The sequence below is a fragment of the Hippoglossus stenolepis genome, chromosome 16 (genome assembly GCF_022539355.2).
Source record: "Hippoglossus stenolepis isolate QCI-W04-F060 chromosome 16, HSTE1.2, whole genome shotgun sequence".
Classification (NCBI taxonomy): Eukaryota; Metazoa; Chordata; class Actinopteri; order Pleuronectiformes; family Pleuronectidae; genus Hippoglossus; species Hippoglossus stenolepis.
Genome location: NC_061498.1, coordinates 20,502,957 through 20,647,135, shown reverse-complemented (window position 1 = coordinate 20,647,135; position 144,179 = coordinate 20,502,957). Strand labels below are relative to the sequence as shown.

Sequence of the window (144,179 nt, the reverse complement as noted above, 5' to 3'; positions counted from 1 at the left end):
CATAGTTTTGCAAATTTTACAGATCTCACATTGACAGTGTCCGACTGCTTGTCAGTGTTGTGTTTTGCTTTTGTAGCTTCTTTTTTTGTGTGTTTTCAGCAGGATTCTGCAAAAACTACTGAAGGGATTCCCTGGACACTTGGTGGAAGGATGGGACATGGACTGAGAAAGAACTCATGAATCCTGGAATTTTGTTAGCACTGAAAAAGCTGTGTTTTATGTAATGATGGTGTATTAAGACCGTTCATCCAACCAGTCCAGTAACACTACATACAGATGAGTCGTGTGTTCAGTGGGGCCGATCCTATCTCCTCCCCCTACAGTCTCATTCTACTGTAGTCACTCACATTGTCATTATTGATGAGACAATATTGACAGTTCGAATAACCTCACGTGGAAGCTTGAAGTCAATGAAGTTCAAATGGGTTGTGTGTTGCAGTTGTCGAGGTGTGAGCGATGCCGCTGCGAGGCCAACAGAGAGGTGTACTGCAGCATTTCAGACTGTCCCGCCCCCCACTGCGTCAACCCCACCTACGAACCCAACCACTGCTGCCCCATCTGTAAGGCTGGTAAGTCTCACTCCGTCACTTTGATCTAAGGCACATTCATGGTCCCCAGTGAACAGTGAATATCTTGGGTCACTTTTTGATCTTTCATTTATGAGAGATCAAAAAGTGATTCATTTATTCTATTTGTACAGAGCCACTTAAAGAGTTGCGGTATATTGTGATGAATGTGTGTGTGTATGTGTGTGTGTGGAGGGGTCCAGGTGTATGTGTGTGTGTGGAGGGGTCCAGGTATATCACTCATGTTGTGGGGACCTAAATCTGTTTACACACTCACTTTATGGAACTTGTCTTCTTATGGGGACAAAAAGTTCCCATTAAATTCTTAGGTGAAGACATTTTTAAGGTTAGGTTTAGGTTAGGTTTAGGTTAGAGTAAGAGTTAGGGTTTGGCAAGTTGTAACTATAGTTAAGGTTAGAGTAAGTCTATGGGAAATCAATGGAGGCCAATGTACTATAATGTCCTCTGAAGGCATGGAGACACAACTGTGTGTGTGTGTGTGCGCGTGCGTGCGTGCGTGCGTGCGTGCGCGTGTGCGTGTTTGTGTGTTTGTGTGTGTAAAGATGGGATGTGACAGCACATGTGTTAGCCTGTAGTACAGAGGGGAGTACATGTGCATGAGGATCAAACTATTTTCAATAGCAGGCAATCTTTTGACAGCCACAGCTGAGGGGTAGGGCAGTCGTCCTCCAACCAGTAGGTCGGCAGTCGAATCCCAGCCCATGGCAAAGTGTCCTTGGGCAAGATGCTGAACCCAGAATGGCCCCTCATAGATGTTGAATGCACTAGTTGGAAGTCGCTTTAGATAAAAGCGTCAGCTAAATGACATGTAAATGTAATGTAATGTAATGTCAGACTATAAATCAAATAAAATGCTGATTTTAACACCAATATTAATAAACGTTTTATGGCACTCACACTCACACACACACACACACACACACACACACACACACACACACACACACACACACACACACACACACACACACTGAAGCTGGTCCCTCGAGCGTGTGACATCAGAAGTTGTTATTGTGACAGCGTGTGCTCACCGTGCAGCTCCCTGAAGCTGCTCTAGTTAAGTCACCTCACAGAGCCAGCAGCTTATAGAACCATGCTGTTATGTCATGCATGATGTCAATGCAACAGGCACTGAAGTGCATTTCTAACATTGGAGGGATTTATGTGTGTGTGTGTGTGTGTGTGTGTGTGTGTGTGTGTGTGTGTGTGTGTGTGTGTGTGTGTGTGTGTGTGTGTGTGTGTGTGTGTGTGTGTGTGTGTAGGACAGGAACAGCAGGGATAATAATAACGAGACAGATGGCTTGGTTTGATGCGTCACTTGTTACCCCCACTCCTACCAATTTCCCTCAAGTCAGCTGTGTTTTATTGAACCCAGTTGGGTCTGGCATCAGATGAACTGTACTTCCTGTCCTCCCGTCGTGGCATTGGTAATTGTTTCAGGGGGGAGCTGCCAAATAAAGGAACCCCCATCTGAGAGAGAGGGATATCAAAGACAGGCTGTTTACATTTCTGCTTGCTTGGTAACATTCCTGAAAATACTTTTGGTTTTTATAACTTTATTGTGTTATAGAACATTAAGCTTCAATAGATAAAGTAACGTTTTTGACCATTAATATAATCTTTACTGACAATGTGAAATATCTCTGAAATTTATGCAAATTTATTAAAAACCAAAACTGAAATGTGTCACTGAAGTATTCAGTAAGTAATTCAGTACATGGATGTAAACAGTCTGAACTACCATCTCCCTGTCTTCTTCTCTCAATTCTGACCAATGAACCTGTCCCTGTCACTGAGAAGCCCCCTGCTGCCACCACTGTGCATCACTGTAGTGATCAAATCAAATTTTATTAGTACAGCCCATATTCACATATCATTGTTTGCCTCATAGGGCTTAAGAAGGTGTGGCGCCCTCTGCTCTTAAATCCTCAACAAAGGTGAGGAAAAACATGGGAACCAAGATCTGATTTAACATGGGAAAAAGCACAGAAGGCCCAGAAAGTCACAAGTGAGGGATCCCTCTCTCAGGACGGACAGAAGTGCTATTGATGTCACGTGTAACATCAATAAATATCTAAAACATTCAGGAGAAAAGACAGTGTCTGAGGGTGGTATGTTTTGGTGAAGTCTGCTCCTTCCTTGAATAGTGTTTATCTTTACATTAGCCAAACCCAACCTTATTACCTCTTTTTGCCATAACCTCACATAATGTATAACCCCAGCCGTGGAGGCGAGGGCCGGGGGAAGCTCTATTCCAACAAGAGGGAAACTGTTTCCAAGGAGGGAACCGACTTCGCCACGAGACCGACTGTACCATGTTTTCTGAATCTCTAGGTCCCAACTGCTTTGCTGGGAGCAGGGTGATCCCAGCAGGGGAGCGTGTCAACATAGACGAGCAAACAGTTTGCTACTGTACCTACCGGGACGGCACGTGGCACACCCACCCCTACGCCACCTGCGAGCAGCAGCCCCAACCCAGGCCAACACCTGATGTCCGCACTAAGCCATCCAGGGACGAGGACACCTATGGGAAAGGCAGGAGAACGTTTATTGCCAGACTGGATGCGATACCATGAAGTGGACTGTGGGATGTGTTCAGAGAGCCGCTCTGCAGGTACAAATAAACTCTTATCTGTTAGTATCAGGAGTGATCAACTCAGTATAGCAATAATCCACCTGCACATTTAAGTTGACAACACAAACGTTTGGATTATCTCAAGTGTCCACAGGATACAGCTGCATTGCTTTGTGGTTGTGCTTCGGCTCAGTCATGGTTCCACATGTGTCAGAGGTGGGATGTCTGTTCTACAGAAGCCACAATTCTGATACAGTTACAGTTTAGGATGCTTGCAGCTCAGTTCGATAGATGGATAGAGGATTGTGGTGCTACGTCTCTCAGTTGAATTATTTACTACCCAACATCTTTTTTTACCTGAATGGCCATAACATGGGGTCCTAGCCTACGTCCACTCTAAAACTCTCCATTTTGGGCCTTCCAGGTTATTTTCTAACCCCAAAGCGGAGAAGAGGATTGGAGGTGTTGTGACATTAAGTCAATAATTTAGAGAGAGAGTCACAAGTGAGGGATCTGTCCGTCCTGGGAGAGGGATCCCTCACATGTGGCTCTCTCTGAGGTTTCTACGTATTTTTTTTTTTCCTTACACTTATCGAGGGTTAAGGGCAGAGGATGTCACACCTTGTTAAAGCCCTATGAGACCAATTTTGATTTGTGAATATGGGCTATACAAATAAAATTGTATTAATTGATTGATCCCTCTCCCAAGACGGGCAGAAGTGCAATAGATATCACATATAGCAGAGCACATCAACATTATAACAATATTTACAACATTAATGTATCAATGTTTCAAGTATTTATACAAAAGATAATGTCTGACAGAGATGAGGGGAGCAGTGATTGTAATGATAGAGGTAATAGTAGTATATGTGGGCAGGCATATTGTATACCTAAGTAATGTCGTGATGTTGTGATGATGAGGCAATGAGGCGATGATTTCTTTTGACTTATTGTGTCGTCTGTCAACAGAAATGGGAAAATCTGTAAACTGAGAATTTAGCTGAAATAAACTAAACCACTGAACTTAAGTAACAGAGACACAAACATGCTAGAAAACTAAGTAAGAGGAATCACCCCACAGTCATAGCCACAAGTCTGAGCGGTCAACAGCTGTTGGCAGTGATATGAGGATCCTCAAATCCTTTGCACACATCAGGAGACTTAGAGCTGTTGAAAAATGTATAATTTGTAATGATTGAGTCCAGTAGAGACCAAACACACATGACGTTGGTCAACCAGGATCACAGGGTGTGATGGAGAAAGATCGAAGGGTCCCTATCCTGACCACATGCATTTGCTTCATTTCTATATGATATATTCAGTCACCGGCCACTTCATTAGGCACACCTGTTCAATTGCTTGTGAACACAGATAGCTAATCAGCCAATCACATGGCAGCAACTCAATGCATTTAGGCATCTAGACGTGGTGAAGACGACTTGCTGAAGTTCAAACCGAGCATCAGAATGGGGATGAAAGGGGATTTAAGTGACTTTGAACATGGCATGGTTGTTGGTGCCAGACGGGCTGGTCTGAGTATTTCTCAGTACTGCTGATCTACTGGGATTTTCACGCACAACCATCTCTAGGGTTTACAGAGAATGGTCCGAAAAAGAGAAAATATCCAGTGAGCGGCAGTTGTGTGGACGAAAATGCCTTGTTGATGTCAGAGGTCAGAGGAGAATGGGCAGAGTGGTTCGAGATGATAGAAAGGCAACAGTAACTCAAATAACCACTCGTTACAACCAAGGTATGCAGAATAGAATCTCTGAACGCACAACATGTCGAACCTTGAAGCAGATGGGCTACAGCAGCAGAAGACCCCACCGGGTGCCACTCCTGTCAGCTGAGAACAGGAAACTGAGGCTACAATTCGCACAGGCTCACCAAAATTGGACAATAGAAGATTTGAAAAACGTTGCCTGGTCTGATGAATCTCGATTTCAGCTGCGACATTCAGATGGTGGAGTCAGAATTTGGCATAAACAACATGAAAGCATGGATCCATCCTGCCTTGTATCAACGGTTCAGGCTGGTGGTGGTGGTGGAATGGTGTGGGGGATATTTTCTTGGCACACTTTGGGCCCCTTAGTACCAATTGAGCATCGTTTAAACGCCACGCCCTGTTGAATCTATGCTACGAAGAATTAAAGCAGTTCTGAAGGCAAAAGGGGGTCCAACCCGGTACTAGCAAGGTGTACCTAATAAAGTGGCCGGTGAGTGTATATAGATCAATCCAAGTTACTATGACAGTTCCTGCCCTGCAATTGTTTTCATTGGAGTAGTCTTTTGTCTGTGTTCACAAAGTACTCATTCAGTGGTGTTGAAATAACAAAGGTGTTGGTGTTGATTAGAGAAGTTAGTGAACCAAAGGACATGACACACTGACTTCATCAATCAATTACACATGAAAAACATATCCTTAAAAGTTTTATTCTAAGTCAACTTCCAGCAACGTAGGCATTTACGTGCATTTACTTGCATTCACGAGAGATTGACACGGTGATGTGAGCTGCTCCAGCAAAGACCAACTGTGTATGTACGGATTGTGGCAGTAGAGTGGAGGTGTGAGAGAAGCTCTGGACTTCTTCCAGAGGAGCCACGACGCAGTGCAGCTGGATCTGGTTCACATTAGCTTTCAGAAATGCTTTAATAAAACTGTGGATGAATCTACAGGGAGGTGGGTGTTGAGGGTGGATAAATCAAACACACACACACTGAAAAACAAAGGTCACTTTTAGAAAAGCACATAGACTCATAGCATATTTTGCTTTGGGACACCTGCTAGTTCTTATATTTTATTATTTTCAAATAAATGTCAAACTTGCTGTTTTCATGTTGTATTTTTTTTAAATGTATGTCAATAAACAATAAAATGTAAGTGTCACTGTCATAGAGAAGGTTAGATTTGAAGTGGTACAAATTGGTCAACAGGAAATTAATTTAAAGAAAATCATTACTAAATGTTTGTCAATTATGAAGTAAAAATGACAAAATCTCCCTTTGTCCTTTTGTATTTTAAATAAATCTGTTGGTCAGGAAAAACAAGATGTCACCTCAGCCTCTGATAATGTTCACATTTACTCATTAACTGAGTGGCACTTTGCAGCGTGTATTGAAACCACATTAAATATCAGACCCTACACGTGCCAAAAGATCAGAATATGCCTCCTGATCCAGATCTTCACAGAAATGTAATGGTTGTCCCTTGGATCATGCTCCACCTCTGAACATGACATGGAAATCGGCTGAGTAGCTTTCTTTGTAATCCTGCTGACTAACGAACAAACTAACGATAATTTAACCTCCTGCAGTTAATTACGACGAAGGTGTAAGATGCACGAAGAGGAGTAAAGTGAAGATGTGTATAAAAGACAGCGGTGAAGCCATTCACTGAGCTGTCTTAGTTTCTACCTTTGTTCACATGGGCATGTCTCTGGAGAGATGCTCTCTTGTGAGTTACAGTCCCACTATGTGAGTGTCACGGAGGGGGAGGTTGGGAATGAGATAAATGTCTTTAGGGTGACGGAGGGGAAATGAGTGTTGGGTGCAGGTGGCGGCCTGGTGCCCCTCTGCCATGACCCTGCTGCTTTCCATCTGTAAGCATAGTGATGTCCAAGCTGACACACACACACAGCTTACAATAACCTTGTAGCCAGGAAAACATTATAGGCAAAATGCATGCTTGTCCAGTATTCACCACCCACACTGTGCAGTATGTAATGTGTAAGTCCTGTTGATTTGGCCTCTTAACAATGTTATTCTTCTGAAAACTCATATTAAAGTGTTCATTAACACAGCTTGTGCTTCATTTTCTCAACTCTTGAATCACCTCTGCATGTCTTGCTCCAGTCCTTGTGTCCTGTGATCAAGAGTAAATGTCTTCTCAGCTCCTCACATGCTCTGCAGGCAATTTCATTGCACTCTGGTTTGTCTGGAAGCTATATACATATATATTGTTCATCTGTAATAAGTTCATTAGGTGTCCACTCCTCAGTACTTCACTGCAAGTTTCTGGATGCCCTCCGATGGTAGGATAGAGCAAGTGCATTAACAAGATGCAACAGTGCTGTTGAAGATATTTTGTGCTCGTCAATATGTGACTGTCTTTTGAAAAGGCTTCCTTAAAAACACAGCATGTTAAAAAGGTCCAGTGTGTAAGATTTAGGAGAGAGGGATCTATTGGCAGAAATTGAATATAAAATAATCCTAGCGATGTTTTCAAGTGTGTAATCGTCTAAACACAAGTTCTTTACCCTACAATGGAAACATTTATATTTTCGGGAGCAGGACCCCCTCTACAGAAGAGCGCGCTTTTTCATTTACAGTAACTCAAACTGGACAAACTGTATTTAATGACATGTGAAGGCTACCACAAGTTCTTTCATGTTTGGAAGGGTGAGGGGTATTCAGCTGCAACATGCAACCTCACTCACTAAATTCAACAAAATTAACCTTTAACATGACTCAGTACACAAAAGCAATTATTATAACTGGGATTACAGATTCATGGCTTGTTTATCAACAGTTTTTATTGAAAATGAACAGAAGTGCAAGCTCCACTCAGGCAATGCTGCCAGCATTGGAGGCAATCCTGGGCCACAGGTCAGCGCACTCTTTGGCCACTGGGCCTGTGATGGCTGAACCTGCAGATACACAAGGAAGGCATCGTTATTTAGGCCTTAAACTCAGAATTCATCAATATGAACAATTCATGACAAACAGATACAAATTGGAGCGTGAATATATCTCCTGGACCTTGGTTGCATGACAAGGTTAAAGTTGTCTCATCACTGATTGAGATTGGTCAGCCACTGTTTCGCTGCCATCTCACCCACAGTGATGAGTTCGATATTCCCTTCTTGACAACTCACACAGCCACAGAGCAGACAAAGCAAGTGCTTTTTGAAGGGGAAACATTTTGCTACTAAACTACTCCAACAGTGATGCAAATGTCCTATGGATCAAGTGAACACTGAGGCAAATATGGAATTGATCAGAACAGCAAAAACAGCTGGCATTGCAGATTTTCTCAACATCTTTGCCACAGAGGCAGGGAGAATCAGTATAAAAATTTAAATGCTGATCTCAATTCTCTGCTCGATGCTAATACATTAAATCTATAATGCCCCTGTGTATGGCTCCAGTGTTTATACAACTACACAAACCTAGTGAAGCATCCAAACAACTCACCTTTCATTTCCCCTTTGTTGTTTACTATGACGCCCGCATTGTCTTCAAAGTAGAGGAACACGCCATCTTTTCGTCGATACGACTTCCGCTGCCGTATCACCACCGCAGGATGCACTGCGGAGAGGTGGGATTAATGGATTAATACAAGCTCATTCACAACCACAGAAGACAAGCATTTTAAATTGGATGGGAATTGGAGATGTGGTTGGTGCAACCCAGACTTTCACAAACAAACTGAAACCTGCAGACACTCACCCTTCTTTCGGAGCTCTGGCTTGCCTTTCTTCACTGTGGCCATAACCATGTCACCCACTCCAGCTGCAGGCAGACGGTTCAGACGCCCCTTGATGCCCTTCACGGAGATGATGTACAGGTTTTTGGCACCTGGAGAGGGAGATAACCATGAGAATAAAAACTGTGTGGGAGACAGGAAAAAGATCCTGATGGTTAATTTCAAAGAAAGAGGTTACAAAAGTTGTCCTGCTTGTCTCATCACTGATTGAGATTGGTCAGCCACTGTTTCGCTGCCATCTCACCCACAGTGATGAGTTTAATATTCCCTTCTTGACAACTCACACAGCCACAGAGCAGACAAAGCAAGTGCTTTTTGAAGGGGGGACAGAAGTGAGAAAAGTATAAGATACAAACCAGTGTAGCAACATAAATCAAAACCATCATTACAATATGATGGATCGCTTCGTGCCTTAGAGCTGGATGAGACACACGTTTCATGATCTAACATATTACCCACGGAAATTAATGTTAAAGACTAAAATTCACTAAGGAATTGTTTTTCTCCCGTGATCTTAAGAGTTTAAATAACTGCACATCGGATTTCAGACAATGGCTGACGACCTGAGCGAGGGGAAATGCTGAAAAGTTCTGAAAACCCTCATGTTTTAGGAGCTAAGATTATAGAAAGTTATGCAAGAGTATGAGTTGGGGCTTAAGGTGATATATAGGAAAGGTATAAGTTGTTATATTAGCACACGATTGGTCATGTACCTTATTTTAAAAACATCTTAGAACATATAGAACTTGGTTTGGTACATTTGTTGAGTCCAAAGTAAAAAATATTCATTTCAACATTTCTAAACCAGACCTGCAGGCAGGAACCTCGAGGATCAGACTCCACTCTCACGTGTGACCTGCTAGCTTGAGAGCTAGCAGCACGACACCCAGGAAGCTACCCTTCATTCCTTGAATGCACATCTGCTGCTCGCTTTCACAAGCACAACCTTTTAGGAGTGTTGTGTGCATGTCTTTCAATAATAAAATAAAACACGGACTTCCTCAGCTATCTGTTCAGACAAGTTGAGCGTTGGATTTACAAAACTGAGCCCTGAGATGTAAGCATGTGAGCGGAGACATACCTGTGTTGTCCGCGCAGTTGATGACTGCTCCCACTGGGAGACCCAGCGAGATGCGGAACTTGGCTCCAGATGAACCACCACGTCCTGAGGGAAGAGAACACACACATCAGCTCGGCCTATAGAAGCTCCAGGACAACAGATCACACAAATCACTTAGCGCCACATCTGGATTTACCTGTTCATGCTGTTTTAACATCCTGACACAGAATCGTTAGTTTCCATGAGCTAAGAGCTGAACACTTTGAATCCTAGTTACATGGTTCAAACAGTCGGCCTGCGAACAATTGAGACTTTTAGCTTATAAGTAAAACTCGATGAAAACACACTGGTATAGTCCTGAGATAAAACTTCTAATTGACACGCAAGGTTTTCCAAATAACCACGAGACTTACGGGAAGCTCCCTGGAGAGAAAGTGCAGTAGCCTAAAGTTTAGAAAACGTGCCACAACCACGAACCCAACCAGTGAGGCTACAAATTAGCTTCAGCTACCTATTAGCTTCCGCGACAAGCCCGGCTAACACGTCTTCTGTGACACTACCCACCCGCAACCACCCGTGTATCTGAACGTTCTCGAACTAATGAACTAGAAAGAACACAGATAATCCGCGTGAATCTTAAAAGAATCGTTCAATTCCAGACTCCGGCCTCTGGCTTTGGTTCCATGCCTACATGGCGCTGACAGCGAAACATGGCTTCCCCCAGCTAGCCGGAGGAAACACCGCAAATATCACCTAAACTGTAACAATAAACTGAGAACTAATCGCACGCATATAAAGTCCGCATCGCTCCCTCACACACAAACTACATCTTTAGACCTAGCGTGGCGTCAAACCGCCCGATGGCCGTGGATCATGTGAGGATGGCTACATTACCTCTTTTAGACATGGCTGCAGAGGAGAAAGAGGGAGGTGAAGAAAGGGATTGTGGGATATAATGCTGAACCAATCTACATCCGGGTCATGGAGACGTGTGGCGTTCAGGGGCTGTCGGGGAAATCATAGCACAGCAGACATTTTAAAGGAAAATATTATGACTCTTAATGGTCACCGTTTCATATTTTTCCCTTTTCCTGTGTTAATAAATCCAAACAACACAAAGACATAAAGTCATTTTCAAACAATGTCCTATTTTAATGTTTTCATGTTGACGTGTTGCATTAAGGGCTGATGGCATATGTGAGAGTGTGGGGAGAGAACCTTTAAAAGCACTGGAAAATGATTTGGTATGAGTTCGTTAGTTACGTTTTCGTCAAATGAAGTAACATGTACATGTATATTTAATAGAATTTCCAATAAAGTATGGCTGTCCCATCTTCACCTGAATGAAAAAAAGATCAAATAAAAATGAAGGAATGGAGACTTTGATTCTGTCCTCCCTCTCCAGCAGAACAGGTCGTCACCAGCCATTAAAAAACATCTCCACCAGATAGCAGCAAACCGCCATTTCCACAGACTCTCTCTGATAAAGCTGTGAATTACAGTAAAGTCATGCAGACAAACGATGCTCACACAGATGGACACCGAGACACTGTCTAATATATACAGATCTGCACTTGTACAACTGAACTGTTTCCAGGCAATAGACAAGCCAGCTGTGTTGAGTTCAGAATGACTGATATCCTGTTTTATGATGGAGGGAGGCCATGACATGATATCTTACAGTTGACAGCTGTGGTAGTTCTGATTAAATATATAAACATGTCCTGGGTTATTTGGATTATTTGTCCCAGTTAGGATGGCATGGTACTGGATAATAATATTTCCCCACACAGTTGTACAGTATAATATTGTAGTGTAGCACATAACAATTCTGCAAGAGGAGAAATAACTGCAGTTCCCATATGATCTGATACATTTTTTATGTTAACCACGAAATATGGTCTTATCCATTTCTGCGTAATGAGTATTCCAACCCCGTCTCCATGTGTAAATGATAAAGTGGCGTTGTACGTTTTGAGTGTTTTAAAATCAAATGTTTGCTCTGGTAAATTATAGGTTTTGGTGATATTGCTGTGCTTCGCCTCTCTGAGGAACATGGGGAATGTTTCTCTATGTGACTGTATGACAATATATCGACTTTTTCTAATCTAATTCTTATTTTTCATTATCGTTCTATTCAGACCATAAATATTTCATATTGTGTCAGTCTGAGTATAATTTAATTTTGGAGCCTCTACTCTAAGTTGGTTTTAATTTGTGGTGTGAAGTGTGTGATGAGTTGCTCTGGATATTCAATATGGAAAAACACAGATTGCTTCAAGGGATACATTTTTGAACAAGTTATTTGCTCATGGTCAAAACATGTGAAAACACCACTGTCCAATTATGGTTTTTGAGATATTCTATATAAAGGCCCTAAACACCCATTGTGCTCTTACACAGCTCTTTTAACTTATAATGCGAAAGAGCAGACTGTGTTTGACTTACTAATCTTTCACACTCTTGTTATCAGGAGGTGCATTGACATTCAGATCTTTTAATGTAAATTTTCAATCAGCTAAAACCCGAGTGGAAACAATGAAAATATAAAAGGAAATATCACAGAAAAAGTTGTCATGCTCAGGAGAGATGTTGGTTTATAAATACACTTAAACATTTAGATATTGTCAAAGGTAAATGTGACTAAGTGTAATGGAAACAGATTCAGCAAATGAATGAGGACATACAGAAATTACACTTCCGACAAAAAATGGTGGCAAACGAAAACATCCAGCATTGTGGACTAACGAGAGGAAATGGTCCTTGAATTAATACAGAAGGCAAATATCAGCCATGTCTAAATCTAGGAGCCGCTTCCTACAACGGGCAGGTCTGAAGACCAATTGAGTCACAGCAGTGGCTGACCAAGGGCTGCTTCAAAGACGACCTTCCATTACCGGACAGCAACATTTTTCTTTTGCTGATTTCCTGAACGTTCTGTTCACATTTGTGTTACACTTGGAAGGAAACCCAACCAGTTGCACCGGTCAGGGCAGGACGCATACCTTCACACATTCTGTACATACTGCCCAACATAGTTCCACACAACCCACCTTTGACCTGACGTCTGTTCAGCAAGAGTAAGTGCTTGTGCAAGTGGATCATGTGTTTGCTGAGAATAAAGAACTATGGGCTACTGACATATTGCCTGAAGCATAACTGCAAATATTTGAATTATTTAAAAACACACATACTTGTATAGCGCCATGGAGATGCATCACATTTCTAAGAAGCAGAAATCTTAAAACTATTGAGCAGTTCCCAAGAGAAAACAACAAACTGTATATTTTCTGTAACATTGATGTGGTAAATTGTAAACACAAGTGTTGCTGTATATCAGATGTCAGAAAGGGAGAGTCCCCACAGAAATACATTTAAAGCTCATGGAAGACTCTGGGGGCCACCTTGACATTTGACATTTCAGTCTGTCTTCACCACATTCGTATTATAGCATACCGACTGAAAAGGCCTTGTGTCTAACTGTAATGTCAGAGGAGGACGTACAATCCACATTTTGACAGATCCCTGGTGATATAGAATAATAGAAAAAAACTGAAAATGTCAAGGCATCTTTTCAGCTTCTTTCTTTGCGTGAACAAGCTGGAAGCTCTGAGGTTCTTACCGTCTCAAACCATCGGAGTGCCTGTCACAGTTCAGTATTTTTAGCCATTATTTGGGGAAAACACAAAGTATTTAAACAATTTCAAAATGTTTACATGGAGAGATTTTACCTGCATCACATGGTCTTCATCAGCAAAGGGTCTGACATGTGGCTTAATGTTTCTGCTGTCAAGAGTTGGTGAACTATTCAAACCTAGTCTACGTAGGCTTGTAGGGATATTTACACAAGACTAAAAGTGCATTGTGTTTAAAAATAATATAGAAGCCTTAAAACCCCACATGTCAAACAGGACAACATTATAGGGTTGCTAAAGTCCCCAAATTCCAAGCTGTAAATATGTGTGAACAACTGGATAGAGACTGTAATACTGCAGCCGCACAGCACGCAGGTATTTGTTCATGTTCGTTCAGCCGTGTTGTCCTTTTTACAAAATGTCTTTGTGATGTGAATAGACAGACATACGGCTGTCGGAGATAGTTAAATAATTCACATCCAATGTCCGTCCTCTGCACAGTGTCTTTTCTTCTCTCATCAAAGGTGGTGGTGGCAGGATGAGGGGGTGTTGCTCTCTTCCTGCTCTTTTTGTAGTTCACTGATGTTCAGAGTGCATATCATGTGCTTGTGGCGGTGTGCACTGGCGTCCACTCTGTCCAGCCTCTTACCTTTGAAACATCTCTCACCTTTTACCCCATTTTCTGAATCATGAGCAGAGTTTGCACGCCAGACAAAGAGGAAACCCCCTGCGACAAGATCATGCACATTAGGTTCTTCCTCTCAGGTCGGTCTTCCTGTGGCATTTGTTAGTGGCAATACAAAGATGGTTTGTGCTTCTTTATAGCTGTGCTGCAGTCCACCGCTATGCTCTGTGCAGGTTTGAAACACAGATAAGTTCTTCGCCTCCAGGTATGTCAGATGAAACTAAAATATCCTGCACATGATCACATACACTTGTGTACATTTCAATATTTGGGCACAAAGACCTTGTACGAACACATGTATCGGATCAAATTAGGGTCAGTAATATGTGCCTATGAACAAATATTTTAGTTGTGTGTGAGTAAAAAAGTTTTGAAGCTGTAGAAATATTTTGGGTCATCCCCCTGACCTTCTTGCTCAGTCACTAAGTTTGAGTCTCTGTGGTTCCAGACATCTTCCATTTTCCAATTATTAAGGCTCCTGTGCTCCTGTGAGGACACAAAGCTTTATAGCCTTGTCCTGATCTATGCCTCACCACATCACACAGCTCTACAGAGAGTTCCTCAGACCTTATGATTTGGTTTTTGTCTGACATGCATGATGATTTGTGGGACCTTACATGCATCAGTTTGTGTGACTATTTAAACTATGTCCAATGGATTCAATTTACCACAGGTTGACTCGAGTGGTGGAACCTACTTCTGGAGTCACCTCAAGGATAAATACAATACACAGGGACAGGATTTTAGTTTGTTATTAATAGTAATAGTATACTAATAACACTTTATTTAAGTTTGATTTATTGGCTATAGGCCACTTCCATGACACTTACCATTACCGTTCTCTCTCTCTCTCTCTCTCTCTCTCTCTCTCTCTCTCTCTCTCTCTCTCTCTCTCTCTCTCTCTCTCTCTCTCATTTCTAGGCATTAAGACTATTTGCTTGTTTAACTTGATGGTTAGAATTATCTGTCCACTCCAGTTCCAAAGGAAGTGGCAGCACGTGTTTTCAAACACAGACAATTACTCATATGTTGTTTGATATGAAATATATGCCTCTTTAAAGATGTTGTGTTCTCAAATAAAAAGACAGCAATCCCTTTCCATTCAAATGTTATCTTTAATGTAACATTTTTTCAAACCCCTCTTTCAAACCCTCTCTCTCTCTCTCTCTCTTGTAGCAGGGCGCTTTAAAATGTCTGATCATTGCACTGTGTGTGTGTGTGTGTGTGTGTGTGTGTGTGTGTGTGTGTGTGTGTGTGTGTGTGTGTGTGTGTGTGTGTGTGTGTGTGTGTGTGTGTCCGCAGGCATATGCCTTGCCTATGTGAATGGATCAACATGAGGCTGCTCAGACATATCTTAGTTTTATTATATCACACATCACATCCAGCCTAATTTGCAGACAGTCTTGGGGGCCATCAAAAATCAAACAAGGGCCGTATCTGGCCAGCGGGCCACTAATTAAATAGGACTGCTTTAAGAGAAAACCTGTTTTTTACATAAACTCAAACTAGATTATCTTCACATTCATTCACTTACTATAAAATAATCAATATTACAATTTTCTAATGGCTTATAGCTGTTTTTTATTAGTTTGAGGTAAACAAATAAATCAAAGGGAACACATCAACATCGTGTGTGTGTGTGTGTGTGTGTGTGTGTGTGTGTGTGTGTGTGTGTGTGTGTGTGTGTGTGTGTGTGTGTGTGTGTGTGAAGGGAGTGCTGAGAGATGTGTGGGACACTCTGGGGAGTAAGGGAGGAAGAGAAATGTAGGAGGAGAGGAGAGAGCAAGAAGCAGCAGCGTAGTGGAGATGAAGATACAATACAATCGTCAAAAATATGCGGACAACCTTACATGAGCTATTAACATGACAATATGTTTCATGTTCAACGTGCTGCCACAAATGACCACAAAAATAAAACTAGGGTGCTTGGAGAGTGCATACTTTAGGAAAAATACCGTTCCAGGACTTTAGAAATCCTGGAACTGCCTGTTTCTCTGGATCTACTCCAAAAGTCAATGGATTCTCCCTTTGGTCATTCCCCGCCCCTTCAAAAAAACATTGAGTGTGTAATCCTGCTAGATAACAAACAGACAAACAAACACAGACAACACGAGAAGGGTGTTCTGACAGCGCATAGCTCCACCAAGGCTGTCTCACCATGTCAAAGCAGTGTTTCCACTCAATTAACCAATAAAGTTTTTTTCAATTCTCATAATAACAAAGCAGATTTCTATGTAAGTGTTGTACTCCTTTGCTGCATTGTATAACTGTGTGCATCCATAACGTTGTTACCGTACATGCAGACAGTCAGAAAATATAGTTTCAGCTTTAGTTGTGCACATAAGAAAATTCTTGGAATTCTTGAAAATTCCTTCTGATCTGGATCTCCACCCATATTTATTGTGTTCTTTCTTGACCCATACCACATACTTCCATCTTTTGTTTCACTCTCTCGGCAGAGTCTGCCACAGAATTAATTCAATCTATGGTGGTAGCGGGACTGCACATGCACACGCAAACATCGCTCTCACGCACAACATATTCCAAGTGACAGGTAAACAGACCAAAGAGTGAAAGACAAGTTCTCGTGTGCCACTATCAGGTATGCACACAACTGCAGCTAAAACTAGAAAGTCTGACTGTTTGTGTGGATGGGAACAATTTAATGGACAGAAGCGCAAGTACATGAGCAGGAAGGCTGCAAATAGCTCTGCACAAGGCTGTAAAATGCAGCAATGAAGCACAACATGATCTCTAATGTTATAATGAGAATATAAAAATCTGTTCAATATGAAACTGTGGGGGGACAAATTATAAAATGGAAGACTGCCACAGTTTAGGTTTAGTTTAGGTCATGTCTGAATACGCCTTTAGTTAGCAGCATCACACAAAAACTACTAGATGCATTACCAAGAAACTAGGTATGGGTTAGTGCGGATTGGGATCAGGGGTTGGTTGGTATGTTTTTTAAATTTATATCAGTATAATTTTCACTGATTTCCAAAGAAACTTTACATGGCTCTTGATGAAAAACTCTGGCATACTTTCAAGAGGACTATATATTAGTATATGCAATTTGGTGTGGCTTAATTGAAATTAAGGGGACTGTTGGGCCTTGGTGGAGGTATTGAGTCCCATTGTAGTTCTCTAAGAAATCAATGGGCTCTGTATCTCAGAACACCCCTTGGAAAGCCACACACGATCACGAAAGGACCATTCGTATGGAATCAGATAAGCTGCTCTCAGACATGCACTGAACTCGGGAGATCCTCTGGAGCAGCAGAATTAATATGTTCCATCCTGCCTCTATCTGCTGCACCCCCCCTCACCTGATCTGCCAGAGGATTTGTTTCTGTCGTGAATGTGTCTGAGTGGAGAATCTCCTGTTGCGTTGTGCATGTGCTGAAAGGCAAACTCCTGAGAAAGAGACCAATTTTCCGTACTTCCGAGGTCACGTTTGAAATTTAAAAACTTAAATATTCAGTGTGTAGAATTTAGTGACATCTAGTGGTGAAGTTGCATGTTGCAGCTGAATACCCCTCACCTCACCCTCACCTTCCAAACTTGAAAGAGAACCTGTGGGAGCCATCAGTCGTCATAAAAACTCAAAAGATGTTTAGTTTGATCAGTCTGGGCTACTGTAAAACACATGGCAGACTCCATAGAGAGGACCGCTCCTGATGTAAATATAAAGTATTTAAATATAAAGGGCCCATTCTAGGGTAAAGAAAACAACAATTCATACAATTTAGATGATTACACACTAGTGAAAACATCACAAGGATTATTTTATATTCTATTTCTGACAATAGATCCCTTTCACCTAAATCTTACACACTGAACCTTTAACTGTATATACCAATATGTCATGTAATGCTAAACCTAATTGGAACTGAGCGATCTAACCCTAAACAATGGAAAACTGCCTCTAAGAAGGAGCCAAAAAGTGCCTACTTTTGGACCCAATGTAGAATTACAGACTGCCGTGATTCATAGTTCTTTATTTCTGTACAGTATTGTGCCAGAAGGCATTGAAGAGTGAAAGAGATGCAAGGGGTGACAGCCACAGATACAGTGATGGTGATGGAGACAAAGAGAGAATAAACTAAGCAGAGACGCAGCATGCTAATAACCTGAGGGCAGAGCAGAGTGAGATATTCCCATGGCTACTTGGGTGATACACACAAAAACCAAAGCAGACAGGAGGCTGGTTAACATTCTGCATCAGACCTAATCTGACAGCATTCAGCCCAGGTGAGAGCTAAAAAACACACACACACACACACACACACACACACACACACACACACACACACACACACACACACACACACACACACACACACACACACACACACACACACAGAAAACAGGCTGGCACATCCACAGCCTCCCCTTCGCAGTTACAGCTCTGAATCCAAAATGAGAATAAATATTTGATAAGGGACGCCATGTGAGTTGAATTTGCAGCCAAAGCACGTCGCTCAGCATGTCTTTGGAAAGAATAAAACAAAACGGCACACACACTGTTTAACAGAGGATCTGGGTCAAATACAGTGTGGCTTCTTCAGGTGGCCTGCAGCTGTAAGTGGACCTCTCTGTGTGCCTGCAGAACAGTGTCCCTCCCATGGACCCCACCAATGGTGCTTGGGTAACATTCACCTTAGTTTTTTCTGATCAAAACAAGGCCCCATTACCTCCTCAACAATGGCCTGTTGAATCCAATATACTTCACTATTATATCTGATATGTTATGAAGATGATTTTCAATCGGGAACCCAGCAGAGCTTGAGGACACAAAGAGTTTCATGACCACTTACAGCAGATCTGTCTTTACTGTCTTTAATATGAAAATCAAGTTTCAATCTCGCAATAAAGCAAGTGAAAGAAAAAAATGGCTTCCCTAGACTAACTATTGTTAAATGACTGTTTTAGATTGGCTTCTTTTACACAGCAAAGATTATGTTGCACGTGTTACATCATCTTGGTATACAGGCAATACATGTAATGAAATGTCTCCAACTAAACCTGCAAGCTTCACTTGGATGTATTATTCACTTAGTATGGCTTGTTTGTTTTACAGTACTTCACTTTATCACACTGATGGAATATTAGAACTCTTTACAAATCTGTTTCTGTGCTATTAAGTTTCACCTCCACCAGTATATCAAGCTATCACAGTTATTTTAATGTAATTACAATGAATGCATTAGTTTGCATTAGGATTTCTCCTCGGATACTCGACCGTTACTGACAATAATCTATCAATTCATTGACCTTCAGTTATGCTTCAAAATGTTTATTCTTATCAATGCTGCTAAAACCTTTATCTTGATGTTCTCCTTTACACTTGACATCTATTGCACTTCTGTCCGTCCTGGGAGAGGGATCCCTCACATGTGGCTCTCTCTGAGGTTTCTACCTTCTTTTTACCCTGTTAAAAGGGTTTTTTAGTAGTTTTTCCTTACTCTTGTTGAGGGTTAAGGGCAGAGGATGTCACACCATGTTAAAGCCCTAGGAGACAAATTGTGATTTGTGAATATGGGCTATACAAATAAAATTTGATTGATTGATTGATTGATAAAGGGATAGGGTTGGGTTTGTATCAGCTCTATGTGGGTTGTCCTTTGGGTTTATACACTTCATTGCATCTTACATGGTGTAATGGACAGGCTCATATAAAGAGACTGCTACTGCCTCCATATAAGCTCAGACATGGCCTTGAGCTAACAGCAGCAGTCCTGCAGCTAGAAGAATGGTTCGAAAAGAATACATTTCATGATGCCTCTTCTTCATACCTTATGGGCTCCTGAATCTATCTATCCATTTTTATTTCATTGTCTAGTTTATATGAGTTTATAAAAAAAAAAATTGTTTCTCAGGTTCGGATACAGTTGCCCAACAGACATATTTACAAATGCTCAAACATTATATTCCATATTTTGAATGGTAAAAAAGATCAACACCTTATATGATTTGAGTTGGTGTCCCACAGGGATCCATTATTGTGTATGTTATCTTCTTCATCTACATTCATCCCTTGGTAGCTGTATTATTTATTTTATTTTTCTGCATGGTAAGTGGAGGTGCCACGGGGGCTACAGCAGAAACAACGAGATTGAATTTGTATATTGTTAATCACTGTATGTATTCCTGTTTTGTGAACAATTCTTTTTGTGTGGTTGTTTAGTGGTGTAGTAAATGGTAAATGGTCTGTATTTATGTAACGCTTTTCTAGTCTTAATGACCACTCCAAACGCTTTACATACAGTTTTTGCCATTTATCCATTCACACACACACATTCATGCAGTGCAACTATGTGCAGCACTTTCTCTTTGAGAAAGAACAATTTGGTTTCAGTATATTTCCCAAGGACACAAACTTGTGAGCCTTACTTGTGCTCTTTGAGCTTTGGTGACATCCAGGCTGGCAGTTTCCCTCTGTTTCCAGTTTTTATTCTTAACTAAACTCTCAGGATGTTGGGTGAAATTAGACCCCGAAATTGAATTAGTTTTTCCTGAAGGAAATGCACTCTAGTGCTGGGAGCTGCAGGTGCTGCTGCAGGTGGCATTGAATGTTGAATTGAAATGTTTATAAATCTGGTGCTCCCACAAGAAAGTCCAGTCACTTACAGAGCTGCACTTACATTCTGGTGATCTGAAGTGACATCCAACAGAGAAAAAGATCTGTGCAAACAAAGAAACTACACCAGAGGGCAGCACAAGACTACTAATTATATGTTAGATGTATTGCATCGTTATGTGGAATGATATGAAATGGTGTTAAACTGTCATAAAAATACAAAAGACAATACTTTGTAACTTAAACTTCCAGAGATTAAGATATTATTAAGATAGTCTTTTTTCCAAGGTGTACACAATAAAAGTCTTGAAATAATTGCCTACATCGAACTGTGCTTTGGTGCAACAAAGATCCAAACACCAAGATGACCAACTTTCTTATCTGATCACCAGCATCGTTGCTTGTGTTTAAATTATCAATAATACATCTGAATCTATTTTTTTTTTATTTTGCCAACAAACCAGACTGCTCAATCCATCATACTGGTGAATGGAGAATTACAAGATTAGATAATGACCAATTGACTGCTTGGTTTTCCTTCATTTGACCAATAGGTTTTCTGGGGTCATGCATGAAACCCTCAGTCTTATCTGAGTGAATCACTTAACCAGCTCTTAAATCATTCCATCTGAAGTCAGACGGCTAAAGTTTAGCCAGAAGTTGAAATACTTTTCTTTGAATTTAGCTCCTGTAAAGGGCTGAAAAGCATGTTAAAATAAATGACCTCTTTATATTATTATTTTGGTAACATTTGCATATAAATATCAGTTGAACCTGCTTTCTTCACTGACACAGAGGAAAATGAAAAGCCTGCATCAATCAAAGCTCAGCTTTGTGAAGGGAAGAGATACAGGACAAGCTGAGGAGGCTGAGAGAAAGAGATGGTTTGTCTGTGTTACTTTGCAATAATATCGCCATATACTATTTGGCAGTGGGGTTTCTATGGCACTGTGTGTACTTCAAACAATGGTTTTGGTGAATGGTTTTGTATTTATATAGCACTTTTCTAGTCTTGATGACCACTCAAAGCTCTTTACAGTACAGTTTTACATGTTGTTCACCCATTCACACACACATTCATACAGTGCATCTATTAGCAGCACTTTGTTGTTCTATGAGGGGCAATTCGGGGTTCAGCATCTTGCCCAAGGACACAAGCAGATGGGGAAGACTGGGGATCAAACTGCCGACCTTCAGGTTGGAGGACGACCGCTCTTCCCCTCAGCCACAGCCGCCACAATGGCAACTGAAACTGAGAAGATCATGGTAGAGTAAATAAATGTTGAATTACTTTTACTGAAATGACTGAGAGAGAAAAGAGAGACGATGCAGGAGATGGTGTGAATGATCATTGAACTGACTGAGGCAGAGTGAGGATGAGTAATGTGTGCCTGTCTGGGAGATATGGACGAGACATGCTACCAAGGAGGCACCCATAGGCTGTGATGAAGCCTATGGCCTAGTGTACACTGCTATATCATAACTAGTACAATTATAAGTCGGCTTGTCGCCCTTTTACTTTTTATTTCACTTACCATTTCCTACCTGAGTAAAGTTCAGTCATTTCATGCTTTTAAGCATACAATGACAGGAGCCATATTTATCAAAACCATACATTTTCTAGGTAATCAAGCTTATTAATGATTACATGAAAACATGTGACATGGAAACTTCCACACAAACTCTTCCCGATTTCAAGGGACTCTGAAAGAAAGGAAATAATGTTAATAGCATGGACTATATATAAAGATGGACGAAATGACTACTCCCCAAAAGTGAAGCCGAATCGTCTCGATTGCCACCTAGTGGCTGGCTGCAGTATAGGTCACAAATCCTCCATGTTAGCAGATGGGACATGTGGCAAACTGAAAGATATTCTTAAAGATGGTTTCCATGACTTCATATAGTTCTTTTCACACTGATGAATGTATATGAGTTCATTTATCCAGTAAGTTTAGTTTCAATTAGTTATTGGATACTGTAAAAATTGTTTGAAAAATGACGATTGACAGGATGTGTGTTTTTGCACAGACTCAATAAGACCATGGTTACTGTATTTTGCACTACACTGCACATATGCTTTATTGTACATGTTTATATTTTATATATTTGACTTACTTTGATATTTTTTTATAACTCTTAAAAGCACGGTATTCATAGTGGAAGGCAAAGAAAGAATTTCATTGTACAGGACTGTATATATGACAATAAACGCTTTGAACTTGAAGAAGACTCCTGACTCCAAATGTGCAAGATGGCAGCGTTCGTATAAAGGATATTTTGGCTTCCTTTCTGGATAGTGGGAGGAAGTGGGGACGTGTCGTCCATCTATAAATACAGTCTATGCTTTAAAGGTGGTGATGTTTGTGAATATCTCCACTGAGCTATATATGATCACACTGATCTCCACCCATGTGACAGTTCCATCTATTTATTACAGTTACATTATGATTTGCATCAAACTACATTGTTCCCCTCATGACATACAACATCACAGCAAACTGAACAAAGCAATCCAACTAGTGTTATGTCTGTGTTGATCCACGGTTGATCCATGGTGTCCACCCACAATATGCATGCTTTAGGTCACTCATTTTACAACTTTTTACAAACTGCATTGACTGATTAGGGCAGAATTAGACGAATTATAACCAATAACAACATGATAACCTAGAAGGACACTCTGAGAGCACATACCTCCTCTAAGGTTAACCCCCATCTCACCATGTTACAAAAAGAGAAAGAAAATCCTGGATCAGCCCCCTTAATTTGATCCGCTCCGAAAGAATGGGTTCTTCCTTGGCCCATACCTCACCCTTCCACCAAGTTTCCATAAAATCCATTTAGTAGTTTGAGCAATCTCTTGTTAATAAACAAACATAACATAACCTCCCTGTTGGAGATTAATAATTATCACCAATAGCAGTTTTCATCATCAATGCGATTTCAAGCCAGTGAAATGAAATTCTGAAATGAGATAACTAAACTCAAAGATCCCGTTTACATCTCTTCTTCACTGTGGTTAGATGTGACCCACCAGTCCATGTCATAATAATAATGCATAACTCATTTTACAATGATGTGAGTTGATTGTGAATTCTTCCTTTATAATACTTCTAGTAGACCCCTTGTGATTGAAACATGTTGTTACGCTAAACAAAGCTAAAGCTGCATCCTCCAGGCAAAAGGTCAGCAGTTGATGATCAGTGTAGAGGATATTCTATTATAGAAATGTAACAAAAATAGGCTATCCTATGGTTTTGATGCTAATTATAGACAACATCTGGACAGAAAACAGAAGTGATATTTCTGCATCACTGTGAAACCGTATGCTTCTATTTACACAAATGCTAGGTGAATGAGTTTGGCAAATGTAACGCTGTCACCTGCAGGTTTACACAAGCATTGTGGCTTCCACAGAGTGGACGTTTCTAGTTCTAAAGAGTTATTTGAACCCATAACCTCACAAAACAAGTAGTTAATGACATGCCCCTTGGCTTTTTATTAAATATGCTGTCGTCAATTAAGCTTATTTGCTGGACACACTAACATTTGCAGCAGGTTGCAGATACACACATTGTTTAATCAATTCCCCCCACTGTTTGCCCTTGCCATTTTGTTTTCGTCAAAGCCATAAGCTTGGGAAAGTGGTGAGTTAGCGGTCAATCTGGTAATTTGATAGAATTAGGCCTTCATAATTTTTGAAGGAACTTTTGTTGGTGTGTCTCTAAGCTCTTGAAGTTGCAGAGGGGAGGCCTGCCCTTTACATTATGCAAAGCAGGGACCTAATGCGCAGCAGATTCTCTCACCTCTTTTTGATTGACTACCTTGAAGACAAGTGAACTATAACAAAACTATGGAAAATGAGTGACCTATCCTTCCTCGATCGTCAGTAACTCCGGCTGTGTCCCAAATCACTCATAAATCACTATATGGTCCACTATATGGAGAGTTCGCCATTTTGTAGTGCTGTCCGAATGTTTAGTGAAAGTTTTTATACCCTATATGGTGTACTGCATGAACTATACAGTGCTTGTTTCCAACAATGCATCATGAAAAGTAGTGTACAACCGACGGTCACTGACCAATATACTGTATTCCATCAAGCATTCCACTTGCGGCGTAGAGATGAGAGGAGAGAGGGCAGCAGGAACAGCCCACCTGTCGTACAAATGTAAATACGAGCAGAGCAGGGCATCACAGCACAAAGTGTGGCCATCAGCTTTATTTGTTCATTTAAAGGTGGTCAATTAACATTTTTATGACATGTAAAAGTATCAATTCTAATTGTAAAATAAATGTTTAAAATTGATTGTGCCAATGCAGAGAAAATGCACCAAGTAGTGTCCGATTGCTGGTGAGCAAACTATAAAGTCCTCTTCATAGAGGTCCCTATTTAGTCAAGTAGGGGCTAGTGAGTGAGTGGGTGATTTCGGACACAGCCTCTGTTTGGGTCTGTAAATTGTCAGAGTTGCAGTCACTTCCTGTTCCTTCCACCTGTAATGAGACATTTTACATTCTCTTTTTTTATATCCTCTTTCTAGTTACTATTTGAGCCATCACATTTTTATATCTCACATCATACCACAGAAATGTTACAATCCCTCCAATCAGAGGATGATCATTATTGCCTTGAATGTGGACAGATGATGATCACAGCCAAACAGCATATACGGTAGTCTTTAGATAACATCCACTCTTCTGAAAACCAGATAAATAAAACGATTGATTCTTTACATCTCAGTCTGTGTGAGTTTACACAACAAGTAATAACAAAGTACCGTGTAGAAATCAGAGGTCTTGTGCTCTTTTTCGCACTTTGGACTCAAGGTCTGATCTGTGTCCTCTCTGTGCTGGCCTGCACGAACTGTGTTTAAGTTGTGGATGTGTAGGAGGCCAACCCGGCAAACTGTTGGGAGTTGGTCAGTTGAGCTCATGTGCGATTGAGTTGTCAGTTGTCTCTTAGCTCAAGCAGCAGGCTCACTTCAGCTACCGTGTGTTCGGCTCAGCTCTGATTTGCCGTGTGAAAAAAACATAAAAAAATTAAAATAATGCATTCCTTCTCTCCTCCTATGGTTCTGCAGCTCGACATCTTTTCATCTCCTATTTCAGGAGCCACTGATTCACTGATGAAGAGTAGAGAAGAAAAGAGAAGAGATTAGATTAGTACAAAGAAATGATAAGCCAAGTGGAATAATACAGAATAAAAGGTGTGCTTCAGGAAATGTGAAGAAAAAGACAATGAGACGCGAAATGTAGGATAATGAGAAGCAAAGTTAGGAGAGAAATAAGACTACATCTCTGTTCCAATTTTCTTCTATTTCCTGACTTTATGCAGTGATGAAATCATGTATTTGTATTGAATACAGACTTTTTAGTATACCAACTTTTACTTATTACTAGTGCAGTGCCCATTCTAAACATGCCTGTTTGGGATGGACTGTTTGCTTGACCTGTGGCGATGCTGGTTGCAGCTTCCTTTCTGAAAGAGTCAAAGTGACCTGCAGTATTTGCACCGCTGCAAGTAAGGACCTGCTGCATGACTCCACAGAACCCCAAAGCTGCACCACCGCTGCTGCACAAGGAGCTGTTCAAGGTGCGGTGAAGCTCCACTTAATACACAGCCCTGTGAACTGGATAATTGCCATTGTTGCAAACACGCCAGTTGTCAAGTGACACAATAACATACGTTGATGAGTCCCAGCCGCTGCTGCCTCAGAATGCTGGTCACCTGTTTTTTCAAAGTTAATATTGAACATATTGTGTCCAAATCACACCAAATTCAACACTGCACTTCCTTGGGCCTTCAACAAAAACTTACAAAGAGAGACAGTCTTTTACTTAAAGAGCCCGAAAAGTTGACTCATGCATCTGTGGCAGACCATCACCTGTAGTTTGCAATGTTTTCTACATTTCTGAATATTACATTTGGCAGAGTACTCTGGGAATGAGCTCTGACTGGTTGATTTCAAACATTTAGGATAACTTTACTGTCTTTTTCACCACTACCTCATCATTTTTTAAAACTTTGATCTTGTAGTGGTTAAAAATTCTACAAGGTACCTTTAAGTTAAGGATAGAGAAAGTCACACCGACAGCTCAGACCTCAGAGTTGTCAAACTTTACCACATATATTATACCACACTATTTTGTGTACAGTTATTTTCTGGATGAAAACAAAATACTTTTCCCCCCCTAAGTTATTTGTGATTGCATTACAGGTTCGGTGTGTAGAATTTAGTGACATCTAGTGGTGAAGTTGCATGTTGCAGCTGAATACCCCTCACCTCACCCTCCCCTTCCAAACATGAAAGACAACCTGTGGCAGCCTTTAGTTGTCATAAAAACTCAAATGTTGTTTAGTTTGTCCAGTTTGGGCTACTGTAACAAACATGGCAGCCTCTAGAGAGAGGACCTGCTCCTGTTGTAAATATAAAGTATTTAAATATAAACGGCCCATTCTAGGGTAAATAAAACAACAATTCTTACAATTTAGGTGATTACACACTAGTGAAAACATCAGAAGGATTATTTTATATTCAATTTCTGACAATAGATCCCTTTCACCTAAAGCCTACACACTGAACCTTTAAAGGCCCTGTCAAATGGATTTCTGAGTGCTATTTTATTTAAGTGTAAGTAAAAACATAAAGATTCGGAGGAAAACGTTTTTTGTGGATGTTGTTTGGCATTTTCAGTCGCCAATATATGCGCTGAATGTGTGTCACATTCCCTGCAACAGAGTTGACAGTGACTGGCAGCTGAACATTGAAATATATGACAACAGCCTGCTCTCTGTTGGTGGGGACTTCTCGCCAGCGCCTTTACCTACACCTGAGGATTTACAGATGAACCGGACAACGTAGGTTCTTTCTTTCCTCCTGTTACTTTGCATGGTTTCATGGAGTTTGTGTCTGACTGTAACTGACTGTGACTCCACAATTAGGCTTGTTGCTTGTTAGTTAATCAATAAACACAATAAATCAAGAGCTCTTTGTTTTCTATTAATTTTAATCTGCAAAATCATCTCAAATAGCCTTGAAGACAAAAACAAATTATCCCCTCATTAGTGTCCCATCAGACATGAAAGCATCTAATTATGCTGCCACCCTCCTTATATTCCTATTTATTTATTGTATTTGCTGGAGGCCATGTACAATATCTTTACCATGGTAATAATATGATTTTTTTTATCTGCATTGTAGTTAGTGTGAAGTTATCATTGAAGTAGGATAAACATTGCTATTTTAATTGAATATATGCCGAACTTCATTCTTTAAAAATTCAGCATATTTGACTTTATTATGTTTTCCATCTTACTTTCTTTTCCTGCTTTATGTCTTCCATCTATTTCCAATTATTCACCATATCGGACTCAATGGGCATAAAGGGTCACTATAAATGAACTTTTGAATGTATGCGATGATGCAGTTAGAATCTGTGATGAACATCTTTACGTCTTGTCCGGCTCAGCTTTAATTAGGTCCACATGGTATTCCTGTTTCTATTTCTGTTCTCTTCGACTGAACACAATTAGTCTGTCTTCCTTTTTTTTACACTGCCAGCTACGACGGGTTTCCGACAACTCGTTGCCATTGTGTTCTCGATACTCTTTGACCTTGAATACAGAAATTTGTTTTGCAGCTCTGCTTTGTAACAAGCTATTATCAAAGGGAGCCAGAGGCCGCAAAACTATTTGATGCTGTGGAGAGCAGATCAATAACAAAGATATTCGCAGTGCACAGGAGGGGTTGTCAAGTGTGTTTCTCCTGAAGGATACGAATATACCTACACACTCTCTGCATAACACATCCATGTTTGTTGCGTGTGTGATGTTTCGGGTTCTATTGAACGCCAACCAGCTAGCCTACGCACTCCTGCTTTTACATCTGCACCAATAGACAATAAACTCCCACTCCTACTGCACACACACACATATGTTTGTGTGTCATACCCTTCTCCTGCTCCAAGGAGATCTTTGTCTCCATTTCATCCTCCATTTTTTCAAAGACTCACAACTAACTTAAACCTATTTTGGTTTCAGACCATAAAAACCTAACACATTAAAGGGGACATAGCATGCAAATTCCACTTTGTTAGTGCTTCTACAGGTTAATGTGGGTATCTGGCATGTCTACCAACCCAAAACTCTGGGAAAAACACTCGCGCTTTGTTATAGTTCCTCTAAGTCAGAAACGTCATGCTTGAGCGACTCGATTGCGCTTCCTGGGTATTGTGTCGTAACAATACACTGGAAGTCTCCCTACATGGTCTTGGCCCCCCGTCCCGTCCCGTCCCGTCCCCCACACTCGTTACTTCCGGGTTTACACCGGAGGCTGCGAGGCAGCGCAGCGCCGTTCCCAAGCACGCAGCCGGGCTGTTCACACGGGACGAGCATTTCTCCGCTGGTCAGCCCGCGATTCACTCACATGTGGCATTTGTGTGGATCGTTGGGACTGGGAGGCTGCAGCAGCTGCTCGGGAGCGACCGCTCGCTCTCCCGTGCGTGAGCTGGAATTTGTGTCAGCGCCACACAGCAGCAGTGTGGAGGACTTCCGCAGTGTTCAGCGCTACTGTAACCCCCGAACCCCGACATTCAACGGGTACAACAACAAGCGGAGAAAGCAGAATCGCGGGCTGACCTTATATATACAGTCTATGGGGCTGACCAGCGCGGAGAAATGCTCGTCCCGTGTGAACAGCCAGGCGGCTGCGCGCTGGAGAACGGCGCTGCTGCCTCGCAGCGGTCTTCCACACTGCCAGCTGTGTGGAAGACTTCCGCAGTGTTCAGCTCTACTGTATGCCGGGTTAGGTTACAGTAGTTCCGCCGGGTTACAGTAGTTACGCCGGGGTACACCGGATGCGAAGCGCGCTGCGAGGCAGCGCAGCGCCGTCTTCCAGCACGCAGCCTGTGGCTGTTCACACGGGACGAGCATTTCTCCGCTGGTCAGCCCTATAGACTGTACATATAAGGTCAGCCCGCGATTCTGCTTTCTCCGCTTGTTGTTGTACCCGTTGAATGTCGGGGTTCGGGGTAAATGATGGTCTTCATAGCCCCCCTCTCTTTCTCTCTCTGTCTGTCTGCTTGTGTGCTTGTAGTGGATGGGCAGAGGGGACATTTAATTATGTGATTGGGAAAATTAAAACTCCAGGACAACAAGGGAATACAAAGTATGGGATGCATATTTGATAATTTATATCATATAAAATATGTAATTTATATCGTTTAAAATCGTGGGGAGAGGGGGAGGGGGAGCTGGCTCATTAGCATTTAAAGGCACAGGCAGTCAAAACAGGTCACTCTGTGGAGGGCTGTTTTATACAGGGTAAAAGGGTGCTGTTTTATATGATCCTTGTGGTATTTTGACCAAAGTATGTTACAGACATTTCATTAAGACCCCAAGGAACCATATCAACTTGTGGTAAAATGGGCATGCTATGTCCCCTTTAACATTACTGAACAGACTTATACTGTGTATTTTACTACTTGTGTATTTTACTAATACTGTTGTTCTCCTCAGACACTGTTGTTTAGATGCATAAGGCATATGAAGTAATTCCATTTACACCACAGTAGCAGTTGCCAAAAACCCATTAAATATATGAGTCTCAGGACAATAGCAGAGACCTAACTGGATATAAGTCAAGTCTAGATTTTCTGCTTTCATCAGTAGTATGTTAGTAACATTATTTAGTGCAACATTCGTCCATCCTGCAGTCTCCCATTTAGACTATCTATCTATTACATCTATCTAACTTGTTGACATCTGTTAGCATTATCTCATGTGGTAACGCTTCAGTTTATAGCCTGCAACTTACTCCAAAGTGTATGGTGTAAACCTTTGTGTGAACATTGCAAAAGTCCACAAGAGACAACAAAACACATTCTACTGTGCTATGAACTCTATGAAATTGTAAATGTAATATGGCTTAATATTCACTGTAAAACTCTGCTAAAACAAATGGAAGTGACAAGTGCTAATAGAGATTTATTTGTCACCGGATTTAATGTGAATTTTCCTGGCTGTTTATAAGAGATGGATATTTGATAAAGTTTGTGTCTGACTGTAACTGATATATGCATGAACTGGATCTACAGTACATGGACCCCTTATAATGGGGTCCATGTACTGTAGAGATTTAGCACAATCTCTACAGTACATGGACAAGTAACACAAGTAAAAGTAATGGAAACTCTCTCTCCATCCTCCAGATTACCTCTGTATTGCGGGCGGAGGGCGCGGTTGTTGGGGCAGTCGCGGCCCTGCTTGCTGAAGTTGATGTTGGTTCGGATGCAACGCTGCAGCAGAGGCTGGGTGGGCCGGGTGTTGTCGCTCATACTCATGAAGATCTTGTAAGGCTCGTTCTGGCTGAGGAGGCGCAGGGAGTGCATCTGTGGAGGATTCGATGGTAGATGGCATTATCAGAGTTCAACTTGTTGAGTTGTAAATCACAACAAAAATCTAGTTCAGCTAAGTTTAGTTTAATTGAAGAGGAAGTCACCATGCCACCACTTAACCTGCAGTTAATCACTCCATGCTGGCTCCAATAAGTACAGAATTCCAGCACTTTGTGTGAGTATGCAACGTTCTGTTCTCTCTGCTCCAGAAAAACTGTGAGGCACAGAATGCTTTTTATTGTATGATCAGAATTGGATTCTTTTAGTCAAATATTGTTGGACAGAGAGAGAGACGAGCCAAATAGATATCGATATGAGCTAAATCAAAAAACTGACATTAGAGAAGATTCATGAGATACATTCTTGAGCTCCTTGTTGGGGATCCCGATGCATTTCCAGTCCAGATGGGATGTGTGAGCTTGTTCTTGGTTTTACCCTGGGCCAGGAGTACCTTCACAGCAAACCCCAGGATGCCAGTTGGATTCCCATATCGCATCAACTGGGTCCTGTCACTGCAAAGAAGCAGTTGTTTCACTCTGAGCTCCTCCTGGATGTCCAGGCTTCAAACCCCATCCCTAAGGGTGAGCCCAGACACCCTCTGTTTCTTGGGTCCGCTGTCTAATTCTTGAGCTCACATCCCAATGCATGCCTTTAGGCTTAGGACCCGCTCTACTAGAGTAGAGTTATCCAGTAGTAATCCACAGTGCCAACAGTACACCTGTCTGTAGATGTAACTCTTATACTTGTCCAGAGATACTTGGGTGGGGGTAACTTCATTTAAGGCAGCAACTAGTACCCAACCCAAATGAGGAACTGCACCATTTTCATAAAGAGTACCATGGCTGTAGGCTCAGAGGCGATCGCTCTCATCTCATCCACTTTACATTTGGTTGTAAACTGCCCCAGGGTTTAATAAAGGTTCAAAACAACATCATCAACAAAAAGCGGAGATAAAATCTCTAAAGCGTGAGCTCTCCACTCCCCTATACTGCAGCACCTGTAAACTGACTGACAATGAAAATCACAAACTTTAAATCAATGTACTGAATTTATTGATAGATATATTTGAATTGATAAATAGATAACCTGGATGAATCAGTTATGGTTGGTATCTGACTCCTTACATTAACACACCCACCGACTATCACTTAATGATCACATTGTCTGATCCAGTTACTATGAATGTCTGAACACATATAGGAAATGTTGCTAATTATCAATAACTATTAATTTGAATCTATAAAGTACAAATATAGGTTCAATTTCTAATGGATTAACTTAAGTGTGACAAGTTTGCGCAAGTGTAAAAGTATACTTTTCATAATTTTGACTCTTATGCACCAAACAACCAAAGTTTGCTTATATGTAAAAATGTACTTCACATACTTATTAAACCTGTTTCTGGTTTCTCCCACAGACAGGGGAGACAGGTATTTCAGACAGAAGGTCAAGAAAGTTAGAAATAAAAAAACCTACTCAATAATAAAAGAAAAAGAAAGATGAAAGAGGGATTAGAGAGGGTTGAAAGACAAGTGAGAGCAAAGGACGAGTGAGTGAAAGCAGGAGTAAACTAGGGTATCATTCAGAGAGAGAATACCTCTCCCAAGTCCTAACGGTCCCTGATTGAAAACACATTTAAATTCACTACATTACATTATATATCATTTAGCTGACACTTTTATCCAAAGCGACTTCCAATAAGTACATTCAACCATGAGGGTATAAACCCAGAACAGCAAGAATCATGTAACTACAATTAGTCTTCTAAAAAGCCAGACTACAAGTGCTACATGTAAGTGCAACTAAATTTGATCTATTTTAATATAAACACCAGAGTAGACGATGGTTATTAGAACATCATCTTCTTAACCAAGGTGTAGTCGGAAGAGATGTGTCTTTAGTCTGCAGCTGAAGATGTGTAGACTTTCTGCTGTCCTGATGTCAATGGGGAGCTTCTTCCACCATTTGTAGCCAGGACAGCAAACAGTTGGGATTCTGTTGAGTGGCTAGCTGTCCCTCGCAGTGAGATAGCAACAAGCTGATTGGCCGATGTAGAGCAGAGTGGAAGGGATGGGGTGTACAGTTTGACCATGTCCTGGATGTAGACTGGACCCGATCCGTTTGCAGCACGGTACGCAAGTACTCGTGTCTTGAAGCGGATGCAGGCAGCCACTGGTAACCAGTGAAGGGAGTGGAGGAGCGGTGTAGAGTGAGAGAACCTCGGTAGTTTGAAGACCAGTTGAGCTGCTGCATCCTGGATGAGCTGCAGAGGTCGGATGGTACTAGCAGGCAGACCAGCCAGGAGGGAGTTGCAGTAGTCTAGGCGTGAGATGAACAGAGCCTGGACCAGAAGCTGTGCGACCTTCTGAGTGAGAAGCATGTATCTACACAATCGGGTTGTTGCAGCGATGTTGGCGGTAAGGGAGAGTTGACTGTCGACTAGATCTGGATTTCTATTTGGATCTACACCAGGTTACACACACTCATAAATAGTGTATCAGTCCCCTTAACATAAAAAACTTGTTTAATCACCATATTTAGTCATCCTGACCTAATTATTAGACCAAACATATTGAACCACAATTGAATAAAAAAAAGAAACAAACAATTCAGTTAGTTAATTTGCTAAATAAGTACCGCCACATCTCATCCGTGGGTTGGTCCTCCTGTTAGTGCGTGTGCCTCTGTGTGAGATGCTTTGGTCAGGAAATGTGTGTTTTTAAAGCTTGTTTGTGTGCTGCACTCTGGGTTGAAGAGCGAGGGCAGACCCAGTCTAACACTTTTCGTCTAATGAAAGTAACAGTGGGATTTGGTCGGATGAGAACATATTGACCAGTCAAACAAGAGACCACAGCCCTTATTTGTAGACCTTCAGACTACTGAGAGGCAGTGCAACTGAACATTCATGTATATGCACTGCATTCTAGTACATTACTGGTGCAACCACACAGCCACTTTTATCTAAAAACACTCGTGAAAATGCAGAGGCTTTCACTTAAAGGTTATGAGGTCATAATTTGCAATTCAAAATGCCCAGCGCCGGCAAGGATTTCATAAATTGCAGTGTTTTTTCCCCCAGCCCCCAGAATTTCTGTTATTTTTCCTGTGTCACATTCAGATATTCTGCCCTCACATACCTGCATCTGTGTCACGTAGACAGGCTTGTTGATCAGTATCCATGTGGATGTCTCGTAGCAGGGAGGGATAGTGATGGAGCCCTCATAAGTGATGTAGCGTGTGGTGTCAGGGTAGAGGTCCGCTATGTTCAGGCCCATCAATAAGAACGCATCATCTGAAGAGAGAGAGGATGAGAGAGACAGGAGGTGAGTGTTAAAGTGATGCAGTGGGTGTGTGAATGTCTTTTATGTTCACACCCATTAACAAGAATGCTCTTAAAAAAGAGGAAATTAATTGTGTGTGTGTGTGTGTGTGTGTGTGTGTGTGTGTGTGTGTAATGGAGAACATTGCATCCGAGTATAAATCTATGATGTTTGGACCTATTAAAAGAAATTGCCTGTCTGAGAAAAAACATAAAAATGTTAGTGAAGAAAGAGAGAGAGAGAGCGTGTGTGTGTTTGTGTGTGCGCGTGCCTGTGTGTGTTTACTTGTCTTAATCAGGACTGTTCACACAATCACATTATGGGACTCACCTCCCATTTGTGGCCCAAAGAAATGTTTCCCACAGGCTGAAACCTTCAACGTTAAAGTTGACTTTTTGTTTCATATTAGTGTACATCTCCAGATGATTAATATAAGTCACTGGCACTTTCTTCCTAAGGGACAAAAACAAGATGCTGCATGTGTTTGTGTGTATATGTGTGTGTAGAGACTGGAGCAGAGATTTTGAAGTTTGCAGTATAGCTGTGAACTAGCGAGTTTGTGCAGTTTAGACCAGGGGCGGAGCTTTTCTTTTTGGGTGTGTTTTGTGTGGCCTGGACGTCTTACTGCTCCTGTAATGTGCCCCCAGTCTCCTTTCAAAACAAGAGAATCCAAGACAACATGTAACAAATTAAGGTCCTGTGGCAAAAATATTTGAAAGAACCTCCACATATTGAGATATGGATATTTAAGACACTAACCCAGGATCAGTGTTAGGACCAGGTTTTCCACCTCCTTTTGTGCTCCATGTTTTCCCTTCCTGCTGTGTTCTCTGTGTTCCCTTCCCACACTGGAGCTGGGAGGGGCCTCCTGTGGGACACCTGCGCAGCTGACCTTCATCTCATCATCAACTCCACCTCACTCTGGAAGACCTCAGCACAGATTCAGCTGCGCACCTTCCGTCTGTTCAACTTTATCTGCTCCGGCCTCACTCTGCCAGGACCTTTGGATCCCCACTGCCTGCCACCACCACTCCAGCTTTGTACAATAAACCTTTTTACCACCTACCAGCTGTGTTCGTGTTCTGCACTTTTGGGTCCGCTTAAATCAGATCATAACAATCAGAGGCATATATTCTCAGGGAAAGATTACTCTTTCACTGGTTACAGATGTTACAACAATATATTTTTTGCTCTATTAAACACTATTTTAAAGCCAAAATCGTACAGAATACACATAGTGCACACTAAAGTTGTGTGCTTTTTAAAACAAGTTCCAACTTTATGTTATTTCTCAATGACTGCAACGGTGTCTTGTGTGTGCAGAACCAAATGTGTGTATGTCATTATGCAGTACTACTACTAACAGTACATTTTAGTGAATTTATACTGTAGTAATTGTGATAGTGAGTGTAATGTTATTAAAGATTAAACAAAAAATGTCATGTTTGCAGTAGATATACAATTCAGCAAAATTTAATTCTGCGCATACACACCATCCCAAAAACAACTGTCTTTAGCTCGGGGTGCTCTGGGCTTAGCCCCGGATCTTGCCAACTCCTAGATCCACCCCTGGTTTAGTCTATGGCCCTGTTCAGATCTACCAACATGTGTCTCGAGAGGTGGATAGTCATTTCACACTGGACATTAGAATGCATCTCCACACGGGTCTCCTGTGACCACATGCGATCTGATCTCACTTTCCAGCTCTATATGCAAATAAACACGTTTAACATTTAGCAAAGACCACATGATGTTTTTAGCCAGTCTGACTATACAGACGGGTTCACTGCCAATGTGTCTGTATGTATGTGTGTGTGTCTTTTGAGAGGAGGAAGGAGAAAGAGAGAACGAAAGAGAGAACAGGGACAGAAGTGGCTGAGTGAATCAATGTGCTTCAGGCAGCTCTACAGCTCAATGAAAGATTTGACTCATTTGAAACAGTTAACAGAAATTTGAAAATCAATATGCGGCCTTCAGTGTTAATGTTATGGCGGTGGCCACAAAGAAATCAATGTATGTGAAACACTGAGAAGTGTAAAACTACTTTGTGTTCATTATGAAACTGTAGCAGGACAGAGGACGTCAGCTCAGTCCATCAATGTGGCACAGGACACATTTGCGTTCATACAAATAAACGAATGTGGCTTCAGAATATGGTCTGAGTGATTTAACCTAAAATCTGGCCTCAATGCTGCCTAGTTATGATTGGATCATAACAGACAAATGTGAACACCAGGTCTCAACAGGGTCTATTAGTCAGTAAATAAATGCTACAACTTCAAGACACGAGCCCGCACTCTCACTGCTGTCAGATGCTCAGGAGGCAGAGCTGCTCTCACATATCATATTATGTTCACCATCAACACCAGCTGTCAAATATATATATATATATATATATATATATATATGATATAACAAGATGATAAGTTACAGAGTAAATCACCCATTTACTCACTACTGCTATCCTTTAAACAGCAGAGAACAGCAGTCTGTGAGACACCTGTCTGTAACACTGCTCTCAGATGATTTGTCATCCATGATTTGTCATTACATCCATACTACATCCAAAGGGTTTTCAAACTAAAATGATCTCTGTCCACATCAGCGTTTTTGCTCTGTATCAGTTTTAATCCCTGTCCATACTAACACAAAACGCATTTCGAATGACCACTCGCATAAACTGGGCATGGTGGTGTAAATAGGAAGGCATGTGTGTCCCCTTCCACGATCAGCCAGTGGTTGTGGGTGTCTATGTCATTGTTTCCAAACATCCCCGTTTAACTGCCCAAGAGTTTTCAAATTAAAATGGAACCAGCAGCGTTTCCAAATTTATCAGTTTTAGCATCTCTAAAAGTGTGGATTTAGCATCGACATCTTTCATATTTATTAGTTTTGGAATACTCCTGGTGTTCGAGCAGCTGTTACATATTTAAACAATCATATATGATAAAACTATTGAAGCACGAATGTAAGAGCCACTAAGCAATCTGCGTTTGTGTGTTACTTAATATTAATGTTGGTTTGACATGTCACTTATGTTCTAAAGTTATTCAAGTTTATAGTTTTATTTTTATACAGTTAAAGTATATTTTGATTTGCTTTAGGTGCTAATTTATGTCTTATTGTTTCCAACAGTTGAAGATGCCGTTGTGCAGTTTACTGCACATGTGTAGTTATATATTATTGACCGCAGGGATATCGTTAAGTGTGTGCAGTCTGTGGAGCAGTGGTTCAACACAAGTTTTTGACCGTTTGGACACGAGTCAAACTCAATAATCCCTCTGCAGGCTAACATCAAGTGGCCTGTTGGAACATGGAACAAGGTAAAACATCCATGACAATGAATGAGCATCTTTAGGCGAACAGTATAAGTATTTGTATATAAATGCATATAGAGAGTTCCAGGTGAGAACCACATTCAAAGCAACCACTTATACTGCCTGACTAGTTATCCAGGGCCCCTATGGAGGGGCTCGCTAACAGTTTCAAAAGTTTGTTTTTGTCTCGTAAATTTAGTCAATTTAGAGAATAAATCTGTTGAGAGACTGACATTTCTATCAACATAAACAAATGAATGAATAATGGATGGGTCTGCGAGGCCCCTCTGACCCCTTTCAAAAAGTGCAAAACGCTTTAGTCCACCTGACCGACCCCTAACTTCTCTGCAGCTGCTGCAGCTGGAGGCAGCAGGAGCATCTGCTGTGTCTGGTCTTTCCCCAAAAAGAGCAAAATCAGGGTAACAAAAAAAGAAAAGAAAGAAAGAAATTGATCATGTGCTTTCAACAAATTTCTTTCAAAACCGAGGTGAGCACAACTTATACTTATACTATCAAACTTATATCAGCAGCTGTTCAGATCAGGCCACTCAGCCTCGGAGAAACTAGGTTAGAACATATTTGCATTGTATAGCATAAATGAATCAGTATCAGAATCATAACTACAATGCCATATGACACATCTATCAACATTAGCAGAGCTACACACCATGAAAAGCACGGCACTCAGTTTCAGAAACAGCCACAGAGAGGGGAGCAGTGGTACGTCCCCACAGTCCCAACCAAGGATGTGAGACAAATTATGAAGTAGTATTTATTTAAAGTTATTGAGAGCAGTGAAGTGTGATGAGCCTCAAAGAGTTCTGTAACATGCTTGGTAGAGCTGTGCAAAAATATCCATTCAGCTGATTATCGATGGTATCGATAGTCCCACCCTTACTATCTGTTTACTATTTCTTTCAGCCCTATCTAATAGAGAGTGCCCAGTGCATTCTGGGTGTTGAGGTTTTGGGCAAAAGGGAATACCACACCCTGTTTCTCTGTTTTCTCCAGTCATGTTGCACCAGCTTTGAAGTTTAAAAATTGTTGGATTCCATAAATACATAAATAAAATAAGATTCATGAATAAATAAAGTAAGTTTTGTTAGAAAGCCATCCTCCCAGCAGTCAATTATTCCTTTAAATGGGACATGCATGTTTATTTTCGTACAATGTTAATGGAAAGTGCATTTCAGTTCAGTGTGTTCACTGCTCAGTGCCACTATGCAATGCAAATATTTCCCCCAAAGAATTGGAATTATAAATTAAGTTTTTGTCCGTCAAAAAATTTGTTTGTATCATCAATAACATGTTAAATGTTAAATATAACCACTACACTCTGACTCACTGACCTGCTCCAGGATTTGAGCTGCAGTCATAACAGTGATGATCAAAAAGGTTGTGCACACCTCACTGCAGGGACGTGCAAAGACATTTTGCGGGCAGGGGCTCAAGTGAGAAAAAGGGCACTTCTCATAATTAGCAGCGCCACTGCACTGAGGCGCATTACTCTGCAGGTCAACAAGTGACTCTGCTCCTCTGATATTTTCTAATCATCACACTTAGGACTGATCTTTATAAAAACCTGCTGAATTCATAGCTATGTTCCTGGATGAACAGGGCGTCGCTTCTTCTGCAACAGTGAAGTTAAAACACTGCGTTGCGTCTTAACCCTGGTGTCCTGACTGTGCGCGTCACGTCTCGTGTTGTGTAGCAGGTTTAAACATGTGTCTCATAAACTCTAGAGTGAATCAAACAAACACAAAGTAAACATGCCGAAAATGGGGACTTTTCGGGCATTTAGAAATGGTGATTAATCGTGATTAATCACAGCTACCCTGTGATTAATCTGACAGCCCTAAATCTGACAGCCCTAAATAATAATAATAATAATGTAATAACTAAAAGCCTCACAGACTATAGATGTGAATGTTCATATCTTAACTGAAGGATTCACCATTTTTATTTTAGCATTCAGTGTTTAACCAGACCCAGCGTGCACCTGTTGGTCCTGAGACATGACTGGTGTGTTTGATTTGGGACACAAGAAGTGGTCACTGATTTGTGAATCAACAACAGATGAAAAGAGCCAAACCCTCAGCATCAGCACAGACAGTGAAATCTGCTGATTTGGCTCTTTTCATCTGCTGTTGTGCTCATATGGATAATCATAACTCATCATGGAGGTGGTTTTTGTATTTACAATTATAGTAACAATTTTGATTTCCAAGTTGGGAAGTAAAATACTTGAGTCACAAAATACTTTGCATCGAGCAGTGAAGTTACAAATCACAGCCAACTAAATACCCCTCGCCTCACCCCCCCTTCCAAGCATATAAGAGAACCTACTTTGACCTCAGCTAACCCTCCCTAGAGCCCATGTATGGGTTGTCTGTTCCAAGCTCCTGTAGAAACAAGCAAGGTCTCTAAAAGAGAACTCGGAAGGGCTTATTCTAAGGTTACAAAAATACAGCAATTCTTTGTTTGGATTATTATTATTGTTTGTGATAATCCCCCCAAAAAACATAATTCTGAATATTATATTCCATTGATGCTGATAGATCCTCCTAAATCCTACACAGTGGACCTTTTAATGCCGCGTTCCAGACAACTCGGATGTCAGACTTTTTATTCTTTTCCCTCCTCTGCTTTGTTTATGTATGCAAGGAGGCTGCACTGGTCCCAGTTAAATTGACTCATCACGAGCCAAATAAACATCTGCTTCTCACAGTCAGCCATGTTTGTCTACATTTGACGTTGTGCCATATGCAGTGTGCACTGGAACGCTTGGAAGTCAGAACTCAGGAAATTTCAAGTCGGCAAATCCGACTTTTGAGTTGTCTGGAACACGGCAAAAGAGGGAACTGACGTAACAAGAGTAAATGAAACTTGTTATCATGACGTTTTTTTATGATTTGGTTGTTTTTTGATTTGAAATGTGCCCATGTGAAGTGCAGCCAGACACATACATGTGTTGATGCTGAAAGCAGAATTAGCCGAACAATACAGGCAGAATGAGAGAGAGAGAGACTGTGTGTGTGTGTGCGAGTGTGTTGTGTGCATCTTACGTTTATAGTTGATTCTGGTGATTGTGTCTCTATTGAGCATTCGGTTGAGGAAGGCGTTGTTGTTTTCAGAGAGCTGGGATATGACAGAGAGACGGGGATCAAATATTCATCACAAATCACTGTCCAACACACACACATGCACTATTTAATAGGTGTATTTGTTTCTTAATTGGTCCGTCAGCCTGTTCCACTGTAGGACCGGCAGGACATGCTGACCTTAATGAATATGGAGACCACAGCGATGCCATGAGGGCTCTTAGCTGCCTCAGTGTAGTTGGCGTACAGATCTTGGTTATAATGAATCAGCTGGACCTGAAAGAAAGACACAATGACACTGAGCATCACAATTTAAATAGAGCAACTCTTAGTACTGATAAATGTACAAATATTTTCATTTGTAAAAGATAAAAGAAGTGACACTTTCTATCACATAGGACCAATTTGCATGCACACCACCAAGATAGTTGGCAGACATCTTCTGTTTCTTCACCTCCATAGGGGTTCCTTGTCCTTGGAAAGATTCTATTATTGAAACCAGGATTATTTAAACATAGTACCCCCAAGTCACCCAGACTACAGGTCTGTATATAGTGCTTACCTCTCATGAAATCAAGAATCACTGGAGTAGATTGTGTCAGAGGTAATAAGGGTAATTTGGATTGTTTGGATTATTGTATTCAGGCCCACATTTGAGCAAGTAGGCTCCATAACAATAACCCTGGCCTGATATGTTGGCTGACAGATTTTTTAAGGTCTCAACATGTGAGACCATCCACCATCAGCAACCCAATAGTGATAAGCAGTCAGGCTGTCGAGTCTGTAAGGTAGAATAAATACCTTAGGTGGGTGTTGACAATACTCTTCTGAAAATGATTTCAACCCGTTTTGATGAATCTGTCCTAACAATCTTCTTTGTCTGGGTCACTTCGAACACAGGACATGTCAGGCACAACCCTGAATGCTCGGCTGTACGAGGACAGGATCCTGAAAACGGCTTGTGCTTTTCTGGATGAATCACACCATCCCCTTTTTCTGTATATATAAGCTGCTCCCGTCTGGCTGCAGATATATGCTGGACACACAGCTACAGAAATCCATTTGTCTGAGCTGCCATTGGTTTAAATTTATTGAAGCCCTGCTTTTACATTTCTATGTAATTATACTTATTTTATATTGTATTTATTCTCCATCTCGTGTGTTCCGTTGAGGTTTGTGTTGATACTGCTGTCTGTACTACAAATTGCAACGGGGACAGTAGATATCCTCGATTCTTTTTCCCTGAACTTTTCAAGATTTGCTGGACCAACAAAAAACCCAGAAGGAAAAATGGATTTAAAAGATAAAAATTTTCAGAATTTTTATTCAGGAAAAAAGCTAATTTATTGTCTACCCCAGTGGACAGTGGCTTGTGGGTCAACTTCTTTAAAATGGGTCAACTTCTTAAAAATACTATTCATTCTCAGGATAGCACTATTCTTTAAAATACCATCTGCTTCTTAGTTATTAGCAATACAGCTAATACAATTTTGCAATACAAGTCACTATGGATACCAGCTATGTGGGTAAAGGGACCCTCAGTCTTTCCACAGTGTTTGCTGATAAGTGCACTGTAGCCGTTCTTTGATATCAGGATCGTCTTTATGCACTAATTGCACTCTCTTATTAGAGTGCTTCTTATTTATTTGAGCTTCAAGCTTCAGTTGTATAATTCTTAGTTCTATATTGTGGTAAAAATGTAGGGTTCTTCATAGTAGTATAAATCCATTAACAGGCATAATAGATGAACATAAATATAGTCCTTGTATTTCTATCAGAGAAACTTAAATTTTCCTGGTAACCAGCACTGAGCTCAAGAAAAGAAAAACACACACATACAACTCAAACCTGCTCATGCAATCATAAATTCACCTTCAGAGGACAATGACTTAAGTTACTGTACATGAAATGACATAGCAATGGCTCTTTAGCAGGAAACGCTCTAGTTCTTTGGCTGCATCCAATGAATATTATTTCCTCCAGCGGGATAACTCTTCTGACGTAATCTGAAGATATAGAACCACAAAAGCAATGTGCACAACAAGAGTATGAAGTATCTTACAAGGTCACAGCTTTGCGTGCCTCTCTGGACATGTTGGATATACAAAGCAAATGCAATATTTTGATCCCTGACTTGCAACACACAGAAAGGCTCAGGGAATCTCCACCCAGCACCAAACTCCACAGAGACACAGAAACATCCGATGTTCCAATTTTGTCAACCTGGTTTGAGTTGCTGTCATGATGGATAATAAGAAGAGCTTTAAAAACCAGATTGATGACAGTCTTATTGTGAGATGACTGTTAAAGAATAACTTACTGTGTCATGTCATGTGTGTGCATCTTCCTGTGCACATGCAGGTGTTTGTTCATCTGTGGTAAATCACAGAGATGAAATAATCATGCAGTCACTAATCCAAATAAGCTGACCAGTTGTTCTGTCTGCCACCAGCGATTATCAGCCTGTTACAGTTCATTGCTCTGTTGTTGACCTGTGTGCACACGTGTCACTTCTCCGTGTCTCTCACCTCTCCAGGAAAGCCCTGCCCATTGAGGAGATGTTCGGAACCCTGGGAGTCCTCGCTCCCAAAGTGAAGGCGGACCTCCTCCAGCCGGTAGCTGTAACCCAGCGGGCCCCCCGAGATGTTCACCAGGTGGGCTTTGTCGGGCCGCAGGGACACATGCTTCCCTGTGTTGTACATGGTGCCTCCCATCTACAGAGAAACAGACGGAGAGAGAGATGGGAATAAATATATGGCTGTAATTTCTCTGTGCTCCAGAAAAACTAATTCATTTTAACATTAAATTAAATAAGCAGTGTTGAGTTCCTGTAATTGTCCTGTCGTAGAAATAGACTAGGATCAAATTTGATCGCTTTCAAGTCGTAAGTCCAGTCACAAATATGTAAAATCTAATATCAGAAAATCCCGAATTAAATCTCAAATCCTTAATTTCTCAAACCACAAGTCAAATGAGAAGCCGACTTCGTTTCAAAGAATCTCATCCTGCTTTCAGTTACTTCCAGACCAGTTACCTTGTTGAATCTGTTCAGTTCATGTGACTCGTGCCAAGCTTCTCTTTGGCTTCACACACACTGTTGGCCGTCAAAACTGTGCTGCAGCAGGCTGATCACAAATCAGCATATTAAAATTGAAAACATGGCACGAGCATCAAACACACCTCTGATTGAATGAAACCCAGGTTAAACAGTAACCCAGGTTAGTCTGGTGTCAGACAAAAAAAAACGGTTCTTTAACAGCAGCTTGCAGCTTGGCTCCAAGGATGGTATAGAATGACATTTTACAGCCTGTAATGGACTTTAATAAAAGTTGGTAAACACATGTTACCCTTGGGATAAACAGTTATAACTCTGGTAATCCCCTGACCAATAGCAGGTACAAATCACATTGCAATTTCTTGCAATCTGGCTAGCGTGCTAAGAATAATCAGGTAAGGATGCTAAGCTTATCAGGATAGTATGCTGCGCTGTTTGAATTAGCACGATGAGCCAATCAGGTTAGCGGTCCAATGCTAGAATTTAAATAAAAGCAATGCTGTTCCCAAGTATAGCCTCACAGAACCATTAGCATGAACATACAAGAATTGCTTCACTACTTTTCAAGACTTGAAAGGTCAGAGACAGTTTATTTCTACTGAGACAGTACTGACAATAAACTGTCATTGTTGCTTTAGTTATCATTTTTATTTTATTTTATCTTTATTATTTTTTATCATTTTTGTATGGTAGTGTAACATGGGCTTATTACAGACTCCTTTACCGTAATTCCCAAAGTGAGTCATGGTGGTGTGGGTAATCCAATTGCCTCCAGCGTTTGCGGCACCATGGCTCAGTTATATAACTATACCAGTTGACAAAGTGCAGAATTGAAACAGTAGGGTGTGTGTTGATGTATGACGAGGTTTACTTCCACTACTTTTTAATATTTCCTATGGAGGCTTAAGTGGAACAACAGGACACTTCTGCTTTTCACTCTGCATATTAATGTCATGTTATACTCGAGGCAGCGTATGCTGTCAGCGGGGAAATACTCGAGTGCTGTCTTGGTTTTTATTTCATGAAGGAGAAAATGAAAATGTGCATATCATATTTAACTGAATTACTATGTAATGGGCCTGGAAACCTATTTAGACTGATCCATGGACCTCTTGAAGGGCTTACGCTGTCCTACTTCACACACAGCCAGCCAACCACAAAGGAAGCCCACAAGGCTGCAGCTTAATCAGCAACTCCTGCTGTGGCTGCAGCAGAAATAGTTAGCACTAATGTTAACCTTGAACTCGAGTCCAAGATGAACATTCAGAATAAGTCTGCTTTGTCCACTTTTCTCAATTCTTTTGGTGACTTTCAAGGTGAAGTAAAATGCGTAAGACAGGGGTAAAGGGTTGCTGTTTAGTTACCTTGGCTGTACAACATACATAATACTGCAGTCCTGGAAAGAGAGTGGGAATAAAGATCTTTCCTAGAGATTTGCCCACCAGTACAGTAACACTTTACATAGTTAGTTTGTAGAATGATTCATGGAATAGGGACATCAACATTTATATAGTTGTCTAATCTTATAATTGTTATTTACACCGGGTTACATCTGATTCTTTGGTGATATTGTTTGAGTCAAAGAACACAAACAAAGGCTGTATGAAAGAAAACTGAGCATTAATAAATGGGGTAACTGGTGTTAATTGCAGGTCAGTTTGCACAATCACTGCAGTGACGCAAGTTAACACAGAAGACAAGTTTAAAAGCATAACGATTTGCTTCAGGCTCTGTTCATTGGTTCATATGGTGAGTAATATGCAGGACATCATGTGGCATACACAGCTGGATTAATTAAAATAGAAGCGTATCTGTTCTGTCAGTTGCACACACGACTGCAGAACATGTCTGGAGCACCTCTGGCTAAGACACAATATTGTGTTTACTATCTTTCATGTTGTAACAAGGCTTAAGCTAAGACCTAAGATTTGGTGTCATGAACAGAAACTAGATAAAAGTGTCCTAAAGAAAGCGACAAACACTAAATGACAAACACTAAAACTAAAACTAAATCTAAATGAAAAGCATCTGGGGGATATGCATACTCTTCACGTGCTGTATATACCACAATCAGGCAATGCTAACTTTCATCAATCATTTCATAATGATGTCATCACTACAATGATTTAAAATCATATTTCCTGTTTACCTGCCCTTTGCTTTGTTCTTGCTTCCTTATACAACACATTCCTCTGCATTTCTAACACACATAGGACTAATAAAGCAATCCTGCTTGCGTGGATTAAAACAGCTTCTCCTATTGCTCACATGACTCCAGAGCCGCATGTTGTCACTTTCTCACAATGCCCCCTGGCAATTCACATAAACCATTAATGCACATTACCTGCATACCAACCATATTCATCATAAATTTTTTATGATGCTCGCTATATTCACATATTCATTAGTGCTGTTTGTATATAATAAATTAGGGGAAAGCACTCAGCCACAGTTTAATCATGACATGCCACTGCTGGGGTGGGATGAAATTAAGCTATTACTCACCAGCCTGAATTCTATTCACAGGATAATCCTTAAAGAAAACTGTTTTAATGAGGATTAAACATCTAAAAATGACCAAGTTATTTCACTCCTCCTTGTGATTCAAAGACAGGTTCCGCTACAAATAGCACAGAGGCTGAGCACAAGACATATTTAATGTAGCAGGTTTCATGTAAGAACATTTTAAGATTTTTTTCTTAAAAGCTCTCATACTTTTTGACTTGTTTGTACAAGTGTTCTAAGTTGGATTTCGCCAACAATGCTGTAGATTGTTTGTTTCAACCTGATGAATGCCATCTGTTCGTGTGGAGTTGTGTATTTTAGAGATTAGCTGTAAAATGTTAGCTGTTCTGATTCACCCACAGTAATGCCAACCAAGAGCACAGTCTCAGTAGCAACAGCAGTAATTTTAAGAGATCTAAAAAGTACAAAATGAGATTTCTACAGCTGTGTACATAGATAACCAAATACATTTTATTAGAGGTGAATTTACACTGTCACTGTTCAGCATGTTCACCTAGACAGCTACCTGTGTAAAGACCCTTGGGTAGCCATGGCTGAAAGACATTTGAACTGGCCCCGAATGACCTGATTATACATTTCAGTTCCATTATTGGCCTGTCTTCACCCAAGAACCAACCAATACTCGAGAGCTGAAATGATTACATGATTATTTACTGACAAAAAATTAAGTGGCAAAAATGTTGTTTGTCAATTAATCATAAAAGCAAATTAAAAACATTCACTGGTACGAGCTTTTAAAAACATGAAGATTTTCCACTTTATATGGTTGTAAACACAACACTAATGGGTTTCTGACAGTTGATTAGTCAGCAAAACAAAATTGAGTGTGTTAACTTAACCTTCAGGGATTAACGATGGGCATTTTCAGACATTTTATAGACCAAACAGTCAAACCAATTATTCATGAAAATAACTGTCAAATGCACTGAAAATAAAAAAAATTGTTGTTTGGAGCCTTACAGCCCCAACAGAATGCAACAACTCTGTGATTGGTGGACTAGGTACTATTGCCTCTACCTATTCCTGAAGTGCAAATGGAGCCCAATGAGGCCAAAAGAGAAGGAACAGACTACTTCAAGCTTACAGAAAGGCTACAGTAACTCAGGTTACCAACTATGTTGAAAAGAGCACCTCAGAATCAGAATCTGGGTTTATTGCCAAGTCGGTTTAAACATACAAGGAATTTGCTTTGGTGTGTTTACTGCTGAAGTTTAGTGCTAGTGTTTAGTACTAAAGTATGTAAACAATAAAAAGAGAATTGTGCAATATGTTGTAAAAACTAGAGGAGAATTAATGAACAAGATGTCAAAACTTGAGGTGGATGGTCTGCAACAGCAGAGACCATGTCAGCTAAGATCAGAAATGTGACAGTTGAGGACTGAACCTGGTCTGATGCATCTAGATTTCTGCTGAGGCTGTAGATGGTCGATGCCAATTTGGCATCAACAACATGAATCCATGGAGCCAACCTGCCTCGTGTCAACACTCCGGACTGCTGGTGGTGGTGTGATGGTGTGAGGACTGTGTTCTTGACACCCTTTGGGCCCTTAACACCAATCAATAGATGTTTATCACAGTCTATACGAGTGTTGTTGCTTACCACGTTAATGCCTTAATGGCTATTATCTTCTAATGGCTTCTTCCAGCAGGATAATGTTCCATGTCACAACGTAAAAGCCTTAAACTGGTTTCATGAACACAACAGTGAACACAACACCTTCAGTGCCATTTGAGATGTGGTAGAACAGGAGATCAGCAGCTTGAATGTGCAGCTGACAAATCTGCAGAAATGATGAGATGCACTCACGTCAACATGGAAACGGATCTCCGAGGAAGGTTTCCAACATCATTTGGAATCAATGACTTGAAGAACTGAGGCAGCGGCCACAGATGAGCAACATAGAACTTAACAGCGCACGTGATTTTTCACATCTTTTAACAAAACTGCATTGGATGACGGGGTTGTTGCACAGCAGTTGGGATTTGGCAATTGTGCGTGGGAGCTCCCTGCACTGGATTGAGGAAAACAAATCAAACATATTCCCTGTAATTGAGTACAAACAGGTTAAAGCTGTTTGATGTGAAAACCCAACCAGAGTCAGAGAAATCTTCAAAGCCTTCATCTGTTTTCTGTCAAACGTATAATAGAATCAAATATCTGGAGAGAGAGCGTCAAGACAGGAGGCTGAACAGAGAAAGAGACAAAACATAGGCGAAGGGAAAAAAAGGTACGAGGAAAAAAACTGATATACTGGGTCATTGCAGCTCACATTGGATGAAACTATCAACTGAACACATTATTTCTTCTCCTTTTTCTGAGCTGAACAATCAGAACCATGGATGTATTGAAGGGTTTCTCCACAAGTATTGCACTTTCAACACTTGGGGGTGGCTGTGGCTCAAGAGGTAGAGCAGGTTCTCCACTAACCAGAGGGTTGGCGGCTCAATTTCGTGTCCTTGGGCTTGACAGCTGTGCTTGCAGTGAATTGTCTGTAGTGGAGAAAGTGCCACACCTAGATGCACTCTAAAAATGTTTGTGTGAATGGGCGAATGGCAAAGCTGTACTGTAAAGGACTGATATAGTCAAAGTAAAAAGCTATATAAATACAGACCATTTACCATTTTACCATTGAGCTATGCCTGGGCCTCACTGGCTGTGGTTGTGCCACAGAACAACTTGCTTTTCATTCCCCCACCAATTTAACAGATTAGAGCAGCCACACCAGCTGCAGTTCAGCCGCGCTGCTCTTTAGAGATTCGTGGTCTCGCAGATTTTCTCCATGTTTGACACGTGGTTCACAGCACAATAATGAATAGTGATAATTATCTTTCAGCACAGTTTCAATGACTGTCTCTTGAAAATGTCACAGACATTTGCAACACTTCCTGAAGCCTAACCATTTCAAAATAAAAGCACTCAAGCATTTCAGTTGACTGAATCTATTTGTTTACAAATGTTTTTTATGCAGGAGTGGAAGATGCACAGCTTCATACTGTATAGTGCTGGTATTTAAAGACTACTCTTATACAAGAAAATGTGGTAGTTATACAAGAAACCTCACAAAGGCTTCAGTTATATTAAAAATTAACATAAAAAACTTCAGGTGATGGGCAGTAGTCACTCACTCACTCACTCACTCACTATTTTACTATAAATGGAACCATGCTCTAAATCCAGCAATGCTACAGATATGAAGGCATGCAGTAGATATGAAGCCATACAGTAGTTTTCAAATTTCTCTAGATTTTGACCATGTCTTGTTATACTTGGCTTTAGCCTGCTCCCTCTGCCTGTTACCAACCACTGCCAGTGAGTGCATTAAAACATGTGTTATCCAATCTGTAATGTATACAACAAAACCCCTGTGTATTATTAAGTTGAAGTGTGAGGTGTTTGATGTTAAAAGGGAGTTTTTCTTCCCCACTGTTGCCAAGTGCTTGCTCATTGGGGGAACTGTCTCTTTCTGGTCTATTTCTAATGTTATAATGTAACCTTACTCTGTAAACTGAATTACATTGAACCACCAAGAAAGTGCAGCGGTCGACCTCTAAAAATGAATCATAATTTTGTTATTGATGTAACCTTGCGAGGGAAAACAGAACGGTAAGTGCTTCTGACTTGGCACAAGGGTTACCTGTGGAAATTGGTGTTTCAGTGACTGATCAGAGTGAAGGACTTTTCATGAAGTAAACAGACTACGTCCAATAAGGAAACCATTGCTCACAATACAGAATAAAACTGTGAGACAAAACAAACATTGCCAAAGTGTATGAAAATAAGTCTGGTGAATGTTGGCAGAAAATTATTCGGTCAGATGAAACCAAAATAAACCTGTTTGGATCAGATGGAGTCCAACATGTTTGCTGTGGCCCGGACTAACACTGTGACTATGTAGTGCCAACTGTGTAGGTGGGAGTGTGCTGATATAGGGCTGCATGAGTTTAAAAGGTGTGGAGATGACATTATACAAAAGTTAATCATCTGGAGATACCCTAAATAATATTCTGGTGAAACTCCATCTATTCATATATATTTTTGCATACTTGTACTTTTATCTAACCTAACCATCAAAACTAAATGCCTGACCCCAACCCTAACCTCAACCTACTTTAACCCTAAAACCAAGTCTTAACCCTGAAATAGCTCATTATAAGTGGGTCAGAAAGTGAGAACTGACCATAATATCCTCACACACACACACACACACACACACGCGCACACACACACGCGCACGCACGCACGCGCACACACACACACACACACACACACAGTATTTGGGTTGCCAAAATTTGATTAACAACTCAGTGGAAGCATGTAGCTCTTCCATGATAATCTGTGACTTGCAGTGCACTCGAGCAAAAGTTTAGACAGGAGGAATCAATCGAAATATAAAATTATTTGTTCATAAATATTGGTCACATTTATTTATAATAAAGGCATCAAGCCTTTACTAAAACCTTTACTAAAATGCTTGTATAAATAAATCATATTTCACCAGCGCAAAATATGTTAAATATCATGAATCCAGAGTTCATCCCAAATTATATGCAGTGCACACTTTTTAAATTGGGCAAATTGTGTCATGAACTTTTGTGGCAATGAGTCTTATTATAGCCTTGAATTATAAAGTCAAGCAGCAATTTATAGAGAATGTTGCTTCCTATCTAAATCACACCTGGGGGGATCTCAGAGCACCTCCAGTGTTGCAATGGTACATTTCTGGATTTGGGGCACAGTTCCCTGAATGTTGGTGCTTCCCCTCCTATGTGCTTTGTCCTCAGACTGAACTGAGATTTTCCCGACCCATTTGTTAATGCTGGAATCTGGCAATGCCAGGCTAGTAACTGCTGACTCAGGTTGTACATTGGTGCCAGGGTCACTAATGAAGAAAATCAAACACACAAACACACAAAATGGTCACAAATTCACATTTAAAAATATCATGAAATATGGTGTATTAACAGCAGCAGTAACACTCAATAACTCATTTACAGTAACCTAATACAATAACCTGTATTTTTCCACAATGCTTATTTCCATTTGGAATATATTAACAGAACTTGTAGACTTTATTTTTTTTTCTGAGAACAATGGTCAAATGTCAAAAAAATAAATTATGAATGGATTAATTAGACGTTTTGTGATTTACAGACACTGCTTTCTGTCACTCCTTGTCTTGGGAGTACATACTGTATAAAAAACACATCATTTAATTAATTTAGTACAGCCTATGCTCATTTTTGTAGCTGCTGATATTTTAACTAACAGGATGAAATGATGACGTATATAAGAAACAAAACAATAGAGAATTATATTAACATATACAGTAATATCTTTTTTGCACTTGGTGGTTATGTTTCTCTCGGGTAGTCAGTGGCAATAAAAAGGAAACAGATGGGAGAGAGTAGAGCTGCCTTATATAATTATAGGAATGTGATGGATTATTATTGTTTAAATTCAAATGTTGTAATAAAAAGGAGAAATACCAGCATCAAAAAACATCCTAATACAACACAATAAGGAATAATTGAAAGAGAAACAGATACTGACAAAGAGAACGAATCCGGAATCAGTCAAACAATGACAAGAAGGAAAGAGACAAAGACAAATAAATAGCAGAGCCGTCACAGAGGAAAGCAGAATAATACTGAAAACAGACAAATATGATGAAGAGAAACAGAACGAGGAAAGAGAGGTATAGGTAGGATGGACGGATATAGAAAAGGGTTCAGAAGAGCTGTGGCTCCTGATAAATGTTAAGGAAAATGAAATGCTAATATTTAAGAGGAAAAGTGATCAGTCCCACCTGGACCATGGCTGTAATAGACCCCTGCATAATGCATGTAACCCAAATGAGCACACAGTGAGGGCCAAGGTTTTAATTTAAGCCCTCTGCTTTGTCGGTGTCTATTAGAGACAAGCTCCCTGGCTATTCCTCTGCGGGTTTAATTATCACAATAGCGGAAAGTGAGTAGATAGTTCTGCTTTGCTAGCGCTTTTATAGCTTCATGCTGCTGGGGGCCAATCATATCCAACAAATCCCAGCTGCACACTCGTGAAAAAGAGACACAATGCTACAGGGCTGAGCATCTCTTACTTGGCTAATCCCCACTTCAAACTCACATCCTAAAGATGAAAAGAACAGTGTTGTATATACTGTCATTGTGAAGTTACAAAACTAGGTGTGGAAAAAAGACTCAACGCTTTTGGAAGTCAGCCATTTTCCAATTCGGTATTGGAAAGGGTTTCAAAATGAATGTTGGATTTGGATGATAATACCTGGAAGTGAAGGTATAATAATTTGGTCATGCATCAGCAAATCTAGATTTTCATTTTCATTTTGAAGTTGCCAGCATAGATCTATAACTAAGAACATTGATGTATGAAGTAAAAGCTTCAGGTTTTTCACCTTGCTGATGTAGGCTACTAAATGCCAAGTTTCAAAATGAATATGCTAAATTACAAATCTATTATGGAAAAACCCAAGTCAATACGCAGCGCATTGGAAATCAAACCTTTTTGTGCATCTGTAGCAATTCTGTATTGGTTTTGAAAAACGTTTTAAATGATCACATTTAGAAGTCAGAATGTTGGAATTCAAAGTCAACCGATATGTCTTCTAAATTCCATATCTATAGTAATTAGAGTTAGATGGAGTTTCAGTATGATAAATGGAAAGTAAAATCTCTGTGTAACTATACATCCAAAAACCCATGCCACTAATGGAGCGACGCCTGCAAGCTAGTTCAGGCAGCTAACTCGAGCTGCGCTGCTCCAATCACGTGACATCCACCTCGTGACATACATCATGTGACGTACCTCACTCTCCACAATCATCTATGATACACACCCACCTTATTAGGCAGTCTGTTTAAACAGAAAAAATGTCCCATCACTCCCTTTGCTTGCCCCACTGCTGCGTCAGTGTTGCTGCCAGTTGCTTCAGCCCCTCCACCACCCCAGCATCCAGCTGTAGGCTCCGACAGGGGGGGTTACAAGTATTTGCTCATCACTCCCATCATATCTATGTAATCATATCGGGGGGATTGGCTGGAGTCGGAGACTAGACGCCAAACACTAACCTGTTCTACTGTTGCAATAAACATTTGAACGTGAGTTGACTGACTGAAATGGGATTTTGCTTCAATGTGCAACATACAGGCATCACATGAAGTTCCCAATTCTATTTTGACCTCCACACATTGGATTTGGCAGTTGACATATATAGAAGACAGTGTATTCATTTTGAAAGACACTTTCAGCTATTTCACCTTCTAAATATTTATGTAGATTCCATGTCTATATCTTTAAGCTTTTCAATTCACAGATTAACTTTACAGCAAGCTATTAAAGCTATTAACTTTGGTTTTAGAAGACACATATCAAAGTATTTATTCCTTCACATCAACTATGCTCACTTTCAAAGCCAATGCAACCACCTCTAAATACAATATGGATGTTCACCATGCAATATACAGCTCCGAATCCTTCTATGTTTCGAAAGTTGGTGCAAGTTGTGTAGGTATTGATTTTGGAAAGTCTTTCATCCTCCAGAACTTGAATACTGACTTTAAAAATCAATGTGTACGGCTCCAAATTCTAATGGAAGTTCCAAATTCAGCAGGCTATGTAAGGATATGGCTATTTTCTAAGTCTTAAAACTAGTCAGGTCCACATGTGAGACTTGAGATTTTACTTTACTGCTGCAATCATTCCTCCTGTTCATACTAATGAACTTAATGTACTTTCAGTGCAGTGCAATGAATACAGGCTTCTTTCTTTTTGTTACCAAAGAGTGTAACTTTGGAAGCTATTCACTTGATTTGTGTAACCTTCAGCCAGAGTGGAGCTATGAATGTCTGCTTATTAGCTTTAAAGTATAAAACTGTTCCAGCAGTTATTCATGTCCAAAGCAATCTGCTCGTCTTCAGCTAAATCCCTCATTAGACATTAAATAGCTTCACTGTGTAACTTGTAGTTATTTGTTTGTCCACATATATTTATTGGGTGACGGTGCCACTGCAATCATACACTAACAAGCTGCTCTTTGCAATTTGTAGGATTTACAATCAGGCCCTTTTTTTATATCTGCTCTTTTTACACAATGAGTGCATCTCAGTGTTCTGGATTCACTGCCCTCTGGGTATTCATAGACTCGAAAATCCTCAAGGCCAAACAGCATCAAACTGCTGTTTTCCATACCATTCAAATGTGAATTTGCCTCAAGGGCTTTTAGTTGAAAGTGTATAGGTCTGTAGAATCTCTGCGTCTTAGGGTCATGAAGTCTCATGGGCATTTATGTTATTTACACCCATGTATTAATAACTGTTCTATGTATTGTTAATGGCCACAGTCACTAAACTCTGAGATGGTAGTTGATCATAGATTGCACCAGCACTGATGAATAATTACCAAAATACTTTGAACATCCAGGCCTTCAGACACAACCACCTCCTTTCCAGTGGCTAATTTAACCCTTGTAAACTTTTATGTCTCATAATATCCATCCATCCATCCATCCATCCATCCATCATCCATAATATTATAACAAATATACAATGCATAATAACACAGCACTAATATTTACCTTACAAAATGTACTGCTAAATGTAGATGTCATGCCTCTTGATCCTAATACTTTTTCTTCCTAATAATTTTTCCACTCAACAATATCAAAATGTGTGAAAAAGTGGATGTATCAGCATGCCGACCCCATATCTGCTTTAAAATATGGTCCTGGTAATCATCTTCTTTACAGACGCGCATGCTGTGGGCAGAATTGATTTCCTGTCTGCAATGCAAAAATGTCATTTTCGCATAGAGAGCCAGTGTAGTGCATATCACACCATGTCTGGTATAGAAAGTGCTGCTGACGTCACAGGCGTGGTGAAGGGGTTTGATTGGATGACATTTGGAAAGAGTATATATTCCTCTACAGTTGAATTGGTCCATGCAAAGGAGAAAAATATTAATTTTTAACTTTTAGTTTTGGTCCACTTCGTTGCTATCACTACACTGACAGGTAACTTATAATGGTGATGCCATTTTGCATTATTTGTGCTACATGTTGGGATTTCAGAGAGGTCATGCTCCACTAGGCATGGCTGTGGTAGTCTGCAAACAGCAGGGGTCTGGGTTCGATCCCCGGCTCCTCTTGTCTATACGTCAAAGTGTCCTCGAACAAGACACAAGTTGCCCCCCGGCTCACACCTTGTATGTAAGCTCTGCTGCTAGAAGTGGGTGAATGAGAGGTGAATTGTAATGCACTTTGTCTGTTACAATAGAAAAGCAAATAAAGCCATTCTAATATTTATTTATATTCTCTAATGTTTGTGACACCAGAAGGGAAAACACTGATAATACATTAATTGTAAAGTCTGCTACTGAATTGTGTGTGTCATAAAAAGGAACAGACGGAGAAAAAATGTGTTACAAGCAGTGTTGTAGCATCATATATGTGGACAGTTACTGTGAGGTCGCTGTTTCAGTTGTTAGAATATGTTAGGGCAGAACCACGAGAAATCATATTTTTAACTTTTTAAATCCCTGAATAACGTTATGTTTACAGTTGACAGAAAAGTTCAGTTTTCTCCCTTGGTCTGGACCAAATGACCCAAATACAGGTGTGAAAGTTGTTTGTCTACAATCAGAAAGAAGCAGATACATGTGTCAGCCGTGTTAACATCACACTCATACTGAGCCATCTGTGTCCAACTTGTCTTCTGCTGCTTTATGCTAAAAAGGGGCTGAGGGAGAGCATGTAATGTATGCATGTGTGTGTGTGTGTGTGTGTGTGTGTGTGTGTGTGTGTGTGTGTGTGTGTGTGTGTGTGTGTGTGTGTGTGTGTGTGTGTGTGTGTGTGTGTGTGTGTGTGTGTGTGCAAGGCAGACAGGCTGTCGAAATGATTAATTCCCTGTTTGAATGACCCCGTGTTCATCTCTGTCTACTTGCATCCACCCTTATTCGCATCCTTCTTTTTTCTTTCACAGCCTCGTGGCTTGTTCTCTACTTCAATCACTGCTTCCCTTGACCTGGTCTTCCTTTTCTATTTTCCCTCATTTTATTTCACTTGGTCCACTTTCCCATTCTTTCTTGTGACCAATGACTGAATATTCTGAATATACCCCCCCCACCCCTGGCAGCAGCAGTTAACACTCCATGTTAGTGAATGAGTCATGGGCGTAAACTAAATAAAAATCGCATCTCTATGCTCAAATGTCAAATTTTCGGAATAAACACAAAGATAAAATTGTTTATAATTTATAAATAGTTCAAGAGGGAATGAGCTTGACTTCAGCCCCTGTTCACTACAACAGGTGTGAACAGATGCATAGGCCTTATGTAAGGATCTCATTTGGACTTAATGAGACCCTAAATGTTCAAGCTCCTCAACTGAGTTAATGCACTGCTTCACTTGGGTGGGCCTGCATGTCTTTATTAATGTGTGAATACAATGATGATTACCATAAAAAAATGTATGTAAATTCATCTTGTGAACTTCTAAGCAACAAAGAAATCTGTTGCTGACAGCGGGAGCCAAAACAGCCAATCTGTTGTGAAACAGCTTCTGAGGAAAAGCACTTAGAGGAAGCTCGAGCACGAGAGAGGCTGGCCTGGATAGCACACAGGTGCACACCACATTACACTGTGCTACTAACACATACACAAAGTCTAATTTTATTTTTTTACTGTAACCTGCATATACACCCACAGGCTATCTTCCATAGCTGCGCAAACACACGCTCTCACATTTGCCCTCAGTTTTTGCCGTCATCGCTCTCACACAAACGCACTCTCACCACATAAATGCTTTCCCATCTCTATCCATCTCGCTCTCACCCTGCGTACTCTCAAACACACACTCGCCAGGACAGATGGCTATGCTATGTTCTCTTGCTCAGCAGATGCACAAGAGCATTAATCACGAAACAAGACTCATACAGAGGATTTAACTCTTACTGCAGTTGCGCTGCTTCCTATAAAGAGAGCAGACCAGATTAATTTGTGTCTCGAAGATCACTGACAGTCAGGTCCTCTCCAATAGTGCAGACGCAGACATGCCAGATCTGACCAAAAGGAATTGGTTATTTTAGGATTAATTTGATATATGAGACAGAATACTGCAAACTCAAGTTGATGGGGAGAAAAGCAGATAAAAAGACCAAATCTTGCCAAAGCCTGATGACTTAATATACTGCTATAAAATATTCTAGCAATGTATTTACATTGGCCTGACACAGTGCAGTAATAATGACAAATCAAATTCACCAACTCTGTGTTCCTGTGTAGCTCAGAAGATTAAAACAGGCAGAATTGACAGTATTCCTCACACCAGGTGCTGCCGCAGTCAAATTTATGCATACATGGTAATGTGAGACTGTTTGGTTAAAAATGGCATGTGATTAGTTCAACTCTGGCCAGTAGCCTGATCAGTTGGCACTCACACTCAGTCAGTTCCCTGGGATAGTTTCTTGTGTATGATGGAGAACTGCTGTTCAGAAATGCTGGGCAGGGAAAAATGAATGCAAGGAACAGAAAGGTGTGGAAGGAAAACAGGTCCAGAAAATTTGGTAGATGTTTTATATGCTTAATGTTTATATTTAAGCACGGTTCACAGTCACAGTAAGCACAAGTCCATTCTGGGAAAATCCTCCTTAGATCCTGAGCAACCAGTGTGAAGGTTACAGGCGGTGTTTTAATCACCTGATCTCCCTCTGCCCTTCCTCAGTAAATGTACCTGCCACCAAAACCCTTTTAAAGACATTCAGAGGGTGGATGTTGAATTGACTGTATCTTGCATTGTTGTGTTAAATGGGAAAACCATAATTTCATATTCATATTTCATCAAATTAAGGGGTTAGGAATGAATTTTAGAAAATGGTTGGTACCAATGCTGCCAATAGGCAACACACATTGGTGGCACATGTAAACTATTTGCTCATCTGTCCCACGCTCCACCAAGGTATTACCTGTTATTTCTCCCTTTCTACAGTTGATCTGACTCAATAGCAGCCCACTTTCCACCAATAGCAACCTCCACTGGATGAGTTCACATTGCTCAGGTCATGTATGATACAGTGCAGGAGCGGAGTGATGAAAATACTTTTTACTGTGAAAGACTACAGCAGTTCCTCTGTTGCTTCTAAGGATCCCTTTCCAGCTTTTACATTTTTTTCGCATTTTTAAACTATCATTAACATTTAATTCGATAGAAAATGTTGGACTTTGGATGTTGATTTTCAGTTGTTTTTAAGAGCTCAGCTGTGAAAAGGCTGGTCCCCTGGCTCAGCAAGCCACCGTCCTTGCCTCTCTCATGGAGTTCTGAGGACTGTACGCCTGGTCATTAAAATCAGCGCTCCTGAGGAGACAATCTCAATATTTTATGAGGGACCTATCGAAGTGCACTAAGAGGATCATGACAGCACAATGCCCCACTGTGAAAATCCCTCCAACGTGAACCATGTGACAGACATGGGGGCTTGGGAGAGGCATGAAGCACATCCCAGAACTTTCTCCAGCTGTTGCTGTTTCAGCTGCTGTTGGCACTGCTGCTCTTGTCCCTGTCTATGTTCTGGGTACTGCTGAAGTTGTTAGTACAGTGATGTGGCCAATAGTCCTGTTGCTGATCCAATCTCTACCTGAAGGGGTCAGTTGCACCAACTGGTCTTTACAAAGCCAGGTCTTAACTGGTTAGTCTATTGAGACCAGTCTTTAGAATTGATTAGCACAAACCAAACTTTGGCCTAGTATTAAGAATGTATGTCAAGAGAATCTGTCTTATTTTGAATTAAATATGTGTTGTTATTATTGTTAGTAGTAGGAGCTTATTAATACAAAAGACCAGGCATAAAAAAGAGTTAAATAGAAGATGAAATTAGAAATGTCAGAGTAAAAGTTACAGTGTCAATTTTTGGAATCAATAAAAGACAGTGACAGAAAGGAAAGTCCTCAGCCTTGATTTAATAGAACAGAGTCGTTCTTGATACATGGAGCATTAAATTGAACGCTGTTTCTCAATATTTAGTTTTAAGCAGGCCTGTCCCAGAGGACCCGTGGGGTCTGGATTGTAGCAGTAGGTCAGGAATTTACTTTAGCCCTAAACCAGTCAGTGCTTTATAAATCAAAATCAGTATCAGTATTTTAAAATTAATTCTTTGACCAATAGGGAGCCAGTGTAAAGATCTGAGAACTGGAGTGATGTGCACTTTCATGGTGTTAGTGAGGACTTGAAGAGCAGTGTTTTAAATCACCTTCAGCTGTCTAATCAATTCCTTATAGACCTGTAAACACACCATTACACTTTTAAAGTCGACTGAAGATAAACACAAGTTTTTTCTAAATCCTACTGAAACATAAATCCTTTAATCCTCCATATGTTCTTATGTTGATAGAAGACAGATTAAAAAAAAACAAAAAACGGTCTGATGTCATAACTACACCTACATGTCTGGCTGAGTTTGTGGTTTTTTACTTTACCAACTTGAAGCTGAGTGCAGATTTTTGATCATTCTTTTTTGTCTCCAATAACCTCAGTATTATCTTTGTTTAACTGAGTAGAAATGGCACATTGAATTCATTTGATCAATGCACTAGCTTAGAGATTGTATGTGATTTTAGTTCCTTGTTGATAAGGCTATTTAAATGTTTGTGTCATCTGCATAATTCTGGAAACATATTTTGTTATTTTCCATAAACTGAGTTGGTGGGAGCCTGTAGATGTTGAACAGAAGAGGCCCCACAATGGAGCCCTGGGGAACTCTGCATGTTATTTTGGTCCGTTTGGATGTGCATTTCCATTACACACAAAGTAGTTCCTGTCCTTCGAGTATGATTAAAACCCGTTTGGTGCTGTGCCAGAAAGTCCTACCCCACTTTTCCAGATGGTCTAATAATACATTGAGGCTGACAAATATCAAGACTGAGATTCTTCCTGTGGCTGTAGTGTCATTTGAGACCTTAACCAGAGCAGCACTGTGGTGTGGTCCAAATCCTGACTAGAGGACATCAACACAGTAGTTTAGTGTCAAGAAGTTGTTCAGCAGTTGAAACAAAAATACCATCAGTGATTGTACTTCCATTGATTGATTGTAGTTAAAAATGGGAAGACCTGATATGGGCTCATAATTGTTCTTTAGTGATGTGTCTAGATTATTCTTTTTGAAGAGCTGCTTGATGACGGCAGTTTGCAGGTCCTCTGGGAGCACAAAGGAGAGAAGAGACATGTTGACAATTTGTTGAAGATCTGAGGCCATGCAATTAGAATCCGTTTTTGAAAAGGCCTGTTGGCTTTTGGAGTCTTAAGGATCACTCAGCTCTTATACTTTTCAACATTCTTTTTTCTGTTATAACCAGTGTGGCATTTTAACCAGATTTCTTTCGTTTTTACGACAACCACCTTCACCTTTATGTGCGCAAAAGCATCAATATTTGTAATTTATATTGAAGTACTTCATTGACTGAGATACAAGAGAGAGCATGTGAGAGAGAAAGCACGAGTAATGTTTCCGTTTTTTAGCAACATATTGTTCTCAAGTAAGGAATCTCAAAGAAAACACAGTTGCTCTCTCTGATCTGTGACTAAGTCTAGAGAGTTCCCTTTGTGTGTGGGCTCCGTCACGTGTAGGGCTCCAAGGTACCAATGAAGAGTCAACATTTTTTCTGAAAAAATACAAATGGCAACAGTAGATGAAAAAATGCCATTTTTTGGTGCAAAAGCAAATTGGAAGCTGAAATTGACCATGTAAACAGTAAACAGTTTAAAGTACACCTGACTTAAATATATAAATATAAATAAGTAAAAACTCAATTCAAACTAATGTGTATAATAAGTTGTTTATAAGATCACTTCAGTCTAATTCTTCAGGCTCAATTCTGCACATCCTATCGAAAACTGTGATGCAGCAGTATCAGCATTGGAAGGCATTTCAAGGGAAAAAACTGAACACTGAAAAACTGCAAACAAAGTGACGCTTCAAGGATTAAAGAGCTGAAGTGCCGGCTGCTGATTAATTGTGTCCTGCTGCCTTCACATGCAGGGATTTAATGACCTGAAGGAGAAGCGTTCCATAAACTCTAAAGCAGCTGTGGACAACAGATATAGTCAGAAAGAATCGATCAAATACTTCATAAATAAATGCAAACCACTTAGATGCTTAAACCACATTAAATCTTATATTTATTTTTTTATGCATATTTATACACATTGGGACCAAGACATTAATTATATTCTTAATTATATATTTTTGTAAATTTGTTCAAAGAACTTAGTTTGCTGTGGTTGATAAAATCACTGGAGTAGTGAAACAGCTCTAGGCACGGACGTGATTCTGAGACATCTACACTCAGCACAGTGTTGATGCACAGGTCGACCCACAACCAGCACGTTCAGAATATTATACATAACTGCGTGCAATGGGCTGTAATTAAAGTCCACCTTCAAATACAAATACGCAACTGCATCAGAGGGCGCAAATCCTCCTAGGCCCTGGCTGTCAATATTCTGGATACCAAACTATGAAGTAACCTTCGTCTATCTGCCCCCAGACTGTAGCATCCTCTTCCTCTTTGCTCTCTCATGATTAAAGCTCACTTCAGGCAGGGGCTGAAGTGGCACTCCTTTTTTTAAATTCCTCTTGTCTCTTGTTCCTGACAGAAGGAACAGATGGGTGAGGCAGGAAGAACAAATAGTTTATGTTATGGTTGAATAGATTGACTTCCTACTTGTTAAGGCAAAGTCCACCTGCCTTAACAAGACTTCTCTGGTCCCAGCAGCAGTTGAAAGCCCTGTGTTTAGTTCCAACAATCTGCTGCTCCGCTCCTCTTCTGGCTGCTGGGAGAGGGAGGCTGATAAACAACTCAGAGTTCACAGAGCTGACTGTGTTCAACAGTAAATTCTCGTTTCAGCATTTCCGATTCCTGCATCACATCATCTTTTTTCACTGTGTGCAGAATGCATACAGATGGATGTGCAGCCACAGTATTCAGAACTCTTCCCGTCATTCCAGAGACCATATCTTTGTGAAAGCAGTATTTTGGCATTTTACTGGATTTACTCAGTCCTCCTCCTCTGTGAGAAAGTGAGGTTGCACAGGATGGAGATCCCGGCTCCTGCAATAGTGGAGTAAGTGGGTTTTCTAGCTGTGCACTTATTCTGGGAAGTTTGTTGCTAGCTGTCTCTTTCGCAGCAGTCCACAGCTATGTCCAAGTCTGTACAGAAGTTGTAGACAATGATAATGCGGACCAGCCAGTCACATCACAAATCTCAGGGTGCTGGGCTCAGCTCGTTACTCGTCCTCCCATAGTCCATAGTAATTATTTACTTTTAGGCTTTGCCCCAAGGGACTCCCACAGAGGATTGACTGAGTTATTATCCGGCACACAGCCTTCATGTTTCTTGGCAGTCTTGTTGGTACAAATGAAAAATGAGTTAGTATGCTCCTGTCCACTGTTCTGAGTCCAATTGCTGTCATTCCCAAACAACCCATTTACATCCACATTCACTTCTAACTGGTGAATTGTGGTTTCCAGCCCTGCAACCTTTAGTAGAAGTTTGTCATAGTCATCCACGGAGAAGGGGGCCATTTGCTGCTTATGAGCTTTTTTTAGGTGCTATGAATCCAGAGGCTTGTGCAGGCTTGTGCTGTCGGTAGGCCATGCTCATACATTGCTGAGGAGACGATAAAAAATGTTCAAATATGGCAACAGCCTACTATACCCGCATAAATTATAGTTGCAATGATTTATCAGTATCCAGGAGTTGCTGCTTATTTTTTCTCACAGCCGAAAAACAAAATTGTGCAAGCAGAAGCGAGATCAAGCTGGAAAGCATCCACACTGTAAGATAGCAGGAAGTAAAAGGTCAGAGTGAGTGCGGATAACAAAAAACGATCTATTTTGACAGTTGTGCACTTAATTTCCGCTTTTGACAAAGGAGATCACAAGATTCTTCTAGACACACAAACCTACCTAAACCCAGCAGAAGATAATTTTATATTTTCAGATGGCAGCTGCAGTAATTCACACTCTCTAGCATAGACTCGTCAATGAGTTTCTTTAAATAATTGATGACTGAGTTCTTGTAATTGGTACACAGGTGAGCAGAGACTTTTTCTGCATACTTTGATATCTGGCACCACAAAACAAGTCAAAAGTAAAATAATGGGTGTTATTCTTGATTTTGAGTTTAATTTGTATTCACACATTAACGAGATTACCAAGGTTGTCTTTTATCCCCTAAGAAATATTGCTTGTCGGACCATATACCTTACAATGGAAGATGGGAAAACGTTGATTTGTGCTTTTGTTTTTTCTCACATGAATTATTCAGGTAGCTTGTACAGACTTCAGCAACCAGGGTTTTAACAAGAACCTGGAAATTAGATCACATTTCTCCAGTTTTAGCACCATTACACTGGCTTGCTGTCTCTGTGAGATTTGAAAATTCTTTCACTTGTTTATGAGGCTCTTGATGGTTGAGCACCTTCGTGCATGTCTGATTGCTTTTGTGAGTATGTTCCAAACTATTCTCTCAGGTCGTGTAGTGCAGTCTTGTTAAATATTACAAAAATTTACTATAAAAAGGATGTTGGTGCAGACTTCTGTTTTTATGCACCAAAGATTTGAAATAAACTCCGACCACAAATTAAAAAAGCTGCGGACTGATTGTTATGATCTTGGTTTTAATTAATTGTATTTTTAAATAAACTTTGCTTTGTTTTTATTTGATACACTTTTTTGTATCATTTATACCATTTATATGCTTTAATGCTTCATACTGTTTTATTTTGAGCAGAAATGAATGCATAAAAGCTGATATACAAATAAAGTTTATAATCACAACTATAATATATTCTTATTCTGACAGTGTTATTTGCAATATCAACTGGCTGGTAGCCGCTGAAAGAAATTTATTCATGAGTATATTACAGGCCGTGAAGTGATGACAGTGATGACAGGAAATGTGCAACAAAAGCCTCAGCTGGACTCTAACTGGAGATGTTGCTGTTCCTGCTCTGTGTCTTAAGGAACGCCCCAGGAGCATTGGTGATATCTACCAGTCCTTGAAATGCTGCTCATCCATAACTAACCTTGCTTATTCATGTATTTACTACAAGCACTTGCACTTGCAAAACTAAATCTCTGGTGGTGCCATGTGGTGTGAGAACTGAGCACAATTTTTGAAACAGTACAATAGGAACGTTGTAAAAAATGTATGAATAATCATTGTGTAAAACTCTATTTAATTGTTATCGTTATTAATCATCTAGCATCATTTTAGAAAATGTATAATACGTCTATGTTAAAGGAATAGTTCAAAGAAAAATGAAAATTCACTCATTATCTACTCACCACTCTGCCGATGGAGGGGTGGGTGAAGTGTTTGAGTCCTCAAAACACTTTTGGAGTTTCAGGGGTAAACAGAGATTCAGCCGAATCCAATACAATTAAATTAACTGGGGATCAATTCTTCAAATGGAAAAAACAACAGAAAAGTGTCCTTAAGCCCCTACATTCAAATTCAACTTGTAACTCCGTCATTTACACCAAGTTTTCTGCCTAAAAGTTCACACGCACCCACCCCTCCATTGGTATAGTGCTGAGAATTTTCATTTTTCTGTGAACTATCCCTTTAAAGAACCTGTGTATATCTTCAGCTGTTTTCAGATATAAACTCTCGTAAGACTCCTGAGTTTACCTTTCACATATGAAGACTGCAGCAGGAGATTGCTCGGGTCAGATCAGTTCCCAACAACAGGAAAATGTCAGGAAAATTCAAGCGAGGTGTGTCTTCTGCAGGAGGCAGAACATGATGTGTGAATTCCCCTTTTTTTCCCCCTTTCTCCCCCGTTTTAATTTCTTCTCACACCTACATGCACAAGAATCCCACACTACCATAAAATCTCTCCATAACAAATAAGGCCAACACACCAGTTTCTCCCCTGTATTCTTAACACATTGTTTGTAATCAGGTTTTGTATATCTTCTTGCGTCACAATTAAAATAAGTATATAAATTAATTAATTACCCTGCAGAGATCAGGTGTTTCTCTCTCTAGCACAGACACCGGCATCAGTTCTTATCGCCCAAAAGCTCTTGGATCTCGTTGTCTTAACTTTTTCTGCATCTTCTACATGTATAGCACCTCTATTTAATCCTGAGATATTTGTATTCTTTTTTGATTTATTTTCATGCATGTTCAAAACCTCATTGACACACGCATAAGCTCACTGTGAATTTTCTGGGCATTTTCCTTCCGTAGTCTCACACAGGCTTACTTGGAAAATGCCAGGAGTAAGTGACTTTCTCACACACAGAGCCCCTGCAGAAAATGCATGTTCTTGTCTGGACTTCAGTTCATGTCTGTGAAAGCTATTTCAGAAAAGTAAAATTCCTATGATGCAAGCTGATTCAAACGAGATTATTTGCAGAAAATGAATCATACACAGCAAAACTAACTGTGCCACAAAAGAACTGAAAATACTGAGCCGCTGTTAAATAACGGAGCACACAGCCTGCAATAAAACATCTGTGTAAAACCATCCCACCGGACAGGTCCAGTTAAGCCGAGCGAGGTAAACAGCATGGATTGTGGATTTGATGCTGAGCAGGATTAAGCCCCGGAGCCTGACTGTGAACACAGCACTCTGTCTTAAAACCATTTTGGACAGGAACTCCCGGGGAATGGAAAGGTACTAAGAGTTTTTACAGCACAGAGTCACAGGCTGTTCATGTTTCAATCCCTGATCCGAGCACAGAGCTGAACACATTACATCATTATAACACCCCATTTTATTAAAGAATCGTCTGCTAATGCTAACTGCTGGTGACGAGCCTGTGACTGCTGCTGTTTCATCCAGTCATTGAAAGTAACTCAGTTAATTTACTTTAAGTATTACACTTAAGTACAATGCTCTGATACTTGTGCCTCATAAGCACTGTGAGTATATTCATTTTATTAATATTTATTTAGATTTTTGTATGTAAAACACACTGACATATATACACTATTAGGTCTCAACATTAAAAGTGACAACTGTTTTTTACTGTTGTGGCTCAATAGGCTGTTGAGTAATCAGTTCACAAGGTAGTCTATCTCCTCAACTACAACATGAAAGTACCACTACACAATTAATATATGTACAATATTGATCTAGTTAGAGAGTAATATAATACTGATACTCATAGAGACCATTGTGTATACAAGTACTTATACTTTTTCTGCTTTAATCGTTAATATATATATATACACACATATATATATATACTTTTACTTTTGGGCCACAGAGGCAGAAACAAGCTATGGAATTCTAAGGTCTGTCACTGTGAGTAAGATTTTTCCTCCCATAATCTGAAATATATAATCATGGTTCTATGGTGATAAATGACATTAATAAATATTCAGCTTTACCTTCTGTGTAAACTTTAATGAAGCTTTCAGTTGATGGAGCCTAAGTAATGACTTTAACATGTCACTGTCAAAATACTCCTGAAAATTAGTGTCGCTAACAACACAGCCACCACTGTTTAAGTCCACCCTGGAAATGAAAAATTATTATTTCAGGTCTTCAGATCAAAAGTTTGAACATTGTGGGATCTTTGCTCTTGGCAAAGAACAACTTGCTGCTCTGCTATTAAATTTGAATATTCTCCTTGAGATCCAGGGGCACTGTTCTCTCAAAATATGTTTACGGTTGTCATGATAATAATTGTACATATTTTTATGTGAGAATGACCATCTTGAAGCTTTTTTACTTTAGAACTCCTTCGCCAGGGAGAAGGTTCTCTCCAAGAAATGCAGCATCTGAGTGATTGATACACTGAGTTCAATTTGACAATAGAAATAATGCATTTAACCTGTGGAGGACTGAAACCATAGACTGTTTATAAAGAGTATAAACAACACATCTCCACATCTTCCCACTATCCAGAAATGAAGCTAAAATATCTCAGATATGAACAGTGCCATCTTGGGGATGGACACTTGAACACACATCAGTGTGATAAGAACTACCAATCAGGACACAATCCATCTTTGAGAAAAATCGATCTGATGTGTACTGTGACTTTTTAATTCGGTCCACGTTTTATTCACTAACATGGAGGAGGCAGGATTAATGACCTACACTGCAGCCAGCCACCTGAAGGCGATCAAGACACTTTGTCTTCACCTTTGAGAGGCAGTCATGTCGTCCATCTTTATGTACAGTCTAAGGTTCAAACAGAGAAAATGTAGTAAGTCCAACAGACTGTATTAAGGCGGGCAGTAAAAAACAACATCGTCAATAAGCATTACAGCGTGTAAAGCACATCCCTTTAAGTAATTCACAGGATAACGGACTGCACCGTGGACATCTTCCAGCTAATTAAAAACTCCATTCAAGATTCTGAACTGCCTCACACTCTAAATGTCTTCTTCATTGTCTTCATCAAACGTCTGTCTGACTGAATGTGTCGAGCCTAAGGCACTTGCTGCCCTTTACTGAGGGGAAGGGGGAAACATACTTTATGTAATATTATATCAAAGCGCCAGCACAAATGACTGAATACTGAGAATAAACCCTACATGTGCTTGTAAGCTTTTCTCCTACAGTAACAAGGTTATGGTGAACAGCACTGCAACAGAACTGGTCCTCGCTTCATCATCACAACCATATAGTATTATGGTAATAATGAAACAGACTCTTTACTTCATATGTATATTTATAGCAATAACGACTATTCATTATAATTCATATTCTGGTATCTGCATATGTCCTACATTTTCTTCTTCTTACTGTTTGTATAATGTTTGAGGAATTATTCACTGTCTGAATCATTATTTGCTAAGATATTAATATTTCATCTGAACATGCAACAGTGATTGAAATTAAGCGACAAGCAGATGAATTATTGTTGCCTTGATGTCTAATCTAATTTGATGAAGCAGATTTTATTTTTAATGTGATTGTGTTTGTATTGGAAGTATTCTGCTAATTGAAACTGCGGCTGTTGGGCCAGTGCAGCAGAGTCTTCGCTTCACAGGTCATGCTCCTGCCTGACTTGAGATTTTTTTTACTTTTGAACTGCAATTGTGGGTCAAACTAAAAATGTAACTTCATTACATCTAAATACCCACATCATTCTCAACTTATGCCTTCTACTGTACATTTGTCACCTCCATGCTGAGATAACATTGATGACATCACTATGACAACCTCACCAAAGTTTTTGTTTCAGATGTGATGCTGTTTTACACCTGGTGTCAAGTAAACTCGCGAAGACTTTTGTTTTTGTTGAAACATTTTAGTTAGTTACATTATGCGTTACCCTGTTTAAAAAGTTGTAGGTGAGGACAAACAGAGCGAGGGGAGGGTAATTACACTCCTAATAGAACAACTGTACTGAAAGGTGCCCACTCCTTCTGGTAAATGACAAAACCTATCCACTCATCCACTTAGCTATAGCATCGCAGTGAGCCTCTTGTCTGAGGTTTAGTATGAAAAGCAGTCACATTAGATCCTGCAAGTTCTAAATTAAAGTATCAAGTCTCTGTCAGCACCAAGACTAGAGCTGTTGTGCAGAAAAGGTATTTATTAATTTTAAATTGTTTTCCGTTAAATCAAGACATATTGGGGCCACAGAACTTTAAATCTGACTTAAGTGCAAGCATAAACTTCCACCTGGTCCTCTCTATTGTTACATGTGAATGCCAAACATCTACTATTTAATTGAAACTAGTGGTTAACACAGTCTGACAGACCACAAAGAAACCCAGATGGAACATTAGCCTCATCCACGACCTCTTCAGAAGGTGATATCCCTGTAATTCCCTCGAGACTTGCTCATTGAGATGAGGGCTAAGAAGTGCCAAGGGGTGAGCGCCATGTTATTCCCCGAGAGACAGCAGTGTCAGCCACTAATCATGGCTGCCGTGGCACGCTGTGGTTCAGACGAGGACGGTTTGAGATCAGATCAGAGCCATCAGAAGCTCAGCCCCTGCTAATCCAGGCCACTGGGGAATGTAGGTTGCCTAGGCGAATGAAAAATCTGGATTATTGAAAAACTGTGCCGGAGCTCATTTGAAATACATTTGCATGGAATTTCTGTTAATACCGTATGCATATGCATACAAATGGGCACAAATGATATTTAATTGTATTTGTAATTAATTATTGTGTGTGTGTGCGGGTGTGTGTGTTTAGAATTCACTTAAAATAACAGCTCCTATTAACATATTAATAGTTTAATTAAAAGAAATGTTTTCATAGATAAAATAAATAAATAAATATTAAAACTTCTGATTGGGCAGTGCCCCTATTCACAAAACCTAGTCACAGTGTGCAGGATTTGCCAAACACTGAGAGACATCATGAAACACAACCTGGTTTAGGTACGAATCGCTGATGTATGGAACTAAGAGAATAAAAATATGTCTCAAAGAAAACTACAGTTTTACAGTTTGGGGTGTTATTTTTTCACGCCCTGCCACTGGGCCTTCATTTATTAAAATAAATGCTGAGGTCCTACATTGCAATGACATCATTTCATCAATGGTGAAATCTGGGATGTGTTATACCAAAAAAAGACCCAAAACAAAAACCAGAAACACGAGAGCCAAGCTCACAGATCCTGATACTTTTGGATATTAACAGTGGTAACGCAATGTTTAATCAGGCCATATGTCAGGTGAATGCATCATTAATAGCATCTGAGAACAGTGAGTGATTTTCCCAAAACAAGGCGTGTTGTCATTACTCTCTGTTAATCACCTAAATATGATGGATATTCATTATAATAACAATGGATCAAATGAATAATGTAAAAGTGGACCCTCAGCTTTATGGGGCTTTACATCATTTTGAGCTCAGACAGTTGGTAATTCTGCAGATCGCAGTGTTCAGAGTAGAAAATCCTGCTCAGCATTAACCAGCAGACAGACAGAGTCGGCTGGAGAACATGGTGACCGGGTACACTTTTGTAAACCCAAACCTTTTTATCGGACCCGATCCATTACCCTCAATTATCTCCAAGTCAAATCTGAACCCACCTGGATCTGTTAACATATGACCTACAACCCACCCCATCTGTGATTCAACACACATGCTACACACATAGTCACTCAAATCAGATGGGTTATGGCCTCATTGTCCTCCCATTTCGGTGGCTGAGTTCTGTTCTTGGAAAAAAGAAAAAAGTATCTGAATATTTGCAGCACCTGTGCTCAACTGTGTGTGTGTGTTTCTTCAGCAATGACGTGCCTATGCTTGTGCTTACAAGCAGCAAAGCCACTGAGAACATTTTCACCGCTAACTTTGTGACAGTAATCTGAGGGGAGGTGAAGGAGTCCAAGGTGGTGTTGTAGGCCTTCACAATAAAACAAATCCTTGTGGCTGCCTTGGCTTCATATAAGCTGATTTTTATGTTAAAAATACTGCACAATCATTTGAAGTTCTCCTAAGAAAAGTCTACGTCAGTTCTCCCCCGCCACCAACTCAAGTTTTTATTTTTTTTTACCTGTGCCTGTACCTGTGAATTTATATGAATAGATTTTTTACCAATTACACACCTTGTTTCCCCAGGACCCGCCCCAGTGCAGGACTTGGAGGTGGTCCACAGCAGATACCAGTTGTTGCCCTTCTTGTTATGACACATTCATTATTTTTAGTGGGCCAATAACAGTCAGTCCTTAGCATATTACATTATTGAAAAATTTGGAAGTGTGTTTGAATGATGGATTTTGACTGAACTTGGGGGAAGGTCATGGCATGGGTCAGGGAAAGGGGACCCATTTAATGCGGATCCGGATTAGGGGGCGGATCCAGGGATTTTTCTCTATACTTTCTTTCACATTGCAAGATTCAACATCTTCAGTTTTCCCAGGTAATAATTTATTGATCTTGATGAAAAAATCACGCAAATTTAGGGAACTGAGTAAGTGTGTGAAATTTGGAGATATGCTATTTAAGAGCCTAGTTTTTATCTTGTTTTCCCCCTGACATCATGTGCTGCTGGCTGGGGGCGTGACCTCCACTACATGTACTTTCCCAACAATCTGCATTCAGCTACTACTCACCTGATGCTTATTGAGGTTACTCGGAACGGATCACAACATCCATGGCCATCTTACAAAATGGTATTTCACCCTCAGGATGTCACTGAGTGGAAATTTTCCCACTGGGTGATGAACTCTTTAAAACACTGGTGTTACCGATTAAACAGGACAATAAACAAGAAAAGGCGTGTGTTGGCTCAGTATCTGTGCAGGATGGATTGAGTGAGATCTGTTACGTTAGATTTCCATGAGCCAGGAGAGCCGCAGATCATCCAACATTTTAATGCTCTTTTAACAGCAAATCCTCATCATGCTCGTCGGTCAACTCTCTGCTTGTCATGTGATGAGACTCCGTTTCTCTGTGATGTGACTTTACCGTAGAACATGACTATCCGACTTGAATCTGACGGGTTGAAACAGAAAAATCTAAATACTAGCACTTATAAATACTATAAATAACAGTACTAATAATTAGTACACAAAAATGAACCAAACAAGGTTTAAAATGAAACAGTAATATAATGTCCCTAGACACGATGTAACACCAGTAACACTGACGTTTAATTAAAGCCTCTGGTATTGTATCCTTATTTCTTATCCTGTCTTATTAGAAAGTTTGCCTTTCTTGAACATGCTCACCTGTGCCCTAATTATTCAGTCCAGTGTGTTTCTGTCACACTCTGCCAGATCCTCAGCCACACTGTCTCCTGGACCTTTACCTGAAAGCACTTCTGTGTTTTTGTGATAATTGAATTATAACTTATCTGTGTATTTTGTGTTTTGTTTTTCAACAAAACCGTTATTTTTTTGTCATTAGGAAACAGAACCTTAAAATGCCAAGCAGAAGATGAGAGAAGATTTAATCTGAAACCCTGAATTTAGAGAAAGCCTTGTTTTAAAGTAAGATGGAATATAGATTTTTTGAGATATGTTCAGTGTATTCATACTAGGGGTAATTATAATTTAGAGTACATGAGGATATTTATATTTTGAACCTAAATCTGAAAACCATTTATATCACAATAAAACCGTCCAATTCCAAGGCCACATCTTCAATCAATCAATCCATCAATCCATCAATCCATCAATCCATCAATCCATCAATCCAATTGAAATTGTATAGACCATATTTCCGAATTACAATTTGTCTCATAAGGGTTAACAAGGTGTAATATATTCTGCCCTTAACCCTAAAAAAGGATGAGGGGAAACTACAAAAAAAACATCTCAGGGAGAGTCACATGTGAGGGATCCCTCTCCCAGGGTGGACTGAAGTGCAATATAGATGTCACGTGTAACAGAGAACATCAATTAAATTACAATATTACAGTGTCTGTCATAAATAGAGAAGTGTATTCATGTTTAAAGTATCTATACAGATGACAGTTTCTGACAGAGATGAAAGGAGCAGTAATGAAAATTATAGAGGTATTTCTAGTAATGGTAGTACATGTGAGTAGGCATACTGTAAACCTAAGCACTTGTCAGTGAAACTATATCTGTCATTGTTGTCGATCTTGTTTGGCTGCAGTCATGCAGTTCAGCTCTCCAATGAAAAAATACCTCTGAGAGATTTCATTCCATCAAAATGTGGCCAAGAACTAGAATACACTACTAAACATAAAAATTAATTTTGGATGCAATGTATTTTAACGGTGATTCAGGGTGCTTTAGAGAGGATTTTTCCCGTAAAGATTAACTGTGATTGCTGTGTAGAGGGCTATGATTATAATACCTCCTGAGCCTAGCCCAGTCAAATGCAGCTAGGAATTGTAAAGCCTTCGGATGTGGATGGAAAGCTCATAGTCTTTGTCAGACAGAATCTTCTCTGCGTCTTGATTTAGATAATGTGTCATGTTCGACTCCTCATCTGTGACGAATTAAAGCCCAGCGCTGTCAGAGAAGGACAGTTTCTCTTTTGAAAAGACACTGCCCCCGAGGAGGAGCTCTCAACCAAAGACAGGTGTCAGGTAATCTAAACAATGGCGGTCCTCACCTTGCGTCCGACCATGTTGAGCCTCAGAGGGGTCAGGTAGGGGTCAAAGATCATGTGGCTGGTTTCGATGTCGATGGGAGACTGCCTCTTCCCTATGGTGCACAGGTTCCAGGCTGAGTTCACCAAACCCCAGAAGGATGGGACTGGTGTTGGAGAAAGAGAAGGAGAAAAAGAGAGTGACAGTATTTAATGTGTGTGTGTGTGTGTGTGTGTGTGTGTGTGTGTGTGTGTGTGTGTGTGTGTGTGTGTGTGTGTGTGTGTGTGTGTGTGTGTGTGTGTGTGTGTGTGTGCTCTAAAAGATCAAACCATAAAACCGGGAGAAAGTGAGCAGATGGGCTTCATTATGATAGAACAGGAGAAATGGGGAGTTTAGGGAGATTTGAATTTACATACGGCTTCATTAAAAAAGCGGCTTTGATTAAAGTCTCCAGGTTATTATCTGCAAGTATAAGTGAGGCAGGGAAATGGACTTTATTATAGCCTCTAAAAGTTCTCCCACTAGTTTTCATTGCTTATATCATACAGCAGGGGTTCCCAGCCTTTTTCTTGTGATCTCTTCAAATGAAACAGTGTGGTCATGGGTTGTGAGCCGTGAGTGTTCCTGCATGGATTTGTCTCAATTGAAAAATAATTAGAGGCCTGAGAAGATAGTAAGTATTTAACAAGAGAGAAGTAGAGATAAATAAGAAAATAACCTTTTCTGTGATCCCTCAGATTATCCCAGGACCTCCAGCTCTCTTTAGTTAAATGGTAAATGGTCTCTATGTATATAGCACTTTTTGAGTCCTATTGACCACTCAAAGTCCCTTTTACCTGTTCATACACACATCCATACAGTGCTTCTATATGCAGCACCTTTTTTCAACACCATTCACACACTGTCAGCACAGCCATCAAGGGGAATTTGTCTTCAGTGTCTTGCTCAAGGATACTTCAGAATGCAGACCGGAAAAGCCAGGGATCAAACCATTGACCTTCTGCTTAGCGGGCCACAGCCAGAGTAGTTGAGGAATTGTGATTAACAATATGATCCCAAACAGGATGGCCTGTTAAGCCTTGTCTTCACAATAAAACGGAAAAGATACAAGTATTAAAACTAACACAAAGAAACCAGAGATAAGAGCTGTGTCTCAACTCAGGGGTTGATAAAATGCAACCTTCCATCCCAGAGAAACGGGTGGATCCTTCCTGGCCCAACCTATCCTACGATTTATTGCACCTCGACAAAAAAACGTCTTTTAAAGAGTTAATGGTGCCGGCCAGCGACAAGACATCCGATGCTTGAGTATCACGCTTCGATTCAGAAGAACACCTAACCCTACACATCAAGGGGCATTAAAACTTTCTCATCATGTCCAACTGCAGATCTGTTGCTAGGCGACAGCAGTAAGTGTCAAGGGAATCCTCCATAGACCACAGTTTTTCATTTCTGTTCCACCGAAGGAGATGACCTCTGAAACACAGCTAACATTTGTTTGTTGATTCCACACGTTCTTATTGCCCCTTACCTGCACCTTACAATTGGTAAGAGAAGGTTGTAAAATGTGATCTGATCTTCGTCTACGACATCGGTGCAGACAACCTAATATAAGCATATAACCTAATATAAGCTAATACCACACAAGCTAAAATAATAAGTGTCTCTTCGAACACACCCGTTAAACATTCACTGTGCTGGAAGAAAGAGCATGAAAGACTTTGGATTTAATAAGCAGTTGAACCTCCTTTGGCAGCAATAACCTCAGAAACTACAGAAGTGCTTCTCATTCTCAGCATGTCTGCTGTGAACGACTCTCTGGGGCTCATTTCTCAGCATCTCTGTTGGGTTAAGGTGGATTTTCTTAGTTTGAAGTTGTTCTGTAGTAGATTTACCCTGACATTATCCTGTAAGAAGCCCTGATAAACTCGGGAATTAATTTCCCCCCCATTGATGTTGAGGTTTTAAGGCCTAGAGACGGCATAGCCCCAAATCATGATGCTCCCTCCATTATGTGTCACCTCTGGAGTCTGTATCTGCCATGGACACCATGATCCATGCACCACCATTTGTGATTGATCAACTCAAGAACATGATATTACCAGCTCCAATTATTCCTTTAAGCCTTTAACCTTGACTCTTGGGCCCTTCAAAAGGCTGGTGCACACTAGTTATGTCACACTAGTTATAACCATACAGTGTCAACTCTTAACACTGGACGATTTGGCCAGAACATAAGACCACACACTTGCCGTTTGTAGAAAACAATTTCAAATTGGCGATTCAAGACACTTGAAATCTCTTTCTTTTAGGTGCATTACCGCCAGTGTGGTAAAGTTCTGTGTCTGTTTTGCTGCGAAAAACAAATTAAGAGGGAAAAAACTAAGGATGTAGTCATGGCTGAGAAGGTGGGAATGGTTTATACATTTAGCTGGAGGTGAATTGGAAGTGAATTGTTGTTTTCTGGTTTGTGACGCTTCCCGGTCAGCTGTCTGTCATTGGCTATTGCGGGTTTCTGTCTCCTTGAGATCAGGGAGGCTCCAACTCAATCGGTAGAATTAAGATTATTTTGTAAACCCCTTTCACTTCAGCATTATCGGGGAAGATAATCGGTACCGACCGACCTCCAGTCTGGAAAGCTCCCTCGGTTGTCGGAAGGGGCGAATTGGGTCTAAAACCGGCCCAATTATCCGCTAGTGTGTAGCAGCCCTAACCTGGTTGAACATCCTGTCTTTTCCCTTACCACTCATCTTAGCTGAGACAGCAGCCGCAGAGTCATCTGATCAATATCTAAAGTCTTTCATCAGACTTCTCTCTAACTCTCTCTAGCTTTATACAAATCAACTATTATTGACCAATGGTGTGGTCAGCAAATGACAAATTTTAAATGTTTGAATGTGTTTTGTTTGCGTCAGAGCTACATCACAGACATCCAGTCTGGTTTTATTGATTGGACTCCAGGTTTTGACAACTCCTGACTCCAATTCACTTATATTGATGTCATGGGGCGAGAGGTTCGCATACTTTACAAGCTGCACTGTGAATGTTTGAAAAACATATTCTGTACCAACAAAAACTATGCACTACTTTGAGTGTTCTTTAAAAATACTTTTTAATTATTGTAAGTTTGATGAAGATGTAAATAAAGAAGATGTGTTTTTATGTATATATTTTAAGTAATTCCTAAGGTTTCAGTTGCTACACTTACATATTCAGGGCTGCCCACTGAAGTCCAGCTGGATGCTCAATAACCGTATTTCTTCCAATAATGGCCAGAGCGTTTATTTAGCTTTTTATTTAGTCATGGAGACTTAGGAAAGGCTCATGTTAGATTTCTGTCCAGTGACAGATTGCTGAGTGACTTTTCTGTTGCCGAAACTAGAAACAGTATTTGGTTGTAATGTCTGCTTCTCCAAATTGTGTTTTAGAAATAAAAATAAATATGATGAAAATGAATTGTCCTCTTGGTTCATTTCATCAGTTTGTTTAATTTCCCTCCTTGCCTGTCTGAGTAAAGCAAAGTGTTTTTATGAATATTGTAATGGCATGATTACCCCCCCCCACACACACACACACACACACACACACACACACACACACACACACACACACACAAACACACACACTCAGCACAGTGATCCTTACATTTATATTTAATCCATGGAGTCTAGACCTATTTTCTGGGTATTATCTAACATTTGGTAACATGCTCCCTGACCTGTGAAAGCCTCAAGGCCTCTATTATAGCTGCCTGTAAACCGTGTCTCTTTTGTCCAGCAGTTAGTCCAGCAGAGCAGGATTATACAAAAGTGGATGGTGAACTGCAGCCAATATGATAGCATCATGTTATTGACTCTATAGCTCTCTGGTCGTTATTAGTCAACGCTTTGACATAGATTTTTTGGTCAAACTCCACAAGATTTTTACTTAAAATAAAAAATCATGTTGATTGCTGTTTCTGTGAATGGATCAGCTGATTCCAACTAAATTCAATTATCTAGCTACAAAATTTCACATTTGGAATGCTGATGTACAAGGCATAAAGAAGCACTGGATGTCAAAGTTGACGTATACTTCGCAATAATGAAGAGGACCATTCGTGATTTGCTAAATTATTAAAGGGGACTTTACAAGAAACTGTGGCCTTAATAGTCTGCATGAGCACGGCAGGCTAAACAAAACAAATTCAACAAGTGAGTGACAGGAAAAAAGAAGCAAATGCAATGGTAGTAGGTCTAATGCTGTTTTCACACCAAATGCAAAGCAAATTTTCACATCTGTTTTTGTGTTTCAGATGGCCAGTAGGTGCGGTTGGGATATTATTGATGGGACCAGTGCTGTCAGTGGTACTAATTCCTGCCACACTTCTGCTGTATCGGGGGAGAGAGCTCAAGAGGGAACTCTTTGGATACAGGATCATTCGTATTTACTTGCGCTACTCATAACATTACATTACATATCATTTAGCTGACGCTTTTATCCAAAGCGACTTACAATAAGTGCGTTGAGGGTACAAACTCAAAACAGCAAGAATCATGTAAGAACATTAGCTTAAAAAAAGCCAATCTATAAAGTGCTGCATGTAAGTATAAGTGCAACTTGACTTAGACCAGGGTTCGGCAACTTTACTATCAAAAGAGCCATTTTGCCCCCTCTCTGACCAAATAAAATTAATTTTGAACTAAGTTCATGGTTCTAAAAATGAATTAGTTCATGTCCATTTGTTCCATTTTTTATTGGGATGATTTAGGTGACTTACGATACTTACGATATGTGTTTAGTTATTAATGGATGGTGTCGGATCATGTCTGCGTGTCGCTCCACTCATTTTAACACTGAGTCCTGTACTGAGCACAAAATGTTGACGAGTCATTTTTCATGATGTTTAAATGCAGCCTCATAAACTCTGGAGCGAATCAAACAAACACTAAGTTACTACATGTGCTGATCAGGTCCTGATAACTAGTGATGAGTGTTTATTAGTTCAAGTGAGAGCAGAGTGGAGGAGGACACAGAAACTCCAGCTCGGTACAAACCAGCTGCAGCTTCAGCTCTGATCATGACGCAGCTGATCACTGAGCAGCTGTGACCAGAGAAACTCACTGTTTCACTGTTCTGACCAGCTGCTTCACGTGAACAAGCTCTGATCTCACTGCGTGTGTCGCTCTAAGCGAGTGAGTTGGGGCGGTGCCCCGGGCCTGTGTGTGTGTCTGTGTGTGCTGTCTGGGAGCACACACACACACATTTTCTCTCGCTCCTGGTATTTCACATTATGGCCTAAAAATTTACGTGAAGATGAGTGACGTTCACTCTCGCTGGAGTGAACGTCACTCACGTTCATCATATGAAAACTGATTTGTTCAGTTCATCATTCACGAAAAATATGAACGCGTTCATGCACATCACTGTACAGGGAGCCACTGCAGAGGGACTGAAGAGCTGCATGCGGCTCCAGAGCTGCGGGTTGCCGACCCCTGAATAAGACCATCTTCTTAGCCAAGGTGTAGTCGGAAGAGATGTGTCTTTAGTCAACTGGACAGCCACTGGTAACCAGTGAAGGGAGTGGAGGAGTGGTGTAGTGTGAGAGAACTTAGTTAGTTTGAAGACCAGTCGAGCTGCTGCATTCTGGATGAGCTGCAGAGGTCGGATGGTACTAGCAGGCAGACCAGCCAGGAGGGAGTTGCAGTAGTCTTGGCGTGAGATGACCAGAGCCTGGACCAGAACCTGCACCGCCTTCTGAGTGAGAAGGGGACGTTGTTGTTGTGCAGCATGTATCTACACGATTGGGTTGTTGCAGCAATGTTGGCGGTAAGGGAGAGTTGACTGTCGAGACTTGTCGATGGTGATAGTATGGTCATTGGTGGGAGAGCTCTTTCCTGGAAGGAAAAGTAGCTTTGCCTTGTCAAGGTTGATTTTCAAGTGGTGTACACCCAGATCCTGAAGGGAGGAAATAAGGATCTGGTGGTTCACTGTGTCAAATGCAGCAGAAAGGTCTAGAAGGATAAGGACAGAGGAGAGAGAGGCTGCTCTAGCAGTGTGAAGTTGCTCAGAGACAGCAAGGAGGGCAGTCTCAGTTGAGTGGCCTGCCTTAAAACCAAACTGGTGAGGGTCAAGAAGGTTGTTATGGTGGAGATAGGAGGAGAGTTGATTAAAGATAGCACGCTTAAGTGCTTTGGAGAGAAAAGGAAGAAGAGAGACAGTTCTGTAGTTGTTTACTTCAGACGGGTTGAGGGTAGGTTTCTTGAGGAGGGGGTTCACTCTTGCCTCTTTAAGAGAGTTAGGGAAACAGCCAGTTGACAAGGGAGGGTTAATAAGATGGGTCAGAAAAGGAAGAAGGTCAGGAGCAATAGACTGGAGAATGTGTGATGGGATGGGGTCAAGGGAGCAGGTGGCTGGGCGGGCTCGGTTACTAGGGTAAGAACTTGATTGGGAGACAGGGGGGTGAAAGAGGAAAGAGAAGAAGATGAAGATGAAGTTGTTGGAATGGTCATTTCAGAAGGTGGGTTAGAGAATGAGGAGCGTATGTCATCTATCTTTTTAATAAAGTAGTTGCCAAAGTGGCTTGGTAGAAGGGTGGAAGGATGAGGGGGGGGTCAACTAGGGTAGAAAAGATGGAGTTTTTTGGGTTTGGAGAATGAGGATTGAATTTCTGTCTGATAAAAAGAGCTTTTGGCTGCAGAAATAGAGGCAGAGAAGGAGGAAATAACAGATTGATAAGTGAGCAGGTCGTCAGGTTGTTTTGATTTCTGCAATTTCCTTTCTTGTCGGACAACCACAGAGCTGGGGAGGACTTGCACACCTGCTGTGAAGTAAGAGGACAAAGAGAGTCAAGAGAGGAGGACAGAGTAGAGAGGAGAGTATCTGTCGAAGAGTTAGGAACTCGCACACGAGTAAACACAACCTATGAATAGGAGGACTATTCGCTGAAGTGACTATAATTGCTGAGTTGTGCCTTCAGAAGAAATGCTCTTTGTGTTCGGTATGAATGCATCTGAAGAATGTGTTGTTAGAAGGTCTGCACCTGCTATGGTGAGACACTGTCTCCATCCAATTTGTTATGTTTTAACATGACAAGAACACTGATCTTAAAACATAAAATTTAATTAAATTTGCACATCACCCAGACAAAAAGTTAATACTCTCACCAGCTAATGGTCCAGAAGACATAGAAATAAAGAAACTGTATTGGTCTTGATCCTGTGTTGCATTGTAGCACTTTTATGCATTTATCAAGTATAATAAAAAAAAAAAAAAGCCAACAAGCAGAAGATGACATTTACTGCAAAACTATAGGTTCACTTAATATACAGTATGTGAGTGGACACGCAGCAAACATGTGAGCAGTTAAAGATCAGATTCTGCAGGCTTTCTCTACCACCAGCTGATCTCTGCCATGGCATAATTACTAAGATCGTCTATCCTGTGGCCATGGACCTGGAATAGGATCAGATGTGGGGGCTGAAAGCTGATCTAAAGCCAGCCAGATGCATGATGCATCGTTTAACACCACAGCGAAAAAGAAAGCAAAAGGATGAACTCACGTGCACACGAACACACACACAATGGGCAAATTCAAGTCCAAAAGTCCTTACACACAACCTAAGGTGGCCTTACTGAAGCCAGAATCATTTTGACACCTGCACAAATTTTTTTACTTTTCTCTCTCTCCCACACACACACACACACACACACACACACACACACACACACACACACACACACACACACACACACACACACACACACACACACAGAGATGAGAGGGCTTATGTCTAGCTAAACTCATAATACTTGTCAGAGACGGGCTTAATGACAAATCAGAGTGTAAAACAGCTGTCATTATGATCAAAAAACTCATCAACACTAGTCAGTGTGCTCAGCTAAGACTAAGTGGGGGAAATGTTTAAATGCTGTTGGCTGTTAATTCGTGGTCCATAAAGTTGAGGTTGTGTTTCTTTCTTCCTTCTTGCGTACTGTTTTAATTTTCACAACCATTGACTCGAAACCTCGAACGGCCGACAACATCAACTGTCCCTCTCTCTCTCTCTCTCTCTCTCTCTCTCTCTCTCTCTCTCTCTCTCTCTCGCTCTCTCTCCATCTATTCATCCGTCCCTCTCTGGCAGTGGAGGAGTGAAGTGACAGATGTGCTGGCCCTGACCTGCAGAGAGCAGTCTTGACCCCTGCTCGGCACACAGCCGCATGTCAACACCCTGTTTTATTACCCATCTGTGTCTGTGTGTGTACAGTAGGTGTGTGTGTGTGTCAGATAACTCATACAGATGCAGATACATTTTCTTCACTAAAAATGAAGAAAATGTCGAGGGATTTTGTATAAGAAGTAGGAAAAGTACAGTTGAACCAGTGTGTGTAGAAAAGACTTGCTGTTACTGCCTCTCTGCAGTGGTGGACATGTTTTTTTGTGAAATATCTTAACAATTACAGGAGGGATTGCCTTGACATGCAGGACATTTATGTTCCCCTCAGGAAAAATTCAAATAGTTTCCTGATCCCGTGACTTTCATCTTTGCCACCATCAGGTTTATCTCTAGTACTGTCAAACACTTGGTTTGTAGCTAAATACCTGCTAATTTACTCTGCCATGGCTGTAGAGCAATTTCGTTGCCCATCAGATTTCATCTGAAGATAAACTAGCCTCTGGGGGCAACGGCCACTATTTTGGGGCTGCTGGTGTAGACAGTGGATATCCGGGTCAAAAGTCCATATTCCTTTCATTGTTTCACTGGAACGTTTTTCCACAAAAAACACAAACAGCAATAATTTTTGTAGGCTAGGTGTTCTTGGTTCAGACGACATTTTGACTAATCTCTATTACCCATCTGCATATTAATACAGGTAATTTAAAAAGCTGCTTGCCAACCAAACGTGATAGTTCAAACCAGAATCAAAACCAGAATCTCGAAAATCACCTACTTACCTACAGATTCAAAATATTTGCATTCAGAATCTGTTTATAGAGATTATACTTGGTACTTCGCACAAATAGAGTGCTGCAGGAGTGAGTCAGCATTTTTGCATTTCCATTACACTCTTAAGCTGATGGGTTTTTTGAAAAGCTTTTTGGTTAGATACCTGAAATAATGTCTGTTGTTGAGACAAGCTTAAGACATTTTTTTCTGAAACATAAAGTACATTAGGAAATATTCCACACAGTGATTTTAGCATGTCTCAGAAAAGGCGTCTGCTAACAAGTGGTTAAATGAGACTACAGAGGTTGTCAGGGACAATATATGTTATCACACCGAACATGAAATCCAATCTACTCACAAGTCCGCCCACACAGCCTTGTGTAAATACTCGTCTCTTACAAACTATGACTTACTTTCTAAGACTTACTTTATAGAAGAGGTAAGCAGGAAATAAAACTGCAAAGATATTGATAGTGATGTTAAAGTCACGTGGTGTAGTTTGTTTATAGCCTATTAGCCGTTTTTTAATCTACCAATTGTTATGAGGCTTTTTATACGTTGATCGTTACAATTATCTTGTTGAAAAGCAGTAAGTGTAAATAACCTTTGTTTCTTTTTGAGTTTATTGTTCAGTACTACAAGTTTATTTTGTGTATGTTTGCCCTAAAATTTATGAGGCACACATTTCCCACCAACACATACATTTTATGTGCACGTATTTCAGCTGCCACACAAGACGCACACAGCCAGGACATCAGGGTTAAAGTGACTGGAAGGATCCCGGCTCATGATCTACCAGCATCGATTAATAAATAAATATGTGATTTTCAGTTGGTGTGTGAAGAGTGACAGAGACAAGCAGACACACACACACACACACACACATACAGGCTGCAGACATGAGAGGTTCTTCCTGCAGATTATCGCACAGTGCAGAGTTGCTTTTAACTAAGAAGAAGCAATGCCCCGCTTATCCAGGAACACTTTAATATAAATTCAGCAGGTTATAATAAAGATCAGCTCTGTGTGAGTGAATAGAAGAGAACATACATGTGCCTCAATGCAGTGGCACAGCCAAGAAGGGGCCATGTGACACCCTGATACGGAAAAAAAGGCTATAATCAGATTTCTTCCACTATTTTAAGGCCTAAAATTAATGAATGTCAAACCAATGTGGAGAGCATCAAAATAGCTAAATGGGGGCAGGCTGGTCAGCCCCACTTCTTATAGGAAACTCTTAAATCCCTTCTTTATTAGGTGTTTAGGTGTTTCAGATGTCATATCGTCTTCTGCAGCGTGCATTGGCTGGGATCACGCCCCTCCTCTCTCCCCAGCCTCAGACACTGTGATGCCCCCTCTGCCTCCTGGGCCACTGTGCTGCAGCTCTCCCTGAATTTCTGCTCTGTGATGCTGAGCATTTTAATTGCTCCTTGCAATGACTGTCCAGGGAAACTCTCAGGCTTGGTGGCCTCTATCGATTATTACTACTGCCAGCAGGACAACACTGACTTTGGAAGAAATACATCCACCAAATCCCCTTCAAATACAAAATAAGTCTCATTCATGGGTGCTTGGATCAAGACTCAGACTGACAGGAGGTGTCTCAAGGCCAGTCTTCTGACATCGTTACAATAGGTATTAAACCCCTACCCATGTTTACTCTGTTTTACAATGTTAAAGCAGACATGTTGTGTAATTGCTGTTATTTCAATACATCTAAAAGCACTAAAGCCTAAATGAAATTATTGTAAAGCAAAGCAGTTGTCTTCCTGAGTTGTGTAGCTTTCATGTGTTGTATGTTGTATTACGTACCTAATTTGTAAATCAAATGCAGGTCAGGGAGGAGGTTCTGGCCACACACCAGCTGTTTGGTTTCTCACGGGTAAAGAAATCACAGAATGCACCATGTTCCCCCAACTCATTTGCTCTTAAAGTGAGAAAGATCTCATAAAACAGTCAAAGTTGAGCACATTTAATCATAAGGTTAAGTATTATGGCGTCGCAGACTACTGTGCAGAGAAACATATGTCAGGGGGGGGGCTGGTTATACTAGTGGGAGGAAAAGATTGTTAACCACTTCTCTTCATGGCCACAGTTTACCTTCTACTACTTCCAGCAGGATCAAGCTCCATGTCACAAAGTAAAAGTCATCTCAAAATGGTTTCATAAACAACAGTGTAGCTGTGTCTCAATTTAGGGGCTGCATTCTTCAGAGGGCGCGGCCTACACAGCCCATGAAGGAGGCAGTCTTCACTCGGCGCTTGCTGATGTCAAAACCTCTATGGAAAACGGTTAGTCATGGAAGAGCAATGAATCCTGGGATAGGTTGGGCCGCGGAGGATCCACTCGTCTGGAGCCTTCATTTCTTTGGGGATGAAAGGACACATTTGAAGGAGCCTTCGAAATGGGACAGCTTAATCGCACCGCTGTGATGCAAGCGTCTTTAAATGCAGCCTCCGAAGGATGCAGCCCCTGAATCGAGACATGGCTAGTGAGTTCAATGACCTTCCTCATGTGTGCCTCAACTGGAGCCACTGTCATCAGTGATGACTCATTTCAAATAGTAACACTTCAGAGAGTTTTACACCATTCTGTAATGTGAATAGTTGCTGGTTAAGTCCACTGAACTCTCCTCCAGAAGATACTTTCCATTCTGCAGAAAAGAGCTCAACACTTTGCATTAGATAGTTAGATAGTGACATTTCCCCAGGCTGTCAGAGTTGTTTCATCTTATCCATTGCTACAAACAGTAGAAACTGATCTTCCCCTAATAGGACAAATTGAAACTGTTAGAATACGAACACTTAAATTAACTAATTCTTTTCAATACTACAGTACCTGTAAAGCCAACAGACATATCCACTCAAAATAAGTAAATGTCACGGCAGGATAGAAACTCCAAACTTCTTTTTCTACCACCAATTTTCAAGGTCTCGACCAAGTGCCTTGAGATAGTGTATGTTATGATTTGGTGCTATACGAATAAAAATGAATTGAAAAATATTTTGCTAACTGCATAGGTAGAATTTGAAAACACATCTGACTCACAGATTTACCTCACCCATGATTCGCACAGCTCTTGATACATTAAACACTGTTTAAATAAATCTTTGGCTCAACCCTCATCGATCACAGCACTCCCCTTCATTACCCCACCCATTCTCATTAATTATTTCAAACCTGATGTATCTCATAGCTACACTCAAGGTAGCCTTTGACGTGTGTATGATGACATACTGGGTTTTAATGTGAATACACTGGCAGCAATATTAGATGCCCAGAGCCACTCTATCCACTGCATTATTGGATTCTATGAGCTTTAATAGTCTCATTACAGTGCTCTCCAATGGGTTACATAGTAAATATGTAAAAATAAAATAAACATATATTCTATACGTGTATATAGAAAAAGATTTAAAAGATTTGGTTTAACACACTTATCTACTGTTTTATTCATATATTTCTACACCTTTGTGGGCCTAAGTCTTTCACACTTCAAACAGTGAAACAAATTCATCCACATGCAAATGTAAGTAATTCACAAGAGATTTGAAGAAGTCGCCCAAAGTGTTGCTAATCATCGATAACATTGGACCACAAAGGCAGAGAAGAGTGAGTGAGATGTAGAGAAAGATAGAGACAGTGAGAGGAAGGAGCCAGAGGGATGGAGAGAGGGAGGAAGCCATGTGGACCCACTGTCCTTTTTAATATTCATAAACCGAGTTCAAATGGTGGAGAAGAGAGAGACGGGGGAGACAAATACATAATGAGAAGAAGGAGATAAATAGTGAGGGAGGAGTGCCAAAGAGTCCATGATGCCTCTCAAAGGAAAACAATGAGTTTTCAGCCAACTTGTGTGTGATAAGAACTTAATAAATGAAAAATAACTCAATGAAAAATAATTCTAAAGCATAAGGCTATGGGGATTTTCTAAATTTGTCTTGTTGCCACACGACCAATAAGACCTGTGCATCTATCAAAGCTCAATTTATCTCATTCTTCTGTGACATAGAGCTCCATTGTTGTATAAAACGCCACCAATTCGCACCAAATTCGACACTGCACTTTCATGGTGAAGTGGGATGCTGATAAGATGAAAGGTTCTCGAGACATTTGTTCCATATACATACAGACGGACAAAAATGGGTCAAATGTTGTTCATACCAATCCATGAGCAGGGTCGTTTGAAGCCTGGGTCTGTCTCAGGAACAAACAAATAAGCTTTGTTGCTGTCTTCAACCCACAAGCTCCACAGAGAGGTAGGAAATGGATGATGTGTAGTTAAAATACTGTTATCAAACTGGGCACAGTACAAATAGGCCTGTGAAGCATAGACACAAAGGGCCCTGTTTCTGCAGTTAATTCTGCATCGGCCTGGTCCATTCTGATTCCCTGTGCCGTGGTCAGTGACTGGAAAACCTTCATTTCAGCAAAAGTACCATTTCTCATTTTCTTCTTGAAATTCATTATGGTGCAAATTCTGTTGTAAGATGTGACATGTAATGGGAATAAAATTGAAATACAGTTGTCGTATAAACAGCTTCATGAACCTTTTATGTGATTTATTCCACCAGTTGAATAAAACGCCACACCATCTGCCTCTGGCTAGAGTTTTGAGGTGCAGTGTTCCCCTGGTGCTGTTCTGCATCATCCTGACATCAGCATCACATCACAGAGGAGCTCTTTCCGTTTGTTGAGCCGCTGTTTTCATGTGTGTTTCACTGTGACTGGCACAACTGTTTCAGAGCGAGGACATCAGTGACATGACTGGCTGAGAGTGAAATCATTAATCACCATAGCCCGATTCAAAGGGAAAGGAAATAACTTCATGCATAAAAATATTGGACTGTAAAACTTGAAGTCTGCATGTCAACAAGGAAGTTCGGGACATAACCCATATTAACCTTGCACTGTTTGTGCTACTGCACCTATAAATTAAAATGGGAGGTGCACAGCAGCAGTCTGCCGTGTCATGTGTTCATTAGTGCAAGTAAAAGAAGTAGAACAAAGTATTCAGACCATGCAATATAAAAATACTCCTGATGCCACATTCTGCAGTTAAACAACAGGTGTGTTGGATGCTGAACCGATGAAGAGTTCACATTCTCTCCTGAAAAATCCTGGATCACTTAACATTTCTCAGTGATAACCCTATTCAGCTCCTTTCTCCTCTGTCTCTATCCCAAACACTGGGTAACCAGGGCAACAGCGCACACCTTATCATCTTTTAATTAAGTCCGGCCTCAGTAAGGTCTGCAGTTCGATCCCAATCTTCCCTAGTCCTCATGCCGAAGTGTCCTTGGGCAAGACACTGAACTCCAAATAGATGCACTGGATGTGTGTGTGTGAATGGGTGAAGGTAAAACTGTACTGTAAAGCGCTTTGAGTGGTCATCAGGACTAGAAAAGTGCTACATAACTACAGACCATTTGTAATTCACCATTTTAACAGGTTGACACATCACTGCAATCACACCCGTGATGTAGTCAAGACTTTCAAAAAGAAAATTCATCCTTCCTAAACTGCATCATCACACAGAGAGCCATGTGGGTTCTGTGCTCTGATTATCTCTTTACCTCTAAATTCAGACAAAAGGCAAGTCATTGTATTTTGACCTTAACACCTAAAAAAGATTGTCTGATGATATAGTTTTTTGGTTGGCATTATCTAGGCCTCCAGCTCTATGGCAATGGAGCAATGGAGAGATTTTTAACCACGACATGTCCTTTGCCTCATACATAGGCTAAAACAACTTATTGCATGGGATAGACTTTTTCCACAAATATCAGAATATTTCAAATTTTCAGAGGTGGAAAAAGTCTATGTTGTATATTTACAACAGAATTAAAAATCCTTGTCCTCACATACAAAGCTCTAAATAATCAAGCCCCATCTTTTATTAAAGAGCTCACAGCTCAATATTATCAAATCACTTCTCTCCCTAAATACAGGCTCGCTTGTGGTTCCTAGAGTCTGTGAGGGTACAACGGGAGGCTTCAGCTACCAGGCTCCTCTCCTGTGGAACCAGCTCCCACTCCGAGTTCAGGAGGATTCTTTGGCTAAAGTCACACTCTTATAGTTATTTGCTTTCTGATGTAGAGTTAGATAACAGTGATGGCTCTCCTGTTTAGAAAGTCGAATTCTTTCAAATGGTTTAAAAAAATCCTGTGATGATATTTTGTATTTATGTTGTGTTTTACTGGGGTAATCTGTTAAACTTCCCAGAGTCTAGGTGACCGACAACAGTTATTTCTTTAAATATTAATCACAGAGCTCATTGAGTTGGTGTGAGTATTCAGTAGTCAGTATATGCACAACAAAACTAACACCAATGAGCTCTGCAGTGTAGTGGAAAAATAACTAAGTTTGGTTGAAACCTATGTTGTAGTTGAAAAGTAAGTTTTATGACCTATATCTACATACATATACAACCTGTCCAAATACTTTATGACCTGAACTGTTTTATGGTCTGAACTGTGTATGACCTGTTAACTGTCAGACCCTTTTTATCACTTATTTACTCTCCAAAGAACTGAATGTATCTGCTTATCTCCAAAGGAAACATATGTAAATCAGTTGTCTGTGTTTAGATTCCTCTCTCAACCTGCGCCTACAGAACCAGTCTGAACTGGTTCAGAGAATCAACCTTAGTCCTCCTATATAAGATCCTTGCATTTGACTGTCCTGCATCTTCACTCTGAGATCCCTGTGACTCTCTGTTGATCCTTTCTGCAGAAAGCCCCTATTAAAATACACAAAGACAAATTTGGTGTTCCAGCCTCTTGTATTTCCAGATTTCCATCACAGCAGACAGGCTGAGAGAGAAAAGATGAGCTCTCTGAGAGCTGGGACGTAACTACTGTGTAAACTGGAGTTTGAAAGGTTGAGCCATCAGAGAGAGCCAAGCGTGCTGAGGACGGACAGTTGTCATGATTGCTGTGTCAGCTCTGTTTATTTTGGCCAGTTTGCCTCTCTCTTGTGGCATAATACACCCACCAGATGTCCTTGTCTGTCCTCCTTTTCCCAAATCAGCCTGCTACCGTTTCATGTTCACAATCCCTGGAACTTCCCCACCTACCTACACACCAGGTCCTCATTTGCTTCCCTGTATGTATACAAGCCCTATCCTTTAGTTAGTTGCTGTGTTGTTGCACATGTCAAAGTATTTGTCCTGTAGTCTGGTCAGCATCATTTGTTCAATTGAAGTAACGACATCAGCCTGCACTTGAGTCCTCCCTTCCTCTGCTCCTTCCACCAGTTGTGATAGACAGGCTGCACTAGGCCTGCCGTTCCTGGGAGGACTTTGGAATGTGTAAAGCAGCCTGTGAAGCAGGAATCCAAATTTGCTCAAGAGGTAGCATTCTGCAGGTGGAAGTTCTTCAGACATGCTCCATGTCCTGTTTCTCATTAGCAAATCACCTCTACCACCTGCACAGTCATGCCACATGCTTCTTAGTAAACCTGCCTCCCAGTCAGCTAGCATCGGATGCACTACCAACCAGTCTGCTTTTCCTGCAGCTTAGCATTTTTCCTGGTGTCCTCCAGCCCAGGATCTGCATCCCAGGTGTCTATTCGCAGGGCTACTAGCCACCAACCTGCTCTCTGGCTGGCTACCTCAGAGCCTGGAGGGAGCCAGAATGCATCCCATTCAACTAGCCACCAGACTGCAAGCCTCTCGCCTGGTGTCTGGTATCTGAGGGTCAGAGCCCTGATGATTCCGGTCAGTGCAGCTTCCTTGCATTCCAGTCAGCAGCTGTCTGTATGCTTTCACCGCTGGTCTCCTGCACAACCTCCAGAGAGTCTTCTCCTACTTGACTTCCACAGCAGTCTTGCTACTCCATCCACCCAAGGTCTCCTGCTTTGCCTTTCTCCAGCCACTGAGCCGTCTGCCCATTGTTTTCTCCCCCGTGCTTGCCTCCGTCCTCTTGGAGATTAGATCATCTTCTACTCACTTAACTATTAAAGTAACTTCATCGTATATGCCTTTGTGGGTGCCACTTGCTCGAGCTCCTACCACGACTGACAGCAGTTTGTTTTGGGATAATGCACTCATAAAATGAATGATTTGCTGTGTGGGTCAGATAAATCTGGAGCAACCCACCTGTCTCTAAAGACAACAGGCATTAAGCAGATTGGTTACTTGTAAAAAATATGAGTTTGGCCACTTTTGGAATGGATGTCACAGTGGAGAACATGCTCTTCAGTCACAAAGTCTGCAAAATGCACACATTAACCTTTCTTTTATTCATAAAAAGCAATTTATCCTCAGAAATGATTTCATTATCAGCTCCTGCAAGAGTGGAAGCCATAATAGAGGTCCCCTATCAGACATCCCTTCTGTGTTAGCACTGCAGCTGACTGTTAATGTCTGTGTGAAATGCAGCACATGCGTAAAAAAGAAGCACTGGCAAAGCAACTTTTTTATTTTGGAAGTGATTGTTGCTCCTTGTCTTACTTCTATCTGTGCCTATTTCCTATGTTGTTTTTAAACCCACGTTACAAAAAACTCATTTCCTAAAACAGCTATGAGAGAGAACAAAGCTTTCACTTTCAGAAAACGTGGAATTTTTTTTAATGGATAGTTCATCATGTAAATCATACAAATAACACAGTCTAGTATAAAAGTATATGCATAGTTCAATTCGAGTCAAATTTTAATAGATTCCTGCTGAGATTTACCAGTTCAGATTGATACCACTCTTATGATTGCATGGTAAATATGACTGGACAGCTTTCAGCCAGTTCCTTGCAGACATTTAAACTGTACAGTGGGGGTGGAGGACTTTGTGACCTTTTTAAAATCTTAGCTATGGGCCTTGTATAGATACCTGACCCGAGCTAGTTGAGAGACATGACATTTGAAATGATGTTTGGGTTTGGGAACGATCATTTTGTCTGGGCTGGTCGACATGATTTGTTTACGTTGCATATGTCTGTAATAAGGAAAAACAAGTAATATTTGTGTGTCTTTATACTTTTGAGGGTTGCAGGGGGAGCTGGAGCCAATCCCAGCTGATATTGGGTGAGGGGCGGGGTACACCCTGGATATGTCGCCAGCATATCACAGGGCCAACGTGCAGAGACAAACCTCCAATCACACCTACTGTCAATTTAGAGTCTCTACTTAACCTAAACACAATCACATCACATCACATCACCACAATGTGTTTGACTGTGGGAGGAAGCCGGAGTAACCAGAGAAAATCCATGCAAGTAGGTGGAGAACGACACAGCACAGAACTACCTAAAACAAACTGAGATTCAAACCGGGAACTTCTTGCTGTAAGGCAACGGTGCCAAACACCACACCACTGCCTGAACAATTTAGCAGATTCTATTTTCTTGTGATTCGTATACCTCAGTATTGTAAAGGGCTGTGAATAGAGACTGACAGCACGCAGCCGAGCATAGTCATGACGTAGTTGAAGTAGATGAAGTAGTTAGTAGTAGTAGTAGCAGTAGTACTAGTAGTAGTAGTAGTAGTAGTAGTAGTGGTAGTAGTAGTTACCAGTGTGGAACTAGGTCCTGAAAGCTACTATATGAATATATGCTGCTGTGGTTTAGATTCTGCTTTCTGTCAAAGTCTGTGTAGTCAGTGTTAGTTCCTGCCACAGTAGGTGTCTCCACAACCACATTTTGCCTTGATCACACACACACACACCTACACACACTCACACACTCACTAGGTGTCCAACAATAGCATTCCCAGCTGGTAATGAGTGATACTTTTAATAAGCGGACAAGTGGCATTTTGCTGGCAAGTGGCCATGGTATAAGCGGGATAATAAGCTTGTACATATTCCACCACTGTATTGAAAGAAGTGAAATGGAGGGTGATCCGCCTCTGCTTTCTGGTATGATCCCCTATATCCAATTTCATTTCCATTTCCATCCAGAAAAAAAGAAAAGAAATGGAAAATCACAATTTTCACAATCCATCTCATTCACAACAATTTGTTAATTCTATGAGAAAAAAATGTCAGTTCATGAAATGTATGGATATATGAGACATTTTAATTTTAAACGTTTTTCTGTTTTCAGATTTCAAAACAGATATGGACTCAATCAGAGATCTACAGATTGTAGTGCAAACCTAACACACATGAATACAAATGTTGCATTCTACTGACAGAAGTTAAAAAATAAATAATAACGTGGGATAAATAAAATGCCTCAGTGCTGTAACAATGATGTAACTCCACTGTAATCCACGTTGTGTCCCTTCCTCTTGACTGCCTCTCTTCATATGTGTCCTGCTCAATAAGTTATTTACCTCTGACAGTGAGAGCAATGAGCACAGGAGAGGATGCAAAAAAGGGAGAAGAATATTAACATATTGGCGACCCACATCCCCACCCAACCTCCCTCTCTCGTACACTGCCCCTCACTTCTTCACTTGTACCTCAGCCAGTAATGATGATTTTCTATTTGTCCACCCACAGTTTAAACAGATGATAAAAAATACACCTGCGCCCTCTGGTCACATGGGGCCTTATAATCGTTGCATACGCATAAAACAGAGTCTGACAGATGTGTGTGCCAATTCTCACGCAGAATTTGAGATCTACAAAAACTAATTTAACAAGGTACACATACTTGTACGCTAACTTTGACCCATGCATGTGAAACTTTTGGAGATGGGAAGGTGGTGATGCAGATATGAGATGTTGAATTGAAGCCAGATTATAAATCCACTTTATCATGAACATTAAACCAGCCGTGTTATTTGTGCCTGGTCGACAATAATGTTCCATAAGCAGAGTTGCAGAACTGAGTGATTAACAGTTTTTAATAACATCTTCTAACACTGTGCCTGTATCACCAAGTGCAACTTCAGTTTTCATATAGAATTAGTGTGTAAAATCACTGCGGTGAACACGACTGCTGTCAGGCACAGCGCACAGGAGACCGTTTAAATAAATAAACTGTGTTCATCTTCAAACTTCCATTTCCACATGATGGAGGTTAGGACTCTACTGATTGTTGCAATCAATTTGTTAAAGGGATAGTTCACCCAAAAAGGAAAATTCACTCATCATCTACTCACCACTATGCCGATGGAAGGCTGGGTGAAGTGTTTGAGTCCACAAAACACTTTTGGAGTCTCAGGGGTAAACAGTGTTGCAGCCAAATCCAATACAATTGAAGTAAGTGGCAACCAACTCTTCAAATGTAACAAAACTAAACAGAAAGAAAACATAAAATGCCTCAAAACTGTTGCAGCTATAGCAAGTTCTCACTGATCTCTTCTAGCGAGAACTTGCGATAGCTGCAGTGACTGCAGCAGTAACTAGGAGAGGATATCAGAGGACATTTAGGCTTAAAACAGGGTGTAAATCATGCTTTTTCAAGTCGAATTTGAATGTCAGGGCTTACGGACACTTGGATGACACCTCAGGAGCAGTAGTGAGGCATTTTATGTTTTTTTCTGTTATTTTTTTTACGTTTGAAGAAGGAATCACCATTTACTTCAATTGTACCTCATGTTACCTCAGAGTGATTTTCCACAAATCAACCATTCAGTTAATTTTACTGAAACTAAAAGTACAGAAGTATAATCCATTTAACTATTGCAAAACAGAATGAAGGCAAAAAGGTGGTGACTCGCTCGTTATTAAACCTGTAAGTTTTGATTAGTTAATTCTTGTCACTGACTGTGCTGACTGTCGCTGATTATTCCTTTATGGTTTATTAGTTAGGAACAAACAGCTGTCCGATGTGAGCATCATAGTGTTTCTAATTGATGCTAATAAAACTCTTCCTTAAATCTGCTGAATAATTTCAACCCCAAGGTAATTCTGGGAGAAAGCTCTGGCCTTGAGCCTACAACCATATAAAAAGATTGTCGGCTCAAGGCCAGAGCTTTCGTTTACAACCTTTTTATATACCACTCTCTGTAATCAAAATCTGACCAGTTAAATTATCTGCAACTTTCTAAATAAAGCATACGCAGCTATAGGAGCTTTAGGCCTTATATCCTGATTATGAAGATTCTTTCTCACTCTGTGTGTGCGTGTGTGTGTGCGTGCCTGCCTGCCTGCGTGCGTGTGTGCGTGTGTGTGCGTGTGTGTGTGTGTGTGTGTGTGTGTGTGTGTGTGTGTGTGTGTTAGTGTGTGTCCGTGTATGGAAAGCAGGTGCAGTTCTTCTTGTTCTCTCTCTGCTCTCAGACCAAGGTGCACACGTTGACATGACCCAGAAAATTATGTAGAATAATACATTTGTTTCCATAGAGTGCATTATGTCGGCTGACTTAACAAACAACACTGACCACTGATGCAAAAACCAGGAATTATTTACATTTCCCGTTGGTCAGGGCTGTACATTTGTAGATTTGTTAATGTGGAGGGACATATCAAGACAGATCAAGAAAAAATATATATATATTAATTTCACTTTTTCTCCTTTTGGACCTAGATATCGTGGCAGGAGTTAGTAGTGAATCCAAAGACCTGATTAGGGGCCACATGGCAACCTGTATGTTGCCTGAGAGGTAAAAACTTTTTTAGTTTTTACAGTTTATAGTAAGACACGTCTGTTTGGAGATGATTTAGTGAGTCACATAAAAATGTTACACATGAGCTGACCATCTTCAAATGTTTATCTTATATACATTGCTACTTGCTAACTTACCAAGGGACTGTTTAGGACAATATGAGGCCATAAGATACATCTATTTGAAGGTGGGTAAATACAGAGCCTTGCGTTGTCTGTCTACTGTCGAGATCAACGTGTTGGCGACCACTCCAGAGCTGCAGGCACAGCCTCATCTCAAGGTATTTCCAAGAACCATGCAAGGCAACAGGAAGAGGTCCTTCAACAGTGACTGGTGTATAGACTAAATACATGGCCTGAGTATTTCCAAAGCCAGGACTCTGAGTACTTAAAAATGGAAATCTACTCTAGTGATATGTCAAACTTTATTTTGATGCGAAGTTCTAAAAATTGAAGAGTGACTTAGCAGTGTTTTTAGGGACAGACAAAAATATAATTAAAGATTCATTAAAAGCACCACTGTGTTGATGCTCTAAGCTTTGTTAATTAATGAACATTTGTTTTAGTCCATTTCGTTCCCACGTTGCTACAGAAATCCACGAGGACACATTTGGAAGGATTGTGTTTTCAAGTGTTCCAAACAGCAGTCAAAACTGGGGCAGCTTGCTACCTTTTGAACCTACGTGTCTGACTGTGAGCGCTGCAGAAAGACACCAGGCTCAGGGACTTTTTATTTTTTGCTACTAAAGTTTCTGTGAAAATATATGCTGGTTATACTAGTTATTGTTTTCAATCCTGGACCCACATTTTGGCACAGTGAAATTTGTTTGGCAGTCGCTATACAAGGCATAACCCTCATGTACTGGTGCATAGGGTTACTAGATGTCTGCCTTCAGTACAGGTTCAAGGGACCCATCTACAATCATGTATTTGAAACAATTCATGTACAAGAACACATGTTATTTCGAAAACTTTTTTCAAACTAACCTATTTCATTAGAAAGTATCTTTCCTGCCTGCAGCAAATTTTTGTTGTTTTGCCTCACATGATTTTACGCTGAGAAACGAAGTGACTATGGTATAAACAAAGACAAACAAAGAGACAAAACGACACAGCTTCAGGAGCGTGCAGATTTAAAGGTCCAGTCTGTAAGATTTAGGTGAAAGGGATCTATTGGTAGTGATTGAATATAAATTAATCCTAGTGATGTTTTCCCTTGTGTGTTTCATCGAAATCGTATGAATTGTTGTTTTCTTTACGCTAGAATGGGCCGTTTATATTTAAATACTTTATATTTACAGGGACCAGGTCCTCTCTATAGAGGCTGCTATGTTTTTTACAGTAGCCCCTAGACTTGGCAAACTAAACAGCTTTTGAGTCCTTATGACATGTTCTCTCTCATGTTTGGAAGGGCAACCCGGGTCCAGTATGACAAAAAAAAAAAATGTTCTGCAGGCACAAAAAATAAAAAATAAAAAACATTAGTTTCAGTGTCATGAAAAAAATTGAAATTCTGTGTCTGTGTACACGAATTGATAGATTAAATCAGGTGACTATGCCCGGAGACTGGGTTACAGGACCAGGAGCATTATGTTTCTTGTGAAGTTCATGATGATACATATAAGATTTCATGTATTTGGCATTAAAAGAGAAAAAAGCAGGGGAAAAAATCTGAAACCCTTTTATGTCCCTGCTCTTTATCTAATTTTAAAACTTATTTCACATCTAACATGGCATTGTGTGAGTATCAAGCTGTTAGGGGCACAGCATGTCAAGGAGCAATCTTATGTTCTTGAGAAAATATAAAGAGGCCCAGAGAACAGTGTAGGTGCTCGTAAGGATTGTTGAAGAAGAGAAAAACCGGACTAAGATGGTCTTTACATGAGACTGCTGTTAGTGGTGGATTGGATTTAAGAGGGTGGTAGGGGTCACAAGCCTGGAGGAGGATTATAGACCGATGATATAAAGAACATGAGTCTGGGGTTGGAGGATGTTACAGGTTCTACTCTGACAGTCATGAACTTCCACTTCCATCAAAGTGACAGGTTTACAGTTTTGACCTTTGACTTCACCCCTGACACTGTACAGTTTCACTTCAGCAGGAACCTGCTGAAATGGTGTCAGCTCAAGAGGCTTAAGGGGGAAAATGTAAATGGTGGCAAAGGAGAAAAAGGGATCTGATCCTCCTCTCGAGCCAGCTAAACTCAGTTTCTACCTGCACCTGAAGCAAGTTAAGGTTTTAATTGTAATGGCTGGCAATTACAGAGGTAACATATAAAAGGCAAGTAGGGCGAAGGTTTTGTCAGTGTTGGGCACAGAGTGGTATACAGCTTTTTCCGTGTGGCACTTTACTACAAGACTCATATCGTGCTTGCAAATACAAATCCCTCCTGCCAACCATAATCCCTGCAAAGCATCACTGTCACTGTTTTCAGTTTAACAGTGATGGTTTGCAGCCAGTGAGCTGGTAAGTACAACATCAAATACATTATTCAGTGCATTACTTGGTATTAAGCCTGTACACAATACGTCATGAATCAGATTCCTCACCTACCCTTGACCCTATTTTGTAGGCTTACTTATTTTAACTGCATGAGAGGAGGACAGATTCAAGGATTATTTTGAATACACAGAAGTATCACTAGATGTAATGCCCAGGCCACACTGGCTGTGGACATTTTACATTTCATTTAGCAACCCATGTTATTAGGTTAGAGCGACCACACTGCCTGAGTGAGATCTCATAGAAACTTTGGGGGAAGATCATTTTCACTATTTTCCTGTGAACGGTACGCGGAGAAAATAGGTGAGACCCCAACTCTCCAAATGAACCAGACATGCTGCCCATGCAGGCAGTGTGGCTGCTCCAACCTGATAACATAGGAACTGAAATGAAAATCAAGACAGTTCAGTGCCGGACTTGTGACGCTCTCACATCCAGTGTGGCATGGAAGTTAGCTTCCCAGTCAGCATTCTACATTGACAGGAACAATTACAAGGCGGAAACAAGCAGCATAAGACCTGATGACCTCCAATATGGCTGCCTGAGGGTGTTGTCTGGTTGGAACATGACAACACACTCACAGAGACAACAGTGTTTAAAAGTTGTTAACACTTTTAGCAGGTATACCTGACTATCCTAATTTACCATGCTAACACTTACTGATTTGCACAAAATGAGCTAAGTAAGGCTGAGGCTGATGGGATTGCATTAGCCTTGTAGATATTGGAACTTTTTACTTGATTATGGATCAATCATTATGGTTGATTCTGTGTGGATCTTAAATATCTATCCCAAATGTCATAAGTAATCCATAATTGTTGAGATATCGTATTTAAGTCTGGAAGAAAGTGGTTGTGGTCCATTACGGCTGTAGACCTGCAGTACTCTAAAAACACCTGTCATATGTCAAGTGTAAAACCACTGCAGCTTGAACGACATCAGTACATTACACACAAAGTTAATGTAATCCTAGTGGGTGTTAAATCACAAGGTGTACACAGTGCTGAACAATCAATATTCCCATATCTCGTAAACTAAAATAACCCTTTTATCTCCCCAACCCATGTGTAAAGTAGCTGCAGTATCACAGGTTCAAGTCCAACTAGTTTACATATCATCTTTTCTTTCCTTCCACTTTCCTGCCATCCGTACATCTGTCTTATCCAATTAGGCAGAACCCCCTCCTCCAAACACCCAAACAAAAAGATCAAAGTGGGATTATCCTGCGGTAACTGACAATTGTGAGCTACAAGCAATTCATCTGTGGGGGTGAGCTCAGTTAAAATCTTATCTCTTGAAATAATGAAGTGTCCAAAGAGGCTGTCTCAGGCCAAATTAAATATCAGAGTGCTGGGGGAACATCAAGACTGATGCAATAACTCTGCAAGTGGGTGACTGCTCTCTGTCAATCAAAGATCTCCATATAGACAATGATTTTCAAACACTGCCACTGGCACAAAAAAAAAAAAACATCAAACTATTGTTGATGAAAAACGAATTAAAATAAAATGATAAAGATAAAGCTGATGCAATTTGCAAGGCTAACAGACAGTTTGGTTCAAAATCTTACACAAAAATAATCCTCCACAGGGTTTGAGCCACTTTTCTCACTAAGTTAGTGTTTGTGCTGTGGATGGAGGCTGTTTAAGGTCGAAAAGTCATGATAACTTCACCTATCAAAGCCAACTTCAAAGACCAGTGTCTTGTCTGTACAGTAAATATAAAGCCAGCAGCTGGTTACTGAACACAGCTTCAACACTGGGCAGTGCCTGACGATCGATTGCAATACAATATTTGCCTAAAGTACAATTTGATTGGTCGGTTGCGCTGCCACTTGAAGTTGAGCTTTCTCAACTTTGCACACAATGCAATGAAAGCAATTCAAAGTGAATGAGCAGCATTTGCACTGGAGCATCCACCACTGTCATGTGAGTGTATTTTCGGCAAAGCTCAGCACAAACATTGAATAAGGGGGAAATAGCTAGAATGGCTGAGTCTGAAGGAAACCAAATAAACCTATCAGCAACTCTAAAGGTAAAAAATTAAATCCTTTCACTCTGACAAATCTCCACTAACACTCACTAAATCCTTTGGCTTTTCTCTTCAGCATGCAATCCTGGGTAAATAACTCTGTTGGGGTCGTTGATATTTATCAGCTCCAGCTCCAATCAACAGCCTTATTTTCACCTCCTTTCAATTCCTTCTTCCGTTCAAGCAGCACGCATGTGTCATTCGGTCGGAATTGAGTCTGAGGAGGCTGAAGTAAGAAATAAAAAAGTAACATAAGTTTAATTATTGTGTTAGTAATCCAAATCCAATTGCAGAAATAAATATTTAGTATAACTCTAGATTTTTTTATGTAGTGACAGTGAAAATGAAGTATAATTTCTACTAAAATGAACCGAAAAGGAATTAGTTCTAAAAGTTTTGAAGGAGCATTGGCAACATTACATTGTTGTTTACTCTATATAAATAAAAATTGTGTGCTCGATTGCCATTTCAGGCCTTATTTTGTTATGTTGGTGCTTAAGTCTGTTTAGAACAATGTTACACTTAGCTAAACACTTTCACTTTGTTATTTTGGACTATTGAATTTAGACTGATGGGTAAAAGTGTCAAGCTTATATTTTAGTAATTCAAACAGTATACTAAAGTGTGCACAAAGTGAGGGGGTCTCAATACTTTGTGCAGCCAGTGTACAGTATACCAGTACTTGTGAGGCTTGATGACATACAGCCTGTTTGAGTTCAGCTGATCTGCAACATCAGCCTCTGTACTGCTGAGACAAGTGGAGATATTCCTGGGTCTCGACCTTCCCTCATCATGAGGGATTTACAGCCATCTGCTGCAGTGGTTTTGTCTTCCTCTGCATCTTAATACGTGTGTGCGTGTGTGTGTGTGTGTGTGCGTGTGCGTGTGTGCGTGTGTGTGTGTGTGTGTGTGTAGATGGGGTCATTTATCTCTTAGATGTTGTTGTCCCTTCTCTTTGTATTCTTGTCACTCCTCCATCTTTCTTACTGCATAGTTTTTCCACTCGTTATATCTGCCTGTGTAGGTATAACTCTCAACACTAAAGACAAAGGTCGTATTTAAAGAGTCAGAGACAAGCATGACTGTAAAACCATCCTGCATGATGTCAGTGTTTGAAATATCAGTCTGCTTTATAGAGCACGAATGTATGGCAATCCAGAACAATGCAATAAAAGTGTAACCTCATGGTACGAAATGACAGAAGATAATACAGCAGGCCTATATAATAATGTCCGTAGAGTGAGACCATATATATATATATATATATATATATATATATATATATATATATATATATATATATATATATATATATATAAACTGTATATATGATAACATTTGGGCTTTAACTAGAAATATATAGCAATGAATTCAAAGATGAAGACAGGTGGTAATGGAAGGACATGGCTCTGAGTGCCTTTGGAAGTTCTGTATAAAGAGAAAGTATTATTAAGGAAAATGCGCATAAAGTTATACTGGCAGGAGGAAAAGTTGAGAGCAGGAAGGAAAGATAGAAAGGAAGAAAACAATAGGGGGGGATTACCTTAAGAAAAGAAGAAAAGTTGAATGTCTGGTGTTGATGAGAACGTAAATGTAATGCAGTGTAAAGCCAGAAACACGACAAACCTAATGGAGCACATAAGATACATTTGAAAGCAGAGGGCTGCTCCGTGTTTGTCTGCTTGTGTGACGTCATGTCAAGCACATCAGGCCGCAGTGGGTGTCCCTGGTCCCGGCGGTGGGGAGACAATTGATGACGAGTTTCTGAGCTGGAGTATTTTCTATATTAACAACTGGAACTGTTGAGTTTTGCACAAATTGATATTATATTCAAGTTAAAAGTATTGGTTCTTGTGCAGTTTAGTCACCAGAAAGGTTTTAAAAGTATTGATTTAGCACTGTTAAAAAATAAATATTTAAAACACTTTTGAATTTTTTTCTTATTGACAACTTTGACAGTGTTATGGTGATGTTTAACTCACAACTCACAAACCAAACCAATCTAACCACAGAAGAACGCCTTGTTTTGCATTCATCTCGCCAGTAAGAGGCTCTCTACTGGCTATTAATATTACATGTGATTTCAACATAATACATCTTACTTGTGCCATCAGTTCGGTGAACAATAAGGGCATGTTGCATGTCTGTCTTTGAACATGCACATAACAATGAATAAATAAGAAATAAACACACACACATGGACACACATATACGCACACATTCATACATAAACACCTGCTCAGAAATAGCTGTAGACACAACATGAGCAAAACAAACACAACATTAAAACTTGAAACATACTGTCATGTATTGCTGCGATGCTGAGGAGCCGAAACTCAAGAATGTTCCTCTCATTAGGAGTAATGAGGTGTAACAATAAAGGAAACTTGAATCTTGAATCAGCTGAAATAAACATGAGAGATGCTTTGCTACGAGCAGAAACTGTACGAGCTACTTAACATGCTCCAAGCATTTGCATTGTTGGGAACCGTTGTGCATCTTCAGCAGGTAGCTCAGGGTCACAAGTGTTTCGCCCCTTAGCCTGCTCGGTTCCCTTGTGTTTCCCTGAGTCTTTTGAGCTGGGAATCCTGTTTTGCATCCTATTCTGCATCTGCCTGCCTCCCAGCCTGTTGATTTTATGTGAATATCTGCACTGCACCTGTCCGCCTTGTGTGCGTGTGTGTGTGTGTGTGTGTGTGTGTGTGTGTGTGTATGCAATGACCACTCTGGACCCAGCAGATGTGTTATTTGAGTATGAGCTCAATGATTTGTGTTATACGCTGTGCATATGCAGTAGGGTCAACAGACATGGAGTTCCACAGCTGAGGGGCTCGCAGTGTAAAAGCCTGGTCACATTTAATGTGCTTTCAAACATACACTGAACTCCGCAGATGCTCCGTCTTTTTTTCAGAGGAGGTGTATGTGTGGACGAAAGTGTCAGAGTAGGAGGCTCCGCAGTTTCTACAGGCTTTCTCCTTCTGGCCTCACGACTAGTATAAGGTCTCTAGAAATAGAGGAGAAGTCGATGTGAGAACACAGCAGGAGATCCACCGCTGGATTCACCGCGAGCGAGTAGGGAAGTTAATGGCATTTACATAGTAGACACTGACAAAGCTGTCAAGAGAGTTTGGGTGATAAGAGCTGACAACGGCGTCGGGTGCTGGAAACAAAATCATGTGATCTCCAGCGGAGTTAATACGTCACTTCCTGTCTCTGCCTGCTGCTCCACCTCTTACCTGAATAATACGGACGTGTTGTTGCTGTTGTGAACGTGTCAGAGAATCTCCCACTGTGTTGTGCATGTGTGAAAGGCAAACTCTGGGTAAACTCAGGACCCAATTCTCCAGAGTTTACCCACAGGTCATGTCTGAAATCGACCCTACTTGCTTGTGGGGGAATCCCCTGCTGGGTTCACACATCGAATTCTCCTGATTTTCTACGGACTTTATACAAGGAGGCCAGGCAGAGGAAGTCGCAGAGACTGCAGAGCGTCTCACTCGGACATTTGCGTTCAAACAAGCACCTCCTCCGGAGAAAATACAGAGGAACTGCAGTGCATGTCAGGAAGCATTTTAAGTGAGAGCTTGGGGAGTCACAGCCAACTTCCAGTCTGATCCTGAGTTTAGGGATCTAGCTGATATTTCACTTGTTCCTCCATCAGGTGTTCAGGCCTCCATCTCATCCATTCCTGAGCCTGTTCCTGAGTCTGGGTCTCCAGAGCAGCCCTGCCTACATCACCAATCTCCAGGTCTTCCAATAGAGCGGCCTCAACACCTCCAGTGGGGCTCCACCTGCAACACCAGCCTTCTGCTCTCCCTCCAGAGGCTCCAGCTGCATCAGCGGCGTCCTGCTCTGACTCCTGAGGGCACCCACCACTCACTGTTGCCCTCTTGCTTGACCTCCACAGTGGTCCTTGGCCTTCACCAGTGCTGTCCACAGCAACCCCACCTGACTGCTTGGCCTCCCCATGCCAACCGCCTGTGGTCTCCCGCTCCACCCCTGAGATCCCAGTTCCACTCCTCTGCTCCCTGTACACTGGCACCTTGCCAAATTGTGTACATTTGTTTCAGACCTCACTCAGTGTTTTGATGTCTGATATCAGTTTTAAATGAAAATGAGTTTCCACTCTGAGATATGAGTTTAGTAACTGGCTTTGTTGTTGAGAACATCGCTGTTGCTGCCCTAGAAATTAAAGTTTGTCTAGGGCACCAAGCGAGCAGGGACTGCAACTTGTTCTTGGTAATACTTCTATACTTTTACTTCTGTTTTTAATGCGTATCAGTATTTTCACATTGGTGTACTGGTATTTTTAGGATTATTTAAGGATACGGGTACTTAAATCCACCACTGGCCTAATGACATTGCATAAATATATGCCACTCCTACAAAACACTTATTATACTACCCATTCAACAGAAAATTAATCAACAGCATCTATTTTTTTCCAATTATTCTTCACCTTGAACTGTGATGAACTATCCACAATTTACTGCCTTTTTATAGCCAAAACAATTAATTGAAAAAGTAATTGGTTAATAAATCAATGACAACAATGACACTGTAGAGCACATACCAACAGTCGCCTTGAATCCAATCAAGCTGCACAGAATTGTACATACTCATAGATATCAGTTCCCGAAATATCCCAGTTTTTTTCTAGATCCATGACTTATTCCCTGGGAAATCAGTAAAAATGTTTAAATCACGCAATGTTAAAAAAAGTGATGTAAAGCATTCCATGATCCGCCCCCTGATTCAGAACTGCACCAAAATGGATTCTTTCCTGACCCATAACACGTCCTTCCACTCAGTTTGGTGGTAATCCATCCAGTAATTTTCCCATAATCTTGCTTACAATGACACAAAGGGGTGAAAACATAACCTCCTTATTGGGGGTAAGGTAATCAAAGCAATCCATGGAATCATAAGTCATAGTTTATCGTCCTTACTCCTGCTGTAATCACATGTCTGCTCTCACACAGTCACAGAGAAAATTCCCTGCTTGGAAGTTGACCGAGACCCCTTTTGTCAGACAGTCCCCAGCAGCCCAAATGAATCCAACTTGTAACCTGAAACAAACAGGATTGGTGTAGAAAATATGGGAAACAGCTAAACAAACACATGTAGACAGTGCCATGATGTTTGTTCTCTTGGGAGAATTGAATAAGATCAGAAACAACAAAGACATCAGGGTTTTTTAACATTTAAGTCGAGTCTTTGCAGGCAGAAAAAACTAGTGCAGCATCAGACATAGTGGGATTCATTTCTGATTGAGGACAGAAAGAAGGAGGGATGAGACGATGAGATGAGCTCCATCGCTCCTCCTTCAGCTCCCTGTGCTCAGTCTCAGCCCTTCAGGTTCCGTCTCAAAGAAATTGCCCCACGGCTAATTTCAGATGCTGAGGGAACATCGGGCCAGCGGGCCCGGGGTGAGCATAGGGGAGCAGACTCTGAGTTGCACTCTGACACTTCCAATGTAAATCAAAGAGCCTCATACTTCAACTGGAGAGCATACTGCATACTACATATAGATGTCTGATGGCTGCTGCTGCACAGTGTGCAGTGGATGTGCTAACGTTGTGTCTTAATTTATTCTACATATGCTACATTTTAAGCCTTTGTCTACCTCTGTATTACTTTTTTAAAATATTGCTCAAATGCCTTGTCTGTTCTGCACTTTAAGTGTGCGTTAGGTGAGAGGTGATCTTGTAAGGATCCACAGAAAAGACCAACTGAATCTTAAATCAGCTGCAGTTTTGATGTATGGCTGCAGAGCTCTTACTCTATAATCTGTTACATCACACTTATTATAACTGGCTCATGTCATTTTAGCTCGTTCATAAACATTTGCAATTAGCCCAACAAGTCCACTATTGTTGTGTAGATAACGTTCCCAACATCCTCCGCTTCACAATTATAGTCTGTGCTCTTGGGAACACACAAAGATTTAGTTTTCTGTATCCTTCATGCACCCATGAATTTTGGGTGCTTTCATACACAGACAGGTGCATTTCTAAACTATGTCTGTTCAGTTTACCACAGGATAAGTCTAATTATATTCCATTAAATCTCAAGGTTTAAACCTGGAGCAGGTAGCATCACTAGAAAAATATGTGAGCGTTGAGTCTCATCTTCACTGCGATAAATGAGCGATTAGGGATGGAGGCTGTGTCCTGAGCTCCTCCCACCAGATGATCCATGCACGTTTTATTGCGTTTATTGTTTGACTGTTTTGGAGTCTTTTTATCAATAATTATTTCCTCCTTCATGTGGCTCTGCAGTGGAAGTTCCCAATGCTGGAATAATGCCACCTTTCCCAATGATTCAGGGCAAGCAAGGTAACAGCCAATAGGAACCCCCCTCTATCTGAACTGATCTGTGATTGGTCAAAGTCGCCTGACACGGGTCTGATTTCACCAAGGTTAGAAAACAGAGCTTTAATGAGGTGCAGGAGTAAAGTTTTCTTTCATTATGCTGAAAGGTTATGATGGAATTATTAATCAAATAACACCTTAAAAAGGTTACCCACCACAGTTTTAAAGAAAGGAGCATCGATGTGACCAAAGTTGCCATAGCAAAGGATCGGAATTATTCTGTAAATGAGATTTTGGATTCTTATTCAAATTGAAAAAAAAAGAAACATTTTGCCCTGCTCATTAACAGTAATGGGCTCTAGACTACATCTGTAGCTAAATGCCACAAAGACGTTTAATAAGAATCCTTCTTCATACGCTGTGTTCCCGGGCCAGCCCCTCATCTCAGCTCTGCCACACTGGATTAGAGGCTAATTAATTAATTGGGATTTTTAACAATGCAAACAGTTCCTCTTGGCAAGCATGTGCACCTCCATTACAACAGTCTGCCTAATCACCACCAACATTAGCTTTAATGTCGTTACAGCGGTGAGTAACTGCAAGAAAAAATGCCATCAGGCGTCGAGAATGGGGACGTGTTGATATCAGGAGAATATTCACAGAGAGTATCAGAACTCCCCTCTCAGTCTCTGGTGCTCCCTCTCTCTCCTCTTCATGGTGGGTATGAGGGTGAAAGGTGATGCTCACATCGCAGTGAGGGGGGCGTGTGTGAGCTGCACAGGTGGGTGGGACAGGTGGAGTGTGTGTCAAACACAGGTAGGTGAGAGTAGGTGAGGTCAGGTTGAGGATGCTGAGATGGAGTGTGGAAATATACTCCCCCATGAAAAGAAATATGGCTGGTGAGGCATAAAGAGGCAGACAGACAGACAGACAGACAGACAGACAGACAGACAGATAGATAGACAGGCAGACAGACAGACAGACAGACAGACAGACAGACAGACAGACAGACAGATGTAGGTCTACTTGGTGTCTCTTTGGTGTGGATCTAGATCAGAGGGCAGATCCAGGAATTTTTCATCACTTTCTCTAATGTTGCAAGATAGGGCAGAGTGATTTTTATAAGTGTTTGCAATTGGGTGAAACTTTTATGGGACTACTGGGCCTTGGCAGAGGTATGCGCTCCACTGAGTGCCATTCGAGTTTTTTTTATTAATCAAGAGACACACCGTGACAGAAGAAATGCAACAGACTGGAAGTAGAAAATGTCCTCTTCTCCAACATTCACTCCAGCTTTTCTGCAGGTCCAACCTGTAGTAGAAGATGAGATGTTCTCGAAGCCAACGCTGGTTTTGATCATTTCCCTGATGTTTGTGATGTGCACCAACCAATGATGCAGAGAGAAAGTTGTTATTTCATTCTGGGGGGAAATTTTTCACTGTACTGCCAATGAGTTTTCAGACTGCAGTCGAGCAGAGCCTCATTCAGCCTCCCAACACACTGTGTAGCAGCTGCTCACATGGCCTGATGGATGTGTGGAGAAGGATGCACACTAACTCCAGACTTCATCCATGGTCCCACATAAGAGAGAACAGGATCTCCTTAGCCAGGCAGTTGTATTTTTTTAAACACAATTTTTAGGTCTTAAAATTGTGCAAAAATATGCTGGATCATTGCTTGATTTTATCAATGTCATTATAGCGCGTAATAGCATTTTACCGTAGGGATGGTTGTTTTGATCGTATAGCTGTCACTGTCTTAAGCAGTGGTGGGACCAATGGAAGCCTGAAATGAAACAGTTGCACACACTCAGTGTTTCACGAGACATCACCACATCTATACAATCTATAGAATGAGTGAGTCCACAGGAGGTTAGGATGTATAAAAATCATCCAGTGTAGAAAAAGGCTTTAGCTGACCTGCAGCACAATAGAGCATGTGGTGCTGGTGAGCTCCCACGTCCAGAACGCCACAGAAACTGAGGCTCCAACTACTAACTGAGGCCTTTGCTATGAAGCAAGTTCAACATAGCCAGGATATCTTCTTTTTATCTGGCTTCACTCAACCTAACCTCAGCCATCCTGGATTACCTCTACTAAGAACCTGGTCATCAACCAGCTCAGTTAACTCAGAGTTTTCTTATCAAGCCCCGAGTGAGCTCATGAGGAGGAAGCTGTTTATTGTAGAACTTGTTTATGATCGTGTATTAAGTATTCATATCAAACGAGAAGAAACACTGATGTAAATTCATGAGCAAAGTAAAATTTAAATAATATAATGAATGAAATAATTAGAAAAGAACAACTCAAAATAAAGTCAGCCAAAGCATATACAGTAAATAAGTAGATGAATTTTCTTACATTTATTGTTGAATTAATATGTTTGTCTGATGATAAACAAACTATTATGACTGTGAGCTGGAGTCATGTCAGACCTTCTGTTGCCAAAGCAGAGAGAACGGGAGAGAGGAGGTTTGATGAGGTCAATCTACACGGTTCATTCATGAGAAATATTTAACAGTGTGAGGATCATTTTATAATGAAAGGCATCAGAGGTTTCATTTTAATTTCAATTTATCGTCCCACTGGCTCCTCTTATTCTGAGCTGCAGTGATTGAATAAGAGTAAAGTATCAACTCTGATGAGAATTAAATTACCTTTGTTCAGTCAGAATTAAGTGATAATATTGAGTAGCCAATGTATTGTTTCAGTTCGATCACCTCTGTTTATTAGAAGCTCTGTTTTAAAACCTGGTCACTTGAAAAGTCTGGAGCAGCAAAAATGATTTCACTCATCTGTAAATAATCTGCGGCTCTTTATTATTTGTCAATTTACAATGAACCCGTTTGTCCCTGTCAGGATCTAGTGATGTTAATTGTCACCAGTAGAGCTGCTGGCAGGTTTTGATCCATTATCACAAAGTTAACCTGCAGTTCAAGTTAGCGGTTCATCACAAATTACAATGGTGATTTTCTCCGGTAAGAAGTAAACCAGCTTTGTAGAGCTACTTTCAAACATGCACTCCGGATAATCTCCTGACATTATCTGGAGGGGCTGTATGTGAGAACGCAAATGTCATAGTGAGAGCTTGGTAAAAACTCAGCAGGAGATCCTCTGCAGGATTCACTGCGAGCGAGTGGGTGTGTTGCAATGCAAAAATAAAAATAAACTAAAAGAATATAAACATCTCAGGAAGAAAAAGAGGTGTCATACATGAAGATGTCAAGAGCACTTTTGTTGATAAGGGCCGATGCCAGCTTCGATGTGATGTAAACGATAAACGTGTGATCTCCACAGTGGAATTAATACCTTATGTCCTGTCTCTGAATGCTGCACCACCCCTCACCTGAACGCTCTGGTGATTACTTTGTTGTTGTGAACGCATCTGAGAGGAGAATCTCCTGCTGCGTTTTTCATGTGTGAAATGCAAACTCTGAAAAAGTCTGAAGTCTCACTGTGCAGATATTCTCTCTGAAAACAGCTTCGTACTGAAAACCCCCGAGTGAAAACTGAGGTTAACTCGTTATCCACAAATCCTGCTTCGTAGTTCACGCCCCTGGAAAGATAAGAAGGCAAGCGTTTGAATATTACTCCTCTTCTACATGACAATGATATGCTGTTTGTAGGTTCTGCAATGAGCTGAGGAGTCTAACTCAGCTGCAGAGATGCCTCTGGAGGTGCAAGGAGCATTATGTAAGCAACCTGTAACTGGATGTTGTTCTGTTCCGACATGACAACGGTTTTAAAATACAGTGGGTTACCTTTGTTTTATCACGGTGTTATTTTTACTGCAGACTTGACTTGCACAGGATGCTCTAACCCTGTGTGGGTCAAGTGTTCAGGCCAGAGTGCAGCTGGGCCTTCACTTTTACAAGGCCACAGAAAGCAGAGACACCAGCAGTGGTGTTAGCACAAAATAACATGCCATGTGTGCTGCTTTTCCTGGGTGGAACTTCCTCTATGTTAATAGAAATCTCTCCTGTCAGTAAAAACAAACAAGAGCAGAAAAAACGAAAACAAAATAAACTATTGCGTATGTGAGTTATAGATGATTAAATTTAGATAATAAAGACAGAACTAATGTATAAGTATTACAGTCTTTACCGACATTCAATGAGTAAAAAGAAAATAAACAAATACATTAAATAAGTGAGTGTGCCACTGTCTTGTTACCAGACAGACTTGTGTTGCAAGAGATTATGTGTTTTTGTTGTGTGATAATTTGGTTGACTCTGATTTTGTTCTCACAGCGATACTGTCTCTGTCTCTCATATGTCTCTCTCTCCCTCCTCTAGTACCATCTAATTGCTCATACCTCCTCCACTGCGTGGGAGAAATGTAGCTTCCCCTTCTCCTCCTCCTCCAGATTTTGCTATTTCACTTTATTTCTTCCTTCTTTCCTCTTTCTCTTCTCTCCTGTGGCCCTGTGAGTGTCTGCAGGGGTGTGTGCCTGCATGTTAACTATGAGTGTGTGTGTGTGTGTGTGTGTGTGTGTGTGTGTGTGTGTGTGTGTGTGTGTGTGTGTGTGTGTGTGTGTGTGTGTGTGTGTGTGCTGGAGGGAGTGAGGGAGAAAGGGAGAGAGAAGCGCTGAGAGAAAGAGATATTAAAGAGAAAGGGTGAGAAAGACAGAAATAGGCAAACTGCATGACAGAAACAAAAAGGAAAAAATATATGGGTAGTAGCAGTGTGTTTGTGAGTGTGGGTGCACGCGCATATGAGTGAGCGTGTGTGTGAGAGCTAGAGAGAAAGCGAGAGAGAGCAAGGCTGAGGCTCCTCTGATCACTGACTTGGTGTCCTACTTACACTCTGCAGTACACCCCAATAACAACCCTGAGCTATGATATAATATACCCAAAACACATAGACACAGAAGAAAACCCTTACACACACACACACACACACACACACACACACACACACACACACAAAGCAAGAACATACGCACACTAAGCAACAACAGGGATATTATATCCTGTACAGACACACGCCCCCATTTTCTACATAAATAACTCCAATATAAGTTTCTTTCTCCTCCATGAACACACCAGAGGTGATACAGTCTGTTTTTCCTTTTCCTTTTTTTTTTCTTCTTCTTCTTTTCTTTTTCTCAAGTAACTATCTGCCATCTCCCAGCACCACCCTCTGTAACAGGGACAGAGGAGAGAGAAAGACACATCCAATGGAACTTTTATTTCTGCCAGCGAGCGATGTCTTCGTGTGCTCTGCATCGCTCGCTGGAAGAAAAAACACCACATTTGAGTGCGTCTCTCCTCTGTAACAAGGACGTCAGCAAGAGAACACATTAACCCAAATCAGGTTCAACTACAGAATATGTAATGTGTGGGGGGGTGTAGCAGTAAGTATGAAGCATTAACCAATGATACCACAGCCTTTATAGGCTTAAATACTTTTATAACTATATATTCACACTATAGTGGTATTATAGAACTCAGCAATAAAATAAACAGAGCATCACAATTATCAAACAATGATACAAAGACATCATCCAACTCAGTGACAAGTTTTAAATGGTCCGAGAAAAATCTAGTTTGAGTTTTCAACCAGACAATGATGCTGTTCTGCTGTTTCTGCCAGAAACCCAAGTCGAAAGATCCCTGGAAGAACCGTGAAAGATCACTGAGAGAACCCTAAGAGAATCCTGAAAGAAGTCTGAGAGAACACTAGGAGAACCCTAGGAGAACCCTGAGAGAACCCTAAGAGAACTCAAAGAGAACCCTAGGAGTATATCCTAAGAGAACCCTGAGAGAACCCGAAGAGAACCAGAAGAGAACCCTGAGAAAATCCTAGGAGAAACCGAAGAGAACCCTGAGAGAACCCCGACAGAACCATAAGCGAACCCTAGGAGAACTCTAGGAGAACACTAGGAGAACCCTGAGATTACCCTGAGAAAACCCTGAGGGAACCCTGACAGAACCATAAGAGAACCCTAGGAGAACCCTGAGAGAACCCAAAGGAGTATATCCTAAAAGAAGCCTGAGAGAACCCAGAAGAGAACCAGAAGAGAACCCTGAGAGAATCCTAGGAGAAGCCGAAGAGCATCCCGAGAGAACCCTGACAGAACCATCAGAGAACCCTAGGAGAATCCTAGGAAAACCCTGAGAGAACCCGGAGAGAATCCTAGGAGAAGCCAATCAGAACCCTAGGAGAACCCAACTTAACATATTTAACTTGATGCCAATATTTTAATGTGACTGTATTACTCTATTACTGTGACTGAGATAAAAGAACCAAAGCAGAATTCTTCATGAAGAGGAAGTTTGTAAAAGCAGTGTATTGCCGTCGCTGTCAGCCAAAGTAAGGAAGCCATTTTTAGCTGGTTGTAAGTCAGCGTTGGTCAGTTCAGCACTTTCTTACGGACCGAATATCCCAACAACTGTTAAATTATTATGACAGTGTGTTCAGACATTGATGGTCCCCAGATATCCTTTCATTTTGTGTTCAGTTGTGCAAAAGGATCCAGTAATTGTAGTTTGCAGCTGGCATTTTAAGAATATATGTACAAATGAAGTACTGTACATACATAATACGGTGATTGTGGACTATAACTGGATTGAATGTCTTGTTCAGAAGTGCCGTGAGGATGTGTTGAGTGAAGAGAAAGCTGGATTTTCCCAACCAGTCCGGGATTGAATATAATACTATGAATAAATTACATTTTTAAAAAATGTAAAGTTTCTCGTGAATGTAACCCAAACTGTCTTTTTCTCATACCATCACTACACAGCAACACAAACACGATATGCAAATGACAAAAACATATACATCTATTATACATCATGCTGGAAACGGTTCTAGTTAAAAGAAACCCTGACAAGCCAGATCGACCGGGAGGCGCGGCAGAACTGACAGGGGAGACTCACACACAGCACAATCCTCCTGACATTTGCTCAGGAAAGGATTGGTTATTTAAAAGGCCCTCCTTTTGCTCCCACACAACAAATACATGAAGCATAAACAGATCTATTTTTGCCGTATCTTGACATCCTTCTCAGAGGCTGGTACCATCACAGAAGCAACAGACTTTGCTACCTCCGACAACACTGGGCAGACAACTTGTGTGCTGGAGAAAAGTCAGGATGAGAGAATGGCAGTTTGACAGTTAATTCAGTTTGATGTGTCAAGCCAAGAAAGCTGAGAGACTCAAAGTTTGACGGGAATACAGAATCCAGTTTTGCCAGTTTGCAGCCAAAAACATCCAAATTTATGGCATCTTTCCAATGCAGCTTGTGATGTTTAAAACTGCACGGCCACAGAGCAAAAGGTTTGTTTGTATAAATAACACAGTCAACAATGAAAACCATAATATAAGATCCAGTAAAGGCAAATTACCTTTAAAATGTTGGGAATTTGATGTGCTTAAGATTAAGGTAAATATAATATGTGAAAGTAGGTCTACTCTAGATGATATGGACAATAATTGTATTAAGATTTTTAAAAAATCATATCAGTTGATAGCGATGATTATCAGGATAATGCTACATTGTTATTACTATTCCATCCTAATTGGCCTGTTCTATTTTTGTCAGAGAACCATCTCTGAAGATAAATATTCATATGAATATACATAAATGCTTCATGCATAAGTTATTGTCGAATTACTGTAAATTAATATCTGATCATGAAATTCATGTGGTTTGTGCATGTTAGTTGCACAAACCACCTGTGAAAACATTGACCCTCCCCATATTAATAAAACGAGGTGTTAAAAACACAAAAAGCATTTGTTTTGGTCCAAGATGCTAGTGCTAGTGAATATCAATATATAACCTCTTATGCATATACAGTAAAACTTAGTTTTCTTATAGACAAGTTATGGAGAATAAAATATGGGGTGGGGGTGTATCCCTTCTTGTAATCTCCTCTACTGCGTCACAATTTAGTCCTCATTACCTCCGCCCAAGGAGATTATGTTTTCACTCCTAATCGTTCGTTTGTCAACAGGATTATTCAAATCCAAGAAATTGTAATCACTTTCATTAACATTGTAAGATTGGGCATTTTTTGACAGATTTCTCAGGGAATCATGCATGGCTTTTGATGAAAACGTTTTAGAACTATTTCCAAATCAACCTGACAGATTCGGGGTAGAATTTTAGTGGAGTTGAAGGGGATTGTTGGGCCTTGGAGAAGGTATGCACCCTACTGAGTGTCACTCTAGTTTACGTGTTTTTCTCTTCCTGTTTTCAGAATGAGGAAGAAATCGTATTTGATCCCAGCTCATAAAAAGGTAGAAGTACCTGCAGCCACTGTCAAGCTGCTGCAGCACAGTGTTCTTGACATCATTTTTATATGAAGTTGAGTTAATTTGACACAATTAATATAAATACAAGCTGATGACAACAGCTCAACTGTCAGTTATACTGACAGTTGAAATGAGTGCTCACAAAAGGTTGTCTTATTAAGACCACCACTGCACAGGTCTATCTTTATTTTCCAAATGCTCTGTAAAATCCAGACCCAATTCTCCAGACTTTATCTGGAGGTCATGTCTGAAAACGGCTTTTGTCTCCTATAGGTTCAGCTTTCTCATGTCAATTGACCCTGTACAGTTTGCTCACTGCTTCATTGAAGTAAAAGGACGAACATCTATCCAACACAAAGCACTGCACCAGTAGCAGAGAAAGAAATCTCATGTCAGGAAGCTATTCACTGACTCTAGCTCAGCTTTCAACTAAATCCACATCCACCAACATCAGATGCTGAACGAGCTCTCTCTGCAATTAAACTTCCTGGTCTGTGGCACATGGGGTAGAGTGGGTCAACTACTAAGTAAGAGGTCAGTGGTTCAATCCCCAGCTCCTTTTGTCCTCTGATTTGTTAAAAACAGCTGTTCCGTCAGAGTTCATGATATGAGATACAAACAAAGGGCAGAATATAGAAGCACTGGGTGAATTTTCCTAGTCCAAAGTGCTTAGAATAGTCTCTTTACAACTATAAATGTGTGATTTAAATGCAGTTTATTTACCATTTACTTCCTCACTGGTTGGCCAGTCAGTCCAGCTCAGCAGCTGCACACCACAACAACTTTAACAGTAATTCCCAGTACTGTGCACATAACCCAAACCTATTACCACATATATGACTGTTCTATATCATTCAATGTCAATGGAGGACCTGGACCTGCTGTGATGTAAGGCCAACATTTCCCTTAACATAAGGAAATAAAGAAGGTGATGGTCAACTTCAAACAGCCATTTGCTGACCAGCGTTCCCATTAATTATCTAGACTGCTCAACACGTTCTAATTTGTCCAGCCAATTTTTATAATGAACTCAAAAACAATGCACACTTCTAGCATATAATAACATATAAGGTCTCTAACTTTGTGTTTTGTGATATTGCTTCATTGCAACTGCACATAACCCTGGGCACTGAAACACTCTAAGATCAAACCTGCACCATGAAGTAAGGTCAGTGGGTTATCCAGCTAGCTTGTATGGTTTACTTTTAATTGAGTTAGATCACCGTGGTAACCTGTGCTGCAGGGCAAATGGGAGCATTAAAGAAAACTTGTCAACAGCCCAGCTACTGACCAATAAGATGCATGGAAAGATGGACTCATTACTCCCACCAGATCCCAATATAGATTAAAGGGTTTACAATAAAGGGAGAAATAGGTAAGAGCAAGAGATATTTTTAGAGCTCAGTAGACACTGTTCAAAACTTTCCATTTGACACTCTAAATAACTACATAAAGACAATTATCGCGTCATTTAATTGCACAAAGATTCTTTCATTCTCAGCAGGATTCCTGACAGTGTTGATGCTTTTATACTTTTATACCACCACAGCAGCTGAGAATAACATGAGGAGTGTGATCCTAATTGGAAAACTAAACCAAGCCTGTCTTTTATTAGAACAAGAATCCGAACACTTTTAAATACTTCCTGTGATGATGGCATCTCCCCTCAGTTTTGGCAGCAGAAACAGCCTGAAGTTATTTGTAAGTTTTTTATATTCCAAATACTTTGTTAATCAGACGAAAAAATATACAAAACCTATACAAAGCTACAGCTTCTTATTTTATTTCATGTTATCCAATTTTTCCCAATCATTTTCTGCAGTCGCTGTAAGAAAATGTATACATGGGTATCACTGTTTTATTTAATATTCATGTCATTTTATTCATGGTTCTGTTGCTTGTATATAAGCTTGTGGCAGCTGCGTCACTGATCTATTACGTCTGACTGGCATCTGTTGTTCCCACAGGGAGCTGCTGAGTTTCTGCTGCGGAGCTGCTAGGTGAGGTTTCTGGTATGACTACTGTATTTCCTCCAAATAAAAGTGGGTCTAGTACTCAACTAAATGCCAGGACTTTGTAAAATAAAGACTGCCATCTTCTGGTCCTAGAATAACAAAAAACCTTGGTAAAACAAATGGATTCAGTCAACAGGAACGCTTGAGAGGTTTCACTTTGGAATGGGTACAGGAAGTATTTCAAATATTTATCTTTGTTACATATTCGACAGATGAAAGATAATTTTCACTGTTGAGTTTGCTTTAAACTCTTTGTGGTATGCAGAGAAAATAGGCGAGACCCTAACTCTCTAGAAGAAGTAAGCACAGCTCACACGCAGGGGACACACCTGAGACGCGTGTCTCATCACTCAGTGTTGCCCCTCTGACCTGGGATCATTTCAAAAATGAAAAGCAAGACGTTGCTGGACACACCCTCGCCGCTCATGCAGCCAGTGTGGAGCAGGCGATAGACTCTAAAATAGTAACTGAAGTGTACTACACAGCCAATAGGGTGTAATTTTGGATAATGTGGATAACATAATAAACCACACTTTCGCTAAAGCTCCATGGTTTAAATTACTATTTGTAAAATAAAAGATTCAGTTACAGTAAAACCAACAGCTAACTGAGAAGTTCCCCTCAGCTCTGTGGTTTGATGTCCTACACCTCTGTTCTTACCTTGTTTCCAACTGCAGCAGGAGGTTTTAGTTGATCTGCTCTGATTTCCTGTATGCTACCTGCCCAGCATGAAACAGTAGACAGACTAAATTAGCAAGTACCCAGTGAGCATATGGGAGCATTTAGCAGCTAAAGAGCCTGATATTTTACTCAGGAGGTGGAGAAGACGAAAATACGCATGTTGCTTTGTGTCTGCTGGGAGTGTGAAGAGGCAACCGTTTGCTAACAAGTTAACCATGAGAGATTCATTTAGCTTTAATTTTAGGCTGAATAATCAATGATAATGATTCTTTAAAAATTGGTATTTTTGCTACACATAGAAAATGTTCTTGTTCAAATCATCCTTGTCCTATTAACCTCTGTTTGTTTAGTTTATTTTGCTTATATTTTCTCACATGTGCTTTTCTCTTAATGTGGCATCTAGGTTAGTGTGAGCAGAAACATCTATCAACCTGTGACCGTCTGGTTTCCACATGTCAGAGGAAGTGGTCTCATCAGATCCATTTCTGGACACAGCGTTCAGCTGACATTTCCTCTGAGGCTCTGAATGGGCCTCAAGTTGTGAGCAAATTCAAATGAGTGATCGCAACATCTCCAGGTCATTCAGGCCTGAAGGAAGAGTGAGCTGGAGGGAATAGGAGCAGAGGAAAGAAAAGAGGGATGGCAACGAGAAAGAGCAGGATTGTTGACTGTGGATGAGGGAGGAAAGGATGCTCCTGGAAAAACAGAGAGAAAAAGAGGGGAGAGAGAGGAGAGGCAAACGAAAAGTCGACCAGCAATAAACATTAGAGGGAAAGATGAGGAGGAGGAGAGGGGCTGAGAGGGCAGAAGAGATGAGAGAGAATAAAGGCAAGAGGAGGGAGAAGATAAAAGGACACAGGGAGACGGGCAGACACAGATGTGATCAAATATACATAAGATCTGTACAACCAAAGGATGAACCAGGCAGCCTGAAGCAGAGAGAGACAGAGATGGGAAGAGTAATGATAGAGGGAAAGAGGGAGGAGTCGATAGCACACCAACACAGTGATAAACAAAGAGATGGGGAGATTGATGACCAGAGGCCACAGACGTCCATAAAAGTTCCTTGTCTAACATCTTGAAGCTGATGTCCACAGGATCCAGCTGTGCTGTGATCTGGTTCTGTCGGGGTTGCTGACAAGCTGTTCCATTCTAGTCACCGTGGCAATAACAACAATTTTTTCCCTGTTTATTGTCAATTTAACGATGCATTTTAACATTAAACTGGCCTATACAGGAACCTTTTCTTAAAACAGAAAGGCAAACAGAGCATAAAGGGGAAAGAAAGGGAAAACTGAGAGAAAGGGAGCAAAACTGTTTAAGATATCTTTTTATCTTCATCATTTTGCAACAAAACACATACAGCACCTGGCAACAACCAGCATTCTGTTGAGTGTCCCTCCGTTAAACCTCATTTCAGTCCCTGTTTCTTTCTGTGATTCTCTATTAAGTTTAGCAATCACAGCAAATTCATGAGCTCGGTTCTCATTTACAGACTTTTCTGTAATCAGAAATTTGATTATGGGTCATTCATACGTCATTTTATTCAGTCATCCTGAGAACTGCATCTATATTTTATGGACACAGAAGTGCATAAATACCTGTTATTGAAAACAGCTGTAATACACTACTACTGTACTGAACCCTTATTGGATAGGTTTACTCTCATTTGAGGTGAGGAAAAATTCCAGCCTAGTGAGGATGGAGGACCAAGACACAGAGAAAAATATGCATTTATAATTTTTACGAGCCTTAATGTGGACATATGCAACTCTATTTACACCATTCAAAACATGAAGGCGTAGTGTAGCACTGTAATCAAACCAAATATAGCCACAAAGCATCTGTTTACCACATCTAAGTGATTTGTAAATGTGTATTTAGGCTTATAAAACGTGAAAACTCCCAATCTATACCATAGATGTGAATGCTGAAGAACAGACGCTATACTTTGGGAATTTATGGAGTAGACACTGAACGATTGGAGATTGAGGTAGAAGCTGGATCCTGCAAAGACTGTAGGCTATACGAAGATGGACGACGCTTCTCCACTTTGCTGCTCCTGCTGGTCCTGCTGATACAGGCACTTGACTGATCGTGAGTCAGTCTCAGCTGTCAGTCCTGACATTCCACCACGTTTTTTATAGTAAATAAGTAATTCAAACCAAACTTCCTGGAAAAACATACATCAGTGTAATGAGAACTATCGGAAATGACAGAAGCCATCAGGAGTGTATTTGATGTGTACTTTGATACAGTCACTTTAGACACTTCAGCTTTACTTTTAGGGAGCTGTCATGTCATCCATTTTTAAATACAGTCTACTCGATGGGATCCTGTGGATATTTACTCTCACACAGAGCCCGGCTACCTTCTTCTCCCTGTCTATCTTGTAGAGATAAGCTAACCCACTGTGGGCTGTGCAGCTTCATATTTGCAGGACAGACATGAGAGTTAGGGCCTGTCCCAATTCCTCTCCCTTGGCCCTATCCCCAAGTGCGCCTTGCTGGGTAGTGTCCCCCTCCAAACTGAGCCACAAGGGGTAGGCTAGAAAATCCTTCCCTGGGAATTGGGACACCACTCGCTAAGTCATCAGCAGCCAACCAACATCATTACAGTGACAAACAATATCATTTAACGGTATTATATTAACAACCGTTATCAACCAACATTATGACAGTGACACATCTGACAACTGCAGCACAGACGGGACACATTGATCTATTGAGCAATACAGAGTCATTCAGCATGTTTACAGCAGCTAATTCAATGTAACATTAGTCCTGTCCATAGAAACTTCTGCCCCACAGTAAAAACGTTATAGCATGAGCAGGGAAGAATATACAGTATATATATTTATATATGTGACACAGGAGTAACGAACGTTACTCGTTACTCTCACTCAGACTATTTACAGGCATTTTGACAGCGTGAAAAGCTGAGTTGGCAGATGGAGTGTGGTTTCTGATTCAACTGTTGAGTAATTGTCACAGTCGTCTGTAATCTGAGTCAAAGCTCATGAACCAAGTCCAACAACATTTCCCACATTTACATAGACACCAATACTCTGATTTTAACCAGATTAAGACAATAGTCTGAATAAGACACACCCATGTAAACAGCATTTTCCAAACTTAGTCCCATTATGTAGATAATTATTCATCTTAATCACATTCTAACATCCTATTGGAGTTTTCACAGCATTTTGAGTCTTCGACCTACAGCAGTTACCACCTGCTTGACGAGGCATGTCCTGGGTTGGTGTGAAAAATCAGACATAGGATGTAGTGGATGTAATAACGTGAGTAATCAGACTATGCTCTGTAACATGTAAATCAATTCATGTAAACATCATAATCGGAGTAATATCCTATTCAGAAAAAAGTCAATAGTCAGATTATTGGTGTCCATATAAATGTAATCGTCGTCTAGTCAAAGCATGTGACCAAAGCTCAACATACATTTCTTGTATGTTTGCAGAAGTCTTGTGGGCCTGTAGCCCCACCCAAGTAAAAAAACTGCCACTGTGTTCAATGACAACATACCTGTACAAAATAAGTCATTTCATCAACAGCTATGCTTAGCATCAGGACTAAAATTGAGATTAAGTAAAGGAAAAACACACTGACATGTTTATATTCAGTGCCACAAACAGTTTCTGAAGATATCATTATCCCTGATGTGCAGTGTGATTAAACATCCATAAATCACCTTAGAAATCACAGAAAATGACACCTTACAACCAAATAATTAGAGGCTCTGCCGGAAGGATTTCAAATTGTTATTTGTGTTCATCCTCATAAATTTCATACCCACAGGCATTACGTTTCCCTAAACCATGTTGCTTTACTATAGCTACAAAATTAGTCGACAAAGCAAGATCTGGATATTTTGTACACTTCTCTTAACCTTAAAGACAACATGATGTCCTACCTAACAGTTACCATCTCAAAAGACATGCAGTAAATGTGGAGTGGTTAAAACCAAGTGGTGTTAACTCCAGACGACTACACTGAACTGATTGTCTCATTGGACTTTCCTTAAAGAGCTTTCCTTCCTTGTCAGGGTCATTTAATTCAATAGTCAATTCAATAAAGTAGACAAGGTAAGTGCATTGGGAAGAAAACAGAAGAAAGCCCAGATAAATTCTATTTTAGTCCCATTAGAATGACTTAAAATAACAAGCTGGTAAAACATTTTCCAGCCACTGCATAAAAACCTTTGACAAACATGTGGTCAGGGGCGGCGTATCAAACTGATCTGAAACATCCACTGAACACACATAACCTACAGCCCTCATCTGGTGATTTACAACCACAGGCTTTAAGAGCGGTGAACAGCCTCAGACTGAATTAACTGTTTGAGTGATTATAAACAAAAGTGGCTGCTGTTGCTTCTGCTTAAAATATTGTGCTCCCCAGTATTTATGCACAAATCATTTGAGAATCCATTGTAAGTCCTTTATTGGCTAAATTCAGGGCTTCAACTAACCATCTCAAAACCTATATTTTGAGGATTAGCAGGATTCACAGACAGGACAGACAAATCTATCCTATTCCTATTGGAATGACATTTCTAGACCAGCTCCCGTCCGCCACATCACTTTTCAAACATGCAGGCATGTGTTGGCTTTGTACCCTGCTGTGTTTGAGATGGGTGATGGTCTGTTACCTGGAACAAAGCTTTCCTGGACAACATCCTTGTACGCCCACCAACCCTCATCAAGCTTGGATGTAATAGCCTGAGCTGCAGGGAAAAAGAAAGAGAAAAGTGGAGGAAAATTCATTAACAAATGTAAGGACATTATGCCAACTAGCCCTGCAGGCTGTGCCCAGCCTGTCTGGAAGCAACATCACAATTAAAAGAGAGCCGCTGGGATCTGTAGGATGATCCGAACGATAAGAGTTTGTGTTGCTACAATTTAGAGGCAGGTCACATGAACCCAAACACGACTGAACTCTTTCCAACCATTCATCTACTTAGTTGATGCTTTATAGCACGGCACTCAAAACAGATAAATAACTATACACATTTGGCTTCACATAACACCCATTAAACTAACTTTCTTCTCAGTTATGTCATTTTAGTAACTTAAGGTATTTATTAATGAGATACCAACTCCAGGGCGGCGGTTGCTGCTGGAGTTTTTTCTGGCTGGTTGACAAAAGGACTCCAAGTTGCATCAGGCCTGTTTCAATGGGGTTTTTAATGTTTATTGGACTGCGCAATGTTCCTGCATCATGAGGAGGGGCAATTTGTCTTGATTATTTTATTATAAAGATCTCTTTCACGACTGTGTTTTTTAAACTATTCTCATTGGTTTTCCATGGGTTATATTAGCTATTGCTACACTGAAATGTTTTGGGGTCCTTGACGTTTGTTAAACTTAAATACAAATGGAAAACCTTTTCAAAAATCCACCACTGGGTCCCTCACCTCAGAATCACATTGACATTAACACCTAAGTTTGGTGAACAAGTTGCCAAATTCAAATTTCCACCTTTCGAATTGAGGCTGTTTTCACACCCAGAAGGCCAAACCATGGAGCCCATCAGGCAGAGGGGGAGGCCAGCTTGTCCTGGAGTTCTGCACTAATGTTGCACTGAGGATCAAATCTGGGATCTCTGAGGGGGGACTGGCTACAGACTGAGGGCTTGTCAAGCTGACGCTGCCTCTGCTTCCACTGTTCTGAGATCAAGTATCTTGCACATTATTATACACGTGTGTGGTGTGGAAAACACTTACGCAATAGAAACTCCTCAAGATGAATACTCCCTCTGGCAAAACTGACATCTATCTTGCATGACAATGTCAAAGGATTTATCAAGATATGACAACCAGTTTTGGACATGGTGGATGCTTCTGGACTAGACTTCACTCTGTGAACTGACTACGGCATATAGCAATGGAATGTAACTATGTCAATGTGGTGGAGCATATGTATGTCTGTATATCTTTTCATAATTTTGCTTTATCTTTGTGCGTTTGTTTGTCTGGGTCTCCTGTTTTTCTTTTCTTTTGTTTGTTCGTTAAGATGTAACTTCTGCTGTCTCTGTGTTATGTTAAAGCAGACTAAGGGGAAAAGTTGTTCTGTATACTTGCAGAATTGGAAAGTGTATATAATTGTTGAGAACCTCAATTAAGAAAAGTATATAAAAAAGGAGTGTGGTTCAAAAGAGGATGATAGATTTCAGTGTAATTCGCTCACTACTCCTCTCTTTCAATCCATATAACAGGACAAATTTTGCACCACTGTCACACACTGGTCTACCTCACTTCTGTGAGATACCCAGTAACACTGTACTCAGATGCACTGGTCCACCTCAAAATTGTAAGATAACACCACTTTGATCTTTCATATTTATTGCAAGGCCCGTGGTGTTGACTGGACTATTGAAATACTTTATTATCAGGATGTTCCTGTGAGTATGTGAAAAGTCTCCAGTTGGTTAAAAATGCTGCAGTTGAGTACTGACAGGAGCAAGAATAAATCATATTTCTCCCATATAACCCTATCTGCATTGGCTCCCTGTAAAATCCAGAATAATAATTAAAATCATTCTCCTTACTAAAGACCTCATAGATCACTTTGCTCCCTAAACACAGGCTCATTTATGGTCACTATAAAGTAATGGTTCCTCGGGTCTGTAAGAGTAGAACAGGAGGTAGAGCCTTCAGCTACCAGGCTCCTCTCCTGTGGAACCAGCTCCCACTCTGGGTTCAGGAGGCAGACACCATCTCTACATTTAAGGTTAGACTTGAAACGTTCCTCTTTGATAAAGCATAGAGCTAGTGATTCTTAGGTGAGCCCTGAACCATCCCTTAGCTGTGCTGCTGTAAGCTTAGACTGCTGGGGGAACTCCCATCATGCACTGAGCCCTCGCTCAGCAACTGTAAAAGAAAGTCTTTTGGAGCACATCTCAATGAAATATTATTTGAATACATCCTATAGTTTATAGCTTTAGGCAATAGTTATATATAATGCATAAAGAATCAATCTGCAGTTTTAGCCAAGGAAATGATGTGAGAAGGATGAAATATCTGCTGTATGTTCTTCTACATAATGAGCCCTGTAGTTGGATGAAGCCAGCTTCAACAGAAACATTTTGCAGCCTTCTTATAAGTGTGAGCTTTAATGGTCTCTTACTGGTCATTCTGTAGGTAACTCATGAGAGAAGGGTTTTGTGACCTATGTTTGCACAGCCTGCTTTTGAAAAGTATATCACTGCCGGCAGTCCAATCTCTCCCATCCTGTAGAGAAGTCGAGGCTGACGCTTCATTTTGAGGGCATATTACTCTAACCTGAAAAAAGGACAACCCTCAATGCTAGTAGAAGTTTATACATCAGTGCAGATAGGCTGTAGTTTCGAGCATATTAGTTTAAGCAGCGATATGATTGATCTTAACATTGTTATCTGTTATTTGATTGCAGAACTACGGTGGCCCTGAGAGCTCAACGCACTGCAACTTAAGAAAACACATGCAAGTGGACAAAACACAAGCAAAGTAAGAAAGCATCTTCAGACCCAGTGGGTCTCAGAGGGTTAACAGGATACATCTGCAGTAATCTAGTTTATTATTTATTAAAATAAACCAAAAACGTTTACAGTTTAGCTAATTTTCCAATATCACTGACGGACACCAACTTTAACAGTCTTCCACACAGCCAGCAGTGTGGAAGACTTCATGACTGTTCAGCACTACTGTACGCCGGGTTACAGTAGTTACGCCGGGTTAACACCGGACGCGGAAGCGCCGCTGCGAGGCAGCGCCGCGCCGCTTCCAAGCGCGCAGCCGCCTGGCTGTTCACACGGGACGTGCATTTCTCCGCTGGTCAGCCCCATAGACTGTATATATAAGGTCAGCCCGCGATTCTGCTTTCTCCGCTTGTTGTTGTACCCGTTGAATGTCGGGGTTCGGGGGTAAATGATGGTCTTCATAGCCCCCCCCTCTCTCTTTCTCTCTCTGTCTGTCTGCTTGTGTGCTTGTAGTGGATGGGCAGAGGGGGACATTTAATTATGTGATTGGGAAAATTAAAACTCCAGGACAACAGAAGGGGAATACAAAGTATGGGATGCATATTTGATAATTTATATCATATAAAATATGTAATTTATATCGTTTAAAATCATGGGGGGAGGGGGAGGGGGGAGCTGGCTCATTAGCATTTAAAGGAACAGGCACTCAAAACAGGTCACTCTGTGGAGGGCTGTTTTATACAGGGTAAAAAGGGTGCTGTTTTAAATGATCCTTGTGGTATTTTGACCAAAGTATGTTACAGACATTTCATTAAGACCCCAAGGAACCATATCAACTTGTGGTAAAATGGGCATGCTATGTCCCCTTTAATAAGTTATTGTTAATAAGTGTTCAAATAATAAAGTATTATTATTATTATTATTATTATTATTATTATTATTATTATTATTATTATGCTCAAGGCAAGATATATCTTTCTCCTTATCACTCTCTCAATGTATGTGCAAGATGAGAGGAGAGTTTGAAGCTGTCTCTGAAAGAAACTTGTAATTATCATCTTACCAGGGGCGTTGCAACAGGGAAGGCAAAGCAAGCAATTGCTTGGGGCCCTAAGCTGAGAGGGGGCCCCAGAGAATGGCTGAGTATTTTAGTACACAGCAATGACAATTTTGGTTGGTTTAATGTAGAGCCCTAGGTAGGTAGGTCCCTTTTGCCTGAGGCCCCTAAAACACTCTTGAATCAGGACACACATCAAACAAAAGATGGTGACAGTCGAGTGTGGGAGGTTAATTATAAAACGACCAGCCGTGAAATAAAGAGTAAACTGCAGACAAAAGTTTTCTTAAGTTAAGTCAAATTCAAATCATTCTCTCGCTTTCTGCTATGGAGCCCTGTGGTTGTGCCTCATCTAAAATTGAAGTATTAGAATCAGAAAAAAATCTGAAATGAGTTGAATGTGTAGGAAATGGTCATTAATGCTTCACTTGCTGGTCTGGACCCAGCTCTGCAAAGTTGCTCTCCACTTTAAGCATTTAGAACATTATTAGCGCATGATGAAAAAATAGGGCGAATTCTATCAGCTGCATTTGCTTGTTGGCTGAAAATTCATCATAACCTGAATGAAATTTATTTGAAAAATAGCTACCTGCTCCTGACATGAGCTAGAAAGAAGCAAACTCCCAGGTTAGCTTGTTTCATATCGTAAACTAACGTGGATCTTAACTTATCATCAACCTAACTTCAACGTCAGCTTTCTTTTTGAATGAAGCTAAAGCCTTTTCCTTAGCTAACCAGCACAGATTCATGGTTCATGATTCATGTGATGATAACTTAAAGGGGACATAGCATGCAAATTCCACTTTGTTAGTGCTTCTACAGGTTAATGTGGGTATCTGGCATGTCTACCAACCCAAAACTCTGGGGAAAAACACTCGCGGTTTGTTATAGTTCCTCTAAGTCAGAAACGTCATGCTTGAGCGACTTCGATTGCGCTTCCTGGGTATTGTGTCGTAACAATACACTGGAAGTCTCCCTACATGGTCTTGGCCCACCCCCGCCCCGTCCCGCCCCCACACTCGTTACTCCGGGTTTACACCGAGGCTGCGAGGCAGCGCAGCGCCGTTCCCAAGCACGCAGCCGGGCTGTTCACCGGGACGAGCATTTCTCCGCTGGTCAGCCCGCGATTCACTCACATGTGGCATTTGTCTGGATCGTTGGGACCGGGAGGCTGCAGCAGCTGCTCGGGAGCGACCGCCGCTTTCCCGTGCGTGAGCTGGAATTTGTGTCAGCGCCACACAGCCAACAGTGTGGAGGACTTCCGCAGTGTTCAGCGCTACTGTAACCCCGAACCCCGACATTCAACGGGTACAACAACAAGCGGAGAAAGCAGAATCGCGGGCTGACCTTATATGTACAGTCTATGGGGCTGACCAGCGGAGAAATGCTCGTCCCGTGTGAACAGCCAGGCGGCTGCTGCTGAGAACGGCGCTGCGCTGTCTCGCAGCGGTCTTCCACACTGCCAGCTGTGTGGAAGACTTCCGCAGTGTTCAGCTCTACTGTATGCCGGGTTACAGTAGTTCCCGGGTTACAGTAGTTCCGCCCGGTTACAGTAGTTACGCCTGGGTACACCGGACGCGAAGTGCCGCTGCGAGGCAGCGCAGCCGCTCTCCAGCGCAGCCGCCTGGCTGTTCACACGGGACGTGCATTTCTCCGCTGGTCAGCCCCATAGACTGTATATATAAGGTCAGCCCGCGATTCTGCTTTCTCCGCTTGTTGTTGTACCCGTTGAATGTCGGGGTTCGGGGTAAATGATGGTCTTCATAGCCCCCACCTCTCTTTCTCTCTCTGTCTGTCTGCTTGTGTGCTTGTAGTGGATGGGCAGAGGGGACATTTAATTATGTGATTGGGAAAATTAAAACTCCAGGACAACAAGGGGAATACAAAGTATGGGATGCATATTTGATAATTTATATCATATAAAATATGCAATTTATATCGTTTAAAATCATGGGGGAGAGGGGGAGGGGGAGCTGGCTCATTAGCATTTAAAGGAACAGGCACTCAAAACAGGTCGCTCTGTGGAGGGCTGTTTTATACAGGGTAAAAGGGTGCTGTTTTAAATGATCCTTGTGGTATTTTGACCAAAGTATGTTACAGACATTTCATTAAGACCCCAAGGAACCATATCAACTTGTGGTAAAATGGGCATGCTATGTCCCCTTTAATATATATATAATAGTATAAGAAGACTTTTATTCTGAGAAATCATGTAAACTTTACAAGCTGAGCAACATGTAGTGACTTTTATCGACATGGATTCACACAGATTATACAGTTTGTATCTGTAACCTTCGACCCCCCATCTCACTTCCAATCAGCGTGAGCAAGGAGGTGAACAATTCTTCCTGTGATGAGGCAATTCCGCAGCGGGGCTTCGTATGGAGTACAACGTTGGCGAACTTTTACCCGCGTCATTCGCTTTGCATTCGTGTGTGTGACCGCGCCCTTAAAATCTCTTACAACAACGTAGCCAAACCGGGCTTCACAATGTCAAGAGAGCCATCTTCTCTGATGTAAATCGTCAGTTTGGAGTGTCCATGGATGACAACGTGATTTTATTTGAGGGAATTTTAGCAACTATTGAGTTACTGAGTATTATTGTTGCAACCACAACTATTATAAAGGTTTTGGGTTTTGCAAGTCAAGAAGGGCAAATGGGCAGTTGACTGGGTAATTTTGGCCCTGTGCTGTGCACAAGCAGTGAGGAGCGTGACACTCTGACTAAAACCATTGAGGGTGTGTGTGTGTACGTGTGTGTGTACGCGTGTGTGCGCGCGTGCATGTGTGCGTGCGTGCATGCATGCGTGCGTGTGTGTACCATTTTGAGACTATAGGTTGAGACTATAGGTTGACTATGTTAACCATGTCTATCTATAGCTACAATGGCCAATTTTGGTTCAATATCATCATTGTGAGGACATTTTGACTGGTCCTCACAAATTTGATGGGCTGTCTGAGTGTTAAGACTTGGTTTTAGGGTTAGGGTTAGAATTAGGGCGGCTGTGGCTGAGGGTTGGAGTGGTAGTTCTCCAACAAGAAGGTTGGTGGTTCAATCCTCAGTCTTCTCCATTTGCATGACAAAGTGTCCTTAAGCAAGATACTAAACCCCTAAATGGCCCCTCATAGATGTTGAATGCACTAATTGTAAGTTCCTTTGGATAAAAGCGTCTGCCAAATGACATGTAATGTAATAATTAGGTTTAGGTTAGGGTAAGGCGCCATGGAATGCATTCTGTGTGTGTGTGTGTGTGTGTGTCACGGTTATGTACCGTATGAGTTCTTTGACCTGCAGTCAGTGATATTTATGAACTCCTCAGTGACAGTGCGTGTTAGTCCGCTTGTGTGTTTATGCTACTACTGCTTACTACTGTGATCTGCGCGTGTGCGTCCGCATGCACGAAAGGCTCCTGATCAAAACACTGAATATGATGTGTGAGTTTTGAGGATGAGTTCCTATGATCTGAATCTCTAGTGTGAACTGGCTGATGTGTCCACAGAGACCACAGCACCTGACAGGTGAGCTGGCACTGACAGTGAAGTATTTACCGTCAGTAACGGCCTCACTCCTTTGCCTTACATGTGTAGAAACGTTAAAGGATCTGTCTCCTTACCTGATGACGTGCAGATGATATATGTTTGCAGAATCACAGATATCTCCCAAACGACATGCATTCTTCGTTCAATTCATGCTCATTTTCTGCAGCTGTTGCGGGACGGCGCTTTGCGGGGTGGCACTTCCACACGACGCGGACAAACTTTGAGCATTTTCCCCTCTTCTCCAGTTCTCCTTCTGCCCCTCAGCCCCTCGGCGTCTCCCCTCACACGGAGCGCAGAGATGGAGTGAAGCCCCGCAGGAGATCCGCCCTCACAGCGTCGTCCTCGTTTTCTGCGCGGTTCTGGAGCATTTCAGCTTTTTACCATCTATCTGTGAGTTTATCCGCCTGTAAGAATTTCCAGCTGTAAAATCTTTCATTACGCGTGTTCCTCTGCTGGGGTTCCTTCGGAGCGGGCGGATGTCAGTGGCGCACCGCTTGTCTGCGCTGGATCAGACAACTTCTCCACAAACGCGCAGCGCGCCAGGAGCGCACAGACTGACAGAGACAGCGTGTTCATGACACTGTGTGATGATGACGAACAGTAACACACACACGCACACACACACACACACACACACACACACACACACACACACACACACACACACACACACACACCACAGTACATTTCAGTAGGAGACATCCCAAATAACAAGGAGGGGAAAAACAGAGTGTGATAAAGTCAGAAATCTACTCAAGATCCGAGGAATAGTTTATAAAAATTGGTTTCTATAATGGTGAGAGTTTTTACAATATTACAGGCGTACACGGTTAGATTCAGATGCTTTTGACCCAATCTCAAAGTAAATAAAAAGAAAAATTCAGCATCAGTGACAATCTGACTGTGAACTTATCACAGTGATTCATTTCACTTCCAAACAAGTGGCACAGATCCTCTCAGAGAATCCAGCTGTGGTGTTTGCAGACTGTGCAACCAGTGGAACTCTCTCCTGTGGATGTGCTGCGCCCTCTTGCGTTAGGTTTGGGTAACTCCCTTCACATCCAGTGCGACACTGGTGTGTGAAGATTGAAATGTCATCTGATAACATAACAACCATTACAATGTTATATGTATCCTGCTGTATGAATGAACAGCAATAAAAGATATGGGAATTGAGAAGTTTTAAGTTTTATCAGTGTTTTAGACCTAAACCTGATTTGAAGGTTATTTAAATAAATAGCACATAATAGCCAGACTTTCTAATGGGTATGGCCTACTTCAGTCCTCAGCATAGTGGACAACTTGTCTAATGGTTTTATTGAGATATATATGGGGCATATTTACAAAATGACCTTCAGCCGGCTACAGGTGTGGATGTTTCTGACCAAACCGTCATAAACAGCCTCCATGAGTGTGGCATGCCATTGACATACCCTCACGTTCTCCGGACCTAAATCCAATTGAGCACCTATGGGATATTATGTATCGTGTATCTGATGTCGCCAAGTACCTCCACAGACTGTCCAGGAGCTCACTGATTCCCTGATCCAGGTCTGGGAGGAGATCCCCAAGGACACCACACGTTGTTGAGAGTGCATACAGGCAGGCGGGGGCCATACACACTACTGAGTCACATTCTGAGTTGTTGTGATGAAATAAACGCAAGTTGGATCAGCTTGTGATTTTAAAGGGCCCATATTTTACACCTTTCTGGGATTTAATTTGAGGTATTGATACCCCTAAGATGACATATCAGTGGTTTAAAGTTGAAAAAACTGCTGCAATGTGTATTGCTGATTGGCTGACTGCACTTTGAGTGACACGCGACCAGGCCTCTCATTCTGGGGCATTGACTGTCTCTGGTAAACACAGCTGAAAGTCACGTTGTTATGTCTGGATACAGCTATAGAAGACCAGCCACATACTCACAGTCGGTTACAACAGGATGTTTCTGAACGGTAAGTTACACCGTCCTCATGTTTTTTCAAGTTTTAGCAGGATAGTCGGCCAATGTGGAGTAACGTCCCGAGTTACAGTACGGAGTTTCAATACGGAGTAATGTAGACTTTACTCCGTAGTGAGCACACCGACATGGCATGTCAGAAGAAATAAAGCGTAACCGCTGGTCTCGAACAGTAACGTTCTTAGGAGGAATGTGCACGGACACATTCTCTTCCTTCTTCTTCTTCAGTGTTGTTTGTTGTGGTTAGCCTGTGGTAGCTAACAAGCTGCTAGCTCAGCAACAAGTCTGCTTGGTGTTGCATTCGGTGTGGAGGGGTGGTGGTGGGGAGCGGGGGAGGTGGGTTCAGAGGATGGACTGGTACCGGCTGGGTGGGGCTGAGGGAGAAGTGTGATCCTGTATGGCTCATACGGGGGAGGAAGTACGAAACGAGACGTTTCGATAACATATTTCTTAGAATGGACTGAGAGAAAAAGTCAGCGGAGTGACTGTTTTCATACTTTGAGGGTCCCTACTGACCCCCTTCAAGTAATTACGGATAGTAATCGCCCAGAAAATGTATTTTACACAGTATGGGCCCTTTAAATTGTTTCCTTTGATTTTCGGTGTGGATTTGAATCCAGCCCTCAATGGGTTGATGATTTTGGTTTCCATTGACTGCTGTTTATATTGCATTATTTTATATCCTTACACACACACACACACACACACACACACACACATATAGGCTATATAAGATTAATGTAATCTTCTGGTAAATTGATTAATTGATGAAGTCTGGGCCTGGGTGCCAAACTCTAACTATGTTCTGTTGCTGCAATATATATATGTATATATATATGAAATATATGTAATAGCATTATCTACGTGAACCATAACCCTATCCGCCATTGGTGGTAACGAACTCAATTCTCACATGTCGTCAAACCGAGGACATGCTGCCAGTAGTTCCTCCCTTGCAGGACGCTGATTGGTCGAAACCAATTTGTTGTGTTATCATTGAAATTTTACAGATATCTGTCGCAAGGAGTCAAAGATTTAGTGCAGTTTAAGTCTTAAGTGACTGCTACAGACATTCTGTGACTTCATCGTATCATGTGATCACCCAGTGTGCAGCAGTGGAAAGGAAAAATAATTTTGTCCTCAAACCAATTATTATGTACAATGCAGTAAACCCTTGAAGAAGCAACCAACATTTATTTAGTGTCAGCCATCTTAGCAGAGATCATTACATGCATGCATTACATGATTCTGTATTGCCCATGTTGGTGCGGTTAGTGCTTCTTCTGCCTCCTGTGTCTGTCTGAGAGCTTCTTCTCCTCCAACTCTTCATGTAGATGAAGTCAGAGACTGAATCATAATCATTTATGATTCAGGATTGTTCAGCACAGACTTCCTGGAAGGGAGAGAAAAAGAGAAAAAGACACGATTTCGATAAAGTCCGATAAATATTCATCAGCTGTTCACATCTCCCTCTGTCTCAGACACACAGTGATGCACAGGTTATGACGTGAACTCATTTTATTGATACTCTTTTTTGTCCATCTACTACCATTATACACACACTGGGCCTCAAGCGAGAACCAATCTTACAGACAGATTTGTTCTGAAGTAGTACGAGCAATTGAAGAGAATTTTTTGGCATTCACCAATTTAATCATACTTAGAATTTCCTCTCAAGTACGAAGATAATTCATGAGTGTCATAGGAGGTTAGTCTGAGAAAAACCTATAAAGAGCTTTCTTAACAGGGAATACTTTGCCTGAAGAATTCCATTGGCTTAATCTTAATGAACATTGGGTTCAAATATAATACCAAATTGATCTCATGTTAATTTATAATTATTATTTTATCTAGAGATATCTATAACAAACGTAGTGTAAAACCTGTATTCTGTTCATCATACCATCATCATTATCATCATCATCATCATCACCATCATCACCATCATCATTATCATCATCATCACCATCATCATCACCAACATCACCATCACCATTATCATCTCCATCACCATCATCATCATCACCAACATCACCATCATCATTATCATCTCCATCACCATCATCAACATCACCATCATCACCATCACCATCACCAATATCATCATCACCATCACCATCATCATCATCATCATCATCATCACCATCATCATCATCATCATGTTACAGGAGGGGTGGTCTCTCTCGTTGTTTCGCTTGACAATCCCTCCTGTAACACTCCGGCCAAACCTCACCTCTTGTTCTGTCGGCGGAGAACGGCCTTGTTTATCTCCCTCAGCAGAAGTTCCTTGTTGTTCTTCATGTTAGCTTCCGCCGTCTCCAACATAAACTTGATCTTGGCCTCACTGAAAGGAGGCTGGAAAGTGGAGAACTCCTCCATCTTTGCATCGACCTCCTTTGCATCTATAGAAAACAGTGAAGGCTTATTAGGCTCTAATCAAATGAGACCCTGCTCTTCTATGACAGCTTGCTAAATTCACAAAGCTATTAGTAAGTAACACAACTTGTGCCAAGGAATAATTTGTATTCATTTGTATCTATTTGGTTTGTCTGGGAGAATCTACAAGGTCTGACCTGGATACCTGAGAATCTCTTAAAGGTTTGGAGCTGTAAATCCTTGGAGATTATTTGGCAGAATGTGTACACGGAAGTTCTTAGTTTCTTAATCCTGACACTTATATATATGTTATGCTGTACAGTAAATTATTTCACAGTTCATGTCAAGCTGTACTTGGGATTATGTACAGCAAATCATATACACACATAAAGGTGACATCACTGTGCACGCTCCTGCAAGCATCAACATTCAGAGCCCTGATAATGCATTTCAGTGTTGTCAGATACTGAAACACAGAAGCACACATCCAAATCCAGACCATGGTGCATTCAGAAAGTGGACCACAGGTGCTATATATCAAATGAAACCTAAGTGAAACCAAACCAGCTTCAACAGTCCAACGATGTGAAATGCTGCCACATCAGAGGTTGTGAGTGTAAACGGTGGCAGACCATAGACTGTATACAAAGATGGAAAACGTGTCTCCACTTCCTCCTACTGTTCAAAAACTAAGCTAAAATATCCGGGAAACAGATGCCACCACCTTGCACTTTTTACATAATTTGAAGCCAGATTCTGTGCAGTAGTGATGGTGGAGTGGAGACGCAGTATTGGGGTTGTGTCAATACATGCATACATTTCTCTCCAAAGCACTCAAGCATGCTATCTGTAATCAACTTTCTTCCTATCTTCACCAGGACAACCTTCTTGATCCTCACCAGTCTGGCAGGCCACTCAACTGAGACTGCCCTCCTTGCTGTCTCTGAGCAACTTCACACTGCTAGAGCAGCCTCTCTCTCCTCTGTCCTCATCCTTTTAGACCTTTCTGCTGCGTTTGACACGGTGAACCACCAGATCCTTAATTCCTCCCTTCAGGATCTGGGTGTCTCAGGCTCTGCACTCTCCCTACTCTCATCCTACCTCAACGACCGCACTTACCAGGTAACTTGGAGAGGATCTGTGTCAGAACCTTGTCCACTCACTACTGGGGTCCCTCACGGTTCTGTCCTAGGTCCCCTCCTTTTCTCTCTGTACACCAACTCTCTTGGCTCTGTTATTCACTCACATGGCTTTTCCTACCAAAGCTACGCAGATGACACCCAACTAATTATCTCTTTTCCCCAGTCTGAAACACAGGGAGCAGCACGAATCTCTGCCTGTCTGACTGACATCTCTCAGTGGGTGTCCGCACACCCCCTGAAAATCAACCTTGACAAACCAAGCTACTTTTCCTTCCAGGGAAGGGCTCTTCCACCCATCACCTTACTATTACCATCAACAACTCTGTGGCAGCCCCCACCCAGACAGCAAGAAACCTGGATTTGACACTCGACAGTAAACTCTCCCTTCCCACCAAGATTGCGGCAATAACCCGATCGTGAAGATACATGCTGCACATCATCAGGAGAATACGTCCTCTTCTCACTCAGAAGGCGGCAAAGGTTTTGGTCCAGGCTCTTGTCATCTCACGCCAAGACTACTGCACCTCCCTCCTGGCTGGTCTGCCTGCTAGTGCCATCTGACCTTTGCAGCTTATCAAGGATGCAGCAGCTCGGTTTGGTCTTCAAACTACCGAAGTTCTCTCACTCTACACCGCTCCTCTGCTCTCTTCACTGGTTACCAGTGGCTGCCTGCATCCGCTTCAAGACACTAGTACTTGTGTACCATGCTGTGAACGGATCAGGTCCAGTCTACATCCAGGACATGGTCAAACCTTACACCCCAGCCCTTCCACTTTGCTCTGCATCGGCCAATCAGCTTGTTGCTCCTTCACTGCGAGGGACAGCTAGCCACTCAACAGAATCCCGACTGTTTGCTGTCCTGGCTCCAAATGGTGGAACAAGCTCCCCATTGACATCAGGTCAGCAGAAAGTCTATACATCGTCTGCCGTAGACTGAAGACACATCTCTTCCAACTACACCTTGGTTAAGAAGATGATGTCTAATAATCACCGTCTACTCTAGTGTTCACATAAAAATTTGCACTTAAATGTTGCACTTACATGTAGCACTTGTAGTTTGGCTTTTTGAAGCTAATGTGCTTACATGATTCTTGCTGTTCTGGGTTTGTACCCTCATGGTTGAACGCACTTATTGGAAGTCGCTTTGAATAAAATAGTCAGCGAAATGATATGTAATGTAATGTAATGTAACATGCGCTTGAACAATCGCAAGTCTGTCCAGCTGTCAATCATGACATCACAGCCTGTTTTAATAGCATCAAATAACTAATTGAAATGTTTACAACTTTAGTTCAGTCAGACAACTCACATTTAAATATTTATTGCAACAGTAGAACAGGTTAGTGTGTGGCGTCTAGTCTCAGATTTAGTCACTCCCCCCGATATGATTACATAGATATGATGGGAGTGATGAGCAAATACTTGTATCTCATCTTGTTTCTGTCCATTGAAGTTTAAATCATGTTTATAAGCAGTTCTGCATCTAAGATGAAAAATCATTACAACAAATCTGCAAGTGTGCGTATGTGTGCGTCACAGACCTTGGCAGTTCCGTCTATTGAAGAGCGGCATGTAGACGATTGTAGGCTCCTTCTCTTTTCCCTCGAACACGTAGCAGTCCTTTGGCCACTCTCTCTCCTCCAGGACCTGATCGTCTATCTCGGGGAAAGGCTTCTTTACCTCCGCAGCATAGTCTCTGGCCAGAGTCAGAGTCTGAGGAGAGCGCAGGAGCGAACAGCAGTGTTTCACACGGTTTTCCAGCCTTGAACTTGTTGAGTGTGCAACAAATTACTGGTTAGCAATTGTTATAACTCTGTTATCATTTAATTCATAAATCACAGGTACCACTTTGTCATAATGTCATTATTCTGCCCCCGAGAGTTGTTTGGACTTGTTTTGGAGCTTGGAGCTTGTTGTGGACCTTTAATGTCAGTTGAGGACTTTTGGTTTATTTTGAGAAATCTTCTGTTTTGACCTTTTGGAATCTTATAGTATTTGGACTTATTATTTCCTGTCTTACTGTGAAGCAACTGACAGTAGCTGTATCTCAATTCAGGGGCTGCATCCTTTGGAGGCTACAATTGAACGATTGCGTCAAAGTGGTGCAACTAGGCCGTCCCATTTTGAAGGCTCCTTCACATGCGGCCTTTCATCAGCAAGAAACAAAGGCTCCAATGGGCGGATCCTTCGCTGGCCCAGCCTAGCCCAGGATTCATTGAGCATGTAGACTAAAGTGTCAACTTTTTAACATTTAAATTTAACTTAACTTATTTAAACATACAATTTGTATAAGGTGATATCATTCTGAATCAGAATTTTTTTTGTTGATATTGTGTGTACTCAGTTTTGATGTATACTGTGTATGCAGGTGCAGAGCAAGGTGAAGCTTATTGGTGAGTTCTCATTACGAGCTATATTTAGCTAATATGGTTGTTATTAGTTTAGCCCATGGTTTAAAACAATGCCCCTGGCTGATGTGTATAGGCACACACACACACACACACACACACACACACAAACATGCACACTCTTTACATTACCTCAAACATGTTTCCAGCGCTGTACTCCGGTACAATAATGAGGTCAATGTCTCTCTTCTCTCCCAGAAAAGGAGGGTAGGCAACATTGATCAGCAGCCCGGCATCGACCAGGTGGATTATTTCTTTGGCGCCAAGGCAAGGTGGAGCATCTGACCAGCAAAATCATTTTTTAACCATCATTTAACTATTAAATCACTATTTAAAGCAAATCCTTTATATATTTATTTACTTACTTACCATTTTGTCTTTATTGTATTGGACCATTATAAGACAATCAATGCCATTGTTCACTTACTGTATTTGTTTCTTTACTTTTTTATTCATAACTATGTAACTAGCATCGACTGAATATAAAGATGAACGACACAACTGCTCCCAAAAAGTGAAGCCAAAGCATTTCAATTGCCACCTGATGGCTGGCTGTAATATAGGTCATAAACTCTGCCACCTCCTTGTTAGTGGATGGGACATGGACCAAACTAAAAAGTCAAGCTACGTGTCAAATACATTTTTCTCAATCATGATTTCTGTGATTTTAGGTTGTTCTAATGAACACTGATGTTTGTTGGAGTGCAAATTCTTCTGCTAAGTTTGGTTATAATTACCCATTGGATGCTATGCAAACAGTGTGAAACTAGGAAAAACAACCAAAAATAAAACAATGCGAATGCATTAGTGCTATAGAGGCCGCGTGTAACTGAACACATCAACAGAATTACAATATTTGTAATACAATATGTAATGAGTGTGTGAGTATGGCATATTGTATATCAAGCAGTCTTTTTCTAATCATAGTCCATGATCAGCTGACACCACGATAACAATCCACCACCACGATGGCAGGGTTGAAATACAGGATATATTGGCTTCATTTCTGAATAGTGGGCGGAGGTGGAGATGTGTTTTCCTCTTGATTTACAGTCTATGGTCACCAGTAAACGTTTTATACCTCCATGGGAGGGATCATAATGGAAGAGAGGTAACAGTTATTTCCACTTCCAGTAGACACATAGCAACATTAGCATTTAGCTGGAGTCACGTTTCGGGGCACATGAGGTCTGTCTTCTCACCTTTGTGTTGGTAGAGGAAGTTCCTGGTTGTTCCCCACTCCCACTTCATAATCAGGGGAAGGACTTGCTTAAGGATTACAGAGGCTGGGAGAAACACATTGAGAACAAATAGATGCATTAACATCTCATTTCAATCAAGTAAATAAAGTTAGTATATCTACAATACTTTCACACTGACCATTCCCCAATCTTTGGCTCCAGGTGTCTACTACCGCCAGGAGCTCCTGACTCAAATGATGAAACATCTTTTTTCTTTCCTCCATATTCTTTGACTCCAGCAACGCAGAATCATTACAATTTACCTTGTCTGGAAAACAGAGAATGTAATGGGCACTCTGCAGTCTTTATTGCATCACACATGATCACAGACAAAAAACACATAACTGAGAAGAAAAATCCGACGTTGACAACATTCCTCTTTGGCTGTCAATGCAGTTTAACAAATGAGCTTACAGATGCCAAAACAACTGGATTTAAAGAGTAAAACTAAGTCATCTGAGCAGGACCATCACCTTCTAGTATTTTCTGCAGCGTGTTCAGCTCAGAAAGAGTGGTAGGATCCTTTGTGGAACTTCTGATCAGGGCCACCAGTTTGTCAAGGGTGTTGTATACACGCAAGTACTCGTCAGCATCACTGTCTATTCGTCCGGGCACTGAGCCAAACAAACACACACACACAAACACACACACAGGGAGAGAACAAGCGTGTAAGACATTCAACTCACACATGTTATAGTGGAGCACGATACTGCGACTACTTGTTTTCCTGCGTGGGTAGAGAAATGTGATTGTGATTACCATTCAACCAGGGAGGGATGAACTCTCTGATAACCTCGTCATGAGCCAACGCACAACCCAGAACACCTGCACAATTTCAACACACAAACAAGTTTGAAAATGACAATTCATATGCATGCATGACCAACACTCCTGCCAATCCATAAATGCATGAATACTTTACTCCCCTTCTTTCAAATATATGATTTTGTCATATTTTAAAGCCAATTTTTTTAAATATATCATCAATATTATTATTATCATGAGATGAATTGCCTCTTAGGGGCAGTAAAACAAACTGAAAACACAAAAGTAACATCAGTGTCACGTTATAAAGTGTATAAGGATAACATGATGGCAAAGAGTTGCCTTCTCATACCTCCAGTAAAGACTATTTTTTTCACCTCAAAATAAAAGCTGCTGCTGAGCTGTAAATTACTGATTGCAGATCCATCCTGCTGTTACCATTCTCACATGTAAACACACACCTTGTAGCTCGATCATGTCCATCTCTGGCTTCTGCTCCTGCAGCTCTCCGCTCTGAAACTTACTGCCCAGGAGAGACATTTCAACAAAGACACCCAGCTCTGTGAATCCAGCCTCATGAGGACTCACCTCAAACCATTTCCCTACGAAACAGAGAGTGAATTTCACACTTGCTGTTTTTCAGTCGGTGATTCACTTAGACCCTGCGGTGACATGTGCATAGAAAAGCTCTGGAAATGGTCGGTATTTATAAAGCACTTTTCTTTTCCACTCAAAGTGCTTTACAGTTCAGTTTTACCATTCACGTATTCACACAGACATTCATACACTGCATCTCTGTGCAGCACTCTCTCTATCACACATCACTCACACAGTACTGGGTGTCAGGGGCGATTTTGGGTTCAGTGTCTTGCCCAAGGACACGTCAGCATGCAGAATGAGGAAGACTGGGATCCAATCTCAGACCTTCTGGGTTAGTGGACAACCCGCTCTTTCTCCCAAGCTGCATATGCATGTATATACCTTCTATAGGCCCATCTAAAAGGCAGCCCTTCTCTATGGCGCTGTAGATGGGGTAAGGGTTTGTGGCATTCCTGCTGGCCTCGTCGGAAAGATGCCGCAAGTCCAACTGATGAAAACAAGATATGTTTCTAAACGACTGTGTGTACAATCATTGTATCAGGGTGTGTTTCCAAACAGGAAGTAAAAGTGTGTGTGTGTGTGTGTGTGTGTGTGTGTGTGTGTGTGTATGGACTGGTACCTGTTTCATGATCCCAACAGAGGTTAACACCCCCCAGATATCAGACAGAGAGAAAAGCTCCTCCTTTGACCTCTTGTCCAACCAGGCCAGAGCCTGCTCCAGCTCGACCCCAGGACCTGTCATCGTGGACACTGCTCTGTCCATGTTGCCGGTCCACTGCGGGTCACTGTACAGGGTGGACATGGACCTATCATAGGAAGACAGACAGGTTAACACATCCAATGAAATCATTATTGAGTATAAAATGGTTTGTTTTTGGTAGTTATCTTCTGTAATTAGGTATTTTTTTAGTAGCTCTTCCAGCCCCATATAAATATCATAATATGCCAATTATATCCCATCATCACATTGACATGTCCCATCATGCATCAGCAGCTGTTTAGCTCTCATTACACTAACATGATTATATCTGTGAAACTGTGATTGTTACCACGTTGACCCAGAGACTGCTCCCATGTAAAGCAGAGGGTCCAGCAGACCATCCTTTTCCATTTGAGAGAGGGAACCCATCAGACCCACGGCTGCCCTCTGACCCCCACCTGATGGCAGCAGAGCGATGTGGGGAACCCAGTCCTGGTTGGAGAGATAGTAAATCTGACAGCGGCTAAGCTAATTGCAGAATACTGTAGAGAACGACATTATTTATTCATTAAGTAAACATCATTGTTTGGGATATTTATGAGGTTACTGTTGGCTTCTGGGTTTCTTAGTGCTATTTAAACTCTAAATTCCTTCAGATATGATCCCAGAATTTTTTATATTGCAATGCAAACATCCTTCCATATCAAATGAGATGTGGAAGTGAAAGGATTGCTGTATTTGGAATTTTCGGTGGTTGTTGGGATGTTCATGCTATTTTCCCTCGTTATACCCTTTATAGCCAATTGCAAAATTACATGAAACAAATATTATTTGACATGCCAATCAACAAAAACAAGAACAGAAAAAACAGGGCAAAATTATATCTTCAGAAAAATACTTACTATTATAACATAAACACACACATGCACTCACACACATGTATGTTATGTTATATATATATATATACACTGTATATACTCTACACACTATGATACATTATCAGAAATAACAAATAAGCTGGAGCCTAATAGGCTAAAAAGCTAAGACATTTTCGCTGGTGTGTACTTGTTTTCTGTCGGGTCTATAAAATCATTCACTCACAGTGAATCCTGCTGTGTTCTTACATCGGCTCCTTTGAACTTTCTGCAGACTTTAGATTAGGGGGCAAGGTGGAGAAAGTCCACAGAAAGCATGGAGGCTCTAACTCTGACATTTGCATTCACACAGACCCTCTGGAGAAAGTCCACAGGATCTCTGGAGTTCAGTGCATGTCTGAAAGCAGCTTAACTCTGTCTGTGTGTGGTGCAGAGCAGGGAGTGGACTATGAACTCACAACGGATTACTGTAAACAAGCAGCGCCTCTTTGACTGCATTTTTAGTGTTTAACATTAATGTGATGAGTTTTATAACTTACCACTGTATTAATTACCTTACAACCATACAGCTTCAGCAGTACTCTGTTCCTGTGAGTGTCTAAAGTCTGCTCAAACGTTACTGTAAGACTTAAAAATAGTGATCATACAAAGTCATGGAGGACATGTGTGTGTTACGTAAAAACAGGCGAAATGATATTTGACGTGGCGTGAGGGCATAAAGTAAGAGACAATGCACAAAGGTACAACTCACTCAGGCATGACAAACAGCAAAACGCAACAACAGGTACAAAGCGGAACAACTAAGAAGCTTAAACTTCCTCCTAACTCCTTTACTCCACCAACCAGCAGAGTGACTACCTTACATGCACCTTCCTGACGGGTGCTTGCCAGGCTGACACGGACGGACAGAAATGATGTTAGTGTGTGAGCAGTTTCTTACTGCAGAACAGTTGATTCCCAGGCTGTTGAGTGACTCCAGAATGACCCTTTTCCTCCTGTCAACATAGTCCTGCTCACCAGCACACAGAGAGGGGGACTGATCGATGGGTTTCTGTGGGGGAAAAAATCAACTCATTTAGACAGCACACTGAATGGAACCTGAGATTGTTCATTAGTCTAATTTCAATTTCAAAGTTGAATTTAAATTTGGGACTCCAGCCCCCCTGCAACCCTCGAATAAGGCTCGAATAGAACTACTCAACTAGTCAACTATCTGTCTAAACTGTCTAAACACTGCAATGTGGGCGCTAAAGCAGCAGTTTGACCAAATTCAGATGCGCGACTAAGATCATCAATGGGGAAATAAAGTACAACAACTATACCAATGCTATGCACGCTAGCAGCAGCAAAGTTGGCAAGAAGCGCCAACAGAGTGGACAAGGAAGGCAGACGACAATTGGACAATTCTCTGAATGTCCTATCACCGACCACAAAACGTCCTATCTCTAAAATATGTCTCCCGCAATCAATCGACTAGTTGACCTCCTTTTGGGAATAGCTGACGACAACTAAGATACAGTTGTTGTGAAAGCCTGACCTTCAATAGATAAGTGGTATAGATAATGGATGGATGGATTTAAATTTGAAATATGCTACCATAATACACGATACACATTGCAATGTATTTCTTATATATTGCATTAAACTGCTGCTGCAAAATCATATCATGTAAAGTCTTATAATACAGCCTGTGTTTCATCAAAGGATTTTTTTTGGGGGACATTTTGAGGGAATTTCCATATTACCTATTTTCATATTTAAAGAAAAACACTAACAACTTACTAACAACTATTGTTGCCATCACAGTCAATAAAAGTTTACGGTCCAGTGCCCAAGCATAAAAGATCGTCTTCTGTTTGTTGTGTTAATATTATACCATACAGAGAAATACAGATCAGAGTAGCAGCACCTGATCAATGATAGTTTTCTGGTGAGGGACACTAGCTAAACAGTGAACTATTCTAATAATCGTGCTGCTAATATGCATCTTCAATCCTTTGCCATTCATCTCTCACCACTGAGGCTGCTTCTTTTACCTCCATGTTGTCCGCTGCCTCTGCCAAAGCTCCTGAAATCACAAGCCACAGGCCAATCAATGAGACTGATAAGTTTAGCGTTCCAGTCTGCATGTCTGCATGTGATCACAACCTTCTCTGCTCAATGAAGTTCTGAAGCTGAATCCACGTTGTGGTGAAAGTTATGCCTTGTAATGGAAAATTCCACTGACCAAGTGTCTCACTGCTGTGATACTGTCTACCTGACAGGATGGAACCCTTATTTGGTGGTGTCTCACTGCTGTGACCTTGACAAACAGGGTGTATGCCCTTATTCGGTGATGTTTTCACTTCACTTCCTGTGCCGAGGCAAATCGCAGCGTGGCTTTCTGTGGGGTTCAGCTTCGGTGAACTTTGATATTTACTTTGCATCTGCATATGTGTGATCATGTCCTCACATGCCTGAAAGCGCAAGTCACGTGACCATTCACATACATTGGGCATACACATGCTGGTGTACAAAGACTGAACTCTTTCCAACCATTCATCTACTTAGTTGATGCTTTATAGCACGACACTCAAAACAGATAAATCTACCACTGGGTCCCTCACCTCAGACACTCACATTGACATTGACACCTAAGTTTGGTGAACAAGTTGCCAAATTCAAATTTCCACCTTTCGTATTTAAGCTGTTTTCACACCCAGAAGGCCAAACCATGGAGCCCATCAGGCAGAGGGGGAGGCCAGCTTGTCCTGGAGTTCTGCACTAATGTTGCACTGAGGATCAAATCTGGGATCTCTGAGGGGGGACTGACTACAGACTGAGGGCTTGTCAAGCTGACGCTGCCTCTGCTTCCACTGTTCTGAGATCTAGTATCTTGCACATTATTATATACGTGTGTGGTGTGGAAAACACTTGCGCAATAGAAACTCCTAAAGATGAATACTCCCTCTGGCAAAACTGACATCTATCCTGCATGACAATGTCAAAGGATTTATCAAGATATGACAACCAGTTTTGGACATGGTGGATGCTTCTGGACTGGACTTTACTTTGTGAACTGACTACGGCATATAGCAATGGAATGTACAGTACCAGTCAAAAGTTTGGACACACCTTCTCATTCAATGCTTTTTCTTTATTTTTATATCTTTCTACATTGCAGATTAATATTGAAGACATCAAAACTATGAAGGAACACATATTGAATTACGTGGTAAATAAAAAAGTGTTAAACAAACCAAAATATGTTTTATATTTTAGATTCTTCAAAGTAGCCACCTTTTGCTTTGATGACAGCTTTGCACACTCTTGGCCTTCTTTCAATCAGCTTCATGCGGTAGTCACCTGGAATGGTTTTCAATTAACAGGTTTGCCTTGTCAAGAGTTAATTTGTGGAATTAATGTGTTTGAGACCATCAGTTGTGTTGTGCAGAGGCAGGATTGGTGCACAGTTCTATACAATGAATAGTGTCAC

At 41.0% G+C, this 144,179-nt stretch overlaps 4 protein-coding genes across 6 annotated transcripts in view; 1 reads left to right on the top strand and 3 right to left on the bottom strand.

Annotated features, from left to right (window-relative positions):
• Positions 1-4,708, top strand: part of si:dkey-283b1.7 (von Willebrand factor C domain-containing protein 2-like) — a 5,915-nt gene extending 1,207 nt beyond the window's left edge. Inside the window, exons 2-3 of the mRNA XM_047343718.1 lie at positions 440-569; positions 2,922-4,708. Coding sequence (XP_047199674.1) covers positions 440-569; positions 2,922-3,163 — 372 coding nt within the window. The 3' untranslated portion in view covers positions 3,164-4,708. The remainder of the gene's footprint in view (positions 1-439; positions 570-2,921) is intronic.
• Positions 4,709-7,679: 2,971 nt separating this feature from the next.
• On the bottom strand, positions 7,680-10,679 carry rpl23 (ribosomal protein L23). Its single transcript, XM_035181063.2, has 5 exons — positions 10,605-10,679; positions 9,732-9,815; positions 8,614-8,742; positions 8,359-8,472; positions 7,680-7,811 (listed from the first exon to the last, which is right to left on the bottom strand). Exons 1-5 carry the CDS (start codon positions 10,615-10,617, stop codon positions 7,729-7,731), a joined length of 423 nt encoding a protein of 140 aa, XP_035036954.1. The 5' UTR covers positions 10,618-10,679; the 3' UTR covers positions 7,680-7,728.
• A 12,349-nt stretch (positions 10,680-23,028) lies between these two features.
• LOC124854939 (carbonic anhydrase-related protein 10-like) lies at positions 23,029-129,218 on the bottom strand. Its single transcript, XM_047343710.1, has 9 exons — positions 128,709-129,218; positions 121,231-121,305; positions 73,358-73,500; positions 43,278-43,463; positions 40,930-41,025; positions 40,714-40,786; positions 34,149-34,303; positions 30,831-31,005; positions 23,029-25,739 (listed from the first exon to the last, which is right to left on the bottom strand). The coding sequence occupies exons 1-9, from the start codon at positions 128,767-128,769 to the stop codon at positions 25,717-25,719; spliced, it is 987 nt and encodes a 328-aa protein (XP_047199666.1). The 5' UTR covers positions 128,770-129,218; the 3' UTR covers positions 23,029-25,716.
• A 2,553-nt stretch (positions 129,219-131,771) lies between these two features.
• Positions 131,772-142,899, bottom strand: LOC124854941 (cytosolic phospholipase A2 gamma-like). Of its 3 annotated transcripts, none has more exons than XM_047343748.1 (14): positions 142,720-142,899; positions 141,645-141,755; positions 140,179-140,321; positions 139,749-139,935; positions 139,511-139,616; positions 138,991-139,131; positions 138,524-138,589; positions 138,238-138,378; positions 137,904-138,032; positions 137,726-137,809; positions 136,656-136,804; positions 135,657-135,828; positions 132,831-132,999; positions 131,772-131,990 (listed from the first exon to the last, which is right to left on the bottom strand). In XM_047343748.1, exons 1-14 carry the CDS (start codon positions 142,831-142,833, stop codon positions 131,960-131,962), a joined length of 1,743 nt encoding a protein of 580 aa, XP_047199704.1. In that variant the 5' UTR covers positions 142,834-142,899; the 3' UTR covers positions 131,772-131,959. The 3 variants fall into 3 exon arrangements, with proteins under 3 accessions (XP_047199704.1, XP_047199705.1, XP_047199706.1); XM_047343749.1 differs by having other exon boundaries at positions 138,238-138,363; XM_047343750.1 differs by having other exon boundaries at positions 142,741-142,899.
• Positions 142,900-144,179: the final 1,280 nt, after the last annotated feature.

Bases quoted from the DNA above. Each gene is read 5' to 3' on its own strand.
- rpl23 (XM_035181063.2), bottom strand. The intron at 8,743-9,731 runs GTATGTCTCCGC...CTCCCTCTCCAG, and splicing joins CAACTGCGCGGACAACACAG to GTGCCAAAAACCTGTACATC. The intron at 8,473-8,613 runs GTGAGTGTCTGC...ACCTCTCCGCAG, and splicing joins GCCAGAGCTCCGAAAGAAGG to TGCATCCTGCGGTGGTGATA.
- LOC124854939 (XM_047343710.1), bottom strand. From the start codon at position 128,769: ATGCATGTCGTTTGGGAGATATCTGTGATTCTGCAAACATATATCATC. The intron at 43,464-73,357 runs GTGAGGACCGCC...GTTTCTCTGTAG, and splicing joins TCAACATGGTCGGACGCAAG to ATGGGAGGCACCATGTACAA. The intron at 41,026-43,277 runs GTGAGAGACACG...TCTTTCTTTCAG, and splicing joins GGCAGGGCTTTCCTGGAGAG to GTCCAGCTGATTCATTATAA.
- LOC124854941 (XM_047343748.1), bottom strand. From the start codon at position 142,833: ATGCAGACTGGAACGCTAAACTTATCAGTCTCATTGATTGGCCTGTGG. The intron at 140,322-141,644 runs GTAAGAAACTGC...CTCTCCAACCAG, and splicing joins TGGGAATCAACTGTTCTGCA to GACTGGGTTCCCCACATCGC. The intron at 138,033-138,237 runs GTGATGGTCCTG...TCTGTTTTCCAG, and splicing joins GCTGCAGAAAATACTAGAAG to ACAAGGTAAATTGTAATGAT.